A 144179-nucleotide genomic window follows, 5' to 3' on the forward strand; every position below is an offset into this window, starting at 1 on the left:
CTTCTCCCGGCCTCCACCAATGAGAGAGCGCAAAGTGTATTGACTTAATAAAGTAGAACTCCAGTCTAGCTAAAAACCGGATGTGAGAAGTTCTTATTATCAATAAATAGTTAGTGGCTGTATCAGCTTTGCATCATGCTGATTAATTGCACAGATACTACTATTGCATTCTGGCAGTGTTTTCCGTGTCCTGGTTTATATCCAATCAGCTATGGCATTCTGTGGAAAAGAATAGGCTGTGCTTCAGCTAACATTTTAGATCTGTGTAAGAATGGAAGTTAGAGAGAGCAACCTCCTGATAATGCATCCCTTTTTCACACCCTTTTCAGCTCCGGAAGATTTACCCTGCTTCATAACCAGCCCATTTTTGCAATACGGCACTGCGTTATACATGCTTTGCATGGACACAGGATCCATGCCTTCCCTACTGACAGAACGGCAATCTGCTTTGTTTACAGAGACAGACTGCTGTTCTGCCTGTGTACCAAACGATCAGCGAGTGCTGGCAGACATAGAATCTGCAGGATCCGCTGATCAGCTCCCGCTGTGTAGCATCACAGTGCGAACGAGCCGCTACTTGAAAGTGTGTGTATATGTGTGTGTGTATGTGTGTGTATATATATAACTGTGCAGTGCAGCCACCCTGTAGCATTAAAACTGCTATAGGGCAGTCGACAAGTGGTTACCACTTCTTGTCCAGCACATTTATATACGGTTGTGCTCATAAGTTTACATACCGTGGCAGAATTGATGACTTCTTAACGATTTTTCAGAGAATATGATAAAGCACACGCTTCTTTTCACTTATGGTTAGTGTTTCGCTGAAGCCATTTATCATCAATCAACCGTTTACTCTTTTTAAATCATGATCACAACAGAAACTAGCCAAATTACCCTGATCAAAAGTTTACATACCCCAGTTCTTAATACCGTGTATTGCCCCCTTTAACATCAGTGACAGATTGAAGTCTTTTGTTGTATTTGTGGATGAAGCTCTTTATTTTCTCAAATGGCAAAGCTGCCCATTCCTCTTGGCAAAAAGCCTCCAGTTCCTGTAAATTCTTGGGCTGTCTTGCATGAACTGAATGTTTTGAGATCTCCCCAGCATGGCTCAATGATATTGAGGTCGGCAGGGCAAAAGGGGCAGCTGCCCTGGGCCCTGTCATTGTTGTGGGGCCAAAACAGCTGCCTCATAATTGCCAACTATCCAGGTTTAAATTCCCTTGTCCCTTGAAGTTTTAGTCCCTTGAAGTTTTAGTCCCTTGCTGTGTCCCGATATCTCAGTGTGAAGTGCTGGTCCTAATGCTACCCAGCTCTGCCCTGTTGATGTGTACAGATGACTCGCCTGCAGACCCTGTGTTTACATGTAAATAACCAGCTTTCATGTGTAAATAGCGGCTGCAATACTAAGTAAATAGCTGTGGCCGGTGGCATTGATATGTAAATAAAGGCGACATTCATATGTATATCATGCTCTCCTGCAGTGAGGAGATGATTTGCTGTAACCTCTAGCAACTAATCAGTGAGCCACAATGTGTGCTGTAACCTCTAGCAACCAGTCAGTAAGCAGTAATGATATGCTGTAACTGCTGGCAACCAATCACAATTGCTGCCTGATCTGATGCAGTAAACTTATTTTAAGTCCAGCTGCTATTTATTGTATGTCCCAGAGCAGGTGGGGAGTGAAATTGCCCAGGGCCCAATCAATATTAAAGACGGCCCTGGAGGTCAGCAGACTGAGATGGCCAATCCAGAACCTTCACGTTATTCTGCTCTAGCCAATGACAGGTCAACTTGGCCTTGTGTTTTGGATCATTGTCCTGTTGGAATGTCTAAGTACGTCCCATGCGCAGCTTCCTGGCTGATGAATGCAAATGTTCCTCCAGTATTGTTTGATAAGATACTGTATTCATCTTGCCATTAATTTTGACCAAATTTCCTGTGCCTTTGTAGCTCACACATCCCCAAAATATCAGTGATCCACCTCCCATGTTTCACAGTAGGAATGGAGTATCTTTCATCATAGTCCTTGTTGGCTCCTCTCCAAATGTAGCATTTATGGTTGTGGACAAAAAGCTCAATTTTGGTCTTATCACTCCAAATGACTTTGTGCCTAAAGGTTTGAGGCTTGTCTCTGTGCTATTTGGCGTTTTGTAAGCGGGATCCTTTGTGGCATTTGCTTAGTAATGGCTTTCTTCTGGCGACTCGACAATGCAGCCCATCTTTCTTCAAGTGCCTCCTTATTGTGCATCTTGAAACAGCCACACCACATGTTTTCAGAGAGTCCTGTATTTCATCTGAAGTTATTTGTGGGTTTTTCTTTGCACCCCAAACAATTTTCCTGGCAGTTACTGAAATTTTAGTTGGTCTACCTGACCATGGTTTGGTTTAAACAGAGCCCCTCATTTTCCACTTATTTTTTTTCTTTATGTAAAGCGGGATTCCACCCTAAAGTGGAACTTCCGCTCATCGGAGCCCTCCAGTGTCACAGTTGGCACCTTTCGGGGGGTGTGGAGAAACCTGTCTAAGAGAGGTATTTGCACCCACTTCCAGGCATAGACTCACACAGGAGTTTCCTGTCCCGCGCTGTCTGCTGGGACACATGGAACCCAGAGACAGCGCGGACCATTCCCATTGCGCTACGCGACTCGTGCATGTGCAGTAGGGAACCGGGAAGTGAAGCCGCAATGCTTCACTTCCTGATTCCCTCACCGAGAATGGCGGCGGCAGCAGCCGAGAGCCGAGCGCTCTATCGGCTCTCGGCTGCCGACATCGCTGGACCCTGGGACAGGTGAGTGTCCATTTATTAAAAGTCAGCAGCTGTAGTATTTTTTTATAGCTGCTGGCTTTTAATCATTTTTTTTTTCCAGTGGAATCCCTCTTTAAGGAAAAGAAAGCATAACAGTGGCATGGTCAACATTGGTACAAACATAGGACAGGTCAAGGAACAAATGACATTGTAGCGCTTAATCAGCAAATAAAATTGAACAGCCCCGTACCTGCATAAGAACGTACTAGGAAAAGCTTACAGCCTGGTAGTGTGGATGATACGCGGGACCTCTGGGGCTGTCTGCACGTCACCATATCTAGCCCAGGTCAGATAATGACCGTTTCCTAGTCCTGCAATACATCAACATGGTTAAACTTTTTCTATATAGTATAAAAAGGGCAGTAGGTTGGCAGTCTAATTGGCCTAGACCAGTGATGGCAAACCTTGGCACCCCAGGTGTTTTGGAACTACATTTCCCATGATGCTCAACTATACTGTAGAGTGCATGAGCATCATGGGAAATGTGCCAAAACATCTGGAGTGCCAAGGTTCGCCATCACTGGCCTAGACATAAGGTATAAAGTAGCACTTCAATTCCAAAGTATTTCCATTATTTGGCTGGATACTCATGAACAATCGGAAACTGCCAAAATAGGGGTATACTAAGGGGGGGAGGAGGCAGTGGATAGGTCTATGATAGTGGTAGGAAGGGGTCAAGGGGTCAGGAGAGGGGAGGGGGGTGGAGGAAGGCAAGTGGGGGGGGGGGGGGGGGCAGAGAGAAAAAGTGAATACAGAGTGAGAAATGGAAAAGTAAGAGAGAGTGACGTACGGTCAGAGGGCGTCCCCCACCCAGGGTGTAGGTGACGGTGGGGGGGAAGAACAAGCCCATTGTATCAGGCATTTCGAGCCACCTCCTGGAGGTAAGCATCTGTGTAGGTGAAATGTTGCCAGGGTCTCCAAGTCTCCCGGAAGGCCTCCTCCTTGTGCAGTGTAGCCGTGAGGTCTTCCATGTCCCTCAATTCATTCACTTTGGCAAACCATAAGGACTTTGCCGGTGGGTTCTCCGATCTCCAGCACAGGGGAATACAAGCCTTCGCTGCATTCAGGAGCTGAATAGTCAGGGAATTCCTGTATTTTTTAATGGGTCGTTCTGTCAGGTGCAGCAAACGGGCTGCGGGGTTCCCCTCCAATGAAACATTGGTGAAGTGGCCGATTGTGCTGGTCACCTCGTGCCAAAAGGGGGCAAGCCTAGGGCAGGTCCAAAAGACATGCAGCATCGTCCCCTCCACATCGCCAGCAATGGCCCGACACCTGTGGGAAGATGCAATGGAGCGTAGTAGGTACTCTGTACCATCTGGGTCTTATTTTATTACATGTCTCCTGGACAATTTCTGCGCGAAATGGAGAATTTTCTTCCTTTGGTCAACAGTAAAATGGGTGCCGAGTTCTGCCTCCCATTTAGACATGAAAGGGGGGACATATCCCTCCGCTGGTTGGGTTAAGGAGGAGTAGAGAATTGAGAGACAGTGCCGCGCTGGTTCCCCATGGTGGCAAATGCGCTCTAGCTCTGTGAGCTGGCGGGAGATGCCCGGCTTCCGCAAATGGCTGCGTAAAAAGTTCCGCAACTGAAGGCCACTCAAAGTCAAGGGTGGTCCGTCGCCAATGCCCCTACCTCCAGGGTGAGCCGGCCCCAAGAAGTCGCATAAATGCTGCCTGCCGCCAAGCGTTGGAAGCGGGGACTCCGAAAGCCCGGCACAAACTCCAGGTTGCCCAACATTGGCACCATCGGAGAGGGCAACGGAGACACAGTAATTTCTGAAGGCCTCCCTTGCCACTACCAGGGTACTACCCAGCGTGGGGTGTTCCACTATGTCCCTTGGCAAGTGCGTTGTGAACCAGGGCCTGCTCCTGGTCTTATCCCCGAATCCTCCCCCTCCATGGTCACCCAGTGTTTCGCTTCCGCATGGCAATGCCAATCCACTATCTTGGTGAGGTGTGCCGCTCTGTAATAGGCCTGCATATCTGGGAGGCCAACCCCACTGCTTTTCTTTGCCCGATGTATATGCTGCAGCCTAATGCGTGGCTTGCGATGCGACCAAATAAACGCACGGAACATAGAATCCACGCGCTTGAAGAAAGCAGGGGGTAGGCGGATGGGTAATGCCTGCATCAGATACAATATCTTCGGCAGTAGGGTCATCTTAAGGACACTACAGCGGCCAAACCACGTCAACGTGAGCGTGTGCCAGTGCAGGAGGTCTGTCTTAAGACGATCCAGCAGTGCTACAAAATTGGCTGCCTATAAGTCCGCAGGATCGGGGGTGATGTCTGCTCCTAAGTAGTGAATGTGGTCAGTCGCCCACCTCAGTGGGAAGGCTGCCCGCAAGGGCTGAGTCACGTCCTTGCCTACCGTTATGTTGAGGATGGAAGATTTGGTTAGGTTGATTTGGGAGAGAGAGAGGGTTCCATAGTCTTTTAGGGACTGAAGCAGGCTCGATAGAGAGATAAGGGGGTCAGTTAGAAAAAAGATCAGGTCGTCCCCAAATGCGGCCACCTTGTGGACTCCCGAGGGCTTAGGATAGCCAACAATGCCCGTATTCGCCCTTATATGGCACAGGAGGGGCTCCAGGGATAGACTAAAAATCAGCAGGGACAGGGCCACAGCCTTGGTGAGGACCATTCCTAATGCAAAAGAAATCGGACCTCGTCTCATTGACTTTGACCACCGCAGTGGGGTTCGAGTATAAGGACAGTATCCAACTTACCATGGAAGACTGCAGTCCCATGTGTTCCAGGGTGACCCGTATAAACGACCAGTCCATGCGGTCAAAAGCCTTCTCCATGTCTGTAGACAGCAGGAGAAGGGCACGCTTAGAGGTTCTGGCCACGTGGATCAGGTTTAGCACTCGAATGGTGGTGTTCCGAGGTTCTCGTAGCGGGACAAAGTCCGCTTGGTCTCTGTGAATGAGACTTGGGACATGGGGGAGTAGTCTGCTTGCCAAGACTCTGTGGAAGAGCTTCAGGTCGGTGTTTAACAGTGCAATTGGATGGTAGTTTCTGCAGAGCAGCAGATCTTTCCCCTCCTTCGGAATGAGGGAGATGTGGGCCCTCAAGGAATCTACCGGAAATGGATTCCCCTCCGTAATGGAGTTAAGGGCAGAGACTAAAGGTTGTACCAACGTGTCAAAAAAGGTTTTTTATAGTAGGCCGGGGTGAAGCCGTCGGGGCCAGGAGCCTTTCGAGGCCGCTAGGGCCACCCCCCAGCTCCGCCACTGTGATGGGCTCCTCTAGCTCGTCCCGGACTTCCCTAGAAAGAGAGGGCATGTCCGAGGAGGCTACATTCGACTGGAGGGTTCGATTGTCTCCTTCACGAGGGTCAGGTGGAGATGGCTGTCCAGATTATAGAGGCCTTCATAGAAGGTCTGGAACTCTTTTGCTATGTCAGCAGACATGCTCAGTTTCTGGCCAGACAAGGCCATGATATGTAGGATATAGGTCTTAGTACGCGGGGCCCCGAAAAGCCCTGGCCAGTAATGATCCAGGCTTGTTCGAAAATTCGTACATAGTGGGCCGTGCCCATGCCAGCTTTTGTTTGGTTTTGTGAAATAAAAGCAAGCAGAGTTCCTCACGGGCCTTAAAGCCGCGTACACACGGGCGGACTGTATGGCCAACTTAGTCCGTCAGACAATCCGACGGACAGTCCGTCCTACTTTCGAATGAACGGACTTGACCACACACGATGAACAAACAGTCCGTCGAAAGCTTGCGCGATGACGTGTACAGCACATACGACGGGACTAGAAATAGGACGTCCAATACACAGCAATGCAACCTTCCGCCGTGTAAATCCTTTGAGCATGCGCCATACTTAGTCCGTCCAACTAGCCTACTCACGAGCAGATTGTCCGCTGAAACCAAAGTCTGACGGACAATATTACGGAAATTCCGAAATACTTAGTCCGCCAGACTGCACGCTGAAAAAGTCCGCTGAAGCCCACACACGAGCGGACTGTCCGCTGAAATGTGTTTCGACGGACTAAGTTGGCCAGACAGTCCGCCCGTGTGTACGCGGCTTTAGGAGGTCCTGGAAGGTAGTCTGAGCAAGACTCGCCTTGTACGAGCATTCCAGTCTGCGTATCCGAGCCAAGAGGTCCTCTGTACGACCAGTTCATTTTCCACTTCTTGATTAGAATTTGAACACTGCTGATTGGCATTCTCAATTCCTTGGATATCTTTTTATACCCCTTTCCCTTTTTTGTAAAGTTCAACTACGTTTTCCCCGAAGATCCTTTGACAATTCTTTTGCTTTCCCCATGACTCCGAATCCAGAAACGTCAGTGCAACACTGCATGAAAGTTGCAAGGTCTGTCAGGAGGCCAGAAACTCATTGACCTTTTATGCACACACTAATTACAAGCAAACAGATCACAAGTGAGGATGGTTACCTTTTTTTAATAGCCATTCAAACCCCTTTATGTCAACTTGTGTGCATGTATCAGGCCAAAATCACCAGGTTATGTAAAGTTTTGATGAGGGTCATTGGGGTAGTTTCCACTGTCATGATTTAAAAAGAGTAAATACAGTTGATAATAAAATAACTTTAGCCAAACCCTAACCATGAGTGTAAGAAAAGTTTTGGTGTTATCATTCATATTCTCTTAAAAATGGTCAAGAAATTATAATTTCTGCCAGGGTATGTAAACTTATGAGCACAACCGTAAATGTCCTGGAGGAGAAGTGGTTATAACAGCTGCAGCCTTGCTCCTAGTATCATTCTTTAACCAGCGATTGGCTTTGGGCTAAAAGTGATCCAAGAAGCCCCTCAGACCCCCCCCCACACACAGTCTGCTGCCGTCCCCAGCCTCTCCTGTCCCAGCGGAGAGCCTGGGACCACTGCAGGTGGTCAGGTAAGCTGAGTACAGAGGACTCCTCTGTGACGATTGAAGGTGGTCACTTCTGGTCTCGGTTCTTTGCCTCCCTTGCCGGTAACAGCCAGGTAAACGGAAGATCAACCTGATCTGTTTTTTTTTTCCTCCAGCTGCCCAGGAGAGCAATGGAGGGATCAGGGGGTCTTTCAATAAAGAGTACCTGTCACTGCCTAAGCTATTGCAAAGGATGTAGTTTATCCCGTGTGATAGAAAAAGGTTGAATTAAAAAAAAAAAGAAAAATAAATAAAGGACCCCCATGCTCTTAGACAAATGCAATCACGCAAATGGGTCCCACATACATATGTAAATGATGATTGCACCACACGTGAGGTATCGCTGCCAACATCAGAATGAGAGAGAGAGCAATAATACTAGTGCCTGAGCTCACATTTAACTCCAAACTGGTAACCTGTATAGGCTTTCAAAGCATCATCTATGGAGACTTCTAGGTACCGTAGTTTGGCACCATTTTACAGGTGTGCAAAATGTTAAATCTTAATATGCTTGTATCTACTTACTTGGCCCAACATCATCTTTTATATTTTACCAAAAAAATTCTTATTGTATTTGTATGCATTAAAATGCATATACAGTGCCAAAAATTATTTTGATCCTCTGCAGATTTTGTAAGTTTGCCAATTTACAAAGAAATGAAGGGTCTATAATTTTTATCATAGGTGTATGATAGAGACAGATTATCATCCCGAAAATACAGAAAAAAAAAACACATGATACAAATGATACATTTGAGTTGCAGTTCAGTGAGGAAAAGAAGTATAAAATAAGCAAAACATTGACGTAGTACTCAGTGGAGAAACCCTTGGTGGCAAGCACAGAGATCAGACGTTTCTTGTAGTTGGTCTCCAGGTTTGCACACATCTCAGGAGCGATTTTGGTCCACTCTTCTTTACAGACCTTCTCTAAATCCTTAAGGTTCCTTGGCTGTCGCTTGGCGACTCGAAGTTTCAGCTCCCTCCATACATTTTCTATCAGATTAAGGTCTGGAGACTGGCTAGGCCACTCCGTGACTTTAATGTGCTTCTTCTTGAGCCACGCCTTTGTTGCCTTGTTGTTGTTTTTTTTGGGGGGGGGGGGGGGTCATTGTCATGCCGGAAGACCCATCCATGAACCATCTTCAGTGTTCTGGCTGAGGGAAGAAGGTTCTTATCCAAGATTTTTCAATACATGGGCCCTGTCCATTGGCCCCTCAATGCGGCAAAGTCGGCTTGTAACTTTTATGAGAGCAACAGCCCCAAAGCATAATGCTTCCACCTCCATGCTTAACTGTAGGTTCTTAGGTTCATATTCAGCATTTCTCTTCCTCCAAACACAGCGAGATGCCAAAGAGCTCAATTTTGGTCTCATCTGAACACAGAACTTTCTCCCACCCCTCTGAATCATTTAGATGTTCAGTGGCAAACTTCTGATGGGCCTGTACATGTGCCTTCTTGAGGAAGAGGACCTTGCAGGCGTTGCAGGATTTCAATTTATAGCGTCATATTGTGTTACCAATGGTTTGTTTGGTGACTGTGGTCGCAACTGCCTCATTCACAAGCTCCTCCCGTGTAGTTCTGGGTTGATCACTTTTCTCATGATCATCCTCACCCCGTGAGGCAAAATCTTGCATGGAGCTCCAGAACGAGGGCAATTGATGTTTTTTTTTTTTTTTTGTATTTCTTCCATTTGCGAATAATCGCGCCAACAGTTGTCTCCTTCTCACTAAGCTTCTCGCTGATGGTTCTGTAGCGCATTCCAGTCTTGTGCAGGTCTACAATCTTGTCTCTGAAGTCCTTTGACAGCTCTTTGGTCTTGCCCATGATGGTGAGGTTTGAATGGAAGAAAGAGATTCTGTGGACAGGTGTCTTTTATATACCTAATGAGTTGTCATTTGCAGTACATTCATAATTTGGCAGGACTAATCTGTGTACCACATGAGCACCTACTGTGCCAGTCTGTAGGAGCCAGAATTATTGTTGGTTTGTAGGGGATCAAATACTTATTTTACTCGCAGAACTGCAACTCTATTTATATCTTTGTTTTTTGTTTTTTTGTTTTTGTTTTTTCTATAATTTAAAATGCACCTATGATAAAAACGATAGACCCTTAATTTCTTTGTAAGTGGGCAAACTTGCAAAATACGCAGGGGATCAAATAATTATTTTCACCACTGTAATTTAATTTCTGAATTTATTTGTTTTGGTTTCTTTGTATGTATGGATTGCATGGGTTGTTACCGACGTGGTGAAAATGTCATGGCAATAGCACCTTTAGAAAATGGTAATGTGTTCAATAGTTACTTTGCCCACTGTAAATAGAGAGAGGTATATAGGGGTGTGTATACATGTCACACACATACATACAGTATATATATTCTCTCAATTTCCATCCAGAGCACAATGCGATGCGGAGGACTCATCCAGTCAACAATGTTTATAAAAAAAATTATATTAATCTAATAATTTTATTATATATATATATATATATATATATATATAAAATTTCATTTGAAAACAATTGTCCATATATACTAGATCTACAGTTATATACTGCAATATATACACTTGTAGAGATTAGGTCATGACAATATTATGCAACCACCACATTGGTTAAAAACCCTTGTCTAAAGTATTTCACGGCTGGGTCCATTTCTTTGGGACAGGGCCTGTAAGCAACACAAAGTAGGTCCATTTCAATGGTCTAATCCATCTAGAATCAATATATTGATTTACATAATATATAGATACATTCCCAAAAATATGTAGACGAGATACAAAATCATCCAGCCCAGTTAATCAAAGTGTGTTCAAATGCCAAACATGGAAGAAGACTGGATAGGATGGAAGTGCCTGCCATGGAGGAGAACAAGCACACTGCAGAGCTAAGGAGTTTCTTTGCTGGGGAAGTTCATACTTGCTCATTTTTAAAGAAAAAAAAAAAAAGCTCTTATGCCGTGTACACACGATCAGAATTCCGGCCAGAAAAAGTCCGATGAGAGCTTTTCATCGGAAAATGCGACCGTGTGTATGCTACATTGGAATTTAGCTGTCCGAATTTCCGCCAGCCAAAAATTGATAGCATGTTCTCAATTTTCCCAACGGAAAAACTTTATATTGGTAATTCCGATCGTGTATATGCAATTCCAACACGCCAAAAATCATGCATGCTCAGATTCAACTACGAGACAGAAGCTATTGGCTACTGGCTGTTGAACTTCATTTTTCTAGTCCCGTCGTACATGTTGTACGTCACCACGTTATAAATGATCGGAATTTGATGTGACCGTGTGTAGGCAAGACAGCTTGAGCCGAATTCCGTTGGGAAAATCATCGGAGCTTTTTCCGGCGAGAATTCCGATCGTGTGTACGCGACATTAGAGGCCTCAAATTTAACTTTTGCTTGCAGGTTTTTTTTCCCCACTCTAGGAAGAAGTTCCTCTTCTGGTTTCTCCTGAGCTTCATCCCAGATTCTCAGAGGTGACAGAAATAGCTGGAGGAATGTGGAAGTGTCATCTTATTACAAATTATTTGTTTTAAATACAGATTGTGTGCATGTTGAAACAATAAGTGAAGTTAAACAGGAAAAGAAAACTTGTGATGGGACATTGTCTGAAAAATTATATTATAAGGATGTTTCAAGAGCTGGGGCACCGAAGAGGGACCTGTAATCCCAACAAAAATCTGATACTTTTTTTTTTTTTTTTCTATCATTTACCACAAGGTCATTCCTGGCCTTGTCATCAGCTTAAAAAAATGCTGTAAAAACATGAAAAAAGTATTTTAAATACTTACTTGCATTGTTTAACCTTTCCCTAAATTATTTTTTATTCATGTATTATTCATGTATTTGTATTTGATAGAAAATCTGGCTGACATGTCTCTTCCATAGCGCAGCTCCCTCCTCCTTTGCATGTCAAAGCCCTCTTCTCCTCTGGGGGTGTCTGCTATCTGTGCTGGACCAGCTCCTCTGCCCCACCCCTTTCATCTCTCTACATAAGCTTTTATGCAAGAGGAAAAATGAAGGGACATAGAGTCACTTGAATAACAGCTCGGAGTCTACTGGGGCAGTGGACATCACATCCAAGATGCAGTCTCTGGGCTTTTGGGTGCCTACACAAGGGAGGCTTTTACAGGTAAATAACATCCATGACTTTTTTTTTTAGGGGTTGATTCTCCCTGAATAGTCAACTCTGGATGATGGTACCCCCTCTTTTTCAGTGTATCGGTCTATAATCACTTGAGGCATTACATTTATTTTCTGTTCATGCCCAAGGTGGTTCAGTAGGGTTGAGATCAAGGCTCTGTGCAAGACACCTCACTTCCTCCACACCAAACTCCTCAAACCATGTCTTTATGGAGCTGGCTTTGTGCACATGGCCCAGTCATGCTGGAACAGAAAAGGACCCAAACTATGGCGGCAGGGTTGGATATGCACACTGTAAAGGTCTAAAAGTAACCTTCACTAGAAACAAACTCCATTGTTTAGAAGGGTTACCATCAACTTCTATCCATATAGTTTACCAAAAAACTTACTTCAACCACTTAAAGTTGTACTGCTACAGCGTGGCACCTCTGCATCGGATCACATATAGTTGTGCTCATAAGTTTACATACCCTGGCAGAATTTATGATTTCTTGGCCATTTTTTCAGAGAATATGAATGATAAAACAAAAACATTTCAATCACTCATGGTTAGTGTTTGGTTGAAGCCATTTATTATCAATCAACTGTGTTTACTCTTTTTAAACCATAATGACAACAGAAAATACCCAAATGGCCCTGATCAAAAGTTTACATACCTCAGTTCTTAATACTGGGTATTGCCCCCTTTAACATCAATGACAGCTTGAAGACTTTTGTGGTATTTGTGGATGAGGCTCTTTATCTTCTCAGATGGTAAAGCTGCCCATTCCTCTTGGCAAAAAGCCTCCAGTTCCTGTAAATTCTTGGGCTGTCTTGCATGAACTGCATGTTTGAGATCCCCCCAGAGTGGCTCAATGATATTGAGGTCAGGAGACTGAGATGTCCACTCCAGAACCTTCACTTTATTCTGCTGTAGCCAATGACAGGTCACCTTGGCCTTGTGTTTTGGATCATTGTCATGTTGGAATGTCCAAGTACGTCCCATGCGCAGCTTCCTGGCTGATGAATGTTACTCCAGTATTTTTTTGATAACATACTACATGCATCTTGCCATCAATTTTGACCACATTTCCTGTGCCTTTGTATCTCACACATCCCCAAATGTGGGGGGCAGGGGATTAAAGAAAAGGTGTATCTATGTATAACTCCTAAAAATGGTTATTTCAAGGTGTTGGTTGCTAATGCAGGGTGCATTATGGGTTCTCCATAACTCAGGGACAGCAGCAGTATATACTGTAGACTCCAGGTTCAGAATTGTCATCTTTGACAAGGTTTTGTGAAGCTCAGTTGTTATGTATTGGTATGTGCCAAATTGAAACTAACTCTTTGCCCTTGTACACACGGTCGGACATTCCAACAACAAAATCCGTCAGATTTTTTCCGACTGATTTTGTCCGAAACTGGCGTTGCATACACGCGGTCTGACAAAGTTGTCGGAAAATCTGATCGTTCGTTCGTTATGACGGGACTATGTTGCGGCTAGTAACCAATAGCTTTGGTCTCGTAATTTGATCTGAGCATGTGTGGCACTTTGTCCAATCGGAATTCTCTACAAATAATCGGACAAAGTCCGATCGGATCATGTTGTTGGAAAATTTTATATCCAGCTCTCAAACTTTGTTGGTCGGACATTCCGACTGAAAAAGTCCAATGTAGCCCACACATGGTCGGATTATCCGACAACACGGTCCGATCGGACCTTTTCCGTCAGAATTTCCGACCATGTGTACAGGGGCTTTGACTTCCTTTCTGGTTGACAGCAGGACTAAGAGCATGCAGAGTTGCATAGTCCAAGTTCTCTGTTGCAAAATGTATTAAAGCTTTCACAGTAAGGAGCATTTTACATTTGGGCTTATAAAATCACAATGCAATCACAAAGGATTTAAGTGACACCCTCAGCACATGTCACATTCTGGAGTGCTTGTGTTTTTTTGTTTTGTTTTTTTCCCAGGGGCCCGAAAACCTGCAGTGTATTGTATGGTGCTCTGGAGATTCTCCTCATTGTCAACTGTTGCGTACCACATGTGGAGTGTTCTGAGAACTCTGGGTGCCTGTGGCAATGGCTCCTAAAGCTGGTATTGCCAGTGTTAGGAGGGGCCCAGTTTTCACGTGCAAAGTAAGTTGTGGCTGTGACTGGTGCACTTTAGGATCTCACATTACTAGATTGTTACCTTCAGTAACATTGGTGCGAATAGTTTCCTATTATAACTTCTCTCTAACAAGAGAGTAAACATAAAATACAAACATTTTAAAGGGAGAGTTATGGCAACAGGTGCATTATGACATTGCAACAAAGCTGTCCCTCCTTCCTACAAATAGGTTAGGTCAACAGCACCAGGGTGACGGCCTGCCACAAACCGAGGTCATTGTGTTACTAAATGTCACTTGTAGATTAGAAGTTAGAAGGAAACAGAATTACTTCTGTGTGACCGCAATGTACACACACACACACACGCACACACGCACACACGCACACATGCACACACGTAAGTACACCCCTCACATTTTTGTAAATATTTGATTCTATCTTTTCATGTGACAACACTGAAGAAATGACACTTGGCTACAATGTAAAGTAGTGAGTGTACAGCTTGTATAACAGTGTAAATTTGCTGTCCCCTCAAAATAACTCAACACACAGCCATTAATGTCTAAACGGCTGCCACCAAAAGTGAGTACACCTCTAAGTGAAAATGTCCAAATTGGGCCCAATTAGCCATTTTCCCTCCCCGGTGTCATGTGCCTCGTTAATGTTACAAGGTCTCAGGTGTGTTAAATTTGGTGTTATCGCTCTCGCTCTCTCATACTGGTCACTGGAAGTTCATAATGGAACCTCATGGCAATGAACTGTCTGAGGATCTGAAAAAAAGAATTGTTGCTCTACATAAAGATGGCCTAGGCTATAAGAAGATTGCCAAGACCCTGAAACTGAACTGCAGCACGGTGGCCAAGACCGTACGGTGGTTTAACAGGAGAGGTTCCAATCAGAACAGGCCTCGCCATGGACCACAGAAGTTGAGTGCACATGCTCAGCGTCATATCCAGACGTTGTCTTTGGGAAATAGACGCATGAGTGCTGCAAGCATTGCTGCAGAGGTTGAAGGGGTGGGGGGGGGGTCAGCCTGTCAGTGCTCAGACCATACGCTGAACACTGTATCAAATTGGTTTGCATGGCTGTCATCCTACAAGGAAGCCTCTTCTAAGGATGATGCACTGGAAAGCCCACAAACAGTTTGCTGAAGACAAGCAGATTAAGGACATGGATTACTGGAACCACGTCCTGTGATCTGATGAGACCAAAATAAACGCTTTTTTGGTTCCAATGGTGTCAAGTGTGTGTGGCGGCAACCAGGTGAGGAGTACAAAGACAAGTGTGTCTTGCCTACAGTCAAGCATGGTGGTGGGAGTGTCATGGTCTGGGGCTGCATGAGTGCTGCCGGCACTGGAGAGCTACAGTTCATTGAGGGAACCATGCATGTCAACATGTACTGTGACATACTGAAGCAGAGCATGATCCCCTCCCTTCGGAGACTGAGCGGCAGGGCAGTATTCCAACATGATAACGACCCCAAACACACCTCTAAGATGACCACTGCCTTGCTAAAGAAGCTGAGGGTAAAGATGATGGACTGGCCAAGCATGTCTCCAGACCTAAACCTTATTGATCATCTCTGGGGCATCCTCAAACGGAAGGTGGAGGAGCGCAAGGTCTCCAACATCCACCAGCTCCGTGATGTCGTCATAGAGGAGTGGAAAAGGACTCCGGTGGCAACCTGTGAAGCTCTGGTGAACTCCATGCCCAAGAGGGTTAAGGCAGTGCTAGAAAATAATGGTGGCCACACAAAATATTCACACTTTGGGCCCAGTTTTCACTTAGAGGTGTATTCGCTTTTGTTGCCAGCAGTTAATGGCTGTGTGTTGAGTTTTTTTAGGACAGCATATGTATACTATTATACAAGCTGTACACTCACTACTTTACATTGTAGCAAATATAATTTCTTCAATGTTGTCACATGAAAAGATATATTTTGCATGAATTACTGCATCAATACGGCGTGGCATGGAGGTGATCTGCCTGTGGCACTGATGAGGTATTATTGAAGCCCATGTTGCTTTGATTGCGGCCCTCAGCTCGTCTGCATTGTTGGGTTTGGTGTCTCTCATCTTCCTCTTGACAATACCCCACAGATTCTCTACGGCAGGGTAGGCAACCTGGGGCCCTCCAGATGTTGTGGAACTACATTTCCAGTGAGGCATTGCAAGGCTGGCAGTTACAATTACTCCCAGAGGCATGATGGGACTTGTAGTTCTACAACAGCTGGAGGGCCCCAGGTTGCCTACCCCTTGCTCTATTGGGTTTTAGGTCAGGCGAGTTTGCTGGCCAATCAAACACAGTGATACCATGATCATTAAACCAGGTGTTGGTATTTGGCAGCATGGGCAGGTGCCAAGACCTGCTGGAAAATAAAATCAGCATCTTCATGATGCTGGGCAGCAGATGGAAGCATGAAGTGCTCTAGAATTTCCTGGTAGAGGGCTGCACTGACTTTGGACTTGATAAAACACATTGGACCAACACCAGCAGATGGCTCCCCAAATCATCACGCACTATGAAAAATGTTGCATTTAATTTGGATATCAAGGTCCCAGAGTCTGGAGGAAGAGTAAAGAGGCACAGAATCCAAGTTGCATGAGGTCCAGTGTGAAGTTTCCACAGTCAGTGATGATTTGGGATAGGGATGCACCGAAATTTCGGGCGTGAAACATATCGGCCGAAAATGCCCTTTTCGGCAAAATGGCAAAAAGGAAATCATGCCGATAACGGTGCTGAAAATGGGCGGTGTCTACCCCTGTTGCCGCCCAGTACGGGGTGTCATTCTGGAGCGTCCCCATGCAGAACGACAGCGGGCTCACTGTTTCTAACAGCATATCAGACAACAAGTCCTGCACACTTAACCCCCGCGGTGCTGCACACTGATAATGCTCCTCCCGCTGATCATACCGACAAGCTGCTCCTTAACGCGTGTGCTGATAGCTTTCCTCCATAGATAGAGCACTGTTCTTGGCTTTGCCTTGCTAACACTGCCCTGTCCTGATCCTGTCTGACATACTAAGGCAGGCTGCGTGATGGGCACTGGTAGCCTGTTGGGCACTGGTGAAGCACAAGCAGGTTGCAAATGATGGACACTGGTAGGCGGCTGGGCACTGGCAGGCTGCATTTAAAGGAGCCTGGTGAGGCTGCATTGATCTCCTGCACCACGTCTGCAGTCTCTGACCATCTCCTGTACCATGTCTGCAGTCTCTGACCATCTCCTGTACCATGTCTGCAGTCTCTGACCATCTCCTGTACTATGTCTGCAGTCTCTGACCATCTCCTGTAATATGTCTGCAGTCTCTGACCATCTCCTGTACTATGTCTGCAGTCTCTGACCATCTCCTGTTGTATGTCTGCAGTCTCTGACCATCTCCTGTTGTATGTCTGCAGTCTCTGACCATCTCCTGTTGTATTTCTGCAGTCTCTGACCATCTCCTGTTGTATGTCTGCAGTCTCTGATCATCTCCTGCATCATGTCTGCAGTCTCTGATCATCTCCTGTACTATGTCTGCAGTCTCTGACCATCTCCATCAGCCAGTACTCCATACTCCTACTACTTGACCTCTCTGCTGCCTTTGATACTGTTGACCACCCGCTCCTCCTCAATAAACTACATTCCCTTGGCCTCCGAGATTCTGCTCTTTCCTGGTTCTCTGCCTATCTATCACAGCGCTCCTTCAGTGTCACCTACAACTTTGTATCCTCCTCTCCATTGCCTCTTTCTGTGGGGGTCCCCCAAGGCTCTGTTCTTGGACCCCTTCTCTTCTCTATTTATACCTCCTCCCTTGGTCACTTGATAACCGCCCACGGCTTCCAATACCACTTATAAGCCGATGACATCCAAATCTATCCGTCTACTCCTCACCTCATTCCTTCAGTCTCCTCTCGCATTACTAACCTGCTAACTGACATATCAGCATGGATGTCACACCACTTCCTTAAACTAAACCTCTCTAAAATTGAGCTATTAATAATCCCCCCTGCACATGCCCCCCTCCATGACTTTTCCATCAAAATCAACAATGCAACCATCAGGCCCTCCCCTCACGCCAGGGTACTAGGTGTAACCCTAGACTCTGACTTGTCATTTCAGCCCCCAAGTCCAATCGTTGTCAAAAGTTTGTAGATTTCACCTCCATAACATCTCAAAAATGTGCCCCTTTTTAACAAATGAAACTACCAAGCTCCTCATTCATTCCCTTGTTATCTCTCGCCTTGACTATTGCAACTCCCTTCTCATTGGCCTTCCTCTCCATAGGCTCCTCTCCTCTTCAGTCTATCATGAATGCTGCTGCCAGACTTATCCACCTTACCAACCGCTCAGTGTCTGCCAACCCTCTCCTCCAATCCCTACACTGGCTCCCAATCACCCAGCGAATTAAATTCAAAATACTAAACACAACATACAAAGCCATTTACAACTCTGCCCCAAGCTACATCACCAATCTTGTCTCCAAATATCACCCAAATCGTCCCCTCCGTTCTTCTCAAGACCTCCTACTCTCAAGCTCTCTCGTCTCCTCCTCCCACACTCATCTCCAGGATTTCTCCAGAGCCTCTCCCATCCTCTGGAACTCGCTACCTCCACTGGTCCGGATATCCCCTACTCTTGCTACCTTCAGGCGATCCCTGAAAACTCATCTATGCAGGGAAGCCTATCACGTCTCAAACTAATCTCCTACCACTTCCATCAGCTCATTCCCGACAGTTATAACCTTTTGTACCACCTGCCCCACCCTATTAGATTGTAAGCTCTTCTGAGCAGGGCCCTCTTAATCCTCTTGTATTTTATTGTATTGTAACTGTATTGTCTCCTTTTTATATTGTAAAGCGCTGCATAAATTGCTGGCGCTATATAAATCCTGAATAATAATAATAATCTCCTGTTGTATTTCTGCAGCCTCTGACCATCTCCTGCTGTATGCCTGCAGTCTCTGACCATCTCCTGTACCATATCTGCTGTCTCTGACCATCTCCTGTACCATGTCTCCCGTCTCTGACCATCTCCTGTACCATGTCTGCAGTCTCTGACCATCTCCTGTACCATATCTGCTGTCTCTGACCATCTCCTGTACCATGTCTCCCGTCTCTGACCATCTCCTGTACCATGTCTGCAGTCTCTGACCATCTCCTGTACCATGTCTGCAGTCTCTGACCATCTCCTGTACCATGTCCCCAGTCTCTGACCATCTCCTGTACCATGTCTCCAATCTCTAACCAACTCCTGTATAAAAATATTTTTTAAAAACAGTAATTTTCAATATCGGTCATTTTCGGTATCGGTTTTCGGCCTAGTGTATTTTTCATTTTCAGCACCAAAAACTCATTCGGTGCACCCCTAATTTGGGGAGCCATGTCATCTGGCGGTGTTGATCCACTGTGTTTTATCAAGTCCATAGTCAGCGTAGGCCTCTACCAGAAAATTCCAGAGTACTTCATGCTTCCCTCTGCTGACCAGCTTTATGGAAATGCTGATTTCATCTTCCAGAAGGACTTTGCACCTGCTAAAAGTACCAATACCTGGTTTATTGATCATGGTATCACTGCGCTTGGATTCGCACACAGAAATATTCTTTTAGAAAGTCTGAATTGGACGTCGAAAGTTTTGTACACACTATACGAAAATTGAACGATCGTGTCTCATACAGAATGTTTCTTCTGATTTTTTTTCATTGTATGTACCCAGCCTAAAGCTGGCCACACAATAAGAGACTTTTGTTTTAAAATGTTTCATTTTAGGAATGTTCGTTCAATCTCTTAATTTTCAGCAGGGCCAAACCAATGTTCCTTTTCAAAACCTTTGAGGGGTGAAAAAGCCGCTAACACTCAAAGTCAAAACAGCACGTGAAACAATATGTGTAGTGCTCAAACATGTAACCCCGTGAGTGGGAACATGATAATAAAAGTGAGAAATAAATAAATGTAAAAAATGATATGAACAGGGAATGTTCAGTTACATAGTTACATAGTTAGTAAGGTTGAATAAAGACACCAGTCCATCCAGTTCAACCTGAGTGAGTTTCTACAATTGTCCCTATCCCTGTACATTGTACACTCACATTGGTCCCTACCCTCAGGGAGCCCACAATCCAAGATCCCCATTCATATACTAGGGCCAATTTGGGACAGAAGCCAGTTAACCTACCTGCCTGTCTTTGGATTGTGGGAGGAAACCGGAGTACCCGGAGGAAACCCACGCAGGCACAGGGAGAACATGCAAACTCCAGGCAGGTAGCGTCATGGTTGGGATACGAATCGGTGACCCTTTTTACTGCTAGGTGAGAGTGCTACCCACTACACCACTGTGCCTCCCAATTAAATCTATACAAAGTGTAAAAACAACCAAGAAAAGGCACCGTGGGGGTTAATAAACTAAACCAAGTGAACCAAGTTCTTTGGAGCCTCCCTTCCCGAAAAACTTGACACGGACGTGAATATGTCAATCAAATCCTGACAACGGTGTACACACGATAGGGTACTCTTACCGGCAGAGATGGACACATATACCATACGGCAGTGGGTCAAATGCACTTGTAACTCTCCTGTTGGTGTCCCCTAGGATGCATTGATGAGCAGCTCACAATCCCAGAACCGTGGAAGTCCACAGAAGACCATTGAAGCAGCAGCCAGAGATGTCCCAGAAGGATCCACATAGGAATAGATGGACCAGGATCAAAAATGGCAGGATGGAATCTCTCACCATGTGATCATCTATAGAGATGAACACATGGTGAGAGATTCCATCCTGCCATTGAGCGCTACACATATTGTTTCACGCAATGTTCCTTTTCAACTGCAGTGATGTGAAAATTTGAAGGAAGAGAAAGATGAAAGGAATGGCCAACAGTGTGGTTTTCATTTGGGAAATTACTTTCACTTCAAAATTGAATGTTAAAAGCAAATACAATTTTGAAATACTTTTGAACAACATTCATCAAGTCATTGAATGCACTAAGAATTTTTCGCACAAATGCTTGTAATCTACCAGCATGTATGGCCTGCTTTAGTGTGTTTCTTAGCCTGGAGGAGATGTGTTGCTTTGAACCTGGTGGAAGGAGGCTTAGTTCAGATTTCTCAATTGTAATCCTCCACCCCCTTCTTTTACCTCACTCTCCTTTAAACTGTGAAACTCTCATCCATCTTGGTTCCACAGCTCCTTTCTCTTTAAAGCATAAAAATTCCCTGGGCCCACTCCTTTTTCAGTACCTGGAGAAGGTCAGTACGGGGTAGGAACTGAACCTCTTAGTGGACTTAGTGGTTCTCTTCTGGGGGTCATCCTACTTTACCCCAAAACAGAAGTGGAGGTGGCTAGGAATGTTTTATTTTCCACTTTGGTCCAGGAAATTATTGGTGCCAGTCCCTGTCACATGAATGTTTAATGGTACTTTTACTCCTTAAAAGATATGTATTGAACCTCTCTATCCTCAGGTGATGTTTGTTCAGGTGGTGGAGACCCAGAATTATGAATGAACCTTGAATTTTACTGCAAGGTTTGTGTTAATTCTTTTTTAAATATGATGCTAGATCCATTAGAATTTGCAGACAGCTATAATTTTCTATACCAAATTGCTGGTATTCATGACAATAATATTTAGTTTTAGATGGGACTTTCTAGAAACATCCTCATCCTGCACTTAGACTTGGCTCACTGTCTGTCCAGGAAATCTGCAGAGCCTGAGGTCATGATCATCCATAGACTATATCGACCATTCTTAATCAAGGTTCCTCCATAGGCTTCTAGAGGTTCCTTGAGCTGTGACTAATTAACTTCCTATCTGATGGTGCCTAAATAGTTCCAAGTGCATTCTTCCCACTGACCACCAATGTAAGGGTAAATCTTCGCACTGACCACCAACGTAAGGAGCATTCTTCCCTCTGACCACCAATGTAAGGAGCATTCTTCCCACTGACCACCAATGTAAGGAGCATTCTTCCCACTGACCACCAATGTAAGGAGCATTCTTCCCACTGATCACCAATGTAAGGAGCATTCTTCCCACTGACCACCAATGTAAGGAGCATTCTTCCCACTGACCACCAATGTAAGGAGCATTCTTCCCTCTGACCACCAATGTAAGGGACATTCTTCCCACTGACCACCAATGTAAGGGGCATTCTTCCCACTGATCACCAAGGTATTGGACATTCTTCCCACTGACCTCCAACGTAAGGGGCATACTTCCAACTGATGACCAACTGATGACATTTTCCCCACTGATGACCAACGTAAGGGATATTTTCCCCACTGACAACCAATGTAAAGGACGTTTTCCCCACTGACCACCAATATAAGGAGAATTCTTCTCACTGACCACCAATATATGGAGAATTCTTCTCACTGACCATAAACGAAAGGTGCATTTCTGGTGGAGATGGTGTGCCATCAAAGATGTAAGAAGCCAGGTGGGCGATTTCATAGTGGATATGGATTTTGGTGCACATGCTGGGAATAGATTATTTTCTATAGAAGCAATGATGAAGTTTGAGCCAGACAGCAAGCAGCTAAGGATATCCAGCATGACCCGTGTGTCCAGGGTTAATGTCAGCTCTGGGTGGGATTTGCTGAAAGCGGAGCTCAGGGATGGAATTAGCAGCTATCATATTTTTACCAACATCCTAATATGCTTACTGCAACCGACGCTTCAATTTACAGCAACTGTGCCCGACCACATCTAGTATATCCGTATTACATTCCCAGCTACCAGAAACAAATATTTACCTGCGCTAAAAATCATTGCCCCCCCCCCCCCTCCATTTTTAAAAAAAATATGCGTGCCGAACTTGCAGATTAGGCCGTCACAAATGGCGTAAACGTGCCCAACTTTTGGTAAACCCAATCCCTTAAACAAAGGATAAGGATACTTTCTTTCAGCCTAATCTCCTTCCCACTGTCCACATGTGCAGTAGAACCCCACAGGCTTTTTTTTTAGGCATTCTTCTCACTGACCACCAACGAAAAGAGCATTTCTGGTGGAGATGGCGTGCCATCAAAGTCTCTCTGGGATATGAGAAGGTGGGTCATTCCATATTGTCCTTAGAAAAACATGTTTTTGTATCAGCAACCTGGCGCATTCTGCACCCCCTCCCAGCAGTGCCTTAAAAGCCCACCCTCCTTCCCCATTCCAGCTGTGATTGAGCAACTCCGCTCTTCCTGCTAACCCTCCAAGTAGTAACTCTTACTCCCTCTTCGGCAGTTAAAGTGATTGTAAAGTCTAATTTAGAATTTTTTTTTTGTTCAAAATAACAAAACATTTCATACTTGCCTGCTCTGTCCTTTTCTCTGGTCCCTCTTCGCTACTCCTGCCCCCCCCCCCTTCCTGTTGAGTGCCCCCACAGCAAGCAGCTTGCTATGGGGGCACCTGAGTCCATTCAGGCATGGAGCTAGGACCCGCCTGAGAGGGACACGTTAAAGAGGATTTTATTGAACGTTTTTCCTGACTCCAATAGTTTACAGTGTCGTGAAAAACGTAGTTTTGAGTCTTCTGTTGGTCAAGAGAGAAGTGTTGGAGAAGGCGTCCGCCAAACTGAGGTTGCTCAGGGCTGTCAGCTTCCACATCCCATCGGCAGCGTCTGCATCACATGGTGGACGATTACCTCGGGTGCAAAATAGAGATGGAGAGCTTTCCAGCAGAAAATCCACTGACTTACTGGGTCATGAGACTAGACCACTGGCCAGAACTTGCCCAGTATGCTATTTAGTTGTTGGGCTGCCCTCCATCCAGAGTTCTTTCAGAACGGGCATTCAGTGCTGCAGGAGGTTTCGTTACTGATCATAGAACGCGTCTGTCCACAGACTCCGTAGACTGACTTTTATAAAAATTAATCAGTCCTGGATTACCAGCTATGAAGCCCCTGATGCCAATGTCACTGATTAAGTCTTTTTTGGGATGTGGAATCTCTACAGGACTTCGAGGCCCACTAGCTTTGAGGGTGTTCAATCGTTTCATCTGGAAGAATGTTTTTGGTATAGGTTTCATGGGCACAATTAACACCCAAATACTTATAAGTTTTGTGTGCTAGCACACGGTCACCCGTGACCCCGCCCATTGCACCCCCCATGTTGAGGGCACGCAGCCTAGTACGGCTCAGGAGGTGGGCGCTCGCTTGTCCCCACCCCCTTTCCTGACCGGCCGGGCTGCGTGCTCGGATAAGGGTCTGATATGGACCTTGGGGGGGGGGACCCCACGCCGTTTTTTGGGCGTAGGGCTTCCCCTTTAAGTCCATACCAGGTGACGAGGCCAGCGAGGTGTCAATCTCGCTGATGGAGGCGGCGACATTGACCTCCTTCGCTAGTCCTGTCTACCTGGAGCCAGGTCTCCGTGTGCGGGCAAGTCCGTTCATTTCAATAGTCCGGCGGTTTGTCCACCGCACCTAGTCCGCCAGAAAAGTCTGGTCGTGTGTGGGCAGGTCCGCTCGTTCGGAAAGTCCGGCGGAACCTCCGCTTCAAAGTCCGGAGGTTTGTCCGCTGGACTAAGTCCACCGGATAGTCTGATCGTGTGTACATGGCATAAGGGGACCCCCCCCCACCATACACTATATTGGAAGGAATTTTTCATTTTTATGCTTTCACTTTAAAAATAAAAAAATCACTGCTCATTGAGAAATGGTGTTTTTCACAAGCTTTATTTTTATTGATACATGTCCTCCAGGGCAGGATCCAGACCCCTATAACCATTGTATGCCCAATTACTTGCATATAAGCCTTCAAAATGAGTACTTTTGATTTTTGACGTTCAGGTCCCATTGACTTTAATGGGGATCGATATTCGGGTCCGATCCTTTGCGGTGTTCGAAAGTTCTGGTGTGAACCGAACAGGAGTGCCTTTAGCCCATCCCTACCCAGGAATCTGCATTCACCATATCTGGTCTCCCACAGTACACAGAACATGGAAATGCAATTATTTTAGTAAATATAAACTGTCTTGTTATTTCTATCTATAGTGTCCGGCCGAGTACTGGTTAAAGCTTGTAGGAGGAGTTTTCATTCTACACAGACAGTCCTGTAAGGCTGCATGACCCCCGACTTTCTATCTGGACAGTACTGATTGGTCCTGTGCTGATCACATGCACTCCCCCCCCCCCCCCAAAACAACTCTCTAGCAATACACACCAGGCTGAGCATGTGCAGAGTCCCACCAAGGCTCTGTTCTATCAGGAGATGGATTGGGGACTGTGGAAGAAGAGGAGGATCACAGAAGACAGCCTTTTTACACAATGCAAAGGATTAACCCCTTAGATTCCACAGTGAGTATAACAAGTATGCTTGACCTATGCATTCGGTAATTACCCCTTCCGTAAGTTTTTCCTACCCATACCTGTATCAATACCATTTTACCTTTCCCATTCCCAATAAATAGACCACACCGGAGTTTGGAGTATAAATTGGCCATAGCAGCCTTTTATTTAACCAGAACTTTAACCAAAATAAAATAAATAACTTTAATGTTATAATAGAAACATACTTATATACATATTGCAACAGCAATTACAACTCCCAGTCGTTTGGTCTTTGACGGTACCTCGGTTCTATTTAACGTTACCATTTTCCAAAACCAAAAACCCACTGCGGGACCAAATTTGTACCATACAAGGCCTCCGGTCGTTTAACAGCCCGGAGACAACCCCACCTTCCCGCAGTGTAACCAAACCCGTATCCCAGCCTACCCTTCCGCTGGGATACACCAAAAGGGGCACATATGACCTATGAGCCCCCCACGCCGTTCCATCACCTAATTTGTTTTACCCCGTCAAAGACCAAAGACACCGCCTTCCACTGCTATGACGACCTCCACCACCGAACCTGCAAGAAAAATGAGAAACCCGACAGCAATCGGAAAACAACAGCACAACAACTTAAACTAAAGGGGCGGGTGGGTGGGCAACTTCCACTCTTGTGACCCACGCTTCCTGTTGCAGCTCCTCCCCCTCCTTATATGGCGCTCCGCCCTCTCCTCTCTCTCTCCTGCCGCTCCACCCCTCCCTCTTCCTACTCTTCCAGTTTAACCCTATAGGGGCTACCTAGCATTTGTCATGCCAGCCCTGCACCTACGTCTAGCCTGCGTTTCCGGGCTTCCCTTGACCTATGCATTCGGTAATTACCCCTTCCGTAAGTTTTTCCTACCCATACCTGTATCAATACCATTTTACCTTTCCCATTCCCAATAAATAGACCACACCGGAGTTTGGAGTATAAATTGGCCATAGCAGCCTTTTATTTAACCAGAACTTTAACCAAAATAAAATAAATAACTTTAATGTTATAATAGAAACATACTTATATACATATTGCAACAGCAATTACAACTCCCAGTCGTTTGGTCTTTGACGGTACCTCGGTTCTATTTAACGTTACCATTTTCCAAAACCAAAAACCCACTGCGGGACCAAATTTGTACCATACAAGGCCTCCGGTCGTTTAACAGCCCGGAGACAACCCCACCTTCCCGCAGTGTAACCAAACCCGTATCCCAGCCTACCCTTCCGCTGGGATACACCAAAAGGGGCACATACGACCTATGAGCCCCCCACACCGTTCCATCACCTAATTTGTTTTACCCCGTCAAAGACCAAAGACACCGCCACAGCCCGCAAGGATGACCCCTTAGCCTTAAGGGCCCCTCCACACCCGAAGAGCCCGCTCAATCCCCTCCTGCACCCCCAGAGTCCACAGGTCAGTACCCACCGCCGTGAGATGCACACCATCCCCCCTGAGGTACATGCCCACATTTACCTCCAACTCCGTGTGCCGTATCACCAACCCCCCATTCCGGGACACAAACCTCCCCAGGGCCTTATTAACCTTAATTCTAGCCTTATTAATTCGAACCACAGAGCGAGCCATACGCCACGCGGTCCGTGCAACGATGTCCGACCAGATCACCACCATGCTCGGAAAATCTCTCCGAAGCATGAGAAAATCCCGTTTTACATCCGAAACAATGTCCCTGGTAGACCGGGCCCCCAAATCGTTACCCCCCACATGCAGCACCAACACATCCGGGGGCCTATCAAGCCTGGCGTACCGAAGAAATTCCGGCACCACCCTGTTCCATTTAAGCCCAGGAATCCCCAACCAACGTACACTCGCCTCCCCCCGGGAAATCCCCAGCTGCCTTCCCTCCGGCCTGACATCTGCTCTCCTGGCACCCCAAAAAACATAGGAGTGCCCCAATATCCAGACGAGGCGTTCGCGACCTCCATCTGAAAGGAAAAACAAAAACACTAAAGCAACTATACCAATCCCAACCACGACCCCACAAAAACATCCACCCCCCCCCCCGCCTGCTGCAAAACATGAACCCAAACCCCGAACACCTCTTACGTCAGATGTGGTCGCACGTACTACCTAAAACGCCGTGATTCCCAGCGCCCAATCCTCTTGACCACCGCCTCGTCCAACCCGCACCTGGCCGCCTCAGTGGCTGCCCCGATGCGGAAGGAGTGGGAGGCGAACTGAGTGCAATCCAAGCCCCCAGCCCGCAGACACCTCCGAAACACCGCCACAAACTGAAAACGGGATAAAAAGGTGCCGTCTTGATGCACCAGCAACGGGCCCGCCCCTTGCGGCCGAACCCCCAGGAACTCCGAAACCACCCTCACTGGGCATAACCCCGACCCCGGCAGCGCGAACAACCATACATCCACCCCAGTCCCAGTCTGATCTGTCTTGGACCTACGCAGCCGCAAACGCACCCTATCAGCCCCCAAGGTCACATCCTGACCCAACAAACCCCCCCCCAACAGTCTTTGCAGGACTGACCAACTCCCCAACCCGAAAAGCCCCAAAGAAGGCCAACGAAAAAGCCGCTCGGAACAACCGCACCTCATAACCCGAAGTGCACTGTTCCCCCAATCGCCCGCAGACAACCTGCAGAACCTGGAAGGTCACCGGCCTCCGCATATCCCTCCGCGGATTGCCCTTCCTGTACCCCTTAACCGCCTGCTTGACCCAAAAACCTTTTGTGTGATCAACTTCCCCACGCAATTTAAACCAAAACGCCAGTGCCGCAAGCTTGCGCTCAATCAAGGACACCGACCCCGCGCGTTCCATCACCCTAGCCACAAAGCACAACACCAAAAGCCCCTGCTCACCACTCCCACCCAGCTCAGCGTCCGCTAGCCGTGCAAAATCCAGCCATTCCTTCCATACTTTACTGTACGCCGCCCATGTCGCATTGCTCACCGACCTCCTGATCCAGTCCGTGGCGAGTCCAACGCAACCTCCCAGAGCCACCCCGGGCAGGGGATCCCATCTCTCGCCGCCCCTGGAGCCAACGCCCGAAACCTCTCCCACTGGAATCGAGATAAGGCATCAGCCACGTTATTGTCCACCCCTGGCACATGAACGGCATACAAAAAATATGTTCGCCTGCAAACACCGCAGCACCAGGTGGCGCAGCAGCCGGATCACCGGCTGCGAGGAAGCCGACATCCGATTGATCACCTGCACCACTCCCATGTTGTCACAGTGCAACCTGATCTTCAGATCCCGGCACGACCCCCCCCAAAGCTCCATCGCCAGCACCACCGGAAACAATTCCAGCAGCACCAGGTTCTTCGCATACCCCGCCTCCACCCACGACCTGGGCCAAGCCTCCGCGCTCCACTGTCCCCGAAAAAAGGCCCCATAGCCCGCGGACCCCGCCGCATCCGTCACCAACTCCACGTCAAAATTACTCACCGGCCCCTTCATCCACACCGACCGTCCATTGAAGTCTTCCAAAAAGGTCTGCCAAATCCGCAAGTCCTCCCTAAGATCCCTTGTCAACCGAATGAAGTGGGTTGGAACCAGAACACCCGCCGTAGCCCCCGACAGCCGGCGGCAAAATATCCGCCCCATCGGAATGATCCGGCAAGCAAAATTTAACTTACCCAGGACCGACTGCAATTTCCGCAGTTGCACTTTCCGCACGCCGACCAACTCCCGCAGCTCCTGCTTCAGTCCCTCGACTTTGTCTTCCGGCAAGCGGCACTCCATAACCTCCGTGTCTATTTCAATGCCCAAAAAACTCAAGACCGTGGCCGGCCCCTCCGTTTTATCGGCCGCCAACGGCACCCCAAAGCGATCCGCAATGTGTTGCAACGTGGCCAAAAGGATCGCACACACATTGGAGGACGGGGGGCCCACGACAAGAAAGTCATCGAGGTAATGAATCACCGACGCCCAGCCCGACACATCGCGTACCACCCATTCCAAGAATGAACTAAACAGTTCAAACAAGGCACAGGACACGGAACAGCCCATGGGCAAGCACTTGTCCACGTAAAACCGTTCCTGCCAATAACACCCCAAGAGCCAAAAGCTCTCCGGGTGCACGGGCAACAGCCGAAACGCCGCCTCAATGTCAGACTTCGCCATAAGGGCCCCCTTACCGTACCGCCGCACCCAGCCTACCGCCGCGTCGAACGACGTGTAAGAAACCGTGCAGGCCTCGGGATCGATGGCATCGTTCACCGAACCCCCTTTTGGGAAGGACAGATGATGGATAAGCCGGAACTTGTTGGGTTCCTTCTTAGGCACCACCCCCAACGGCGACACCACCAAGACCGGCAACGGCTGCTCCACGAACGGTCCACACATCCTTCCCAAGGAAACCTCCTTAGCCAATTTGTCGCTGACCACCCCCGGATGCCGCAAGGCGGACCTCAAGTTCCTAGCCACCGGGGGAGCTACTTCCAGCGAACACGGAATCCGAAAACCCACCGCAAACCCCTCCCCCAGCACCCGCGCAGCCCCCTTGTCCGGATACCTATTTAGAAAAGGACGCATCCTTTCCACCCTCACCGGGGTTGCTCCCCTTGAACGCAGGGTCCCCAGTACGCTTGCCCCTCTTAAAACAACGGGAGAGGGAGTGAGTGCCTCCGCAACCGGAACACTCATGTTTAAATCGACAGGACCCCCCGAACTTGCAGGCCCCTTCGTTAAATTGCCAGCACACGCCCATCTTTTTCCCGGCCGGAAGTCCAGAGGCGGGGGTACCCCCGACCCCCCCTGAAAAAACTGCGAAGGCGTCCGCGCCGACGCCATCAACCGCATCCAAAGGCTGATATCCTTGTGGTCCCACCGAATATCAGGCCGCACCGCCCGCCGTTGCCTAAACTGCTCGTCGTACCGCAGCCAAGCCGTACCCCCATACACCCTATGCGCTTCCCCGATAGCGTCCATGTAACAAAACAGAGCCGAGCAATGCTCCGGCGCCGTCTCGCCAATCACGCTGGCCAAAATGGCAAACGCCTGCAGCCAATTAGGGAAGGTCCGCGGTATCAGCCGATACCGCCTCTTCTCCTCATCGTCCTTCTTAGAGCTATCAGGCTTGACCCTGTCCAAATTGAACTTCTCCAGGGGAAGCAACGAAAAGATCTCCACATACTCACCCTTCTTGATCTTGTCCCTTACCTCCTGCTTGAGATGCGCCCCCAACGGCCCTTCATAACAGACATAAACCTCACACTTAGCCGCGTCGGCAAGCCGAACCAAATCAACCCGAGCCGCGGCCTCTTTCGCTGCCACCTCATCCCCCGTACTTACCGAGGATGCTCCCGCCACCGGCGTCTCCTGTCGCAAACTTACCTCCACAGTCCCGGCCACCGGCGCCTGCAACCCTGAGGGCGAGCTCAAATCCAGCGACCCGAATGCCCCATCCCCTGGCCCTAGTAAGGCACCCCCTCCCTGGGGCACCCCACCCCCCAGAAGTGAACCCGAACTTGACCCCGACCCCAGACCACCCACCCAAGGCGCCACCTGCGGGTGGCCCCCAGAAGCCCCGTCAGCAAACCTCTGCAGCAGATCCTTTAAACCCCCCAACAACGCCTGCAACGATTCCTGGGTCCCGCCGGAGGCAGGCAACCCGCCCGCCTCCCGCGGCACCACCCCCGCGCGGCCCCACGCCCCGCTCCCAACCACTCCCCCTGACAGACACCCCACATCATCAGGCAAAACATTAGCATGAAAGTGAAGCCCCTTACCTGGCTGCGTGGGTCCCCTCCCGTCAGCCGACCCTCCGGAACCTCCAGCCGCCTCCACTCGACCAAGGACCTCCTCTTCGGAACCCGACAGCTCCCCCTCGGAACGCACATCTGCCGCGGATGGCATAGGCGTCGCAGACCCTCCGGCCGCTGGGCAGCCCGGGGGTGTAGCAGCGTTGCTGGTAGACGCTCCGTCGTTGCAATAGGCCCGACCAACCTTCCTGCCGAGCAAGGCACCCGCACCGCGCACCCGTGCGGGCCCCGTAGGCCTGTTCCCGTCCACCCTCACGGCTCCGCTTCCACTCCTCTCCGACCTGCCCGCCGCGTCTGGTAGCGGACGCGCAGGTGTGTCTCTGGAACTCCTCCGCCGTGTCTCCCCTTGCGGCGGCAGCCCCGCGGCCGCAAGGGGAACCGTGCTCCCTCCGTTATCTGACCGCGCCGGTGGGGAGGGGGTGACCGCAGGCTCCAATCCCCCACTCCCCGAGCCCCGCCCATGAAGAGGATTCCGCCCGGACCCCCCCCTAGCCCCCGCAGATGACCGTTTCGCGGGGGGGGGCGGCGGGTCCGCTATCGGGCTCCTGGTAGGGCGCTGGACTCTGGTGGAGGGGCCAGGAGAGAAGCGCTCCGGTGGCCTGGACCGCCGAGCGCGTGGTGTGGCATCCCCCCCCTCTACAGGCCCCCCCGCCGCCGCATGTGTAATGGCCGCCACCTGCTCCTGCAGCCAGTCCGTCCCTCGCGCTCACGCCGCCGCACGGAGCCGCTCAAAAAGTTCCTCAATGTCCCCCATCGTAGGCAATGTCCTCCCGGAGCCCCCGGTAGCCAAAAAACCCACCCGTCCCGCCCGCAATGCCGCCGTGTAGCCCGCGCTGTACCTGTGCGTCCTGCTAGCAAGGCAACTTCCACTCTTGTGACCCACGCTTCCTGTTGCAGCTCCTCCCCCTCCTTATATGGCGCTCCGCCCTCTCCTCTCTCTCTCCAGTTTAACCCTATAGGGGCTACCTAGCATTTGTCATGCCAGCCCTGCACCTACGTCTAGCCTGCGTTTCCGAGCTTCCCTTTACTGCATATACAGACTGCTTTTACTATTGTGGGAACACTTTTTAAATTAAAAAAAAAATGTAAAAGCAAAAAAATGAAATAATTAAAAGCACTCCCTTATCCCCGAACATGTCTAATGTAAACAGCATAGGGCATGCATGTGTATGTAAGCATAAATTGTGCCACAAATGTGAGGTATCTCCGTGAACATCCGAGTGAGAGCAATAATTCTAAAACTGATAACCTTTAGAGGTTTTTACAGCGTCGCCTAATGAGAATTTTGGGCACCGTAATTTTTTCACGATTTCACGGGCGCACGCAATTTTTAAGGCTTGACATGCTTGGGATCTATACCCACCACAACTTCATATTTTAGTATTATATTGCGTTTGTTTGTAGTGTATTTTTACTGAAAACCTGTATTTGATAAACAGTTTCAGAAATACTGTGCAGCAAAAATTTGCAACTACCACCATTTTATTCTTCAAGGCCTCTGCATTCAGGAAATATATAACTGTTTAGAGGGGTTTAAGGTAACTTCAAGCAGAAAAAAAAATTGCAGATTTTAAGAGGTGTGAAAAAATGTTTAAAAAAACACAGCGGCAGACAAGTATGTATGCAATGTAGTGTTAGAACCTTCTGCTTCTATTGATTGCTGTTATTAGTAATAATATTTTTAGTAGAATTATGCAAAGAGGACTGGGTGCATCAAAGTTTCCAATCCAGTTTATTGTCATTTCTTTACCAGCTGTAATTATACCGCAATCATATGAACAAGGTGACACCTTGGAGAGTCTTGGAATAAAGTGTTTTCACAACTCCATTATCTTTTGGCAAACACAATATAGAGTGTTATGCAGTTATGGTATGACATAAATAACTTCCTCGTACAATACAGGCAAAGGCAGAAAATTGGTTCATACGATATCTGGACGCACCGGGGACTAGTACCGAAACACTCGACCATTGCGGGAACTTTTAACAAAACTTCTGAAGATCGCCCAGTAATATCTGGCATTGTTCCCATTGTCTGCGAGAAAAAAACAAACCCATTTCACCAGCCAGGGAGGAGTCCTGGAGTCCCGACACCCCTTTCCGCAAATTAATAATACAATTAAAGTATATGTAAACCCCTAACAATGAACGTCTGTTTAGTGCTCCCTCTTGGTCTCTGCAATAAACCATTAAAGTGTTAGTTCACTTTACAGAAAAAAAATGTAAAAAAAATGTAAGATAAATTAACACCAGACACCTTCCCTATCCCCGGACAAGCTGTCAGCACCACCGCAGAAGCTGTGCAGGGCCCTCTCAGCACAAACAAAGTGGCGCATCTATGCAGCCCCATGGATAAAGACCCACTTTTGTGAGGCCGCATATACACTATTTTACCAAAAGTATTGGGACACCTGCCTTTGCACACACATGTACTTTAATGGCATCCCAATTTTAGTCTGTAGGGTTCAATATTGAGTTGGCCCGCCCTTTGCAGCTATAACAGCTTCAACTCTTCTGGGAGGGCTGTCCACAATGTTTAGGAGTGTGTCTATGGGAATGTTTGACCATTCTTCCAGAATCACATTTAGGTCGGGCACTAATGTGGACGAGAAGTCCTGGCTCGTAGTCTCCGCTCTAATTCCTCCCAAAGATGTCCTATCGGGTTGAGGTTAGGCCAGTCAAGTTCCTACACCCCATACTCACTCATCCATGTCTTTATGGACCTTCCTTTGTGAACTGGTGGGCAGTCATGTTGGAACAGGAAGGGGCTATCCCCAAACTGTTCCCACAAAGTTGGGAGCATAAAATTGTCCAAAATGTCTTGGTATGCTGACGCCTTAAGAGTTCCCTTTACTGAAACTAAGGGGACAAGCCCAACCCCTGAAACACAACACCATAGTCCCTCCACACCATAATCCCCCCTCCACCGAACGATTTGGAGCAGTGCACAAAGCAAGGTCCATAAAGACATGGATTAAGCGAGTTTTGGGTGGAGGAACTTGACTGACCTCACAAATGCGGTTCTTGAAGAACGGTCAAACATTCACATAGACACACTCGTAAACCTTGTGGACAGCCTTCCCAGAACAGTTGAAGCTGTTAGAGCTGCAAAGGGTGGGCAAACTCCATTTTGAACCCTACGAGCTAAGACTGGGATGCCATTAAAGTTCATGTGCGTGTAAAGGCAAGCGTCCCAATACTTTTGATAATATAGTGTATGTGTACACTCTGCGTAAATGGGTTCATATAAAGGTAACACCCACTACCCATAAGATTTTGCGCTGTGTCCTTGGGCATGTGTGCTAAAAGAGCATTTGTGAGGTCTGGTACTGATGTTTTTTTCTGGTACTGTTTAGTTTTTTGCCTCAGAACAGTAAATGGGTTCTGAGGGTTAATTATGTAGGTTTAACTTTGACATGAGTTTGGCTGGGCTGTGTTAGAGTTCTGCCTGGTCATGTGTACAGTGAGGTGCACATGACAGGCTCAGAACCAGGCCTGGTTGGACGTTTTAGGTATCAGCTTTCCCGGAGACAATCAGTGAGTGCACCGGGCCCCGCTGAGGAGTCTGGGGAAGGGTACTTAAGATGTTGAAGTCACGTGTTCAAGGTTCGTTCATGAGGCCATAGCGGTCTGTTCCTGATTCTGGACCGGGGTAGCCCCGCGAAGGGTCCCCGGTCACGGTAGCGTTTGTCGCTCCGCAACATGCTTCGGTTGGCTAACCCCAATAGACCCGCCTGGTCTGGGGTAAGGATCCGTCTGTTCCCGAGTCTCGGAACTGGCTGGTCCGAGGCGCAGTAACTGAGGGAGGATTCAAGGTGTCCGGGTGTGCTCACGGCTTGGAGGGGCACCGCAGCTCATGTAAGTACTCTTCGGAGGAGGGCCAACAAGCTGGCATCCTGAGAAGCGCCTGGTTGCTGGGTTGTGAAGGACACTGACGAATCCACGCTTTTTCCAGTATTGCCAAGGAGACAGAGAACGTTCCAGGTACTGAGGAAAAGGGTTCCTGTTCACTTACAAGTTACAAGTTACTCAAGGTCAAAGATTTCACAAGTTCTGAATCAAATTGCTGACTGCCATAATCTCTGGCTAGAGATTTGTTCAGCTTTGAAGCGCCCAGCTGCGAGTGGCTACTCTCTGGGTGGTATTGGAGACTTTCTGATATTAGCAGTTCAAGGTGCCTGAGTTTCTTCACCCTTGCCCATGCAAGACTGTGTTTGTTGGATGTTACCCCTGCAAATAAAAACCTTTTCTAAAGGACTTTTATGGGGTCAGTGTCCAAACTTGTTGGGTACGAACTCTGGGAACCCCTAGACATGGAAGAACCAGCCAGGCGGAGGTAACTGGTAAGCCCAAAAGTTAAGGTCGCCCTGCCAAGGGTTATGGCCGCTACACGAAGATCCTTCATGACACTGAGATTGGCACTTTTGGCTCTCCTGCTTGCCCCCGTAATGAGGGCAAAGCTGCAAGGTTCCCTCCAGCCAGCTCTGGCTACTGCTCTGTCCTAGTAGGGAAGTAGGAGCCTGCTATGCTGGGACCTTGCTGAGATTTTCAGGTACCCAGGGCAATCACAGCTGGCCAGGAGGACCCCTGCATCTCCACTCTAGCTATTAGAGAAGATAGGAAACCAGAGCCCATCAGGAGGAACTAAAAGGAAGAGAGGAAAGGTTTCCTGGTGCCGCACATCCACCAAGTCTTATGGTGGTATGAGAGAGGCAACCTCAGCCTGGGCTCCCTCCAGGCCATGTCCCCAATGCGTTTTACTCCACCCCCCAGAGCTTAGTCATGGGGATCGCTCCATGACTAAGCTCTTGGGGGCAAAGTGAAATGTCACCCATAGGACTACGTAGATATGCAGCACCGGCGATCTTTCCCCTCTTCCTCCTAGTGACTACATGAGCTGGGACGAGCTCCATCCCTTGCTGGCACTCCTGCAGTGGTTGTAGCATCACTCACACTATTCCCCATAGTGATCAAGCCTGAGTGGCACACTAAATAAACTGTGGGTCCCAGCAGGAGGAAGGCTACGGCCCGGTACCAAGCTATGGCCTGATGGTTGTGAACTACTGGTCTACACCAAACTCAACAAGCCATGTCTTCATGGTGCTGGCTTTGTACACAGGGGCAAAGTCATGCCAAAAAGGATCTTCACCAAGCTATTACCACATGGTTGGAAGAGCACAATGTCTAAAATGTCTTTATATGCTGTAGTATTAGCAGTATTTCACTATAAAAACCTGAACTCAACCTCGGCAACCTCTACATGTCTGGCCATAAAATGTATTTATCAGAATATCAGTAAGCATATACTATATATTGCATTTTTCAATGGATTGAAGGGCAACATGTTTTTTTTAAATCTTGATAATGACAGAGAGTTTTCTCATTACCACTGAGCAAACTGCGCTGAATGCGGCTGTCAATCACAGGTACACATAAAGGGAGGAAATTACACTGCTTTTTCTAGGCCCTTAGGCTACATTCTGATAAATATATTGATTTGGAGGTAGCTACTTCAAAGGTTTTTTCCAGAGAAATGTTCTAGCTGTGGACATGATCACCTCTCACCATGCAGAGGTATAATGGTGTTTACTGCTGGACCAATGATTACAATAATCTAGGTTAAAGTGGAGTTCCACCCATGAAAAGAGCTTTACATTATTCAGCAGCAATAAATATAACCAACCACATTTGGAAAAAATGTTTTTTTATTTTTTCATGCCTGTTACTATGTGGTCCCTTGTAATCTGCCCCTTCCTCTCCATAGCACCTGACATCATTTCCCGCGGTGTCTGTGCTCGCTAATGCTCCTGGGAGATGCGTGTCATAATTTCCCAGGAGTCACTGGGCAGCGCCGAGGGCTATAATCCCGGTATTTCAAAACCAGAAGTGACGCGGGCACCTGCCATCGCAATGGGGCGGGCAATTCCGCTGCCGCCCGTTGTGATGGCAACCTGTGAAGTTTCCTGTGCTGCTACGTGCTCTTAGGCTGCATTCACACTTGAGCGTAGCGTTTTCAAGCATTTTTTGCTGCGTTTTTTACCGCGATTTGCGGCGTTTTTTACCGCGATTCGCTTCGTTTTTTACTGCGTTTTGTCGCGAATTTGTGCAGGGCAAAAGGTCACCAATGTTAAAAAAAATAATATATGTGCAGGGCCATCTTTAATATTAATTGGACCCAGGGCAAAACTTTTCTTGCCCCCCCCCCCCCCCCCCCCATGCAGTTTTGCTCTCCACCTGCTCTGACCCATACAATAAATAGCAGCTAGACTCAAAATCAGTTTACTGAATCAGATCATGCATTACTGTAGCAGCACTTCATGCTGAGATATTGGGACACAGTACAGGACTAAAACCTCAAGGGATGAGGGAATTTAAACCAGGATAGTTGGCAAGTATGAGGCAGCTGCTTTGGGCCCCACAATAATGACAGGGCCCAGGGCAGCTGCACCTTTTGCCCTGCCTTAAAAACGGCCCTGTATATGTGGTTAGAACTCTGCTTTAAAGACCAAGTGGAATCTCAGTTTAAATTCGCTAAATTGAGTGCACGGACATCAAAACAAAATATGTTTTGCAGTTGGTTTTCTTTAAAAAAATCAGCCATAATCTGAATAGAAAAGCCTGGCCTGTGTGATGCCAGCATGCTGCTCTCTGTGTGGAAGCAGTCGTCTTTCTGCAGAGGTTCAATGTGCCCTCCTGCTAGGCCAAATGATGGAGGTTTTGGCAGTGAGCAATAGCTTGGTACTACATGCACCCGACTAAGTGGCAGGGCCTCTATCGTGAAGCCCACTGAGGAGCAGAACCCTCTCAGAGACACAGCCTGTAAGCCATGGTGCGCAAGGCCTTGCCAGATGAAGTATGGTGGCTTCCGTCGGCGTCTGTGCCTACGGGCAGACTACACTTAACAGTATGATGTAAAGCATTAAGACAAGCTGGTGGGGAAGCAGCGCTTTGTGCTACTTTACCAAAATGACTTTGTAGTCATGTGTTGGGACAGGTAAGTATAGACCTTGTTGCCAGCCGAGAAGAGACGTGGTCCTTCTGTATGTGAATGTGGGAGCCCTGAATTGTAATGTGGTCTCTGGCCTGAGAGTGTCACCAACCCACATTGAAGTTGAACTAATGGTGTACTGGTATGTTTTGTAGTACTCCTCATTGGCCCCTAAGGGGCGTGCTGTTGGTCCTGCTTGCAACGTGGTTGTGTGCATAGTCCCAGGCTCAGGTTTGTGATTAATAAGTAAAAATTCATGTTTTTTACATTTTAGACAAGATTTTGTATACTTTTAAAGGTTGAGAAATGCTGACCTGGTGGGACCTGGTTAAGGAAGGCAATGTATTTATTATGATGCTTCTCTTCACCCTATTGCTGCATCTCCGCCAGGTATCTACAAGTGGATTGGCAGGCAAGAGAAGGGTTGGCATCTCCAGGGTTCTGGAAGACTTTCAGCTACTGGAGAACATATTGAGGACTTGGTGAGCTGCCAGAGACTGGTGCCAGGAAAAAGAGGGGGTCACATTCTCCATCTGCAGATAACCTCATCCATGGAGAAACTGCCAGAATCTCAGGTCAACTCCCAGTCAGAGAATTCAGGCTGTTTATATCAGTGGGTCTCAATGATACTGAGACCAGGGCGCAGCAAATTCTTCCAAAACCTTCCATGCACTAACAGTAAAAAAAAGTTTATACCCATCCAATTAAAGTATGGAAATGTAATGTATGTATTGAAATGCTGAAAGGCTCTGGGTGCCCCTGTATGAGTCTGTAGGACTAGGAAACTTGGTGCCCCTTTATAAGGTTTCTGGAGGAGGCTGGGGGGTCTCTCCAGTAAGCTGGGAACTTTGCGGGGGCACTGTGGGAGAGTGGAGTTTGCTGTAGGGGTTGGGGGGGGGGTGGGGGACACTGTTGGTAGTAAGGGACAATATGGGGGGTTGGAGGCCCTGCAGTAGGCTGAAGGGCACTTCAGAATGTGCATTGCTCTGAGAGAGGCTGGAGAGCAATGGGGGAGTTTGGGGGCCATTGTGGAGCTAATGGGGGATTGCAGTCCACTATGGAAGTTTGGGGGGTACTATGAGAGCTGGAATGCACTATGGGAGGATGGGGGATCTGCAGCTGATCAGAAACCTGGTAGTATGGACAGTACTGTGGCAAAGTCATCCAACGCCCAGGGCAAGGAACCAGAATTTCACCCCCTCCTCCACTGTTAATACATACTGTAGAATAAGGTGTACCACTCTACATCTATTCTTTGCCCCCTTGCTTCACTTCACGGGGGCAGATGCCCCTCCTGTCCACCTCTTGCCCCAGCCCCGAGTATGGAGTCCAGCAGCAGGTCACGGCACAGTGATTAAAGTGGAACTTCACTCTCTCAATCAACATTGACTATTTTTAATGCTTATGATGCAAGCATTAGTAAATAGATAAGAAAGTATCTCACATTTGTCTGTTAATTTTTTTTTCTCTCAGTCTTCCTGGTTTCTGGCCTAGGCCAAAATTATGTCATATATCCTAGGAGTCTTTAGGAGGGGAGGAGGGTCATTCTCAGCTAAGTACACCATCCTGTCTGCATGCCTGAGCTATGGGCAGGTGGATTCCAGGAAGCAAATGCTGCACGAATCATCTGCCATTACTCAAGATGACCACAGTTAGAAATCTAGGGGAGTGTTTTTAAAAGTTTGTAGTTTTTGGTGCTCAGATGCAGTCTAGTTCTGCTTTCAGAGCCACTGGTTTACATGACCTGCTGCAGAAACCTCCTGGCTCTATTGAGCCTTTATTAAGATAGCAACCTCAACTCCACCATGAAGAACCTGGATCACCTGATGTCAATGAAACCCTGAAGCTGTAGAGTTTGGCCACCAAACCAAAACATTAGATAAAGATGTGACCTTGTCAGCATGTGGGTGAGTAGGTGCAAAACTCCATTTATAGACATTGTCCCTCTTAACTGCTAAAAGCTCAATTCATCTGTTTATCCATAAGACCCCTAATGTGTCTGAGCCAAGGGAAGAGCATGCTGGGTGTTGGTGAGTGGGGTTGAGGTTCAGGTGCTACAATGAGTTCTCTGGCCAAAAACTTTGCCGAAATAAGGAACAACCCATGATGCATTTATCCTGGTCACAGGAGCTAACAGTCGGAAGAAATGGCTAATCCATCCTCCTCACTATTAAAAGGTGGGCTCACCGCAGCTTTATATTTTTTTCACTTTTGAAATAGATTGGGGTGCTGCTATATGTAAGCCAAGCTAACTGCAAAGGGGAAAAATCTATTCTACAACCAACCATGTACAGCCAGTGTACGCTGTCTCTGGGGCAAGCCTGTCATTTATAATATGTATGTATCTTCCTTAGATCTTAGATGGAGGTTGTACTGTGCCATCATATAGATGGAGGTTATACTGTGCCATCATATAGATGGAAGTTGTACTGTGCCATCATATAGATGGAGGTTGTACTGTGCTATCATATAGATGGAGGTTGTACTGTGCCATCATATATATGGAGGTTGTACTGTGCCATCATATAAATGGAAGTTGTACTGTGCCATCATATAGATGGAGGTTGTACTGTGCCATCATATAGATGGAGGTTGTACTGTGCCATCACATAGATGGAGGTTGTACTGTGCTATTATATAGATGGGGGTTGTACTGTGCTATCATATAGATGGAAGTTGTACTGTGCCATCATATAGATGGAGGTTGTACTGTGCCATCATTTAGAGGGAGGTTGTACTCTGCCATCATATAGCGGGAGGTTGTACTGTGCCATCATATAGTGGGAGGTTGTACTGTGCCATCACATAGATGGAGGTTGTACTGTGCCACCATATAGATGGAGGTTGTACTGTGCCACCATATAGAGGGAGGTTGTACTGTGCCATTATATAGAGGGAGGTTGTACTGTGCCATTATATAGAGGGAGGTTGTACTGTGCCATCATATAGATGGAAGTTGTACTGTGCTATTATATAGATTGAGGTTGTACTGTGCCATTATATAGAGGGAGGTTGTACTGTGCTATTATATAGATGGAGGTTGTACTGTGCCATAATATAGATGGAGGTTGTACTGTGCTATTATATAGATGGAGGTTGTACTGTGCTATCATATAGATGGAGGTTGTACTGTGCTATTATATAGATTGAGGTTGTACTGTGCCATTATATAGATGGAGGTTGTACTGTGCCATAATATAGATGGAGGTTGTACTTTGCTATTATATAGATGGAGGTTGTACTGTGCTATCATATAGATGGAGGTTGTACTGTGCCATCATATAGCGGGAGGTTGTACTGTGCCATCATATAGCGGGAGGTTGTACTGTGCCATCACATAGATGGAGGTTGTACTGTGCCACCATATAGATGGTGGTTGTACTGTGCCATCATATAGAGGGAGGTTGTACTGTGCCATTATATAGAGGGAGGTTGTACTGTGCCATCATATAGATGGAAGTTGTACTGTGCTATTATATAGATTGAGGTTGTACTGTGCCATTATATAAAGGGAGGTTGTACTGTGCTATTATATAGATGGAGGTTGTACTGTGCTATTATATAGATGGAGGTTGTACTGTGCCATCATTTAGAGGGAGGTTGTACTGTGCCATCATATAGCGGGAGGTTGTACTGTACCATCATATAGATGGAGGTTGTACTGTGCCATCATATAGATGGAGGTTGTACTGTGCCATCATATAGATGGAGGTTGTACTGTACCATCATATAGATGGAGGTTGTACTGTACCATCATATAGATGGAGGTTGTACTGTGCCATCATATAGATGGAGGTTGTACTGTGCCATCATATAGCGGGAGGTTGTACTGTGCCATCATATAGATGGAGGTTGTACTGTGCCATCATTTAGAGGGAGGTTGTACTCTGCCACCATATAGCGGGAGGTTGTACTGTGCCATCATATAGCGGGAGGTTGTACTGTGCCATCACATAGATGAAGGTTGTACTGTGCCACCATATAGATGGTGGTTGTACTGTGCCATCATATAGAGGGAGGTTGTACTGTGCCATCATATAGATGGAAGTTGTACTGTGCTATTATATAGATTGAGGTTGTACTGTGCCATTATATAAAGGGAGGTTGTACTGTGCTATTATATAGATGGAGGTTGTACTGTGCCATCATATAGCGGGAGGTTGTACTGTGCCATCATATAGATGGAGGTTGTACTGTGCAGTCATAATAATAGATGACAATAATAATAATAGATGGCCCCCTGTGTATCTCTCGCTGTCTATGATTATGATGAGTGGTGATGGAGCTCAGTATCGCCCCTTGTGGCTCTGTCTGGTAGTGCAGTGTGATGATCTCGGGACTCTCCGGCGGCTGACATTCTATACGGGGAGGAGGAGGGGAGGGGCGGGGAGGAGAGCCGGTCGGGCTCCGCACACACACGGGAGATCTAGTCTGGGGAGGATGGGGTAGGGAGCCGGCAGAGCCGGACTGGTTGAGGCGGCAGACATGGAGGTGGAATGTGCTATGGAGGTCATGGAGAGCGACAACCCCGAGCAGGTGAGACCCCCGGGGGGAGCAATGACCGGATCTACCGGGGAGTACATCATCTCTGATATGTGTGTATATATATATATATATTTTACACATCTCTATATATATCCCATATATAGATATAATATTATTGTGTTCATCTACTCTTCATTCTCTGTATACAGCTCTTCTCTATACAGATAGATGTCACCCCATCTTCATATATATATATATATATATACACTCCCCTTCTATATATTCCTCAACCATTATATATATATATATATATATATATATATATATATATATATATATATATGTATACAGGGTAGGTGGGTGATGGGTCCGGCTCTGTATTGGATCTCTGGGGATGATGGGTGTAATAAGATTTGTAAACTTCCCTCTGTATCTAATCATCACAGCGTATCCCCGTATACCAATCACCCCCTCATCACCCCTACCCATCACCACGTATACTCATCACACTTCATCACCCCGTATACCCATCACTCTGTATAGACATCACCACGTATACTCATCACCCTTCATCACTCCGTATACCCATCATCCCTCATCACCCCTATACCCATCACCCCGTATACTCATCACCCCTATACCCATCACCCTGTATACTCATCACCCCTATACCCATCACCCCCTATACTCATCACGCCTATACCCATCACCCCGTATACTCATCACCCCTATACCCATCACCCCGTATACTCATCACCCTGTATACTCATCACCCCTATACCCATCACCCCATATACTCATCACCCCTATACCTATCACCCCGTATACTCATCACCGCTATACCCATCACCCCTTAAACACTTCACCCTTCATCACTCCTGTACCCATCACCCTGTATACTCATCACCCTTCAGCACCCCTATACCCATCACCCCGTATACTCATCACCCCGTATACCCATCACCCCGTATATCCATCACACTTCATCACCCCTTATACCTATCACCCCGTATAGCCATCACCACGTATACTCATTACCCTTCATCACCACGTATACTCATTACCCTTCATCACCCTGTATACTCATAACCATTCATTACACTGTATACTGATCATTATATATAACCCATCTATCTATCTATCTATCTATCTATCTATCTATCTATCTATCTATCTATCTATCTATCTATATCCCTCTTTCTATTTATATCTTTCTGTATATATATATTTCTATCTCTATTCATATATTTCTCTCTCTCTGGGACTTGTGGTTCCTTGAAGTCTTTTTATACTTGTATCTTGTCATCTCCGTATGACACCCCCCCAGCCACCCCTCCTCTACCTGTTATGGAGGAATAGGGTGACGCTCGGTCCCTCCATACACCGAGGGCAGGGGGGGGGGGTGGGGGATCACACAGAATTCTCCATGTACATTGGGGGGGGGGGGGGGGGTCCCACAGCGTTCTCCATGTACATTGGGGGGGGATCACACAGCGTTCTCCATGTACATTGGGGGGGGGGGGGGGATCACACAGCGTTCTCCATGTACATTGGGGGGGGGGGTCCCACAGCGTTCTCCATGTACATTGGGGGGGATCACACAGCGTTCTCCATGTACATTGGGGGGGGGGGATCACACAGCGTTCTCCATGTACATTGGGGGGGGGGGGTCCCACAGTGTTCTCCATGTACATTGGGGGGGGATCACACAGCGTTCTCCATGTACATTGGGGGGGGGGGATCACACAGCGTTCCCCATGTACATTGGGGGGGGGGGATCACACAGCGTTCTCCATGTACATTGGGGGGGGATCACACAGAATTCTCCATGTACATTGGGGGGGGGGGTCCCACAGCGTTCTCCATGTACATTGGGGGGGGATCACACAGCGTTCTCCATGTACATTGGGGGGGGGGGATCACACAGCGTTCTCCATGTACATTGGGGGGGGGATCACACAGCGTTCTCCATGTACATTGGGGAGGGGATCACACAGAGTTCTCCATGTACACATGTACATTGGGGGGGGGGGGATCACACAGAGTTCTCCATGTACATTGGGGGGGATCACACAGAGTTCTCCATGTACATTGGGGGGGGATCACACAGAGTTCTCCATGTACATTGGGGGGGATCACACAGAGTTCTCCATGTACATTGGGGGATCACACAGAGTTCTCCATGTACATTGGGGGGGATCACACAGAGTTCTCCATGTACATTGGGTGGGGGGGTGATCACACCGAGTTCTCCATGTACATTGGGGGGGGGATCACACAGAGTTCTCCATGTACATTGGTGGGGGGGGGGGTGATCACACAGAGTTCTCCATGTACATTGGGGGGGGGGTGATCACACAGAGTTCTCCATGTACATTGGTGGGGGAAGGGGTGATCACACAGAGTTCTCATGTACATTGGGGGGGGGTGATCACATAAAGTTCTCCATGTACATTGTGGGGGGGGGGGGTGATCACACAGAGTTCTCCATGTACATTGGGGGGGGGATCACACCGACTTCTCCATGTACATTGGGGGGGATCACACAGAGTTCTCCATGTACATGGGGGGGGGGAAATCACACAGAGTTCTCCATGTACATTGGGGGGGATCACACCGAGTCCTCCATGTACATTGGGGGGATCACACAGTTCTCCATGTACATTGGGGGGGGGTCACACAGAGTTCTCCACGTACATTGGGGGGGATCACAGTGTTCTCCATGTACATGGGGGGGGAATCACACAGAGTTCTCCATGTACATTGGGGGGGGAGGAGCACACAGAGTTCTCCATGTACATGGGGGGGGGGATCACACAGAGTTCTCCATGTACATTGGGGGGGGGGGGATCACACAGAGTTCTCCATGTACATTGGGGGGGGGGTCACAGAGTTCTCCATGTACATTGGGGGGGATCACACAGAGTTCTTCACGTACACTGGGGGGGATCACACAGAGTTCTCCATGTACATTGGGGGGGGATCACACAGAGTTCTCCATGTACATTGGGGGGGGGGGGATCACACAGAGTTCTCCATGTACATTGGGGGGGGGAATCACACAGAGTTCCCCATGTACATTTGGGAGGGTGGAATAACACAGATTTCTCCATGTACATTGGGGGGGACACAGAGTTCTCCATGTACATGGGGGGGGGGATCACACAGAGTTCTCCATGTACATTGGGGGGATCACACAGAGTTTTCCATGTACATTGAGGGGGATCACACAGAGTTCTCCATGTACATTGGGGGGGGGGGAATAACACAGATTTCTCCATGTACATTGGGGGGGATCACACAGAGTTTTCCATGTACATTGAGGGGGATCACACAGAGTTCTCCATGTACATTGGGGGGGGGGGAATAACACAGATTTCTCCATGTACATTGGGGGGGAATCACACGGCGTTCTCCATGTACATTGGGGGGGGGGATCACACAGAGTTCTCCATGTACATTGAGGGGGATCACACAGAGCTCTCCATGTACATTGGGGGGGGATAACACAGATTTCTCCATGTACATTGGGGGGGGGGATCACACAGAGGTCTCCATGTACATTGGGGGGGGGGGGGGTCACAGAGTTCTCCATGTACATTGGGGGGGATCACACAGAGTTCTTCACGTACACTGGGGGGGATCACACAGAGTTCTCCATGTACATTGGGGGGGGATCACACAGAGTTCTCCATGTACATTGGGGGGGACACAGAGTTCTCCATGTACATGGGGGGGGGATGACACAGAGTTCTCCATGTACATTGGGGGGATCACACAGAGTTTTCCATGTACATTGAGGGGGATCACACAGAGTTCTCCATGTACATTGGGGGGGGGGGAATAACACAGATTTCTCCATGTACATTGGGGGGGATCACACAGCGTTCTCCATGTACATTGGGGGGGGGGGATCACACAGAGTTCTCCATGTACATTGAGGGGGATCACACAGAGCTCTCCATGTACATTGGGGGGGGGGGTGATAACACAGATTTCTCCATGTACATTGGGGGGGATCACACAGAGTTCTCCATGTACATTGGGGGGGGGGGGGGGGTCTTTGGTTTGGTTTCCTCCTCAGCTGATATAGAAATTATAATTGAATTATTATAAAATGTAATGACTTCAGAATTCTATGGAGAGATCCATTGTGTCCGCAACGCTCAAACCCCCCCCCCCCCCCCCTGTGTACAATGATGAGGACATTCCTCATCTTCTTCATCTTATGATCCCTGAATGCAGCCACCAGGGCTGGTCACACAAATGTCCTGAGATGCGGGGGCTGCATTTGTTTTCTTTCGTCACTTCCTGTGTACAGAACTGAAATCTGAAATCATGGTATCTGTATTCCCAGCTGTCTCCTACAAACTACACAATCCCTTCTCCCTATGTAATGGAGAGCAGGAAAGGGGGAGGAGGTTTGTAGTCCAAAATCAAGAGAGCAGCCTAGGGTGACAACACTGCTCCTCCATAGATACAGTACAGTATGAGCGTTGTCACCCTAGGAAAGGAATTGGTTAGTTAACAAATACAGCCACCCTATCTAAGGCCCGGTATGACGCAGTGTATAAAATCTTTGGGTTTAGATACATCTTAACCCTAAGTTGACATCTCTGTGTGTTGCGGGCCATGTTGGCACGGCACCTCATTCATTTCAATGGACCGCCGTGCCTGTGTTTCCACATGCACCTTGTTCAAAAATGTAACCGCAGGTAAAATGCGTGCGGGAACCGCAGGGAAAGAAAAGAAGATCCCCCTTCATTGGGACTTTGTAGGCAACAACCACATAAATGAATTTGAAAATATAATTTATTATGTATACATAAAATTTGTTTGATCGTGAAGTGATCGTATGTTTAACCCCTTGTACACACGGTTGGAAATTCCGACGGAAAATGTCCGATCGGACTGTGTTGTCAGATAATTGTGTGTGGGCTCCATTGGACTTTTTCCGTCGGAATGTCCGACCAACAAATTTTAAGAGCTGGGTATAAAATTTTCCGACAACATGGTCCGATCGGACTTTGTCCGATTGTAGAGAATTCCGATTGAATAAAGTGCCACGCATGCTCAGATCAAATTACGAGACCAAAGCTATTGGCTACTAGCCTGAACATAGTCCCGTTGTAACGCACGAACATCATCACGTTCCGAATGATCAGATTTTCCGACAACTTTGTCCGACCGTGTGTATGCAACACCAGTTTCTGACAAAATCCGTCAGATTTTGTTATCGGAATGTCCGACCGTGTGTACAAGAGCTAAAAGGCCATAGCAAAAGTTTATACAAAAAAATGTGCAAAAAATGAAAAAAAGAAAAGACAAAAAAAAAAACACGGTTTGCATGACAAAAAGATTGTTGTTACTCTCCGGTACAAAGTGTTCTCTGGTACCCGGCGCGTTTCTTGTTCAAGCGCCTTCGTCAGTGGTATTTAATAAGAGTATATGCAGATATAATTTTGTCTTACTATAAATAATAGATAAAAAAACATATCATAGCAATAAAAAAACATGGATATTTGACAGGCCATAGGGGACAGATGAACAACAGTGGGTGTAAGCGACACCTACCGTGAAAAATGTTCCACCATAGAACCTAAAAAAATGAACGAAGCACTGCCAGTGGGGGCGTCAACAGGTGCCCACCAAGAACACCAGTATCGTACGGCAGTATCAGAATCGGGGAACCGAAGGGAAATCGCATGGTCAGAATGAATGCCAGCCCTGCGCGTTTCGGCTGAGCAGTGCATATTCACTGCAGGTGGGAAATCGCTGCGATTCCCGCAACCCGAAGCCACATGGAGAAGTGTCAACCCAGGGTCAGGCTCCATTCACACATGATTGCGGGGCAGGGATCGCTACGATTCCTCCTCACGATTCCACCTTGCGATTTCAAATGGCTGCAAAACGCGGGACGTGTTTGCGATGCCATTACTTCTAACGGGACCTCAATCACCCCGTGGTTTTCGCGCGCCTCAATTTTGCAGCGATCGTGGTGCAGCACAATCAAACAAAGAACAATTGCGACAAAATTGCAGGGGCGATTAGGATGCTATTAGAAGTAATGGCATCGCAAACCCATCCTGCGTTTTGCAGCCAGTTGAAATTGCGTGGTGGAGGGGGGCAGAATCGTGGCGATTCCGCCCAGGATCGTGTGCGAATGGAGCCTAAAGCTGACCATACGCTCGACATTCTCACCAGCAGTGTTGCCCAATTCAAGAACAAGGCAACTTTACTTCCTATGTCTTCAATTCACAGCAACACATAGGGGGTTCGATTTCCTACAGGGAAATAGACTGTGTACTTTGTAAGTGCAGTTGCTTCGGAGCTTTGTAAATCAGCAGGAGCTCTGCTGACTTCCATCATCCACTCACGTGCAAGCAAAAATGCTGTTTTTTATTTTTATTTTCCTTGCATGTGATTGGCTATTCTTTGCAAAGTGAAGCTTTATCTCATTTACTAAGCTCTGGAGCAACTGCACTTTGCAGAGTGCGCAGTAGTGCTGCACGATTCTGGCCAAAATGAGAATCACGATTATTTTGCCTAGAAAAAAAAAATCACGATTCTCGCGGCATAAAATATCTCACATTATACAAAAAAAATTGGGCTAACTTTACTGGTTAGTTTTTAAAAAAAAATTAATTAAAGTGTAATTTTTTGGTCTCTACAAAAGAAAGAAATATATATATATATATATATATATATATACATATATATATACACACACACACACACATATATATATATATATATATATATATATATATATATACACATATATATATATATATATATATATATATATATATATATACATATATATACACACACATATATATATATATATATATATATATATATATATATATATATATATATATATAATGTTTGGGGATCTAAGTAATTAAAAAAGTAATTAAAGTAATTAAGTAATTAAAAAAAAAAAATTATTTTAACTTGAAACGAACAAATGTCAGAAAAAGGTTTAGTATTTAAGTGGTTAAACTTCCCTCATTTACACATCGAAGTGTATTCCTTTTGATCTAAAGGACAAATGGTTACAATGTTTATACTTAAAGCGGAGGTCCACCCTAAAGTGGACCTTCCGCTAATTGGAACCCTCCGGCGCCACAATTGCCACCTTTCAGGGGGGAGGGGGGTGCAGGTACCTATACAGTACAGGTATCTGCACCCACTTCCGGTGCAGATTCTGCAGAAGGTACGCCCCTTTCCGCAGAATCTACGCCCCTTTCCGAAGGTCCCCCACTGCCTGCTGGGAAACACACGGATCCCAGAGACAGCGAGACCATCCTTATTGCGCAGCGCGACTCGCGCATGTGCAGTAGGGAACCGGGAAATGAAGCCGAAAGGCTCCACTTCCTGATTCCCATACCCAAGATGGCGGCAGCAGCACCCGAGAGACGATCGAGAGATCGGCTTCGGGTGCCGACATCGCAGGCGCGCTGGGCGGGTAAGTATCATTATTTTAAAAGTCAGCAGCTGCAGTATTTGTAGCTGCTGGCTTTTAAAAAAAAAACGGCGGACTCCCGCTTTAAGTTTCACTGCTAAAGAATGTTGTGATTCTTGGCAGACTTCCCATTTTATTTTTATTTTTTCCCCTTTCTTTTGGCTGTGGCTTCAGCAGAGCAGAGAGAATTCTCTGCATAGAAAGAATCAGGAAATACTTTGTCAAGATCGCAGGGGTCAAAAAAACGCGATAACGATTCTCAACGTTTAATCGTGCAGCTCTAGTGCAGTCGCTTTGCCTTTAGTAAACCACATTGCATTGGTTTGTGCGGAAATTTTTTTGCACATGTTGGAAAAACAAAAAGAAAAAATTATAAAAAAAAAATACCCAATCACTGCAATGCATTCTGACAACACATTGCAGCGCATGTTGACAGCGCACACCAGCGCGCGCGTTAGGCACATTGTGTGATGGAAGCGAGCCCCGGAGGGTGATTGTGAAGTCATTCAGGTCTCTGTATTTCATAATCCCGGACTTGTCCTTGTATAACATTCCACAGAAGAGGCAGCCGGCGATGTGTGCGGATGAGTGATCTGGGGATTAATGTGGATTGCAGCAAGGAAGAGCGATTTATTTCCGTGGTGCGATGGATGAGCACAATCCGGGGGGGATTTGGCTGTTTTTACAAATATTGCATTTTTTGTATTATTGATGTTATTGATGGAACCTTTTTTGCCGATTTTAGAAATCATCTGTAATAAAAATATTAAAGAGGCAAAATGTACACTGGTGGTGGGTGGTGGGGGGTGAATGGGGCTGTGTTGTGGCCCAAATATTCCCATTTAAAGACCCATTCAGCTGCCAAAAAAAAGGCAGGGAGGCGGCAGTATTGTCACTTTAATGCGTGTCAACCGTTCCTGTTCAGGTGTAAGTTATACAGAGTGCAGGGGGTCAGGAATCCGTAACACAAAGTGCAGGGGTCAGGGGTAAGTTATGTAGAATGCAGGGGTCAGGAATAAGTAACACTTAGTGCAGGGGTCATGGGTAAGTTATACAGAGTGTAGGGGTCAAATGTAAGTAACACAAAATGCAGGTGTCAGAAATCAGTAACACAAAACGCAGGTGTTGGGAATCAGTAACACAAAGTGCAGGGGTCAGGGGAAAGCAACACAAAGTGCAGGGGTCAGGTGAAAGTAACACAGAGTGCAGGGTTTAGAGGTAAGTAACACAACGTGCAGGGGTCAGTATTAAGTTACACAGAGTACAGGAGTAAATTACACACAGTGCAGGGGTAAGTTACACACAGTGCAGGGGTCAGGGGTAGGTAACACAAAGTACAGGGGTAAGTAACACATGTGCAAGGGTCAGAGGTAAGTTACACACAGTGCAGGGGTAAGTAACACAGAGTACGGGGTCAGGAATAAATAACACAAAGTGCAGGGGTCAGGAATAAGTTACACAGAGTACAGGAGTAAGTTACACACAGTGCAGGGGTCCAGGGTAAGTTACACACAGCTAAGGGGTCAGGGGTAAGTAACACAAAGTGTAGGGGACAGGGGTAAGTAACACACGGCGCAGTGTTCAGTAAGTAACAGAGTGCACGGGTCAGGAATAAATAACGCAAAGTTCTGGAGTCAGAAGTAAGTAGTGCAGAAGTCAGTAATATGTAACAGAGAGTGCAGGGGTCAGGAGTAGGTAAAACAGAGTGCAGAGGTAAGGAGTAAATACTAGTGTGTGGGGTCACAGTCTACCTGTCATATGGCTACAGTTGATGGGTAGATTGCCATTGGCTGGTTGCTGACCTAAGAGTTAGAGGGTAAATAAACCCTTTACTAAAGCGACTGTCATCACATAACAGCATTTTAATAATCGCTTTAATCACAACTACAATCTTTGGTCTTGAAGACCCTTTAGCATCCGACACACTAATGGATGTCGGGTGACTGGTCCCCCCCGCCACGTGTCGTGGTTCCATCTGCTACATAATCTCTGCACCCTGAAGTGACATAAGGATGGATGGACCCACAGGTGACAGAGGGGGGTACCAGGCATCCGACACTCCCAGAAATACTTTTCTGGCTTCTTATTATAATACAGGATATATATATATATATATATATATCTATATAGCGCCAACAGTCTACGCAGCGCTTTACATTATAAAGGGGACAGTACGATTGCAGTACAGTTCAGTACAGAAGGAATAGGAGGGCCCTGCTCATGGAGCTTACAATCTAAAGGGAGGGGCTTATGGATCAATATGCAGATCAGGAGCTGAGATTTTCTGATCCATATGCTCACTTGAGACTAGAGAGAGCCAGGAAACTGGCATTTTTCAGAAGGAGGTTGTCACTAGCTGCCTCCATAGTAATGTTTTCTGTACAGTATATCAAATTTAATTGCCAACCTTCTGAAAATGCTAATTGCCTGGCATCATGTTTTTCCATATTGAGCCCTGGATCGGGAACATATTTGCAGCTAGGGAGTTGTTCATTTGCTGGCAGAATACTTCTTCATAGTCAGTGACCCAGAGGGTGGCGAAGACACAGGGTGAGCATGACTTCAAGGTAACAGATTGCCCTTAGATTGTATGCACAGGCAAAGCGTATTGTTCTAGTTTTGGAAAGAGCGGGGAAAGATTGAGGACAATGCCAGATTATTATTATTATTTTTTTGCTTTCTTTGTCCCAGGTGATTTCCCTTCACTTCCTGTACTGGAGACACAGCAGGAAGTGGAGGGAGGGCTCTACAAAGTTGTCCCCATAGGAACATTTATCCTCGCCTCCTGTCCTGGTGACAACTTAAAATTTTTAGATTTCCCCTCACTTTCAGGTTCAAAGAGGGTGAAATGGAATGTAATAAGCAGAACACAGACAACAATACAAACATAGCAGAGTTCTTGTCCTTTCCCTACTCTATCCAGGACTATCCAGGAGGATATATGCATTTTAAATAGGGCAGAATATGTATCTGAAGAGCGGCCGGTGATTTGGAGAGACATTTGCTGCTGTGCTGATGTGTCTTCGCCTGTCACATAGAATTTCCAGTGTAGTGTGCTCTGCATTCCCCTGCCTGACATGTTTGTCTTTGTTGTAGGAGGAAGACTTCCCCGCTCCGGAGTTTCCTATTTTTTGCACTCCAGGTAATATAAGAAGCAATCGGTCTCCTTTTTGTTTTTTTTTTCTTTCTTTTTTTTTGTTATAAACTTGAATGTAAGAGTCTATTCACACAGGGGCAACACGACTTGCTGCGCGACTTTGGGAGGCAACTTGGACACGACTTGAGTATGAATCACAGCGCAACTTGGGGCGACTTACAACATGACTTCAAGTCGCCCCCAGGCCAGGCGACTTTGGCTGTGGCCAATCACAGAATAATCAGCTCTCGAGGGGGGAACCGGCATGGGTTCCCCTCCAGGAGCACACCAGGCCCTTAGCTCTGGTATGGATTTTAAGGGGAATCCCCTACACCGAAAAAATGGCGTGGGGGTCCCCCCAAAATCCATACCAGACCCTTATCCGAGCACGCAGCCCAGCCGGTCAGGAAAGGGGCTGGGGACGAGCGAGCCCCCCCTGAACCGTACCAGGCCGCATGCCCTCAACATGGGGCGGTGGATGCTTTGGGGAAGGGGGGCACCCTGCGGCCGCCCACCCCAAAACACCTTGTCCCCATGTTGATGAGGACAAGGGCCTTTTCCCAACAACCCTGGCCGTTGGTTGTCGGGGTCTGCAGACGGAGGGCTTATCGGAATCCGGGAGCCACCTTTAATAAGGGGGCCCCCAGATCCCGGCCCCCCACCCTATGTGAATGAGTATGGGGTAAATCGTACCCCTACCCATTCACCTGAGGGAAAAAAAGTGTCAATAAAAAAAACACTACACAGGGTCTTTTTCTGAATTCGGGGGTCTCTTCCGTCTTCTCCGCTCTCTTCGGCCTCTTCTCCCGGTGTCCGGTTCTTCTCCCGCTCCTCCGCTATCTTCTTTCAGCTCTTTTGCTAGCGGTGGCCTGGTCTTTGGCATCGTCTTCTTCCCTCTTCTTTTCCTCCGATGTTGACATGACGCTCTCTCCCGCAGTAATACCGTGTGAGCGGTGCGCAATGACTTATATAGGCATGGGGCGTGGTCACCGGGTGATGTCACCCGGTGACCCCGCCCCTTATGACGTCACAGTCCAAGCATGCCCCATTAAATTCTATGGGTACAAGTCGCCTATAAGGCGGATCAAAGTAGTACAGGAACCTTTTCTGAAGTCGGAGCGATTGCATAATATGCATTAAGACGGATCCATTCACTTACATTAATTTTTTTCATGTAATGCGACTTGAGACGACTAGGGGCGACTTGAAGTCGGATCCAAAGTTGCCCCTGTGTGAATGGACTCTAAATGGCTTAATTTATACAAGTAATATGTGTGGTTTGTAAGTTAGTATCTACAAGAGGTCTATATTTGTTCATTACATAGGCAGTCTCTGCTTAGTAGTGCTGCACAATGACTGTGCTTAAAGTATATCTGCAGCAGAAACATTTTATTTTTCTAGTTTTTGATATAAGGCCGGGTTCACACATACGGTCAGGGAATGCATGCTAATCGCAAAAATTCTTAAAGGCATCCCCATGCACTGGAAAACATGCCATAGTTTTAGGTCTGTTAAACCGGTACTATTGTGATTAGCTGCGATTGGGCAGAGCTAATCACATGGTACAGGTGGGCTGTGATGGGCCCTGCCTGTACCATGTGATCACTGTGACCAGTTATAGCAGATCCGTTGACAATAGTACACAATGAAGGGCTTTGATGCATGCCATTTATTGTGTGCTATTGTGTTGATCTCTGTGATTGGCCACAGTGATCACATGGTACAGACGGGGCCCATCACAGCCCAGCTGTACCATGTGATTAGCTGTGCCCAATCACAGCTAATCACAATACTAAACACTGAATGAATCCATTTCATTCCATAAAAATGGTTGCTTATAACAGTGAAATTCACTGGAATAAGCAATCTTAATGTGCAAGAAAAAAAAAAATCATGATCACTTCCCCAGAGTAGTACAGTTTTACTATGGTAATATTGTATTGCTCTGGTTGCAGTATGCTAAAAAAAAAAAAAAAGCCAAAAATGTATTTAAAAAAATCTTAAATTTAATTTAAATTATTACATTTATAAATATTAAATTATTATTATTTGTTTTTATATACTGTCACCAGTTAGGGGTGAGTCACTTCCCCAGAGTAGTCAAGTGTTACTATGCTAATATTGTATTGCTCTGGTCACACAAAAAAAATTAAACTTAAATTATTAAATTTATAAATATTAAATTATTATTATTTGTTTTTACATACTGTCATCAATCAGTGTCCCTGATCGCCGCCACATCATTTTTATGACTATGCTGTACTGCACTGGTGACAGTATGTAGAAAAAAAAATTGTGGAAAAAAAGAAACCCATTTTTTTAAATTCCATTTTTTTAAAGTAAAAAAATGATAACTTCAAAACATTCGCCATGCCTCTTACTAAATACCTTGGACTATGTACTTTCCAAAAAGGGGTAGTTTGGGGGGTATTTTACTTTCCTGGCCTTTTAAGGCCTCAAGAAATTAGGCCATCAGTACATCAGGATTGATAAATTTTTCAGATGCAGTGCCTTGAAAAAGTATTCATACCCCTAAAATTTTCCACATTTTGTCAATCAAAAACGTAAATGTATTTTACTGGTATTTTATGTGATCGACCAACACAAAGTGGCACATAATTGTGAAGTGGAAGGAAAATGATAAATGGTTTTCAAAATGTTTTACAAATAAATATGTGAAAAGTGTGGTGTACATTTGTATGGCGCACCCCAGGGTCAATACTTTGTAGAACCCCCTTTCACTGCAATTACAGCTGCAAGTCTTTTTGGGGATGTCTCTACCAGCTTTGCACATCTAGAGAGGGACATTTTTGCCCATTCTTCTTTGCAAAATATCTCAAGCTCTGTCAGATTGGATGGAGAGCGTCTGTGAACAGCAATTTTCAAGTCTTGCCACAGATTCTCAATTGGATTTAGGTCTGGACTTTGACTGGGCCATTCTAACACATGAATATGCTTTGATCTAAACCATTCCATTGTAGCTCTGGCTGTATGTTTAGGGTCGTTGTCCTGCTGAAAGGTGAACCTCCGCCCCAATCTCAAGTCTTTTGCAGACTCTAAAGCCGTGTACACACGATCAGATTTTCAGACGGGAAATGTTGGCTGTTAGGCTGTTGTCGGAAAATCCAACCCGTGTGTACGCTCCATCGGACATTTGTTGTTGGCTAGCATGTCTTCAAATTTTCCGCCAACAAATGTCTGTTGTTGGATTTTCCAATCGTGTGTACACAAGTCCGTCGGACAAAAGTCAAAGCCGAACCTGGCTTTGGTCGGGTCTCAGCCTAGGGAGCGGACCCGCCGGCTGGTGGCTCGGGTCTCCCGGTGAGGCGGAAGGGCCGGGAAGAGCGGCGGAAGGCAGCGGGAGCCCCCCAGCTCCTTTAGGATAACAGCTGATCTGCTTTTAGCCGCATCAGTTGTTATCACTAAAAAGCCAACTGCTGGCTCTGCAGCTACAGGCATCACCCCAGTTTAACCCCTTCAAGCCATGAATGAAAAATTTGCCTATGGTCAGCGCGAAGGGGTTAAAAATAAAATTGGCTGATTTACACTATGAGGCTTCTCACTTTTCATATATGATCTTTGAACACATGGAGCTCATCCCTGCAAGCGTATCAAGACACGCTGTTTGAAATCTCCACACCTGTGATCATTCCACAATAAGCTTCCTTGATCTCTGTAATAGGGATCCATCAGATCTGGTAAGAGGCCACTCTCTTTTCTTGTGGATGGAACACGTTGCCGTTTTTCTTGAACACTCGTAGCCACGGAGTTGAATACTATTTCCACTTGTCACACCTTTCATTAAGTGTATGGATGGACTTGAACTTTTTCCGTTTAACTCACATTTTTTTCACACATTGAGATTTTTTTGCAATATTTTTTACACATTGACATTTTGAATAATGCAATTGTTATGAATATCTGTTATTTGTATAACTAAGTTGCCATAATTATTAGTTATAATTGTTCACACATACACGCACACTCTATGTTTAAACACATAGGTCGAAATTTTGTTTATCCACTTTATTTTGTTCATCATCTCATTGGTTGTTTTGCCTGCCTGCACCATAACAAACAATAATGCTGCAAGGGCTAGTTGCCTGCATCCTAGCAACAAAATTATGCCACACAGCAGCATTGGTTGCTAAGACGTTGGTGGCCAAACCACTGCGATATTGCTTGCTGTGCCTGTGGCAACCAAATGGGGGCAATAAAAATGAGGTGGCATCTAGGGGTGTCTTTGGGTAGATGAGGTGGCATCCAAAGGGTGGGGTTAATGATGCTGTCTTTTTTTTGGTTTTCTAAGACACTGGCAGCTGGACCAGAGTGTCATTGGTTGCTGTGCCAGCATCCTAGCAACCAAAAAGGGCAGTAAAAATTAGGTGGCATCTAGGGGTGTGTTTGGGTCCATGAGGTGGCATCCGAGGGTGGGATTAATGATGCTGCCTCATCATTGGTTGCTAGGACACTGGCAGCTGGGCCACAGTGTCATTGGTTGCTGTGCCAGCATCCTAGCAACCCCAAAAAAAAAATCCAGGATGGGATTGGTAGGTGGTGGTAGTACTGGGGTAGGGGTAGCTCACTGATTAACCAAGGCACGCTCCTGTGTATTCTGTAATTATGGGATGGCCCCCTACTGACTGTTGGGTAAGGGGTTTGCCAAATTTCTCACCATGGCAACAGCAGCTTCAGAAGGACAGGATGGTCCGAGAGAACCAAAAACCTCAGAACATGGTTGGTGTTCATGTGTTGATTCATATTATATAATAATTTGTGGTCTGTCCTGCAGATTTGGGGGAGGATGCATCGGTCTACATGGAATTCATGATGAAGAGCCCGTGTTATGACGCCATCCCTACAAGCTGCAAGCTGGTCGTGTTTGACACCACGCTACAGGTCAGCACTGCTATTGTTGCACGTGTGGGACCTCTGCAATCTTCTAAGATAACTTCATATGAATGTTTATTGCAAACCACAAAGATAGCTAGAACCTCAATATGTTCATAAATAGGAGTACAAAGAACATTAGTTTGATCCATAGAACAAAGGAAATTTGTACAGTTCCACCCACAAATTTTTACGGCTCCACCGGCTATACCAACCTGAAGAATACATTCCTTTTTTGGGGAGATTTGTCATTAAAATGGGACACCAACATGCATTGGAGGACATTTATCAATGCTATCACAACGATCAGTTGAGCCAGAATTGGACATTTCAGGTACCGATCATTAGAATGGGGCCCAGGGCTCTCGTGAGACCCCGGTCTCCGCACGCTCCCAGCAAAAAAGGAAATACGCAAATATGCACCCCCACAGGAAAAATGCCCAGTCCAGTGGGGCTGCATATTTGTGTTATGTCGGTGCCAAGGGGTTAATTGAATAAGCTGAAGTTAGAAGCTAATTGGTTACTATGCACTGCTGCACCCGATTCTGTGTTCTCCAGGTTTAGTAAATCTCTCCCTATGCGTGGAGATGGGCCTGTCCTGCCTATACGATTAACCCTAGTCTGGTTTATTTGCTTTAGTAAATAGTAGTAGTGGTCCACTATTGGACAATTTTTGTAAAATTAATTTTACTATGAATTCATGTAAAAAATACCACCTTTTTAAAGAATTTAGATTTGTGAGTTAATACCCTACTATGACAGTCCTTGAGGCCTCAATCCACTGCCCAATCTACTTGTTCAATCAATAAAGAAAAGAGGTTGGGACTTTGAGTGAGGCACATGAGAGAAGCGAGATAAGAGGTAAAAACATCTATTTTTGCAAATATACACGATTTATGAAACAAGTATACACCACATGGCATTTACAATAATGCTATCATGTGGAAGATAGGCTGGTATAATAGCCATGAACCAATGCTATACATCTATAAAATAAGATAAAAGCAAGGAATTGAACAGTGTATGATGTCATGAACCAATATTGCTCCATATAGAAAACTGCTGAACAGGCGCAATGAATGCATATAATAAATCGCATTGTATGTATGCATCCTAGAAAATCTCAACACATTTTGTTGAAATTTCTACTTCATCAGGAGCTGTTGCATATAACATATCTGTAGAGAGAGTATATTTATATGAAAAAACCTACATGGTCTAATATTAACCCTAGGGATGGGCCGAACCCCCCCCCCCCCGGTTCAGTTCGCACCAGAAGACCGTATACAGGCAAGAGGTTCTAGCGAACATGCAAACTCTATGGGACACGAACATGAAAAATCAAAAGTCCTAATTTTAAAAGTATATGCAAGTTATTGCCATAAAAAAGTATATGGGTCCTGGGTACTGCCCCAGGGGACATGTATCAATTAAAAAAAAAACGTTTTTAAAACAATTGTTTTTTCAGGAGCAGTGATTTTAATGATGCCTAAAGTGAAACAATAAAAATGAAATATTCCTTTAAATATCGTGCCTCTGTGGTCCCATTAGTCTGCCTGTAAGGTGGCGCATCTGTGCGATGTCTAGAACATGCCGCAGCAATAATGAAATTTCTAAAGGAAAAAAATTTAATTTAAACTTGCTCGTGGCAGTAATGTATTGTCGGCTCCTCGCAATTTAGATTAAAAAAGAATTAAAAAAATAGCGTAGGGTCCCCCCAGTCCATACCAGGCCCTTTAGGTCTGGTATGGATTTTGGATTTTAATGCAAACTCCACACCAAAAAAAATAAAAAATCCATACCAGACCCTTATCCGAGCATGCAGCCTGGAGGTCAGGATGGGGGGGGGGGGGGGGTGACAAGCAAGCGCCCCCTCCCCCAAACCATACCAGGCCACATGCCCTCAACATGAGGAGGGGTTTTTTTGTCCCCATTTTGATGGGGACAAGGGCCTCTTCTTGACAACCCTGGGCTGTGGTTGTCGGGGTCTGACGTAACTGAGCGACTCCATCCCCTTCTGACATCACATGACATCAGAAGAGGGTGGGGTCACTCAGTTGCTTTACGTCTGACGTAACTGAGTGACCCGCCCCCCTTCTGACATCACATGCTCTCAACATGGGGAGGGTGCTTTGGGGTCCCCCAAAGCACCTTGTCCCTTGGGGTCCCCCAAAGCACCTTGTCCCTATGTTGATGGGGACAAAGGCCTCTTCCCGACAACCCTGGGCTGTGGTTGTCGGGTCTGACGTAACTGAGCGACTCCATCCCCTTCTGACATCACATGACATCAGAAAAAGTTGCTTCACGTACAACTCCTTGGATTTATGGGGACTGAAGATCATCCCTTGCAGACTGCTGCATGTTATCCTCTACATCCATGCTGACACAATCCTCCTCCGCCTCTTCATCCTGTGTGTTTGGCAGCCCTCCAGGAATGGAATCTGCATTAAGGGGGCCTTGAGAGGAAAGGAAGTCCTCCTTCCTTCCTCCCGCTGTTCTGCCTCAAGTGCTCTGTTCATGATTCCACGAAGCGTGTACTCCAGCAGGAAGACTAGAGGGACAGTGTCACTGATGCATGCATTGTCGCTGCTCACCATCCTTGTGGCCTCCTCAAATGGTGACAGGACAGTGCATGCATCCTTTTTCCATAGTCACTGGCGTGGCGAAAAGAAGCCAAGCAATCCTGAGCCTGTCCTGGTGCCATACTCGCACAGGTACTCATTGATGGATCTCTTACTTTGTGTGCAGACTCTGCAGCATTGCCAATGTTGCGTTCCACCTGGTGGGCATGTCACAAATGAGGCGTTTGGTGGGCAGGTTGAATTCCTATTGAATGTCAGCCAACCAGCCAAGCACTGGCATTGTATGACTACCGGAAATGCCCACAGACTTGTCTCAAAAAATCTTGTAAGCCTGGGTACCTGGTCAAGAAACGCTGCCCCAGCAAATTGAGGAGGTGTGCCAAGTATGTGACATGTGTCAAGTGTCCCTGTCGGAGGGCGGAGAGAAGGTTGGTGCCATTGTCGCATACACCATACCTCTGAGCCTGCCCCTGCAGAGCTGACAGAATCTCTGCCCCAGTGTGGCTTCTGTCCCCTATGCAGACTGGCTGAAGCACTGCATGGCATCTTTTAGCCTGACTGCTTCCATAGCCCCTTGAATGCTTAGGGAGCACTGCTGGTTCAGAGGACAATTCGGCAGAAGAGGCCATAGAAGAAGAAGTGGAGAGGGTGGAGCAGACAGATTTAGCAGAGTCATCACCAGCTTTTTGGAGGCATGGTGGCAGAATAAGCCCCAACAACACTGAACCCTGTTCTACATCCTTCCCAGCTGCCAGCAGAGTTACCCAGTGTGCTGTGAAGGAAATGTAACGTCCCTGACCAAGCCTGCTGCACCGGGAGTTAGCAGTAATGTGAACCTTGCTGCTGTCCGCCCTGTCCAACAAGGCTAAAACATTGCCTTCCACATGACAGTAGAGAGCTGGAATGGCCTTACGTGAAAATAAATTTATTTTTGGAATCTGCCACTGTGGTACAGCACATTCCACAAATTCATGAAAGGGGGCAGCGTCTACCAGATGAAAAGGCAGCAGTTGTACTGCTAGCAATTTGGCCAAGCTAGCATTTAGACGCTGAGCATGTGGATGGCTGGGACAGTATTTTCTTTTTTACAGTTCAGCAACTGGGGTAGCGAAATTTACCTGGTGAAATCAACAGGTGGTGTACTGCTAGCAGATTGGGTGTAAGTACTTGTGGTTCCTATTGCTATACCTTCATTCCCCTCAGTGCAGGTTTTTGTGAGGACTTAAGGTATAGTAGGGGTTGAGATCCCAGATGAGGAGCAAGAAGAATTCTGTATTTTTTTATGATGTGGGTCTTTCAGGTGCTGTTGCCAATGGACTGCATGGCAGGTTGTCAAATGTCTTGTCTTAGCAGTTTGCTGCAGCTGGGGGATCCTAACTGCTAGTTTCTTGTCCTTCTGTGGTACCCCCTTTCTCTAGGCTCACGTTACTCCCTTCCTCAACCTGAACCAACATCTGAGCATTCAAATTGCTGCGCATCCTCCAGCAGCATGTAGCTGACATTATGGTCGAATAATTCTGGTGACTCCTCCATGCATGATGGTGGGGCTACTGAAGGAGTACCTGTGGAAAAGGTGTCAGTGGAATAGGCCGTTTTGGCAGCTGGGTTGGAAGGCAAACTAGTATGAGCCTGGGTGACAGAGGATGAGGAGGGTGAGGACGGCTTAGTTATCCACTCCACCATCTCTTCTACATGTTGTGGCTCAACAACACGGCCAGCAGCAGAAAAAAAGGACAAGCGTGCCCCGCCTGCAGAGGATGCACCACGTCCGTGACCACCACTTTTCACTGTTGACAGAGGCTGCTTTCCCTCTTTTAGTGGCCTGTGAGCGTCCGTCTCTCCTTGGTGGCCTTCCGGACATGATGGGGATTTTTTTTCACACCGCACTACACTGTATTATATACACTACACTGCACTATATACTGTACACTGAATGCACTGTATTATATACTGTACATGCCCTGAAGTGTCTTATATACTGTACACCGACTGCACTGTATTATATACTGTACACCCCCTGAAGTGTCTTATATACTGTACACCGACTGCACTGTATTATATACTGTACACTGCCTGAAGCGTATTATATACTGTACACTGACTGCACTGAATTATTTACGGTACACCGCCTGAAGTGTATTATATACTATACACTGACTGCACTGTATTATATACTGTACGTATTTTGACCCTTTTTTAAATATTGGTGCTACGTTGGCTTTCTCCAATCAGCTGATACCATTCCAGTCAGTAGACTGTCAGTAAAAATTAGGAACAATGGTCTGGCAATTACTTGACTGAGTTTCCTAAGTACCCTCGGGTGCAAACCATCTGGTCCCGGTGATTTAATAATGTTAAGTTTCCCAAGTCTATTTCTAATTCTGTCCTCTGTTAACCATGGAGGTGCTTCCTGTGATGTGTCATGAGGATAAACACTGCAGTTTTGGTTACTGAAGCCTCCCAATTCCCTTGTGAAAACTGAGGAGAAGAATAAATTCAATACCTTCGCCATCTCCCCATCCTTTGTAACCAGATGTTATTCCTCATTCTTTATGGGGCCAATATGGCCTGTCCTCCCTTTTTTACTGTTTATATACTTAAAGAATTTCTTGGGATTATTTTTGCTCTCCTCCTCTATGTGTCTTTTACGTTCTATCTTAGCCGCCCTAACTGCACTCTTGTGTAGCAGCGGGCTCCTGAAGAGCACGCGCTATGCATTTTTCAAAGTTAAACTTTACCCAAACTACAGTTTGGGTTGGGTCTATTTGCCTAAATTGGACTTCTGTATCAGTCTGACTGAACTGTGAGATGTTTAGCCTGGCCACAGGGGGCACTGTCTCTTGTGGCAGGCGTAGAACTATGGTCTGGTCGGGCGCTTAAGTTATTCTCTTTTGGAGCCAGGTCAGTGGGAGTGGCTCTCTGGGAGAGGGTATTTAAGATGCGGGCGTCACGTGGTTCAGGGGTTCCGGTCCAGTATGATATAATGATTACATGGTCCTGGCCCTCCTGCCAGCCCCCAGGAAGGCTATGGCCTGGGGTGCGGATCCACCCAACTTTAATGCCTTGGGGCTGGCTATCCCAAGGCAAGGAAACTAAAGGAGGATTCTGAGGTGGATGGGTGCCGTCTCCGTTTTGGGAGAGACCCATTGTACTTCAAGCATTCCAGGAGAGGACTCTTTACAAGAACACCACATACGGGTTGGTATTTCTTAACAAGAGCCTGGAAGGGCTGAAGTAACCGAGAGAATCCGGTGTTGTGGATATCGCCAAGTGGGCTGAAAGATCCAGGTATCCTACAAGTGTTCTACAGCTTAGTTTCCCTACATGTTCTGCAACAACGTCTGTGACAAAGACTTTGTTCCTGAGTAAGCACCTTGTTGTCTGCTAGGCCTTGTGAGAGAGGGACTGTCCAACCTGAGTGTTCATCGAGCTGCAAATGGCTATTTACTGGATGCAGTCAAAGTAAGCAAGTTCTTTAATGTTTTTGGACTTTGACATTGAGAGTACCTGAACTTCCTTTTCCAACCCTCTGATCCCAAGTTGAAAGACTGTTCAATGGTTTAAGTTTTTGCCAATAAAATCCATTCAAGTGGATCTATTGTCAGTCTCAAGTTACTGGGTCATCTACCACGGACATCCCCTAGATGTGGCACAAGGAGAACGGATGGTAACGGTAAGCCCAAAAATAACCAGCAGCTCCTTCGGGGGTTAGTGCTTCACTTACATTTCTTGTTGCATTCTTTGTAAAGTCTGAATGCTGGTGATGATCCCTCATCTTTAGACCCTGTATTTTTTGAAGGCCTTCTCCTCTGCTTTCGTATACACAAGCTCCTGATGAGGGGGAAGTATCACTGAAACGCATCAAGCTTTACTAGGATGCATACATACATACATCTATACAACATACGATTTATTATATGCATTAATTGTGCCTGTTCAACGGTTTTCTATATGGAGCAATATTGGTTCATGACATCATACCCTGTTCAATGCTTTGTTTGTATCTTATTTTATAGATGTATAGCATTGGTTCATGGCTATTATACCAGCCTATCTTCCACATGATAGCATTATTGTAAATACCATGTGATGTATACTTGTTAAGTCGTGTATATTTGCCAAAATAGATGTTTTTACCTCATATGTGCCTCACTCAAAGCCCCAACCTCTTTCCTTTATAATCAATAGGGATGGAGGCACCTGGTTCCTCCAGGTGCTTCATTCAAAGTTCCAACCTCTCCTCTTTGTGCAATCTATGGACATAGGCACAGTTATTTTGGTTTTTATCTGTGCAGCACATTTTACAAATTGGTTTAGTAAATCCGTCCAGCTAAGGGAAAGTTCTCCCAGCCGTGTATTCTGGGATTGTGTGTCTGTCAGCCAGCTGTACTTTCTGTCCTCTCCTTTAGCAAACGAGGGAACATTTATTTGTCCGTGTCCTCTGTGTTCCTTCCCGGTACATTCCGCTTCTTGGTGTTCATCCAGTCCTCTTGTCTTGCAGATAAAGAAAGCCTTTCTAGCATTGGTGGCCAATGGGGTGCGAGCGGCCCCTCTCTGGGATAGCAAGCAGCACTGCTTTGTGGGTAAGTGTCAGCGGCGCCCCCCAAATAATGGTGATGGAACAACCTGACATGCTACTATATCTGCATTTCTTGTATTGTATCTATACATTGTATCAGTTTTCTCATTTGAAAAGCAGCTATGTTTGTATTCATCCATAATTAAATTTAACCACTTGCTTACGGGGCAGTTTTACCCCCCCTTCCTGCCCAGGCCAATTTTCAGCTTTCAGCGCTGTCACACTTTGAATGACAATTGCGCGGTTATGCAACACTATACCTATATGACATTTTTATGATTTTTTTTCACACAAATAGAGCTTTCTTTTGGTGGTATTTAATCCACACTGTGGTTTTTATTTTTTGCTAAACTAAAAAATGTAAGAAAACTCAAACATTTTTAATAATTTGTTATAAAATTTTGCAAACAGGTAATTTTTCTCCCTCACTGGTATACGCTGATGAGGCAGCACTGATGGGCACTGATAGGCAGCACTGATGGGCACTGATAGATAGCACTGATAGGCAGCACTGATGGGTACTGATAGATAGCACTGATTGGCAGCACTGATGAGCACTGATAGGCAGCACTGATGGACACTGATAGACAGCACTGATGGGCACTGATAGGTGACACTGATGAAAAGGCACTGATTATCAGCACTGGTGGGCACTGTTGGGACTGCCCTGATAATCAGGACACTCATTATTAGTTCTGATGTCCCCTATAACACAAGCCAGTTATTTATTTATTTGCCGCGTTTACTTCCGTGATCAGTTGCTATTGGACACAGCTGATCACGTGGTAAAGGGGCGCTGTGATTGGCCCTTTAACCCGATCCGTGATCAGCTAAGTCCGAAGGACTCGGCGATCAGAGAGTGCACTGCCCGCATGCCACAGGGGGTGTGCAGGCAAACACTATCACGGGAGAACATCCATGTATACCCTCCCGGGCCAATTAAGATTGCGCTTTTGGCTATAGTGCGGGTGGGAAGGGGTTAAAGCGGTATTAACCGCTTGCCAACCAGTGCACGACGATATACGTTGGCACAATGGCACAGCGGCGCAAATGGGCATACCTATACGCCCCCTTAAGACACAGCATTGTGGGCACGCCCGCCGCGTACTCCACTGGTGTCCCGTGATCGTGTCATGGAGCCGCAGAACAGGGAGATGCCTATGTATACAAGGCATTTCCCTATTCTGCCTAGTGACATGAACAGAGATCACTTCTACCTGTCATCGGGAACAGTGATCCCTGTCATGTGACTGGAAGCCCACCCCCCCAATAGAATCACTCCCTAGGACACAATTAACCCCTTGATCGCCCCCTAGTGTTTAACCCCTTCCCCGCCAGTGTCATTTACACAGTAATCAGTGCATTTTTATAGCACTGATCGCTGTATAAATGTTAATGATCCCAAAATAGTGTCAAAGTGTCCGATGTGCCCGCCATAGTGTCGTAGTCATGATAAAAATCCCAGATTGCCGCCATTACTAGTAAAAAAAAAATAATAATAAAAATGCCATAAATCTATCCCCTATTGTTTAGATACTGTAGCTGTAACTTTAGCGCAAACCAATGAATATACGCTTATTGCGATTATTTTTTTTTAACCAAAAATATGTAAAAGAATACATATTGGCCTAAACTGAAAAAGAAATTTGTTTTTTTTATATATATATTTTTGGGGGATATTTATTATAGCAAAAAGTGAAAAATATTTCTTTTTTTTTAAATTGTCGTACTTTTTTGTTTATAGTGCAAAAAATAAGAACTGCAGAGGTGATCAAATACCACCAAAAGAAAGCTCTATTTGTGGGGAAAAAAAGGACATCAATTTTGTTTTGGTGTAACGTTGCATGACCGCGCAATTGTCAGTTAAAGCGACGCAGTGCCGAATTGCAAAAAGTGCTCTGGTCAGGAAGGGGGTAAATTCTTTCGGGGCTGAAGCGGTTAACCACTTCCCGCCCGTAGGACTTTAAATAATGTCCTTAGGTTAAAGTGGCAATGTCTGGATGATGGTTGCAGCTACAGGCATCATTCAGATATCTTTGTTCTCAGCCGGAGATTCCTTGTAATGTGAAAGCCGCGCTGCGGCTCAACCACCTGTTTCTACCACCCCCTTGGCTCCCCCTGTAAACGAAGCCTTATAGATCAGTTTAAGATTGGGGAGATATCACTGTACTCAGACACATTGGAGGAGATTTACTAAAACTGGAGCGTGCAAAATCTGGTGCAGCTATGCATGACAGCCAATCGGCTTCAAACTTCAGCTTGTTCAAGAAAGCTTTGACAATAAAACATGGAAGGTGATTTGTTTCTGTGCAGAGCTGCACCAGATTTTGCACTCTCCAGTTTTAGTAAATCTCCCCCATAGCGTGCGAACGCCGCTCTGTTTAGTAAACTGTTTTCCGTTGAAAGGTGATGATGTCATAATTTATTCCGTGTAGAATAAATGTTTTCATGATCAGTGTCCATTAATAATTCTGATGTCACCAGTTTTGCCAGTTTTCAGTCCGGTTCTGTAAGGACTGTTCCAATAAAGAGGACCTGTCCCATAATAGGACCATGGCGCCCATAGACTGGTGACTGTGTATTCTGTGTTCTCCCCAGGAATGCTGACTATCACGGACTTCATCAATATCCTGCACAGATACTACAAGGCTCCCATGGTAAGTCTATACACTGCAGTTCACAGGGCGATCGTGGGGACAATTCTTAGTGGTATGGACGCAGTATTCTACAATCAGCCATAGAAAGGAGATAACGATCTGAACAAATGCCTGCATACAAGGCAAGCTACTGTGTCTGATATACGAAGCTCATTTATGTTTAATTGGAAGATATTGATGAAAAAAAATCAATAGTGTCTATTTATAAAGGAGGCACCGCAAGATGTGCCCAGCTAATCCGTGCTGGAAATTCCTGTGTCTGTATTTTACAGCATTCAGCTGTAATTCATAGAGGATCCCCCCATCACTCCCTGCTCATCTCTCGCCTCGCTCCTCATTGGAGTGAATGGTAAATAATGTAGTACTAAGGAATAAACACATATATCAATATGTAAGTGACTAATACAAAAATCAATCATACAGGAAATGATGATAATAGAAATGTGAAAAAGTCCAACAAATATGAAGGTCCTAAAAAGGACCCATGTGAGTCCGCCACCAAATAGTGACTAATCAGGGATGGAATACACTTGGCACTGTGTGACATAAGGAGCATCAAAGGTGGTACATCTTCAACCGAAAAGGGGGAAGTATATCTACTCTTACCGGAACAGGTGGACTTGAATGTCAGCAGTGAGTCATTAACCTCCCTGGCGCTATGATTAGTTCTGAATTCAGGTGCTGAAAGCGGTACAATTATTTTGCATGGAAATTTGGCATTTTATATTGTAGTCCTGTAATTCTTAGGAATAACTCTCTTAAATCTGTTCAAACCAGAACCTAGTAGACATCCTGGGTATGATAAAATTTATAATTTAATAAATAATTATAATAAATAATAATAAAAATTATTCAATAATGTAATCAAATCCAAAAACACAGAAATTTGGTCATTTGCAGAATTGTCGCTGTCATTAGATTTAGTGTTTGATGACGAATTTCCCCACAAGTTGCTATCGCTCAATTCTGCAAGTGATTCTAATTTATTATCGCTGTTTTCTAGTTGGTCCAAAATCACTTTTGACGTAAAGGGACAGTTTTTGGTTGCTATGGGCAATCTCCAAATTCCAGGCAGGAAAAAAAAACAGTATTTATAATATAGAACTACATGCAGGGCACTGCACAGACCACTAGGGACAAAGGGGGTGTGTATTTTTTTTTATACAGTACTGTAATCTGTAAGATTACAGTACTGTGTGTGTTTTTACTTTTTTGAATTTGGTTGTCGTAACGTCGCAGGGAACGGAGATTGGCGGCATTCGGGCACTGTGTAAATCGAGCGGAGGACAGCTCGCACACACAGCGGGGAGGACATCGCTGGATCCAGGGGACAAGGTAACTTCTCCCTGTATCTTCCCTGTATCCAGCGATGCAATCCCGAGTCTGGCTCGGGGTTACCGCTCGTGGTACTGAAATCCCAACCCGAGCCAGACTCGGGATCACCGCTAGGGAGGTTAAAGACAAGGATGTGGGGATCAGCAGATCAACGGAACTCCAAAGAACCCAGGATCTCCAAACACGACTCCAAAGGATGTTGTAGACAACCGCCAAACCGGACCTCAGATGTAGAGAACACCAGGGCTGGAACTTAGGCGTGGAAGGCCAAACTAGACCGCAAAGGAACTCTCGTCCGGAAGGTTATGCAAAGAAAAAATGCCTCCATGTGGTGTAGGTCAAAAAGTGTTTTTTTTATTTCTAAAAACTGGCATACAATAAGAATAAAAACTGTGATCACAGAGTAAAAATGAAGGGCAATGTAAGAAGCAGAAAGTTAAAAATGAGGGGCAATGTGAGAAGCAGAGATTCAAGCCTTCCATGCCTAAGTTCCAGCCCTGGTGTTCTCTACATCTGAGGTCTGGTTTGGCGGGTGGTCCACAACATCCTTTGGAGTCGTATTTGGAGGTCCTGGGTTCCTTGGAGTTCTTTTGATGTGCCGATCCCGGCATCTTTGCCTTTATGACTCTTGACTCATTGTCGCTGACATCCGAGTCCACCTGTTCCGGTAAGAGTAGATATACTTCCCCCTTTTCGGTTGAAGATGTACCACATTTGATGTTCCTTATGCCGGACAGTGCCAGTGTATTCCATCCCTGGATATTCACTATTTGGTGGTGAACTCACATGGGTCCTTTTTAGGACCTTCATATTTATTGGACTTTTTCACATTTCCATTATTATCATTTCCTGTTTGATTGATTTTTGTATTATTCACTTACATATTGATATATGTGTTTATTCCTTAGGGCTACATTATTTACCATTCACTCCTCAGCATCCCTGTCACATTATTTATGTAGCAGCTTTTCACTTTTCTTTTGAGTTAGTGCAGTCATTTTTTTTATTTATACTTGTTGGATTACCTTAAGACCCCTTTCACACTGGGGCCCTTTTCAGGTGTTTTAGCGCTAAAAATTGCACCTGTAAAGAGCCTTTCGTGCTTCCCCAGTGTGAAAACCCGAGTTCTGTCACACTGGGGTGGTGCTCTTTCAGGATGGGAAAAAAAAGTCCTGCAAGCAGCGTCTTTGGGGCGGCTCCTCCACCGCCCCTGCCCATTGAAATGAATGGGCAGCGCTTCTGAAGCGCTGCAACACGGGTGCTTTTAATCCCCTCATTGGCCACTAGCGGGGGGTTAAAAGCGTCCTGTTAGCATCCCAAAAGTGTCGCTAAAACGAGGGTAAAGCGCAGCTAAAACTAGCGGCGCTTTACCGCTAGTAGACCCACTGCCCCAGTGTGAAAGGGGTCTTACATAGACTGTTCCCCCTTCAGTCTGTCATGAATGCTGCTGCCAGGCTCATCCACCTTACCAACCGCTCTGTGTCTGTTACCCCTCTCTGCCAATCCCCCCATTGGCTTCCAATCGCCCAATGAATGAAATGAAAAATTCTAACAACTTACAAAGCCATCCACAACTCGGCCCCCAGCTACATCACTAACCTAATCTCTAAATACCAAGTTAATCATCCTCCGTTCCTCCCGAGACCTCCTGCTCTCTAGTTCCCCCGTCACTTCCTCCTATTCTCGCCTCCACAACTTCTCCCGAGCCTCTCCTATCCTATGGAACTCTTTATACCCCAATCAGTCCAACTATCTCCTACTCTGCTTGCTTTTAGATGATCCCTGAAAACCCTCCTCTTCAGAGAAGCCTATTCTGCCTTCACCTAACAACTGTACTTTTATTTTCACCATCAGCTCATCCCCCACATTTATTACCCATTATCAACTGACCCTCCCTCTTTGCCCCCTTTTACACTGGGGCCGCGTTCGCGGTAAGGTGCCGCTCGTTTTAGCGTGTGTTTTGCCGCTGTTTAATCGCATTTTCCGCCCACTACCAGAGCTCTTTTAACCCCAAAGAAGGGGTTAAAAACTCCAGCTTTGCAGTGCTTTCGAAACGCTTTTCAGGCGAAAATCGCTGTCCATTCATTCCAATGGCAGGGCATTTTGGGAGCACTCAATACAGCGCTCCCAACCCGCCACAATGATGCCGCTTGCACGACTTTTTGGAACGTCCCGCAACTGCACTGCCCCGATGTGAAAAGTTACACTGGAATGAATGTGAGGCGGTTTTCAGGCGCTTAGCAGAGGCTATTTCTAGTGCTAAAATGCCTGAAAACCGCCCCGGTGTGAAAGGGGTCTTAGATGGTAAGCTCTAAGGAGCGGGGCTCTCTGATCCCTTCTGTATTGAATTGTATTGTAACTGTACTGTCTGCCCTCATGTTGTAAAGCGCTGTGAAAACTGTTGGCGCTATATAAATCCTGTATAATAATAATAATTTTGCGTTCACGCCTGCCAAAACGCATGGCACCACAGTACGATTGTGTGTTGTGTGACACACAATGGGTGACACAGCACATGGCAACACGTATGCGTTAATGCAATGCACAAATGGCAAAGTGTGAATGTGGTTCTGACTGGTGTCTTCCTTGTCTTTAGGTTCAGATATATGAACTGGAGGAGCATAAAATAGAGACATGGAGAGGTAAGGCTGATATGGTGTGCTCTGTGATTTCTCTGCCGTTAGTTGGGATTGGGAAGAAATTCTCAGCTTTGTGTTTCTCTTTCAGAAGTTTACCTGCAGAGTTCCTTCAAGCCGCTGATCTATATCTCACCTAGAGACAGGTACGACTCCGGGCTTCACCATCATACCAGCCTGGAGGATTTGTATTTGAAGTTTGCAGCTTAAAGTGTATCTAAGTCAGTTTTGGGTATAGTGGGAAGGGGTTAGAATGCCTGTCATGTTTTTATTGTTTTGTGGCCCCATTAGGGAAATCTGCTCTCCCTATTTGTTCTGGTCAGTTTACGTTTTGGGTGTAGGGTTAGGAGTGTTAGTAAAGACAGTCATCTACTTTGACAATTTGCGTAAATTGTCAGTTGATTAAGAGCATCAAATACAACAAACGCGTTTAGGGGAAAAGCCTTCCTCTTCTTTAGGGCTGAACAAGTTGAAGTTAGAAGCTGATCTATGCACAGCTGCACCAGATTCTGAGTGCACAGTTTTAGTAAACCGCCCCCCTATGAGTTAAGTCCAAGGAGGTACATGACATCCCCCGAACTTATCTCTATTTTTTTTATATATCTGACAGGTTTATGGCTCTGCCGGAGCATACACTGACACTCGGAGATGTGAGAGAGGAAAGAGAGGTGCACAGGGCAGCTATGCCCGCCCCTCCCCTCTGCTGCCCATTCAGAGAAGCCTTTGTATTTGTGAATGAGTTCACATAACGCAAAGGCTTCTGTGATTAGGCAGGAGGATGGGAAGGGGTGGGAAAAGCAGCTGCACCGACTCTAATGTTGAAGATGCTTAGGTCTGAAGCATCGATGTAGGGGACCCTGAAATACAGCCATAGTCAGCTTCCGGGAGTGCAATAAAACCGCCAGATGTAAATAATAGTGATAAACCCAGGAGATGTCATGCACCTCCTTGGATGTAACTCATAGTATGCCTTCACTTTTTACAAAGGAGCTGAATTCCTGGAATTCAGCTTTAAAACTGCATGGAATTCATTAAAAGGCCTAATTGATCTGCGGTATGAGTGTAAACCTCATGGAGATGAGTGCGGCTCACCGCCACCCCACCAAGGAATTTACTTAAAATGATTCTAAAGCCTTGGATTTTTTCTTTTTTTTTTTAAATAACAAACATGTTATACTTACCTGCTCTGTGCAGTGGTTTTGCACAGAGCAGCCCAGATCCACTTCCTGGGTCCCCTGCTGCCACTCCTGGCTCCTCCCTCCTGCAGGGTGCCCCCATAGCAAGCAAATTATTGTGAGGGCACCAAAGCAGGCGTGTTCCCTAGCTGTGGTCTCCTCATTGGCTCACTGGCTGGGATTGACAGCAGGAGTAGCCAGTAGCTCCCCCTGCTGCCAAAAGCCAATTAGAAGTTTTGAATTCCTGTACAGGCAAGGCTCTCGTGGACATCACTAGATCGAGAGGGAGCTATGGGGGGGGGGGGGGGGCTAGAGGGCTGCTGAACACAGAAGGTTTTTCTTTTTTTTAAAACCTTTTTCCTTTACAATAGAGCTGCACGATTAATCATTAATGAATTGAGATTGCAATTCTACCCCCCTCACGATCTTAACACAGCATTTTCCCGATTTAGTGCAGAGAATTTTCTGCTCACAGCTGACAGCTGCCAAGTTTAGCTTGGAGATGAAGAGAACCATTGTAATAATTTCGTTCTCTAGAATAGGAATGAACTTTGGTCTGTAAATGAAGTCTGTTTAAAGACCAAACCTTTTTTTCTGACACTTGATGCTTACAAATTAAAATCAGTATTTTTTGCTAGAAAATTACATAGAACCCACAAACATATTTTATATATATATATATATATATGTATATGTATATATATATATATATATATATATATATATATATATATATATATATAAAATATGTTTAGGGGTTCTATGTAATTTTCTAGCAACAAATACTGATTTTGATTTTATATGTATATATATATATATATATATATATATATATGTATATATATATATATATAATTTTTTTTTTTATAGTAGAGACGCTAGAGAATAAAATGACTGTTGTTACAATATTTTATGTCACATGGTATTTACGCATCGGTCTTTCAAACTTAATTTTTTTTTTTTAAATACACTTAAATGAATAAAAAAAAAAAAAAACTAGACAGTAAAGTTAGCCCAATTTTGCCGGAATCGCGCAGCTCTACTTTACAACCACTTTAAGTCCTGAAGAAGGGGAGCTTTTCCCCTGAAACAAGTGACGTGTATCTATCAATAAACAGTGTGCATGAATCCTCAAACAAGATGACCATCTTCACTTGGGACTTCTAACCCGATACCCAAGACCAGGTCATGTGATTTGTCCATTGAGATCGGAGAGAGGCAGCTGCCTAGAACCTTAACACCCTTCTGGCTGTGCTGTCTGGCAGGGAGGTTTATGAATCACACAAGTGTCTGGACAGAATTGCAAATGCTTTGGCAGATAAAAACCATTCACATTTGTGAATTTCACCTTTGTATTTGGCTCTTCTGCTTTAAAGTCAGTTGAGCAGATGTTCTGTCCTCATCACCTTTCCGATGTCCCCTGTATGGTCTTAGCAGTTCTCTGATTTACTGTCTTCGTTGGTTGGACTTTCTCTTCACACCTTCTGTCTTTTCCAGCTTGTTCCATGCCGTCTATTCCCTGATCAAGAACAAGATCCACCGGCTGCCGGTCATGGAGCCCATATCAGGAAACATCCTGCACATCCTCACACACAAGAGGCTGCTGAAATTCCTCCATATGTTTGTGAGTGTAAGGCAATGAAATGTTGAAGATTCCCTGTATACTGTGAAGGCAAACCGGGCATCCTATATAAATCTGACCCCCGGCCTTCCCTTCAGTCTTTCACAGATGTTGTGTCTCCTCTCCTGGACTGAAATGGCTTACATTGATTTCACTGCACACTGTGAGATTCTCACATTGTACATTAGAAGCTGCAGCAAGTCACATACTTCCTGCCTGGAAACAGGCAGTGATTGGGATTGGTTACCAGAGGTTACAGCATATCATTACCGCTTACTGACTGGTTGCTAGAGGTTACAGCACACATTACGGCTCACTGCTTGTTGATTGGTTGCTAGAGATTACTGTACAGTAATTCTGCATACTGATTGGTTGCTGGAGATTACAGCACATGATCTACTCACTGCCTGCACACCATGGACCGGGAAGGTGAGGGGATCCATCAATAGACATAAAACTCCTAGGGATCCTAGGATTTCTGGGATCAGTGGCAGTGCTGGGGGGAGGGGAGGGTGTGATCAATGGCAATGCAGATTTTTTTACCGACTACCAATATAAAGAGGATTTTCAGCACTGGCCACCAATTGTAATGAGGGTTTACATTGACCACCAATATAATGGGGGTTTACACTGGCCACTCATGTAATGGGAGTTTACACTGACCACTAATGTAATAGGGGTTTACACTGACAACGAATGCAATGGGGGTTTACACCGACCACTAATGTAATGGGGGTTTACACTGACCACTAATTTAATGAGGGTTTACACTGACCACTAATGTAATAGAAGCATTCACAGTAACCACCAATGTAAGGAGGGACTTACACTGACCACTAATGTAATGAGGACCTTCGCACTGGCCACTAGAGTGAATGAAAGGATTCTACACCAAGCCCCAATGTAATGAGAAGATTTACACTGACCACTAATGTAATGGGGGTTTACACTGACCACTAATGTAATGGGGGTTTACACTGACCACTAATGTAATAGAAGCATTCACAGTAACCACCAATGTAAGGAGGGATTTACACTGACCACTAATGTAAGGAGGACCTTCACACTGGCCACTATAGTGAATGAAAGGATTCTACACCAAGCACCAATGTAATGAGAAGATTTACAGTGACCACCAATGTAACTGAGACATTTAGCCTGCATTCACATTTGTGTGTCAGGAACGCATGCAAAATCGCTCTCCTGACACCACAGAAACGTGCTGCCCTTTAGCAGTTACACAGCAGTGCCATCCATTGTTAATGACACCCTCACACATCTGCTGACATGTGCCTTGGCACTGTGTGATTTTGAAAAAGGGTTAGGGGCTTTCTTCTGCATTTCTAAACTATAGAGCAGTGCCCATCAGTGTCACCTACCAGTGCCTCCTCATCAGTGCCCATAAGTGCCACCTATCCGTGTCACCCCATCAGTGCACAACAGCGAAAGAGAAAAATTACCTGTTTGCAAACTTTTATAAGAAACTATGAAAACATTTATTTAGCAAAAAAGTAAAAATCTAGTGGTGATTAAATACCACCAAAAGAAAGCTCTATTTGTGTTAAAAAAAAATAGTAAAAAGGTCATATCGGTACAGTGTTGCGTGACCATGCAATTGTCATTTAAAGTGTGACGATGCTGAAAGCTTGGTCTGGGCAGGAAGGGGGTGAAAGTGCCCGGTAGGCAAGTGGTTAAAGTGTAAGTTCACCTTTACAGAAAAATCTGTAAAGGTGAACTTACACAGGTCCCCCTCCTAGACCACCCCCCCCCCCCCCCGTCCCGCTGACCTGGACCGCCACAATCTCCGGTTCTACGCCCCATTATATCCACGTCAGGAGTTCTCTCTCCATCCTCACGTCTTCAGGATATATGGCTGCTGATTGGTCGGCGCCACCCATGTGATGGAGCTTACCAAATAGAGTGCTCCAAAACATCCCCCTGATGAGGGACATTTTGGACATTCAGCTCAGGGGGATTTCTGTCACCTGGCATGGATATACTGGGGCTTAGAACTGGAGATTGCGGCGGTCCAGGTCAGCGCGGGGGGGGGGGGAGCGCTGAGGAGGGGGACCTGTGTAGGTTCACCTTACAGAGTTTTCTGTAAAGGTGAGCTTGCCCTTTAAGGAAGAAGGCAGAGGCCGTGTCACTCAAGTTTCAGGTATATTTTACAGAATCAAACAAACGTTCACCTCTGTGAGTAAACTGTAGCAGACCTTTAAGCTTATTGATCTCAGACAATTGTTGGAAGGGAAGATTTTTTTACCAAATCTTTTAGATTCTGACATCTTGTCACACTTGGCTTTGACATCAGAACCTGCCATGATAAACTGTTAAAAACAAAACAACAACAAAAAAAGTAAGCTGCAGCAGCAAGATAAGACAAAGTGCAGGTAAAAGCTATTTTTTTCCACAGTCTTTATAACCAGGGCCCCTGATCTAGCATGTTTCAGTTCAGGATATGTAGTCAGTAAAGCAGTGTGTGGACTATGGGGGTTATTTACTAAAGACAAGTCCACTCTGCACTACAAGGGCACTTGGAAGTGCAGTCACTGTAAGTCTAAGGGGTAGATCTGAAAGGAGGGGAAGCTCTGCTGATTTTCTCATCCAATCATGTGCAAGCTAAAAGGTTTTTTTAATTTCCTTATTTTCCCCCTCGGATCTACAGCGACTTTACTTCCAAGTGCACTTGCAGCACAAAGTGGATTTTCCTTTAGTAAATAACCCCCAGTGTGTCTTCGCTTACAGTGGCACCATAAGGTTCAAACTGGTCACACCATAGAATGGGAGGTCAATTAGCCACAGTTCATGGAGCCCCTAGCAACCTTTGGAGGAACCCTAGGGTTCCACAGAACCCAGGTTGAGGATGGCTGGTTTGGATGCACTTTAAGTTAGAGTTCATCAAGGTAGTGCAAAGTGGATTTGCCTTTAGTAAATAACTTACTAAATGACTTACTAACAGCAAATAGACTGTGCGCTTTGCAAGAGCAGTTGCTTCAAGGCTTAGTAAATGATAGAGAGCTTTGCTGACTTCCATCATCCAATAATGTGCAAGCAAAAATATATATTTTTTTAAATTTTCCTTGCATGTGATTGGGTATTCTTTGCAAAGTGAAGCTTTACCTCATTTACTAAGCTCTGGAGCAACTGCACAGTCTATTTGCCTTTAGTAAATCCGCCCCAGTGTGTACACATCTCCTATATTGTTGCTTTATAAGACCCCTTTCACACCGCCCATAGCATGGGCGGTAAAACGCTATTTTTGCGGCGGATTTGCAGCACATTTCAGCCGCTAGCGGGGCGCTTTTACCCCCCGCTAGCGGCCGAGAAAGGGTTAAAACCGTCGGCAATACACCACAATAACAGTGTTTTGCCAGTGGTATTACAGCGCTGCCCCATTGATTTCAATGAGGAGCAGCGGTGGAGGAGCGGTAAACACACCGCTTCTTCACCGCTCCAAAGAAGCTGCTTTCACACTACATACAATGGTACAGCTTTTTTAGGGTGGATTGCGGGCGCTATTTCTAATGCTATAGCGCCTGCAAAACGCCCTGGTGTGAAAGGGGTCTAAATGTCATTATTCAGCGTACCCTTCCCTGTTATGGTCCTAATACTCTAAACCAGTGATGGCAAACCTTTGGCACCCCAGTTATTTTGGAACTACATTTCCCATGATGCTCAACCACACTGCAGAGTGCATGATCATCATGGGAAATGTAGTTTCAAAATATCTGGGGTGCCAAGGTTTGCCATCACTGCTCCACAACTAACCCAATAAAACACGCCCAACTGCTTCTGTATATAAACATGAAACTGAACATAAAAATTTTTACTACAGTACTGAAAAATCAAAATCAACTCCCCCTGACACCAATTGAACACTAAATGAATCCACATAACATTCCACAGTCTAGTATGGAGTAATGTGATAGCAACAAGTCCGATGGGAAATCGTCCTCCAGCGGGTGTCGCTTCACCATGTTCCACATTTCCACCAGAGCGCTCCCTCCGTAGTGTAAGTGTATGGGATACACTTACTGGAAATGCATGCCCATCCTGCAACAGATTAGGCCAGCACAGCTCATATAATCACAATAAAACCGGTGTCCACTTCTCACACCACCTTCCCTTCTCGAATCCCCCAGATGGCCAAAAAGGCCAAAAGAAGATCTCCAGTAATGTATTATCATCAATACCATTTTATTTAATTAATACACAAAATACTCACCTGTCATAAATGATCAGCATGAACATAGAACAAGCTTGCAATTCCACTGAATAGTGAATGTGTCCGGCTGGGGAATGAAGCGATCCGTTAGCCGTCAGGCGCTCAGTCCATTCATAAATGTCATTGTTACACCCAAACCACCAATAAGGTCACTTCCAAAAAAAAAACATCATTCACCTCTGTGACAATGTGCATTGTGGAGAATTTAATCTTCAAAATTCACAACATAAGCCCAAAAAGCACATGTATATTTTCTACGGAGAGTAGAATTTTGGCAGGCTGCCTGCCCTGCAATATTAACGCTCATCTATAAAATGTATCGATCCTGCGCTTAGTGTTCGTCCAGACAGAATTTGGAGAGCTGCTCACAAAAATATCCAATTTCTAAGTTATACAAGATATTAAATGCTGTAGGCAAAAAAATGCTGCGCTACCCCTTTAAAACAGGTCTTCACTCAAAAGGGGAAGTTCCACTTGTTTGCATCCTGCACCTCCCCCCCCCCTTTAACAGTTGGTACTTCTTAGCAGGGTTTTTGACAGGTACCCACTCCCTCTTCCGATCAGATCACCATGGCACCATAGAGCGGTAGTAAATATTTAAAGCAGGAAAATCACTGTTTGCCCATCCTGATCCTAGTTGTTGCATGTGTGTGTGGCAGCCTCATTCAGTGCTGCACCGCAGACCATGCCCCAGATGCGTTTTGTCCTGCCCATGGGAGCTTAGTCATAGAGGTGCTATGGGTGGGGTGAAACGTGTCAAGACGTGGTCTGCAAAACAGCGCTGGCTGAAGCTACCACACATACATGCAACTAGAATCGTGTTTTCCTTAGCCCTTGTACACACGGTCGGACATTCCAACAACAAAATGGATTTTGTCCGAAACTTGTGTTGCATACACACGGTCGGACAAAGTTGTCGGAAAATCAGAACGTGGTGACATTATTTCGTTACGACGGGACTACGTTCAGGCTAGTAGCCAATAGCTTTGGTCTCGTAATTTGATCTGAGCATGCGTGGCACTTTATCCGATCGTAATTCTCTACAAACGATCGGACAAAGTCCCATCGGACCACGTTGTTGTGGAAATGTTATAGCCCAGCTCTAAAACTTTGTCGGTTGGATATTCCGACGGAAACAGTCCGATGGAGCCCACACACGGTCGGATTATCTGACAACATGGTCCGATCAGACATTTTCCGTCGGAATGTCCAACCGTGTGTACAAGGGCTAAGAGATGCGTTGAAATTTCAGCAGCCGAAGCATATCTGCCAAAAATTGTGTGTTTATGCCATTTTGATGATAGAGAAATAGGCGCCAATAATGGTGCCAAAAGCACGGTTTTGCCGGTATTTTACAATGACTTTACTGTACTTATGGTGTGTTTTTCATAGGTCATGTGACTCAAAAACCACATCAAAAACATAACACGGGTGCGTTATTGATGAGTTCTTGCTGCATTTTTAATGCATTTCAAAGGGGAGAGGTGTTTTTGGTGCTTTATTTTTTAAAACTGACCAAAAATGCAGCAAACAGGATTTTTTACACCGCAACTGACCAGTGTGAAGACATACATTTAATTTAAAGGGATGCATTTTTACTGAGCTTTTCTTCTGCTAAAGGTGTCGATAATGACCGACTAATTCATATTATGAAAAATTTAATTTATGATATTAATTAAAAAGTTGGATATAATAGAATTATATAAAAATATATTTTAATTTCGTAACTTTCAGTTTGTTTTTCGGCCAAGTGCATCCTTCATTTTCGGTTTCGGCACCAACATTACCATTTGGTGCACTTCTTGTTTTCCTGATTGAATTATTTACACTACTTGATGAGTGATATCCCGTGTTGGCACCCCCACTCCTGAGTACCAGCGGGACAGTGGGGGTTATTTACGAAAGGCAAATCCACTTTGCACTGCAAGTGCACTTAAAAGTGCAGTCGCTCTAAATCTAAGGGGTAGATCTGAAATGACAATCATGTGCAAGCTAAAATGCTGTTTTTTATTTTCCTTGCATGTCCCCCTCGGATCTACAGCGACTGCACTTCCAAGTGCACTTGTAGTGCAAAGTGGATTTTCCTTTAGTAAATAACCCCCAGTGTGTCTTCGCTTACAGCGGCACCATAAGGTTCAAACTGGTCACACCATAGAACGGGAGGTCAATTAGCCACAGTTTATGGAGCCCCTAGCAACCATTGGAGGAACCCTAGGGTTCCACAGAACCCAGGTTGAGGATGGCTGGTTTGGATGCACTTTAAGTTAGAGTTCATCAAGGTCTGTAGATGTAATGTGGTGTTCTGGGAGCTCATTGTGAATTTTTCTTACTTAGACTTTTTGTTGTCCCGCAATGACAGGGGGGCTCCATTCCTCGGCCTCGCTTCATGCAGAAGACCATATTGGAGCTGGGCATCGGGACCTTCAGGGACGTAGCCGTTATACACGAATCATCCAGTATATACAGCGCCCTGGAGATCTTTGTAGAGAGAAGAGTGTCTGCCCTCCCTGTAGTGAACGAGGCCGGTGAGTTTTAGATATTATCGATCACCAAAGTCAATTAAACTTGTCACAAGTCTGGAAGCTGAGCCCAGGACAGGGAAATGCATAACCAGAAATAAAAACCACATGTACAACAATCAGTCAATGCAGAGATACAAGAAGAAGATGAGCTTGTTCCTTCCTCCTCTCAAGGCTCGGAGTTGGTCAGTACAACCACCCATCATATTAAAGGACCAAAAGAGATATGCAGAAGGGGGGGGGGGGCAAGTGTGACTTTTATTTGAAAATTCAGGATTTGCTTGTATTTTCATCTGTCTGTACATCTGGATCTACCTACTGTATTGTCATGTGGTTTTACTGAAGAGTGTGCACTTTGTAGGCTCAGTTGGAATTTCCGAGGTGTGGGACAGGTGACATCAGTTACCTGACGGGTTCCTAGTTGTATTGTAGGAATTATTATCTCTTTATTCCCCACCTTTTCTTTGCTCCCCTGCCTCTCGGTTCAGGTGAAGGGAGTGATTAGATGCGAGTCATTCCATGGCCAGACGCTAAGTTCCTGTGTGGTCACACAGGGATAGTCCATAGCCCTGGGCAGTGGCAAGCTAGACATTCTTTTACTGGGGGCAACGACTCCGTTGGGTCACCTCCCCACCTACCTGAGAGAGAAGTTCTCTACCCATATACACCCTGCCCAGAGTCCAAGTGTAATACATAAATAAGCCATATGAAGGTAATCATAATATACAGTACTGTATATATATTATTCATTTTTACATTTTGGTGTGTGTAGGTTAGTGTATGGGCACTGCACTGTTGTATATGTCTTCTATTATGTATTAAGTGTGCTAAATGTATTGGGTAGGTGCATTGTGCATGGAGTGTATTCGTTCTGTACACGGGGTATATATTGTGCCTTGTGAATTCAGCTCAGGTCAGTAAGTGAGTGAATGGAAAGAGGTATTACTGTATGTACAAGGGGTATCAGTGGTGGTGGAGTGTGTATCAATGAATGTACAGGGGTATCAGTGCATGTACATAGTGGATGGGGTATCAATGATTTCAGTATTTGTATAGGTGGTATCAGTTGATGAAAAGGGGTTATGAATGACTGACGGAGCTCAGGGGTTAGTAGTACGAGAGGCAGAGTTTAGGTGTCAGTGCAGAGTTCAGGGAGTTAGGCGTGAGTGGTGCAGAGTTTAGGGGTCAGTAGTAGGTAGTGTAAAGTTCAGGGGTCAGAAGTAAGTGAGGCACAGTTCAGGGGGTCAGGAGTAAGTAGCGCAGAGTTCAGAGGTCAGGAGTAAGGGGCGTGGAGTTCAGGGGTCAGGAATAAGTGGCGCAGAGTTCGGGGGTCAGGAGTAAATGGCGCAGAGTTCAGGGGGTCAGGAGTAAGTGGCGCAGAGTTCAGGGGGTCAGGAGTAAGTGGTGCAGAGTTCAGGGGTCAGGAGTAAGTGGCGCAGAGTTCAGAGGTCAAGAGTAAGTGGTGCAGAGATTTAGGGGGTCTGGAGTAAGTGGTGCAGAGTTCAGGGGGTTGGGAATAAGTGGTGCAGAGTTCAGGAGGTCAGAAGTATGTGGTGCGGAGTTCAGAGGGTTGGGAGTAAGTGGTGCAGAGTTTTAGGGGGCCAGGAGTAAGTGGTGCAGAGTTCAGGGGGTCGGGAGTAAGTGGTGCAGAGTTTTAGGGGGCCAGGAGTAAGTGGTGCAGAGTTCAGGGGGTCAGGAGTAAGTGGTGCAGAGTTCAGGGGGTCAGGAGTAAGTGGTGCAGAGTTCAAGGGGTCAGGAGTGAGACAGGGGAACGGCTTCTGGCATAAATTCTTCCATCCCCAAGCAAATCCACTTACACCCCTCTTTCCAAACTCCTCCAAGCACTATCTACACCTTCCCAAATGCCACCATAAATTCTTTTATCCCCCCTCTGCCCGTATAAATTCTCCACCCCCCCGTCCAATCTCAGTACTAATTCCAACATAAATAATCCTATCCCCTCTACTTCTGTGTACCTTCTCCTCTTTAGCGGCATACTCAGCACCCTGAACACTCTTCTTTACCTCCATTCCCGCCACTCCCCTCTCCATACATCCATACACAGACTCCAGCTGTGTATGGAGAGCTGCCGCCAGCTCATCTGTGCCACCTGCCAGTGCCACCAAACAGTACACAACAGTGCCACCCTTCAGTGCCCACAGTGCCACCCATCAGTGCCCACAGTTCCACCCATCAGTGCCCACAGTGCTACCTATCGGTGTCACCAATCAATGCCTCATCAACAGCGCTGTCCATCAGTGTCACCTACCAGTGTCCATCAGTGTCACCTATCAGTGCCCATCAGTGTCACCTATCAGTGCCCATCAGTGCCATCTATCAGTGGTACCTATCAGGGCCCATCAGTGCCATCTTATCAGTGGCCATCAGTGCCGCCTTATTTGTGCCTATTGGTGCAGCCTATCAGTGCCCACCAGTGCCGCCTCACCAGCGCATATCAATGAAGGAGAAGAATTACCTGTTTGCAAAATGTTATAACAAACTATGAAACATGATTTTTTTAAATGGTACATTTTTTTTGCTTGTTTAGCAAAAAATAAAAGCCCCAGCTGTGATCGAATACCACCAAAAGAAATCTCTATTTGTATGAAAAAAAATGATAAAAATTTCATTTGTGTACAGTGTTGTATGACCGCGCAATTGTCATTCAAAGTGCATCAGCGTTGAAAGCTGAAAATTGGTCTGGGGAAGGAGGGGGGTTTAAGTGCCCGGTAAGCAAGTGGTTAATGCAGCCAGATAAAACCCATCAGAACAGGTTATATTGTAGAGGATACAACCTCTGTACCCTGGGCAGACCGTGTCCTCTAATCTGTTCTATACATAGAACACCGGAGTCATCGAGAAGAGGAGCCGGATAAGATTCTTCCTCCACCGCAGGACAGGAATTCAGGGAGAGTTCAGTGACCTCGGAGAGCTGCTAAAGGGAAACCACTGGAGACCTCTGACTGTTATATACGAGGGACCATAAACAGCTAATTGCTCTTCAGAGGGAGAACTACTATACACTAAATGGAGTGTCACCATAAATGATCTGTGATGCATTACATAGAGTAGGGGTGTCAGTGGTTCATCGTGGGTCACATCAACTTAATGACTATCCTTAAAGGACCGGTTGTATCTGTAATGCCGCGTACACACGACCGGGCTTTTCGAGGGACTAGGTCCGACGGTCTTTCCAACGGACTTTCGGCGGAGTCCCGACAGATTTTCCAAATGAACAGACTTGGCCACACACAATCACCAAAGTCTGACGGATTTGAACGTGATGACCTTTGGCCGGACTAGAATAAGGAAGTTCATAGCCAGTAGCCAATACCTGCCCTAGGTTTTTGTTCATCGGACCAGCATACACACGAACGGATTTCTCGGTCCAGCAGAGTTTCGGTGGGAATGAGTCAGGAGTACGTGATGCAGAGTTCAGGGGGTCAGAAATAAGTGGTGCCTGTGGTGTGGACGCCGTCACACCACCAGTTCAAATATAGAGTGCTGCGCACACCCTCGTCTCTCCGCCCATTGATATTTATTGTTTTCTACAGGTATTCATACCCAGAGGCGACTTGGGAAACCCCATTCTGGGGCCCATTATCATGTTGTTAAGGGGTTATTTATTATAATAAACCCCACCGATTGTCTTTGGGGGAAGTTGATATATATCTTATCCTTCATTCTGCAATATTTCTGGAGGATTATACTGTATGTTACCATTCTACTGTAATATTCTTAAAGTGTGGCCATTTGTCCTTGGCATTATTAAGTGTTCCTACCTTACATATGCAGAGGTGCGCTGCTACTAAGAATTGCCACGATATTTTTATTTCCTGCTCTCTACCCCTGATGAAGGTTCTGCAATAGCAGAGACTGGAAACGCGTCGGGCTTGGCACATCAATGAGAGTATCAGTGTTTTTTTGTGTAGATGTTTTTTATGTATATTTCTCTGATTGTATTTTATTGGAGACACTTTGTGTCTGGGTGTCTCCTTTTATTTTATTGTGCAATAAATAAAAATAAGTTTTACCTTTAATTTTGGTGGCATTGGTGGTCCATTAAAGTCCCATTAAAGGGGGTTTCTTTTTTGCATTGATGTAGGAATGGGACCGCCATGCCACAGCCTTTGACACAGTGAGAGCCCCGTACTTTTTGTTCTTCTAAAACTAACCCTCCCTGTAACCCCAACACTAACCCCCTCTGTAACCCCAACACTAACCCCCCTCTGTAACCTCAACACTAACCCCATCTGTAACCCCAACACTAACCCCCTCTGTAACCCCAACACTAAGCCCCCTCTGTAACCCCAACACTAACCCCCTCTGTAACCCCAACACTAACCCCCTCTGTAACACTAACCCCCTCTGTAACCCCAACACTAACCCTCCCTGTAACCCCAACAAAAATCCTCCCTGTAACCCCAACACTAACCCTCCCTGTAACCCCAACACTAACCCCCTCTGTAACCCCAACACTAACCCTCCCTGTAACCCCACCACTAACCCTCCCTGTAACCCCAACACTAACCCCCTCTGTAACCCCAACACTAACCCTCCCTGTAACCCCAACACTAGCCCTCCCTGTAACCCCAACAAAAATCCCCCTCTGTAACCCAAACACTAACCCCCTCTGTAACCCCAACACTAACCCCCTCTGTAACCCCAACACTAACCCTCCCTGTAACCCCAACACTAACCCTCCCTGTAACCCCAACATTAACCCTCCCTGTAACCCCAACACTAACCCTCCTTGTAACCCCCGAAACGAACACTTCCTGTAACCCCAACACAAACCTCCCTGTATCCCCAACACTAATGCCCTACTAATGTACACATGGTTGGACTTTCCGACGAAAAATGTGCGATCAGATCGTGTTGTCGGAAAATCCGATCGCGTTTGGGCTCCATCTGACTTTTTCCGTCGGAATTTCCGACACACAAAGTTTGAGAGCTGGATCTAAAATTTTCCAACAACAAAATCAGATCATTTAAATTACGATCGTGTGTAGACAATTCCGACGGACAAAGTGCCACACAAGCTCAGAATAAATTACGAGACGAAAGATATTGGCTACTGGCCCGTTTATAGTCCCGTGGAACGTGTTCTACGTCACCGCGTTCAGAACGATCAGATTTTCCGACAACTTTGTGTGAACGTGTGTATGCTAGACAAGTTTAGGCCAAAATCCGTCTGAAAAAATCAGATGGATTTTGTCATCGGAAAGTCCGACCGTGTGTACAGGGCATTACTCTCCCTGTAACCCAAAGCTAACCCTCCCTGTAACCCCAACACTAACCCTTCATTTTACTGTTATACCCCGTACACGGACTTTCCGACAATATAACCGTGGATTTTTGTTCAAAGGTTGTTGGCTCCAACTTGTCTTGCATACACACCGTCACACAAATGTTGGCCAACAATTCGTGATATCTCCATTACAAACGCTAGTTTTACAAGACTGAGCGCTTCTGGCTCATACTTGATTCCGAGCATGCGTGAACTTTTGTTGCGACGGACTTGTGTAAACACGATCAGCAAGTCCGACAACAAAGTTTTGTTGGCAGAAAATTTGAGAACCTGATAGCCAACCTTTGTTAGCGGAAAGTCCGAAAACAGCCAACATTTCCCGTCGGAAAATCCAATCGTGTGTACGGGGCATAACACTGACCCTAAAGGCCTGTACACACGATCTGACTTTTTGACAACAAACATGCAAATTATCTGTTTTAAGGTAACATCCGACCGTGTGTACGCTCCATCGGAAAAACTTTTTTGGTTTTCATTGAACTTTTGTTGGCTGTGTGAACGGACAAATTTTCCGGCAACAAAAGTCTGATGGAGCAAAGTCCGATCGTGTGTACAGAAAACCATAGGACTTTTGTACAAAGTACAAACATGCATGCTCAGAACCAATGCAAAAGATCAGACAACAATACAGAAGTTGACCAAAGGTGGCGGTAAAGAGCAGAAAAACCACGTGATTTGGTGAAAGTTGGTTTAAAAAGTCCTGCTGTGTGTATGCAATACAAGTTCACGGCGGACGCCCTTTGTACAAAAATCCACGGGAAAGTTTGTACAAAGTCCGATCGTGTGTATGAGGCTTTACACTATCCCTCTCTGTTAGTTCCTTGTCAGCTTCAGGGATGGTTTAAAAAGTGTGGCCGTCCCATCTTATGACATGTGTGGTTAAACATCGAAAGCCAAGCGGAAAGCTAAATCATTACAGCAGCAAAAATAAGAAGGAGCCCTTTGTACTGTCTTCTTGGTAATCTTACTTAATACTGTGCCTTTAGTGCTGAGCCGGTGACCCTGGTCCGAGTCCAAAGACCCTGTTCAGGGACCGGAGCAATGTCCATCTCTTCACCGCACGAGGACACAGCTGCTGCCTGAGAACGTGGCATTGCTGCATATTAATAGCTCTGCCTGTCCATAGTCAGTGACAAGCATGGCACATGGTGACCGGGATTTACATGTATTATTATGATTATTATTAAAGAATTAAAGGCATTGTTTAAACAAGGAAATCCTTTCTGTACCCATTCAAGGAAAACAGAGTAGTTCCGTGATAAATACAATCATTACTTGTTCCAGCATTTGGATCTGGAAACTGACAGACAAAATAATGATGTGCAAAGGATTTAAAAGTAACAGAAGTCCTCAGTGACTCCATTAGGTATTGTAGTTTTAGGAATTAACCAGCATACAAGCTTGGTTTTGTTTATCATTTAGATCAGTAATTTTCCATAATCGCTATTGGGAGAGGGAACTGAGCTGCTAAAATAATTTCTAAATGACTTCAGGGCATCTGAATTGATTATGGAACCCGAGGATGAATTGCTCCACAGCGCCTGCAGCTGCAGAGCTCAAACTTCTTTTTTTTTTCTTCTTCTTCTTCTTCTTCTTATATTTAACCATTTCCCGTCCGGCTTATAGCAGAATAACGGCTGGGTGGTGGTTGCGTTATCCTGACTGGACGTCATATGACGTCCTTCAGGATAACAGCCACCGCGCGCCCGTGGGGGAGCGCATCGCAGCGATTCGTGGTGAGGTGTGTCAGTCTGACACCCTGCTACACCCATATCGGTAAAGAGCCTCCAACGGATGCTCTTTACCACGTGACCAGCCGTGTCCAATCATGGCTCATCACGATGTAAATAGGAAGAGCCGGTGATCGGCTTTTCCTCACTCGCGTCCGACCGGCAGCTCTCCTGACAGGGGGTGTCGGCGCCGATTGTTTATCAGTGCAGCCCCCCCCTCAGATGCCCACATTGGACCACCAGGGAAGCTGCCAGGACCACCAGGGAGGCACATAACATGTGGGTGGCCAGGTACATCCCCCCAGGCCATCCACATGTGCAAATTAATGCCAGATCTGTGCCACTCAGTGCCCACATATGGGCACTGACTGGCACCAGTATGTAACAGAACAATTAAGTGATGCCCAGCAATGCCACCCATCAGTGCCATCTATCAGTGTCCATCAGTGCCACCTATCATTGCCACACATAAGTACCCATCAGTGCCGCCTACATGTGCCCATCAGTGCCGCCTATGAGTGCCCATCAGTGCCACCTATGAGTGCCCATCAGTGCCACCTATCAGTGCCCATCAGTGCCACCTCATTGGTGCCACCTCATCGGTGCCCATGAGTGCCGTCTTATCAGTGCCCGTCGGTGCAGCCATATTAGTGCCCATCATTGAAGACAAAAACGTACTTATTTACAAAAAAATACAATTAACAGAAACAAAGAAAAAACAGTTTTTTTCAAAATTTTTGGTCTTTTTTTATTTGTTGCGCAAAAAATAAAAATCGCAGAGGTGATCAAATATCACCAAAAGAAAGCTCTATTTGTGGGAACAAAATGATAAAAAATGTGTTTGAGTACAGTGTAGTATGACTGCGCAATTGTCATTCAAATTGCAACAGCGCTGAAAGCTGAAAAGTGGCTTGGACAGGAAGGTGTCTAAGTGCCCGGTAAACAGGGGGTGGGGGGGGGGATATTTACTGTTATTGGTGGTGTCCCTGTCTCAAAAAATGTCCCTTTTTCAGAGACAGAAGAGAAAGGAAAACTCTGTCTGCTAAGAAAACCCCACCTAGCATTTCTGGCCTTGTTTATCTTGAGTAAGGGCAGGTAATTCCTGCAATCCATCTGCCCTTAGCTCAGGCATGCATGCAGGGGGGTGTGCTTAGCTGAGAAAACCCCTGGTTTTTGAAGACTCCTGGGATATATGACATCATGTGCCTAGGCCTAAAAACCAGGACGTAACTGAGGAAATATGAAAAAAAAGGAAAACAAGAAAATAGAATATTCCTTCCTATTTATTACTAACGCTAGCAGCATAAGGATTCAAAACAGTTAAGGTTGATTGAGAGAGTGAAGATCCAATTTAAACTCTCAACTTTCTGCAATTTCTTTTTGTATTGTGTGTCTTCCCTGTGTTTCTTGGGTTTTTAACTCCTTTTTATTTTACTTTTCAGGGCAAGTTGTTGGTTTGTACTCCAGATTTGACGTCATAGTGAGTACATTCAATTCAATAATCTAAAGTGTTTCATGAAAAAAAGGAGAGGCAATTAAAGTGGTTGTAAACCCTCACTTATACCCAGTGCAGTGCCTGGCCTCAGGTGATACACAGAAATGAAACAAATCATCCTACGTAAATTGCACCTGTTTATCTGCAGTCTTCTCTTCTCTACATCTGTTCAAAGTACTGAATTTATGAAACTTGTTTGAGAGTTCAGAAAAAAAGGAGCAGAGAGCTGAAGTTATACTCTTTAGAGCTCCGTGAGGAGAGCTCTGAGATCTGATTGGAGGAAAGGGACACAACCCACTTCACACAGCACACAGAAACAGATCTGAGGCTGTCAATTAGCTGAAGATCCCTTCCCGTCACCATTTTTCTATTGGTGTCAGGAAAACTTGTCAGAAGTAATTCATGCAGATACCAGAGGAATGAAGCAACAGACAGACATTACATTTAGTGCTCTGGATTGAGAGAAGCACATACTATAGAGGCATATGCTTTGTTCATATTGCATGTCTGAGGTTTACAGCCACTTTAAGTTAATGAAAACTGTAGCAAGTTCATCTCTGAGACAGATGTAGAGTTCTTCTGTCTATTTCAACATCACCAAGTATTGGATAGTGATTTTAGTTTGTTTTTTTCTCAATCTATGATTTGGTTTATATTTTAGCACTTGGCAGCACAAAAGATCTATAACAACCTGGACATAACAGTGGGCGAGGCTTTACGGCGACGTAGCTTGTGCCTGGAAGGTGTCCTGATGTGTTACCCCCATGAGACCCTGGAGACGGTGATAGACCGCATAGTAAAGGAGCAGGTACTGAATATAATCCTGGGTTGTATGTGGTCTCTCTGCAGACAATGCTTATCCTTCAGTGGAGACAACAGAACCAAAGGTGCCCTTCTTTTGGCCCTTCTTTTGGCATCTGTATGTTTTGGGCTTTCAAGTAGAACTAAACCCAGTCCCTGATATCTCATATAACTTTAACCTGCTAATGTACGCTATATATTCAAACATTTGTAGACACCTATTACTTCTATATGGATTTGTTGGACTTCCCATTCCAAAACTATGGGCATTAATCTAAAGTTGGCCACTTCACAGTTAAACAGTTTTGGAATATATTTTGGGGAATTTGTGTCTGTTGAACCAAAAACACATTGGTGAGGTCAGGCACTGGCTTGCAACCGTGTGTTTCGGTTCATCACAAAATTGTTCTGTAGGGTTTTGGTCCGGGCTCTATGCAGGCCACTCAAGTTACTCCACACCAAACTCATCAAACCATGTCTTTCTACAGATGATGGTTGAGAAGAAGTTGTTTGTTTCATTTTATCCTAAAGGTGTTCCGTAGGGTTTAGGTCAGGGCTTTGTGAAAGCCACTAAATTTCCTGTACACTAAACTCGTCAAACCATGTTTTTTCTAGAGCTGGTCACTCGAGTTCCTCTACACCAAATTTGTTGGACATCAAAAATCCAAACCCTGAGCATTCATTTGAAGTTGTCCACACCGTTGCAGATATAAAAGCCTCTACTAAGCCTCTACTCTTGTAGGTTTCCACTAGATTTTGGAGTATTCCTGTGGGCATTTGTGCCCATTCTGCCAAATGAGCATTTGTGAGGTCAGGTAGTGATGTTGGATTGGAACACTATCAGTGTTCCAGTTCATTCCAAAGTAGTAGGGTTGAAGTCAGGCTTTGTGCAGGCCACTCGAGTTCCTCCACACCAAATTCATCAAACCAGGTCTTTATACAGATGATGGTTGAGAAGAAGTCTTTGTTCCATTTTAACCAAAGGTGTTGAGTAAGGTTGAAGTAAGGTTAAAGTCAGGGCTCTGTGAAAGCAACTTGAGTTCCTTCACACCAAACTCATCAAGCCATGTCTTTATACAGATGATGGTTAAGAAGACGTCTTTGTTCCATTTTAACCCAAAAGTGTTCAGTAGGTTTGAGGTCAGGGCTCTGTCAAAGCCACTCAAGTTTATCAACACCAAATTCCTCAAACAATGTTTTTATGGAGCTGGCCACGTGAGCTCCTCCACCAAAACTTGATGGACATCCCATTTTTTTTTAAGTTGTCCACTCTGTTGCAGCTATAACTGCCTCCGCTATTCTATGAAGGCTTTCCATGAGATTTTAGAGTGTTTCTGTGGGAATTTGTGCCCATTCTGCATAAGGAGCATTTGTGAGGTCAGGTAGTGATCTTGGATTGGAACACTATCCAGTTCACCCAAAGGTGTTCAGTAGGGTTGAGGTCAGGGCTCTGTGAAGGCCACTCAAGTTCTTCCACACCAAACTCATCGAACCATGTCTTTATACAGATGATGGTGGAGAAGAAGTTGATTGTTCCATCTCATTCCAAAGGTGTTTAGTAGGGTTGAGGTCAGGGCTCTGGGGAAGCCACTCAAGTTCCTCGACACCAAACTCATCAAGCCATGTCTTTATGGAGCTGGCTTTGTACACAGGACAAAAAATGTTCTAAAAAGTCTTTGCATGACATAGTCTTACCTTTTAGCCCTTGTACACACGGTCGAAGATTCCGACTACCAAATCCGTCGGAGTAATTCCCACGGATTTATTCCGGAAGAGGTCCGGAAGTGATGTTGCTAAATTGTCGGAAAATCAGATTGTACATAATGTGATGACGTTATTTCGTTAGACGGGACTACGTTCAGGCTAGTAGCCAATAGCTTTGGTCTAGGAATTTGATCTAAGCATGCGTGGCACTTTGTCCGTCGGAGTAGGCTACACATGATCGGAGTATGTCCGATAGGAGCATTTTGTCGGAAAGTTGTACCGGCAAGTTGGAAAACTTGGTCCGTCGGATATTCCGACGGAAACAGTCCGATGCAGACCACACACAGTCGGAATATCCGCCAAAACGGTCCGATACAATCTCCGACCGTGTGTACAAGGGCTAAGGCTCCATTCACATCTCAATGTTTTGTAGCTTGAAAAACGCTGAAGGAGAAAAAAAATCAATTATTCTCTATGGAGATGGTTCACATCTCCACTCCAAATCACCTTTAGCTCAAAAAAGTTCTGGAGCTTTTTTCCTAGCTAAATTTGGGCAGATTTTGGGCCCTTTTCTGCTTTTTACATTGGTGACCTTTTGACCTGTACAAAATCGAGACAAAAACGCAGCAAAAATCACAGTAAAAAATGTGGCAAAATCTCGCTGCTTTCTGCCTAAAAAAAGATACACTCAGGTGTGAATGCAGCCTCGGGTGGACAGGAGCAGAGTCAGGAATTGTGTCAGGGAGTATTCAGCCCACCATATAACAAAAAAAAAATGTATGGTTGACTTACCTTATAGCACATGTGTTAGTGAATAACTCCTGAGCTACCAAGTGATAGTCCTCAAATTATGAAAATAAACCTGATAAATAGGCCAAATAATAATATGAGGGTTGCTGCATGCACAAAATTGTGTTTGCACAATTCATAAATAAAGTATAAAAAAAGTGTGCTACACTAATACCTTATAGTACAGTCATAGGCGTGTGTACAGGGTGTGCCTGGGCACACACGAATCACCCTGTGTGTGCAGATTCCCCCTATTAAAAAATAATAAAGAATAAAATGAAACATAAAATAATAAAAATTTAAAAAATTACACCGATCTCTACCCTACTGACACCGTCCACTGTTCTACTGGCACTGACCTCTACACTATTGACACCGTCCACTGCTCTACTGACACCGATCTCTACCCTACTGACACCATCCACTGCTCTACTGACACCATTCACTGCTCTACTGACACCGATCTCTACCCTACTGACACCGTCTACTTCCCTACTGTTACGATTTCTACCCTACTGACACCGTCTACTTCCCTACTGTTATGATCTCTACCCTACTGACACCGTCCACTTCCCTACTGTTATGATCTCTACCCTACTGACACCGCCCACTTCCCTACTGACACCGATCTCTACCCTACTGACACCATCCACTGCTCTACTGACACCGATCTCTACCCTACTGACACCGTCCACTTCCCTACTGACACCGATCTCTACCCTATTGACACTGTCCACTTCCCTACTGACACCGATCTCTACCCTACTGACACCTCAACCACAGGGCTTAGTCATGGGGGGGGGAGTAAAATATGTTGGGGGTGTGGCCTGGATGGAGTTAGGCTGAGGCTGTTATCACCTATCACATCCTGGGCTTGTATAGTATGATGCCTGAGATATTTCTGTCCTTGTTCTGCGGATTACATGAAGTCTGGGCGGACTCCTAGCCTGACCTGCAACCACAGTGGATTACACCAAATGGGGGACATAGATGCTAGATGCAGATGCTAGATGATAGAGTGGAGACCCTAAAGTTAAGATTTCTGCTAAATCAGAAGTAGTGTTATTTTATACAGTGGAACCTTGGATTACGAGCATAATCCGTTCCAGGGGAATGCTTGTAATCCAAAGCACTCGCATATCAAAGCGAGTTTCCCCATAGAAGTCAATGGAAACGAAGATAATTTGTTCCGCATTGACTTCTATTGCATGCAATACCGCATGTGGCCAGAGGTGGGGTGGCGCCGGAGAGCCTCAGAAATACTCCCCCCACACCTCTGGCCAAATGCGGTACTACACACCCCATTAACTTGCATTATGCTTGTTTTGCAAGACAACACTCGCAAACCGAGTCAGAATTTTTTTTAAAAAGTTGCTTGTCTTTCAAAACGCTCGTTAACCGCATTGCTCATTAACCAAGGTTCCACTGTAGCTCAAAAATTACAGAAATTGTCTTGCTCCTGGCAGATTTCTGGATATCTTTCACCAACCACAGGAGCAGGCTTCCCCAGAAAAAGCTAGCAATCAATGCAAGAAAGTGGCAAATCCTGTTGTTTTTCTTTGTCAATCAACTTTTTGAGGCTCTACAATACATACTGCCTCTCCACTAAATCCTTATTCCTTTTTTTATTTATTTTTTATTTTTTTGCATTTTTGTTAGAATTTTTTGCAAGTCACCACCACTAGACCCTCAACACCAAAACCAAAACCCTACTAGTATCAGTATTGTAGGGTTCTACATACACTCAACAGCCACTTTATTAGGTGCACCTGTCCAATTAGTTGGTAACACAAATCGCTAAGCCAATCACAAGGCAGCAAATCGATGCATTTAGGCATCTAGACATGATGAAGACGACTTGCTGAAGTTCAAACCGAGCATCAGAATCGGGAAGAAAGGGGATTTAAGTCACTTTGTACGTGGCATTGTTGTTTGTCCCAGACGGGCTGGTCTGAGAATTTCAAAAACTGCCGATCTACTGGGATTTTCACTCACAACCATCTCTCAGGTTTACAAGGACTGGTCCGAAAAAGAGAAAATATCCAGTGAGCGGCAGTTGTGTGGAAGAAAATGACTTGTTGATGTCAGAGGTCAGAGGAGAATGGGCAGACGATAGAAAAGCAACAGTAACTCAAATAACCACTCGTTACACCCAAGCTATGCAGAATACCATCTCTGAACGTACAACACATTGAACCTTGAAGCAGATGGACCACAGCAGCAGAAGACCACTCCGGGTGCCACTCCTGTCAGCTAAGAACAGAAAACTGGGGCTAAAATTCGCACAGGATCACCAAAATTGGACAATAGAAGCTTGTAAAAACGTTGCCTGGTCTGATGAGTCTTGATTTCAACTGCGACATTCAGATGGTCAGGTCAGAATTTGGTGTAAACATGAAAGCATGGATCCATCCTGCCTTGTATCACCAGTTCAGGCTGGTGGTGGGGGGTGCAATGGTGTGGGGGATATTTTCTTGGCACACTTTGTTTATCGTTTAAATGCCACGGCCTCCCTGAGTAATGTTTCTGACCATGTCCATCCCTTTATGACTACAGTGTCCCCATCTTCTGATGGCTCCTTCCAGCAGGATAATGCACCATGTCACAAAGCTACAATCATCTCACCACTGGACAATGAGGTCCCTGTCCTCCAATGGCCTCCACACTCACCACATCTCATCCGATAGAGCACCTTTGGGATGTGAAAACGGGAGATTGGATGTGCAGCCAACAAATCTGCAGCAACTGGGTGATGCTATCATGTCACTGTAGACAAAGAATGTTTCCAACACCTTGTTGAATCTATGCCACCAAGAATGAAGGCAGTTCTGAAGGCAAAAGGGGGTCCAACCCAATACTAGCAAGGTGGACCTAATAAAGTGGCCAATGAGTGTATATACCCATTTACTTTCCATGTGCACAGTTTGCTGTGGAGAGGACAGTAGCTGTTCGGTGTCCACAGAACTTAGCTGAAGGTTGTATCAGGTTGAGTGAGTTCAATAGCTGGTTTTCCATTTTACGTGTCTATTTAACTCTTGTATTTCCTTACATGTCAGGTTCATCGGTTTGTACTGGTGGATGAAGAACGCCGACCCCGTGGAATTGTGTCACTGTCGGACATCCTTCAGGCCCTGGTTTTAACCCCCGCAGGTATTGATGCCCTTAATTCCTAACCCTGGGAAGGCTCTTTTCTACCTTCACCCTGCACCTCCTCCTCCTCTCTAAGGCTCAGGTATGCAGGAGAACAGTGTGAGAATTGTCTGCACAGCTGAAACCTGCACTTTGTACCCAGGCCTTTTCTGCTGCCTCTGAGAGTTTTTGTGCCTTGCCTAAGTTTTTGCTTTCCTCTGCTGCTCTCTGAGGTGCCCTGGGTTCAACTGCTCCCCTACCACCAACACGCAACTGTCTTGTTTTACTTCTCTGTCTATTGTAAACTTTATCTTACAAATAGACATTGGGCAGAATGTGTGAGTAATGCATGCCCTGTATTGTCTTCCCTTTAAATAAGTCTATGTAAATGTCCAGGGCTCAACCGGGGATAAAAGTAGCCAGGGCATATATAGAGTAGCCGCCATGTCTGTGCCCCCTGCCAGCTCAACATTGCAAAGTCAGCAAATATTTCAACAGGACAGATGGTAACAATGTATCTCTATTGCTTCTGATAAATGATTGGCCAAGTAAAGGCTTTGACTGCAGGACTAATACACACTAAAGACCACATACAGTGCCTTGAAAAAGTATTCACACCCCTTGGAATTTTCCACATTTTATGTTACAACCAAAAACGGAAATGTATCAGGGAAATGCAGTCAGGGGAGGCAGGTGAGGCTATGGGGCTAGGTAGCCTAAGTCCTACCTCACCACTGGTAAAAATGTGGGGATCCTACGACTTATAGTTCCAGAGATACGGGACTCCTTGTGCAGCCTGTCAGAAGCTGCATACAGAGCGCCCAGTTTAAATACAAGCTGGCACACTCTGTTTGCAGCAGACTGAGAGGATGAGCTGACAGTGCCTCTCCTCACCTCTTTTCAGAGGCACTGAGCTCAATGGACAGCTTGGAGCCTTGGACCAATGGTAAAGTAACATTAGCCCCAGCTGTCCAATAAAAATGCTGCAGTGGAGGCTCGCCTCTCACTGCAATGTCATAGAAGGAGCATGTGTCTAAAAGACAAATACTCCCTTCCAGCCCTCTTAACTACGAGGAAAAGACATGGGTTTATGGGTATAAGATTTACCCACAATACCATGTTTTTCTCACACAGTTAAGAGGGAGAATTGAGAATCTGCTGCTGTTGAAAAGGTACAAGCTAAATCATATATTTATGTGCTATATGTTATAACAAAATAATTTATTATTTATCTATTTACTGTGAAATTACTGGTTGGAAGTTATAACCTCCAACTTCAGTAATGTGTCCGTTAAGCCCCCTGCTTGAGTACAGTTTTTGAAAATATAGTAAATTACCTTAAAAACAAGCTTCAATGCTTGCCACAGATTCTCAATTAGATTTAAGTCTGGACTTTGACTGGGCCATTTTAACACATGAATATGCTTTGATCTAAACCAGGGATCTCCAAACTTTATAAACATAGGGCCAGTTTACCGTCTGTCAGACTTTAGGGGGGCCGGTCTGTGGCCATTGGAAGCAGAAAATGTCCCAGTATAAGTGGTTGTAAACAATGCCCCATGTTTGGTGTCAGTGAGAGAAATTTTGCCCCATCATTGGAGTGGTTGGGAGGAATTGTGCCCTATGATTAGTGTCATTGGGACCCATTGTTGGTGTCACTGGGAGGAATTGTGCCCCTTCATTGGTGTCATTGGGCTCCATTGTTGGTCTCACTGGGAGTATTTGCACCCCATCGATGGTTTCACTGTGTCCTATTGTTGGTGTCATTGGGAGGAATTGTGCCCCATTGTTGGTGTCATTCGGCTCCATTGTTGGTGTCATTAGGAAGAATTGTGCTCAATTGTTGGGGTCATCAGGAGGAATTGTGCACCTTTGTTGGTGTCAGATGGGGAGAATTGTGCTCCATTGTTGGTGTCAGATGGAGGTATTCTGCCACATCATTGGTGTCATTGGCCCCATTGGGAGGAATTCTGCTCCATCATTGGTGTCATTTGGCCCCATTGCTGGTGTCATTAGGAAGAAACGTGCCCCTTTGCTGGGGTCTTCGGGAGAAATTGTGCACTTTTTTGGTGTCAGATGGAGAGAATTGTGCTCCATTGCTTGTGTCAGTAAATTAAATAGTGCCCCAAGGGCCGGATAAAAACAAGCAAAGGGCCACATCCGGCCCCCAGGCCACAGTTTGGAGACCACTGATCTAAACCATTCCATTGTAGCTCTGGCTGTATGTTTAGGGCCGTTGTCCTGCTGGAAGGTGAACCTCCACCCCAGTCTCAAGTCTTTTGCAGACTCTTATGCCCTGTACACACGGTCGGGCATTCCGACCACAAAATCCATCGGATTTTTTCCGATGGATTTTGTTTGAAACTGTTGTTGCATACACACGGTCGGACAAAGTTGTTGGAAAATCCGATCGTTCGGAACGAGGTGACGTTCGTTGCGTACGACGGGACTACGTAGAGGCCAGTAGCCAATAGCTTTGGTCTTGTAATTTAATCTGAGCATGCGTGGCACTTTATCCGATCGGAATTCTCTACAAACGATCGGAAAAATGTCCAATCTGATTTATTTGTCTGAAAATTTTAGATACTGCTTTCAATTTCCGACGGAAAAAGTCCGATAGAGCCCACACAGGATCAGATTTTTAATATAATCTGATCGGATCTTTTCCGTCGGAATTTCCGACCGTGTGTACAGGGCATAACAGGTTTTCTTCTAAGATTGCCCCATATTTGGCTCCATTCATCTTCCCATCAACTCTGGCCAGCTTCCCCGTTATTGTTGTAATGCCGCGTACACGCGATCGTAATTCTCGTTAGAAAAACTCTGATGGTTTTCCCAACGGAAACCCGACGGAATTCGGCTCAAGCTGTCTTGCCTACACACGGTCACATCAAATTCCGATCATTTATAACACGGTGACGTACAACACGTACGACGTGACTAGAGAAAGGAAGTTCAATAGCCAGTAGCCAATAGCTTCTATCTCGTAATTGAATCTGAGCATGCGTGATTTTTGGCGTGTCGGAATTGCATACACACGATCGGAATTACCGATAGAAAGTTTTACCGTCTGGAAAATTGAGAACATGCTATCAATTTTTGGCTGTTGGAAATTCGGACAGATAAATTCCGATGGAGCATACACACGGTCGCATTTTCCGATGAAAACCTCTCATCGGTCTTTTTCTGGACGGAATTCCGATCGTGTGCACGCGGCATAACATGACAAAATGTGGAAAATTTCAAGACGTATGAATACTTTTTTTTAAGGCACTGGTATGGTAAAAAAGAAGAGTGTGTCAGTCTGATGTATGGTCTAGTTAGATGTTTAGACTTTTTGCTTTTAGACCAAACCATCACACCAAACTCCAATGAAAATACCTGCTTGGACCAAGGTCCATGGCCCCATCAACACACCTCGTTTTCTGATGCTCTGAGACTCAGCAACTCTTTGGCACATTCTAAAACTGTTTGAAAGCCAGTCTTGGTTGAAATGGAACCTGTTGCCAGGCTGTGGACAGTAAAGTACTTATATACTGTTGACAAGCAGCGAATAAGCTTTAAAGCAAGCCCTCCATGACCTTTGTAGCTACAGACACTGTGGAGTAATTCATCCTAAAGTTTCACAGCAAATGCACTGAAGTTGTTCAGGCTGTTCTCTTAGCAGCTCTGCTCCCCTCCCAGAATTCCTGCTCTGTGTTTACATGATATTGGGTGCTGGAAGACTGCTGAGTCTTTGGGGAGGGAGCAAGGTGGGCTGAGCTATAGAGACAATACTGAGATGGGGGAAACAGGGGAACCTAAGCTGCTAACACCTTGATGGGAGGGGGGAGCAAGGTAAACTGAACTTCTGAATCACTGCTGGGCAGGAAGGTAAGCTAAACAGCTGAACCACTGCTGAGAGGGGGAACGGGGAAGCTGAGCTCCTGTATCATGCTGGAAGGGGGCAAATTGGGAAAACGAAACTGCTAAGACACTGATTGGAGGGGGGAGCAAGATAAACTGAACTGCTGAGTCACTACTGGGAAGGAAGGTAAGCTAAACTGCTGAATTACTGCTGGGAGGGTGAACTGAGCTGCAGAGCTCAACAATGTTGGCAGAAGGGAGCAGGGTTATCTAAGCTGCCAAGTACCTCTGCTATGTCAGCATTAGGCATCAGATAATGGGAGTAAAACCAATTGTCGCTACGGGCATTTATCATTCATTGATTGATTCATCATAACTGATAAAATACACAATATAGTCAAAAGTATTGGGACACCTGCCTTTACATGCACATAAACTTTAATGGCACCCCATTCTTAGTCCGTAGGGGTCAATATTGAGTTGGCCCACCCTTTGCAGCTGTAACAGCTTCACCTCTTCTGGGAAGGCTGTCCATAATGTTTAGGAGTGTGTCTATGAGATTGTTTGACCATTCTTCCAGAAGCGCATTTGTAAGGTAAGGCACTGATGTTGGACAAGAAGGTCTGGCTCGCAGTCTTCAGTCTAATTCATCCCAAAGGTGTTCTGTCGGGTTGAGGTCAGGACTCTGTGCAGAGCAGTCAAGTTTCTCCACCCCAAATTTGCTCAAACATGTCTTTATGGACCTTACTTTATGCACTGGTGCGTAGTCATGTTGGAACAGGAAGGGGCCATCTCCAAACTGTTCCCACAAAGTTGGGAGACTGAAATTGCCCAAAATGTCTTGGTATGCCTTAAGAGCTCCCTTCACTGGAACTAAGGGACCAAGTCCAACCTCTGAAAAACAACCCCACACCATAATCCCCCTCCACCAAATGATTTGGACCAGTATACAAAGCAAGGTCCATAAAGAAATGGATGAGACTGCACCTCACCCAACAGAACACCCTTGGGATTTATTAGAGCGGAGACTGCGAGCCAGGCCTTCTCCCCCTATCAGTATCTGACCTCACAAATGAGCTTCTGGAAGAATGGTCAAACATTCCCTTATGCCGCGTACACCTGATCGGACTAGCCGGCGGACCAGAGTCTGGTGGACAATTCGCCCGTGTGTGGGCTCCAGGGGAATTTTTCTTCCCAAAAGTCTGGCAGACTTTGAAAGGAGTCTTGACTCAAAATTGTCCGCCGGACTCGGCAGTCCGGCGGATAGTCCGCCCGTCTGTGTGCTAGTCCGCTGTACTTTTGAAATTAACAGACTTGCCCACACACGGAGTAAAGTCCGTTCATTTTGAATCAGCGAGATTGACACCTCGCAAGCCCCGTCACCTGATATGGATTTAAAAGGGAACCCCTATGCTGAAAAAACAGAGTGGGGGTCCCCCCAAAGTCCATAGCAGACCCTTATCTGAGCACGCAGCCCGGCCGGTCAGGAAAGGGGGTGGGGATGAGCGAGCGCCCCTCCCCTCCTGAGCCATACTAGGTCACGTGCCCTCAACATGGGGGGGTGCTTTGGGGAAGGGGGGCCCTGCGGCCCCCCCACCCCAAAGCATCTTGTCCCCACAAGGGCCTCTTCCCGACAAACCTTGCTGTTGGTTGTCGGGGTCTGCGGCCGGGGGCTTATCAGAATCTTTAGTAAGGGGGCCCCCAGATTGCGGCCCCCTACCCTATGTGAATGAGTATGAGGTACGATGTACCCCTACCCATTCACCTGGGGAAAAAAGTGTACAAAAAAACAACACAGGTTTTTAAAGTACTTTATTGGACAGCTCCGGGGGTCTTCTTCCGGCTGTGTGCTCGGATAAGGGTCTGCTATGGACTTTGGGGGGACCCCCACGCCATCGGTGTAGGGGTTCCCCTTTAAATTCATACCAGGTGGCGGGGCTTGTGAGGTGTCAATCTTGCCAATGGAGGCGGCGACATTGACTTCCTTCGCTAGTTCTGTGTACCTGGAGCCACGTTCACAATGAACAAACTTTACTCCGTGTGGGCAAGTCCGTTCATTTCAAAAGTCCGGGGGACCCGCGCCTCTGGTCGTGTGTGGGCGTGTGTGCAGGTCCGCTAGTTCGGAAAGTCCGGCAGACGCTGCAAATAGTCTGATCGCGTGTACGCGGCATTAGACACACTCCTAAACCTTGTGGACGGCCTTCCCAGAAGAGTTGAAGCTGTTATAGCTGCAAAGGGTGGGCCAACTCAATATTGAACCCTACGGACTAAGACTGCAATTAAAGTTCATGTGTGTGTAAAGGCGGGCGCCCCAATACTTTTGACAATATAGTGTAGCTACATTCAGGGTATTTTATAATCAGACACAAAACTCAGAAACATTGTTATCTTTTGCTGCTCTGCATGCGATGTTTAGTGTTGCCGCACCCTGTAAACCCTGCATCCCTCGGTGATGACATCATCTCTTAATGTCACACTGAAATGTCTTTTTGCTTCCTGGAATTACTTCCTGGCTTCTGAAAGTTTTTTAAGAGGAATGTATAATTGTTGTGTATATATATTTATTTTCTTTTTTTATTATAGTCGGGGCTAAAAAAAAAAGCAAAAATATATTTTAGTCACAAAAAAATGTATTTGTCGCATGTTAATATTACATAATCTTCTATTCATCCACCAGGTGGCGCTCTGGTCTTCTTTTCACACGATTATCATGATTCGTTTTTTGCTGTGCTGAATGAAGACCATTGTTTTCAGAACTTAATGAGCCCTCAGAGCAGGGACTCTTCTCTTATCAAGGGCTCAGTTTGAGGTTTTAATCAGGCAAAGGAAGCTGCAAAGCAAGCTTCTCTACTGTACTATTTAGTTAACACCTAGTGATATGGGAACCTTTTTCGACATACTGTGTATGTTTTTTTTTTTACTATGCAAAAATTGTACACAAAGAGTGAAAAAGATATAAAACAGCTTAAAACATACACACTTCAAAGTAGGCTTGTTAGTAACTTCACGGACAGGAATACATGCTTTACATATCCTAATGTTCAGCATCAGTTTTTCAAAAAGTTCCACTTCACCATTTAAAAGCTGTTGATGGTCTCCAATCCAATGGTTTTCTTTGGGTTGAGATGTTCCCATCAATCTGCTGCAGGTGGGGATTTCCTCAGTCTCCCCTCCCCCCAGTGATCTGACGGTAAGGCTTGGTTCACACTGGTAGGACATGCGCTCTGACTTTGATAGTACCTGTCGCATAACATGTAAAAATCAATGTTTCCCTATGAGAACCGTCTTATCTGGTCTGACTTTTGTAAAGGTTCCTGCACTACTTAGGTCCGATTTCAGCCCATTGAATTGAATGGAAGTCACATCCAAGTCAGATCAGCATCTTAATTCATCCGACTTGTGACATGCGACATGTGCTCAGAGACAATCTTAGCTAAATTTATTGGAAAAAAAAATGGCGTGAAGACTTCAAAATCCATACCAGACCTCAAAATCCATACCAGATCCGAGCATGCAGCCTGGCAGGCCAGGAAAGGATGGGGGGGGGGGGGTGGGAGACAGGGGAGCAGGGGGTGCTTTGGGGCAGGGGGTGTCCATGTTGATGGGGACAAAGGCCTCTTACCCACGACCCTGGGCTGTGGTTGTGGAGGTCTGCGGGCAGAGGGCTTATTGGAATCTGGAAGTGCCCTTTTAAGATTCCGCCCCCCTCCCATGTGAATGAGTATGGGGTACATAGTACCCCTACTCATTCACCCAAAAGAAAAACTGTGTACTGTAAGAAAAACAAGAGGCCTTTATTAAAAATGAATAATGTCCTCCGTGGTAGCTCCAACATCAATCACGATGTCCGCCGCCAACCCAATAACATTTTTTAAACACTTGACATCCACGCTATCACGGCCACAGCGCGGATCTGAATTCCGGGGAGGCCGTCATACGACGGCCTCCCCTGTGCACGCTCCCTGCACGTGCCCTACAGGGTGCGTGCGGAGCGTGCTCTGATCACCGAGTCACTGACACTCGGGTGATCACCGATCCGAGTAAGGGGCCAGTCTTGGCCCCTTACCATGTGATCAGCTGTCAGCCAATGACAGCTGATCACATGATCAAAACAAAAGCTCGGTGATTGTTTTTTTTTCTCCTCACGCTGACAGCGGAGGAGAGAAAAAAAAAGCTGATCACCAGCTCACCTTAAAGGGATATCGGTCCCGAAGAGGAAGAGGCAATTATGCCTCATTTATGCCACCTATCAATGCCCACAAGGGCCACCTATCAATGCGCACCAGTGGTGCCAATCAGTGCCACCTAAAAGTGCTGCCTATCAGTGTAACCGATCAGTGGCCATCACTGTCACCTATCGGTGCCCATCAGTGCCGCCTCATCAGCGTACATCAATGACGGACAAAAATGACCCGTTTTAAAATTTTATAACAAAATAAAAAAAGAAACAGCACAGGTGATCAAATACCACCAAAAGAAAACTCTATTTGGGGGAAAAAAATTATAAATATTTCATTTGGGTACAGTGTTGTATGACCGCACAACTGTCATTCAAAGTGCATCAGCACTGAAAGCTGAAAATTGGTCTGGATAGGAGGAAGGTTTAGGATAGGAGGGGGGTTTAAGTGCCCAGTAAGCAAGTGGTTAAAGAGAAAATGCTCCTCCAGTTCTTATATAACTATGGGGCATGGCCATTCAGTGATATCACCTAAATAACCCACCCTCTTTTTTTATGTCACCACCCCAGACATGATGGGTTTGTGACGTCATGAGGGGGTGGGGTCTTCCCCTAAGCACCTCCTCCCCATGTTGAGGTCATGTGGCCTGGTATGGTTCAGGGGGGGGGGGGGCACTCTTGGCCTTCCAGGCTGCATGCTTAGATAAGGGTCTGGTATGGATCCTGTTCATTTAAGTTGCATGGAAGTCAGATCGATGTCAGGCCAAACTTGCAGGGCAAAGTCGAATCGACAGTCGGATTGACAGTCGCATGACTTTCATGTCGAATCAGTGTGAATCGGGCCTAACATAGTCACTTTGTTGCAAGTCACAAGGTAAGGTGCTGCAGCAGGAGCTGATATATGTCAGACATTTCTGAGGGCAGACAAGCACATTACAGGCACCAGGATTGACATATTTTTGGCAACTGAGCCCAAGAAGTAGATGGTGACCCTGGATGATGCCTAAACAAAGAGGGCCCGTTCCTTCGGGAGAGAAAAACAGCTGAAGGTATTGTCCAGGGGGGGGGTTCTGTGAACTTTGTGAGAGGTAATTCATGATTGGAAGTGTCACATTTACAGTTAGGGGTGTATTAATAAAACTATTTGCACGGCTATTCCTGCATTATGGCCACAAGATGGGGCTAGGGGTTATTATACTGCATTATGGCCACAGGATGGAGCTATTGATTATAGGAAATACATACTTATTTCCTATGATCTCCACTTTAGGTAGAAAAAAAATAAAAAAATAAAATGTAATGAGCAAAAACATCACGAGGCTCCCACAACTGTGCATCACACTCTCTTTTTTTGTTGTTTCCAGGTTTAGACCGCAATAACTTGTGACAGATTGGCCAGAGCAGCGATCGGACATTGGTCTCTCTGGGATAGGTTTATGGGGCTTTCTGTGGCTTGGGGGGAAATGTGGAATTCCCTGGAGAGGTCCGGGGTTGGTCGAGGCAGAAATCCCGAAACACTTGGAAGGAACGGTACCTTTTTCGAGTTGATGGCCCAGAGATGCCTCCTTATTTATTTAAATGGAGATTATTAATTTGAGCTTCTCAAAACACCATTCAGCCAATCGGAGACTGCGAACCAAGTTTTGGAATGTGGAGGAGATGGATTATGACGAACGCTGTGGACGTTGAGAAATGGACTTTGGTAGTTCCTTAAATCTAGACATTGTGGAGTGTTGTCCATACGTCTGTCCTGTGGATCATGTCCCCGGACTCAGAGCGGGACTCATCACTGTGAGAACTCTTCATGGATGTCTATGGATGCCGCATACGTTGTTTACATTGGGAGCGCCCATATGGCTCATTTACTGTTTTTAAGAATTTCTATTTTTAAAGGGGTTTCCATTTTCAGAAAACTTTTATGTTTCAAAAAAAAAGTTGACCCTGGTGCCGGTGACCATTTAGAAGTTGTCGATCTCAGTATATCTCACTAATACTTTGGTGTAAATAGGCTGTGTTTCTACTGCCATGGGAAAGAGGGTGCACCAGCCTGGCACATTTATACACTTTATACACTATGATTCATAAGCCACCCAGGTCCAATAGGGTCCACGCATTTCAAGGTGTAACCCCTCTTTGCCAGAGCCAAATCTGTAGCACATGCTGATCAGCATGGAAAGAAGCCACCCAGGTCCAATATGGTTGACGCGTTTCAAGGGGTAACTATCAGTGGAAAATCTGTAGCACCTGCTGCTCAGCATGGGAAGAAGCCACCCAGGTCCAATATATCTGATGTATTTCAAGGGGTAACCCCTCCTCGTCAGAGCCAAATCTGTAGCACCTATTGCTCAGCATGGGAAGAAGCCATCCAGGTCCAATATGTCTGATGCATTTCAAAGGGTAACCCCCCCCCCCTTTGTCAGAGCCAAATCGGTAGCACCTGCTGATGAGCATGGGAAGAAGCCACCCAGGTCCAATATGGTTGATGCGTTTCAAAGGGTAACTTAATCAGTGCCAAATCTGTAGCACCTGCTGCTCAGCATGGGAAGAAGCCATCCAGGTCCAATATACTGACACATTTCGAGGGGTAACCCCTCTTCGTCAGAGCCAGATCTGTAGCACCTACAGAAATCTGTAGCACCTAGCACCTACAGAATCTATAGCACCTGCTGATCAGCATGGGAAGAAGCCACACAGGTCCAATATGGTTGACGTGTTTTAAAGGGTAACTTCATCAGTGCCAGATCTGTAGCACCTGCTACTCAGGATGGGAAAAAGCTACCCAGGTCCAATATACTGACATATTTCGAGGGGTAACCCCTCTTCATCAGAGCCAAATCTGTAGCACCTACAGAGCACCTACATAATCTGTAACACCTGCTGATCAGCATGGGAAGAAGCCACACAGGTCCAATATGGTTGACGTGTTTCAAAAGGTAACTTCATCAGTGCCAAATCTGTAGCACATGCCGAAGAAGCCATCCAGAACCAATATGGCTGACGTATTTCAAGGGGTAACCCCTCTTCATCGGAGCCAAAACTGTAGCACCCGCTGATCAGCATGGGAAGAAGCCATCCAAGCCCAATATGACTGACGTGTTTTAAGGGGTACCCCCTCTTCATCAGAGCCTATTCTGTAGCACCTGCTGCTCAGCATGGGAAGAGGCCATCCAGGTCCAATATGGCTGACGTATTTCAAGGGGTATCCCTCTTCATTATAATTATCAGAGTGGCTCTGATAAAGAGGGCTTTCCCCTTGAAATGTGCCAGCCATATTGCACCTGGATGAACTTCTTCCCATGCTGGGAAGCAAGTGCTACCGATTTGTCGTCTGTGACTTTGAATATATTAATGCGCTTGTGAACTCATTTTTTTGTGAGTATAGTAGTTGCTTTTAGGAATCAATAAATAGTGTTTTAGACTTGGTTCACATCATTGCGATTTGGATGTGGTTTCTCCACATCCAATTCGCAATAGCAGGAGATTTTGACCGTCTCTCTATGGAGCCAGTTCACATATCTCCGCAGCAGGTCTGGGGGGGGGTTTTGCACAAAAATGCTGTGCGTCTTTTGGTCCATTTGAGGTCCGAATTCAGCCCAAAGTTCTGGCTGAAATCGGACCTGAAACGGTGAACCGGGACACCCTGGACCCCTGCTGTGAGCCAGATGTGGCGATGGTGTGAACCGAGCCTAAAGGTAATGCGCCAGGCTGGCGAGCCCTTTTTCTGTTGTTTCTCATTGCTGTGCATCATGGGACATTCTCAGGCCTAAGAGGGCAGCAAAGCCCGATGGCGTCATTTAATCTAGATTTAGACCAGTGGAAACCTACCGGTCTTTTAGCACCACATTTGAGCGCAGGAGGTTGTTTTTACTGTGTTTCTACTGCCCCTTTAACCTGGAGGTCGGAGGATTTGGGAGATATGCCGCCGGTGCTGCAAAAATTATAACACTGGTCGTGTTCAACAGGCAGAACCGCCGCTAAAAGTGGGCCATTTAAGTGAAGGGGGCTGTGCTACCAATGCCCTGCAGCTGAGTGTAATGCACCACATTTCCTGTGCAACTGCATCCTTCCAAGCATTAAAAGAGGCATTGAGGAGGCGTCCTTTGTGCTGCCTATCAATTGCTTTTCAATTAAGGAGCGGCAGACATGAGTGAAAGTCCTATGCCCATCTTCTGAATGCGGGTTCAGCTGAAGAAGTAAGAAGGCACAGATCTCAGCTGAAGATGTAAGAAGGCACAGATCCGTGTTCCTGCTTAGCAGAAACACAGGATTTCTACCTTCCCTTCTCAAAGAACGGCGATCTGCCTTGTTTACATTGGGCGACCGCCGCTCTGTTTCCCGCCGGACCCGTTGATTGGCTCCAGCTGTGTCCAATCTGCCCCAGACCATGGAAGTGCAGATACATGATTCTGCACCGGGAAGCCGTCTTGGCGCCATATATCTATATATATGTATAGAAGATTTTACCCCCTTCCTGACCAGAGCACTTTTTGCGATTCGGCACTGCGTCGATTTAACTGACAATTGCACGGTCGTACGATGTCGCACCCAAACAAAATTGACGTCCTTTTTTCCCCACAAATAGAGCTTTCTTTTGGTGGTATTTGATCACCTCTGCGGTTTAAATTTTTTGCGCTATAAACAAAAAAAATAGTGACAAATTTGAAAAAAAAATATTTTATACTATACTTATATAATATATCTTATATTATAATTTTTGCTATAATAAATATCCCCAAAAAATATATAAAAAAACTAATTTCTTTCTCAGTTTAGGCCGATAACATTCCTCTACATATTTTTGGTCAAAAAATCGCAGTGAGCGTATATTGATTGGTTTGCACAAAAGTTGTAGCGTCTACAAAATAGGGGATAGTTTTATGGCATTTTTATTATTAATGATTTTTTTATTAGTAATGGCGGCGATCTGGACTTTATCAGGACTGCGACATTATGGCGGACACATCGGACAATTTTTACACTATTTTGGGTCCATTGGCATTTATACAGCGATCAGCGCTATAAAAACGCACTGATTACTGTGTAAATGACACTGGCAGGGAAGGGGTTAAACACTAGGGGGCTATCAAGGGGTTAAGTGTGTCCTAGGGAGTGATTCTAACTGTGGGGGGGTGAGCTACCTACAACATGACAGCGATCACTGCTCCAGATGACAGGGAGCGGTGATCTCTGTCATGACACAAGGCAGAACGGGGGAAATGCCTTGTTTACAAAGGCATCTCCCCGTTCTGCCGCTCTGTGACACGATCGCGGGACACAGACGGACATAGAGTTATGGAGTACGTGACGTGCGCTCCCACAATGCCTCGTCTTAAAGGGGATGTACAGGTACGCCCATTTGCGCAGCCGTGCCATTGTGTCGCTGGTCGGCAAGCGGTTAAGAAGCTAGTCTGGAAGGAGATAACATTGCGCTGTCAGTATAGTTACAAGGACACTTTGTTTCTGGCAGGATCAACAGGCATTTTCTGCACTTGCTGAAAAGGTTCTTGGCCTGAAAAAATGAAAAAGAATGCAACCGCCACATCTGTGTATTCTGTGATGTCGATCATTTTTGTTCTTGGATATCAGTCACCTAAGATAATGAAGCCAGAGCTCTGTCTCCTACCTCCCCTCCCCCTTCCAGCGCTGTGTTGGGATTGTTGTCTCCTTCATTCTGCACCTTCGACCTCAACATCACTTCCCTTGTGGACTTCAATGAATCAACCAAGACGGCTAAACTGCCTACAGGATAAAGCGGAAATCCTCCCTGAGTGTATTTGTGCTTCTGAACCTTTTTTTTAGACATATTCTGGAAATATGCATCCTGAATTGTTTGAAAGATAGTGGTTGTAAAGCCTTACCTACACTATATTACCAAAAGTATTGGGACACCTGCCTTTACACGCACATGAACTTTAATGGCATCCCAGTCCTAGCCTGTAGGGCTCAATATGGTGTTGGCCCACCCTTTGCAGCTACAACAGCTTCAACTCTTCTGGGAAGGCCGTCCACAAGGTTTAGGAGTGTGTCTATGGGAATGTTTGACCAATCTTTTAGAAGCGCATTTGTGAGGTCAGGCACTGATGTTGGATGAGAAGGCCTGGCTCGCAGTCTCCACTCTAATTCATCCTAAAGGTGTTCTATCAGGTTGACTGTGCAGGCCAGCAAGTTCCTCCACCCCAATCTCGCCCATCCATGTCTTTATGGACCTTGCTTTGTACACTGGTGTGCAGTCATGATGGAACAGGAAGGGGCCATCCCCAAACTGTTCCCACAAAGTTGGGAGCATGAAATTGTCCAAAATGTCTTTGTATGCTGACGCCTTAAGAGTTCCCTTCACTGGAACTAAGGGGCCAAGCCCAACCCCTGAGAAACAACCCCCACACCATAATCCCCCCTCCACCAAATGATTTGGATCAGTGCACAAAGCAAGGTCCATAAAGACATGGATGAGCGAGTTTGGGGTGGAGGAACTTGACTGGCCTGTACCTGATAGAACAGCTTTGGGATGAATTTGAGCCGGACTGCGAACCAGGCCTTCTCGTTCAACATCAGTGCCTGACCCCACAAATGCTCTTCTGGAAGAATGGTCAAACATTCCCATAGACACACTCCTAAACCTTGTGGACGGCCTTCCCAGAAGAGTTGAAGCGGTTATAGCTGCAATGGGTGGGCCAACTCAATATTGAACCCTACGGACTAAGACTGGGATGCCATTAAAAGGCAGGTGTCCCAATACTTTTGGTAATGTAGCTGGTGTAGTGACTGGCCTCATGTGATACACAGAGATGGGAAAAAAAAAAATCCTCATACATAAGTTGTACCGGTTTATCTACAGTCTTCTCTTCTCTACATCTGTTCAAAGTCCAGAATTTACAAAGCCTGTCTGCGCTATCAGAAAAAAGGGTGTGGAGACCTGAAGTGAGGGGAACTCTGATTGGAGGGAAAGGACACACCCTTCTTCACACTGCACACAGGAACAGAGCTGTGGCTGTCAATCGCAGGCTGTGTGCTGCAGCTCTCTCCCCTGGTGTCAGGAAAATGCCTCAGAAGTGACCTGATAGCAGAGGAAAAAAAGCAGCAGACAGAAATGACGCTTAGTGCTCTGGATTGAGACAAGTACACACTAGAGAGGGATATGCTTTGTTCATATTTCATGTCTGAGGTTTACATCCACTTTAAATGCGCCCCCCTCGGAACCAACCAAGAAACAGCAGGAAGCCATGTTCTGTACAAAGCGTGTTCTGTACAAGGCATGTTCTGTACAGGCCATGTTCTGTACAAGGCATGTTCTGTACAAGGAATGTTCTGTACAGGCCATGTTCTGTACAATGCATGTTCTGTACAGGCCATGTTCTGTACAAGGCATGTTCTGTACAGGCCATGTTCTGTACAATGCATGTTCTGTACAGGCCATGTTCTGTACAGGCCATGTTCTGTACAAGGCATGTTCTGTACAAGGAATGTTCTGTACAAGGCATGTTCTGTACAGGCCATGTTCTGTACAATGCATGTTCTGTACAGGCCATGTTCTGTACAAGGCATGTTCTGTACAGGCCATGTTCTGTACAAGGAATGTTCTGTACAAGGCATGTTCTGTACAAGGAATGTTCTGTACAAGGCATGTTCTGTACAGGCCATGTTCTGTACAATGCATGTTCTGTACAGGCCATGTTCTGTACAAGGAATGTTCTGTACAAGGAATGTTCTGTACAAGGCATGTTCTGTACAAGGCAATGCAGTTCTCTGAAGGTGGAAACCCCCTTTTGTAGAGAATATATAGCAAGGCATAGAGATGACGGCCATATCATAGTCTGTGGATAGCAATGCAGAGATTGTATTGTAGGATTTAGTCTTCCATTGTATAGATGTCTATAGCCAGTGCTGAATAGATCAGGGTTATGTGATTGCTCATTTGTGCACTGATACCCTCATCCGTCCTACAGAATGGGGTGTGACTTTCATTTTTTTTAGCCTCCGGATCATATTGCTGATGTTTTATGTTTTAAGTTTGTTTTTGTTTTTTTGTTTGTTTTTTAGCTCTCTTTTTACAAACAGTGCGCCACCAGCAGAAGTAGAAACTGGACAACATTTAATATTGTTATGTACAGATCTATTTTTTTTTTTTAAAGCTTAAAGCGATATTAAATTTAAAACCAAAAATTTAATATATTGCAGCTAACCAATCATTAGCTGTGGTGGCTGCATTTAGTTTTATTTTTCCCTCTGTTTTCACCTGGGGATCTGGCCAGTAACACACTTCCTGTATTAGAGTGCCCCCTAGACATGGGCACTGACAAAAAATTTGTTTGTTTTCTTTTCATTCTTTTTTCGGAAATCTGAAAATTCTGATTTTTGAATTTTCGCATTCCGAATTTTTTAGTTTTTTGCTCTTTTCGGAAATTTCGAATTCCGAATTTTCAAATTTCCGAATTTTGATTTTTCAAATTTCCGAATTTTGAATTTTCAAATTTCCGAATTTTGAATTTTCAAATTTCCGAATTTTGAATTTTCAAATTTCCGAATTTTGAATTTTCAAATTTCCGAATTTTGAATTTTCAAATTCCGTGTTTTCATAATTTTGAATTTCCGAAATTTCAGTTTTCCAATTTAGAATTTCGAAAAATTTAGACATTTCAAATTTGCGAAATTTCGGAAATTGAAAAATTCAGAAATGAACGAATTTGTCAAAATGTGTTCAAAAATGAATTCGGAAATAAAGGAATTGCACATGTCTAGTACCCTCACTCCGGATGAAGGAGCACAGGAGGCACATTCAGATGGCAGCATTGTCAGTCTAGGGGGAGGGGAGTGATGTACTGCTGTATTAGCAGATTTAAATACAATAAACAAATTGAGGCCAAACTTCAGATAATACTTTATAAGTAGTTACATGTTACAACAAACAGTTTTGTTCCTTTTGGGATAAAGGTTTTACATAAATGAATAAAAGCTGATCATTATAAGCACCCCTGTCAGTCCTAAAGTGTTACTAAACCCCCGACTCTGCTTTCACTATATCTGGTCTCCCACAGTACACAGAACATGGAAATGCAATTATTTTAGTAAATATAAACTGCTAAATACCTTTTCTCATCAGCAGTATATAGCAGTCTTGTGACTTCTATCAGTGTCTAGTTAAAGATTGTAGGAGTTTTCATTTTCCCCTGACTGTCCTATGAGGCTGGATGACCCCTGACCCTCTGTCTGGACAGTGCTGATTGGCCCTGTGCTGATCACATGCACCCTTCCAAGAAAAAAAAAACTGAGCATGTGCAGCTTGTCCCCTAGCCCCTATACTATCCGGAGATGGTTTGGGGACTGTGGAAGAAGGGGAGGATCAAACAGTCTTTTTTACACAATGCGGAGGATTAATGTTTTACTGCATATACAGACTGATTTTACTGTTGTGGGTTTAGTAACACTTAAAATGACTTATCTCAACCATCTAACTGCTACATCTGCAGACCAGCTAGTCTGTTGAAAAATAATAGACTTACTGGCAGGATCGCCAGGTGAAAATAAAAGAAAATATGTCTTAAAAAGAATACTCAAGCAGCCCCAAAGAATTGGTAAGCTGCAATATAATAAATGTTTGCTTACATAGTTGGTGAGGTTGAATAAAGACACCAGTCCATCCAGTTCAACCAGTGTGTGTGTGGGTGTGTTCATGTCAATACCAATTCCCATATCCCTGTACATCGCATTTGCTAAGAGCTAGCTAAGAGCTAACAGTTTTTTTTTAAACTACCGTCACTCACCACTGATTGTGGAAGGAAGCTCCACATCCTAACCACTCTGACAATAAAAAACATTCTATGCACTTTTGGGTTAATACTGCTTTAAAGCAAAACTCCAGCTTTGCTATCACTTTAAATTAGGGTTGCACTGATACTAGTATCGGTGCTGATACTGAGCATTTGCACGTGCAAATGCTCCAATGCTTAATCCGATACTAGTTGTAATGGGTCCGGCGTCCTCAGCGTAGGGGGGGGGGGGGGGCAGCCTCAGAGATGATCCGTGCAGTGGTGGGTGGTGGAGGCAGTTACAAGCATCAATCCCCCTGTATAGCTTTCAATAAAGCAGCTGACAGCGGCTTCTCCTCTCCCTCCCGCAGCTGTCAGCTGCTTTATTAAAAGCTACACAGGGAGATTGATGCTTGTAAATCCCCCCTATGCCGCACGATCACCCCCGACTGTTCCCTCCTGTGTCCTCCTCCAGCCCCCTGGGTCCATCTCTGGCTCCCCAGGGACCTCCTCCAGCTCCCTGGGTCCTCCGTGTGCTCCTCCGGCTCCCCAGGTCCCCCTCTGGCTTCCGGGGACCTCCTCCAGCCCCCTGGGTCCTCTGTGTGCTCCTCGGGTCCACCTTTGGCTCCGGGTTCCTTCTCCAGCTCCTTGTATCCTCCTCTGGCTTCCTGGGTCCTCCTCCAGCTTACTGGGTCCTCTGTGAGCTCCTTGAGTCCTCCTCTGGCTCTCTGGTGCCTCTGTGTGCTCCTCCGGCTCTCCATGTACTCCTCTGGCTCCCGAGGACCTCCTCCGGCTCCCTGGGTCCTCTGTGTGCTCCCCAGGTCCTCCTCTGGCTCCCAGGGTCCTCCTCCGGCTTCCTGGGTCCTCGTATCCTCCTCTGGGTCCTCCTCCAGCTTACTGGGTCCTCTGTGTGCTCCTTGAGTCCTCATCTGGCTCTCGGGGTCCTCCTCTGTGTGCTCCTCCGGCTCTGTGTGTACTCCTCTGGCTCCCGGGGACCTCCTCCAGCTCCCTGGGTCCTCTAGCTCCCGGGTCCTCCTCCAGCTCCCTAGGTCCTCTGTGTGCTCCTATGGCTCCCTGGGTCTTCCTCTGGCTTCCTGGGTGCTCCTTGAGTCCTCCTCTGGCTCTCGGGGTCCTCTGTGTGCTCCTCCGGCTCTTCGTATCCTCCTCTGGCTCCCTGGGTCCTCCTCCAGCTTCCTGGGTGCTCCTTGAGTCCTCCTCTGGCTCCCGGGGTCCTCCTCTGGCTCCCTGGGTCCTCTGTGTGCTCCTCCGGCTCTCCGTGTACACCTCTGGCTCCCTGGGTCCTCCTCTGGCTTCTGGGGACCTTCTCCAGCTTCCTGTATCCTCCATGTGCCCCTCGGGGTCCTCCTCTGGCTCCCGTGGTCCTCCTCCAGCTTCCTGGGTCCTCTGTGTGCTCTTCCGCCTCCCTGGGCCCTCCATGTGCTCCTCCCCCCACCTCTGTCCTGGATCTGTCAGGATGGAGAGCGGAGGAAGGAGCCAGTAAAAATGTAATTTACCGGCTCCTTCCTTTTCTGAATGCACAGTGATCACTGACTCTGTCCATTCATAACTGAGCATCGTAAACTGTTTATGAATGGAGAGGAGCCTCTGTTTCCTGCCCATTCATCTTCAGTGCAGCTAAGTCTGATGAGAAAGGGACTGGGGAATCTGTGTCCTCAGTCCCTTTCCCCGTCTCAAAAGGGAGATGTTAGGGGTCTGTTTAGACCCCTGATATCTCACCAAATCCACCCCCCCCCCCCCCCCCCAAACAGGGATGATAAAAATAAATAAAAAATAAGGAATTGTAATAAATAAATATTTAAAGGTTAAATTGTAAAAAAAAAAAAAAAACACTAACACTGTCCAATCCCCTCCCCCAAAAAATAAAACTTCGTAAAAAATAAAAAAAATATATAAATTGTAAAAAAATTATAAAAAAATGTAATTGTAAAAAAATAAAAATGAATAAAAAACTACTGACAGACTAACAGTCCACGCATCATCAGTGCCCATTAGTGCCACCTATTAGTGCCACTGTCATAAAACATTTAAAAAAAGTATTGGTGTCGGCGAGTACTTGGAAAAAAAAGTATCGGTACTTGCACTCGGTCTTAAAAAAGTGCAACCCTACTTTAAATAGTTTGTTTGAACCAAGCTGACCCAAGTGAATTAATTCTAATTAGTGAACTTAGAGGCCCAAGCAAACTTGCAGAACCAGCTGTTGCAGAACTACAAGTCCCATCATGCCTCTGGGGGTATTGTACCTGCCAGCCTTGTAATGCCTCATGGGAAATGTAGTTCCAAAGCAGCTAAAGAGCCCCAGGTTGCCTACCCCCGTAATAGCTGCACCTGCTGTTGGGGATGTATAAATTGTATGTAGCACCAGCCACATACAGTATACAGAGTTGTGTTCTGGCAACAGTACAGTGAATTCCTGCTCCATTCCCAGAACAAAATTGAGTTGGGCTGAGTTCTGCCAGGAAACAGCTCTGTATACTGTATGTAGCTAATTATACAGCGATGACAGCCGCTGCATCAATTAGCAAAATAAATAGTTTGTCTGGGCCAGCTTGGCCCAAACAAACTATTTTAGGTCATAGTATTCCTTGAGTTAGACTTTAAAGAAGATCTATCATTATTAGTGGTGCACCGAAATAAAAATTCTAATTCCGGGCGCAAAAACGTAAAACTCAGGATGCACTTGGCTGAAAACCAAAATGGACAGTTAAAAAAAAATATTTTTTTATTTAAATTAATGTGGCTGGCGTGTTTGCATTCAAGTCAATGGGATGCGATTTTGCACTGAGGTCACTAGCGGGGCATTTTTGCATTGAAGGCAATGCGATTTTGCATTAAAGTTGATGGGATGCGATTTTGCATTGAGGTCAATTGGGGTAATTTTTGCATTGAAGTCAATGGGATGCGATTTTGCATTAAAGTTGATGGGATGCGATTTTGCATTGAGGTCCATAGGGGGGGCATTTTTGCATTGAAGTCAATGGGATGCGATTTTGCATCAAAGTTGATGGGATGTGATTTTGCATCAAAGTCACTAGGACGTTTTTGCATTGAAGCCACTAGAGGGCGTTTTTGCATTGAAGTCAATGGGATGCGATTTTGCATTAAAGTTGATGGTATGCGATTTTGCATTGAGGTCAATAGGGGGGCATTTTTGCATTGAAGTCAGTGGGACGTGTTTTTGCATTTATGTCAAAAGGATGTGATTTTGCATTGAAGTTAATGGGCATGATTTTGCACTGAAGCCACTAGGGGACGTTTTTGCATTAAAGTCAATGGGACGCGATTTTGCATTGAGGTCAATAGGACTCAAAATGCCATTATCTGCACCTTTTTCTTTTCTATCGGCCAAATGCCGATAACCCTATTTTCAGCCGATAATTTTTGGGGGGCCAATATATCGGTGCATCCCTAATCATTATTTTTACAGTTCTGTTCTCTAAAGGATAAAGTACATGTAGTATATTGTCCCGTATTTCTAAGTGCTGTCTAACCCTAGGTATGAGGTCTGACCATCCAACAACAGCTATGAAGGAGACGGCTGATTCATAGCTGCAGCTTGTCTCAGCTATGAGCACTTTCCTGAGACAAGCAAAGGTAAGGGGAATGCAGAGACTGACACGCCCCCCTTCCTCTGCATTCCTCTTGCTGTTGCTTGTCTCAGGAAAATGCTCATAGCTGAGACAAGCCGCAGCTATGAATCAGCCGTCTCCTCAATAGCTGTTGTCAGGACATCCACGCCAGGAGAGGAGGGAGGTTAGATCTTTTAGCGTGGGTTATAAAGCAGAAAAATAAGACATGCCCCATAGGGGGCAGAATTGTAAAAAAAAAACACATCATCTTTAGGCTCATGTCATCGGGCAAAGTTTTCCTGCAACGGCTAGGCGCTTGGAACACACATCAAATGCAGGTCAGAAAAATCTCATTGACTTTACCTGAGCAGTACACATGGCAGTTCAAAGGCTGCATGTGAACTGCTTTGCTATGCACCGTGTTTCTTTGGACGCAGCATGTCCTACTAAGGTGAGGTTGAAACTGCAGATAAAAGGGTTAAACACCGCCTTTACTTTATGTCAAATGCTACATTTCCATTTGAATGCAGCCATATGCGTTTGAATGACAAATGCATTCGACTCGAATCCCCATCAACATGAACTTGAATCTTAACCCTGGTCAGAACTTTTTATTTTGCTTTGAATAGAGTGTGAAAAGGGTTAGGATCTCTTAGATTTTATTACTATTTTGTGTCTCTGCCGAGGGATTTCCCTTCACTTCCTGTAAGACAGGAAATGATGGAAAATATGTCCAGTGGGGACACGGGCCAAAACGTTAGGAAGGGCCAGAACTTGTGGCTCACTATTCTGACTGCAGGCTGAATCCCAACAGTAACCAATGCTCAAAAAAAAAAAAAAAAAAAAATGAAAAGAAGGGAATCGGAACACAAATAGCTCTACTAATGTGGAAATGTTTTATTTCTCTTTAATATTGTCAGAAAATAAAAGTGCATACAGTATATAGTAAATGTAACCCATAAAAATAAAAAAATAATTAAAGATGAAATTCAAAAAAATAAATAATAAAAAAACATGAACTTCAATCAAACAGTAAAAATACACAAATGCATATAGGAGAGCTGTTTTACCCTCAAAAGAATGTGTATGTCCATACAGTCCTGAGATGTATACAGCTCTGCCACAAAAGCACGTTCAGGTCTGGAAGGGCAGTAGACCTGTTTTTATTTTTCCCTCTGCTGCAATTAAGTAACACCTAGGCTTTATGAATACTGGGTGTTTAGATGGAAGGCACAGGTGCATCAGCCAGATCCGCTGCCAGCAGCCTGTAGAAGGCTGAAAGCTGATGCGACTGGATGGTGCACCAAGTAATACTAACATTTAGGGCAGTAAGCACCCAGGGATGAATTCCCACAACACAAGCAGTTTGCATCCCGAGCATTCAACCCTGGGTTCATACTACCATATGCAGCACATCACAGTGGCTAGCACCTTCGCCTAGCAGCAGTAGAGTTGTTGGTTTGGCTTCCGGGGACCTTCTCCAGCTCCCTGGATCCTCCATGTGCTCCTTGGGTCCTCTTCTGGCTCCCGTGGTCCTCTGTGTGCTCTTCCGCCTCCCTGGGTCCTCCATGTGCTCCTCCGCCCCCCGACCTTCTGATCTGCCTGGAGTTTGCATGCTCAGCCTGTGTGTGCAAAGGTTTTTCTTCCACACATCAAAGACATGCTAGTAGGTTAATTGGCCCTAGTGCATGTATAAAAGTGAGTTAGGGAGCTTAGATTGTAAGCTCCTTGAGGGCAGGGACTGATGTGAATGTACAATATATGTGTAAAGTTTTCCCCACTTACAAAGAAATGAAGGGTCTGTAATTTTTATCAGGTGTATTTTAAATGATAGAAACAGAACACATGATACAAATGTTATAAATTGAGTTACATTTTAATGAGTAAAATAAGTATTTGATCCCCAAGCAAAACATGACTTAGTACTTGGTGGAGAAACCCTTGTTGGCAAGCACAGAGGTCAGATGTTTCTTGTAGTTGGTGACCAGGTTTGCACACATCTCAGGAGGGATTTTGGTCCACTCCTCTTTACAGATCTTCTCTAACTACCTAAGATTTCTTGGCAAATCGAAATTTCAGACCCCTCTATACATTTTCTATAGGATTAAGGTCTGGAAACTGGCTAGGCCACCCCATGACCTTAATGTGCTTCTTAAGCCACTCCTTTGTTGCCTTGGGGACATGTTTTGGGTCATTGTCATGCTGGAAGACCCATTCACGACCCAGTGTTCTGGCTGAGGGAAGAAAGTTCTCATGCTAAATTTTACAATAAATGGCCCTGTCCATTGGCCCCTCGATGTGGCAAAGCCGTTCTCTACCTTTAGCAGAGAAACAGCCCCAAAGCATTATGTTTCCACCTCCATGCTTGACTGTAGCGATGGTGTTCTTGTGGTCATAGTCAGCATTTTTTCTTATCCAAACATGGCGAGTTTTTTCTTATCCAAACATGTCAAAGAGCTCAATTTTGTTCTCATCTGACCACAGCACCCTCCCTATACTTCTCTGAATCAATTAGATGTTTATTGGCAAACTTCAGACAGGCCTGTACTTCTTAAGGAGGGGACTACACTACAATAGCAGGAAATGATTTACACACTGCACCGATTTTTTACCACCCCCACAGTTGGACCTCAAAAAAGGCTCCAACACGGAAACACAGGAATACAAAATGTCCCTGAATCAGACAAACTAGAAGTAATACATCTTTAATCCCATATACTAACCAATAATCAGATTGTGTTTCTGTCCTTAGGACTAACCTTTTGCCCCAAGCAGAAAATGGATCAGTTCGAATTGATTAAGGATGTTCATTTATTTAATCGCAAATTAATGTATAAGACAATATTTGATAAAAAACAGGATTCCATAACAACCAATCCCCCCTAGTGAACTATGGGAGAATTTTTCCTTGGAGGAATTGAAAGCCATTAACGATCTAATGGATCTATGGGAAGAGGGTAACCATGATGAAGGGTCCCTTCCGCGGAGTGAAGGGAACCTTGAGTCCCTCAGTTTAGTCTCCATGGATCCATGCTTTCCTCTGCCACTACTTTATAAATCCAAATCTAGAGCCTTTCCTCTTCTTCAAACCAAACCAAATATGCACTCAGCAGGTGATTAATGAGATTAAAAATACTAGATGGAAGGATCCTACAGTCTCTGACATTAGTCCTGCTCAGAAAGTGGCTCTTGAAAACCTAAGACAAAATCGCCATTTAGCTATAAAACCTTCTGACGAAGTAGGAAACATTGTGGTCATGGATGTAACCCAGTATGAACATATGGTTTTGGAAATACTGGATAACCATGAATGATATAGAAGGATAATGGAAATATTCCCGGAACGGATGACAAAGAAGTACCGTATATACTCGAGTATAAGCCGAGATTTTCAGCCTCTTTTTTGAGGCTGAAAGTGCCCCCCTCGGCTTATACTCGAGTCATCGCTGTCTGCCCGCTCGATCAGCGTGTCGAGCAGACAGACAGCGGCCATTCTATGATTCAAAAGCCGCGCCTCCGGCTCCGCCTTCGCCTGTGATAGGCGGAACACTGAATTTCCCAGCAGCCTGTGTTCCGCCTATCACGGGCGTCGTCTCATCCTCGTACTACGGACGAGGATGATACGACGTCCGTGATAGGCGGAACACAGGCTGCTGGGAAATTCAGTGTTCCGCCTATCACAGGCGAAGGAGGAGGCGCGGCTTTTGAATTTTACAATGGCCGCCGACGAAGAGGGCACGGGACGGAGGCAAGGCAAGGTACGGCACGGGACAGGACAGGACGGGACGGGACGAAGGCAAGGCACGACACGGGACGGAGGCTCGGGACAAAGGCTCGGGACACAGGTAGGCTGGACACACACACACACACACACACACACACACACACACACACGGATGGAGACACACACACACGGATGGATGGATGGATGGAGACACACACACACACAGGGATGGATGGATGGATGGATGGAGACACACACACACACAGGGATGGATGGATGGATGGATGGAGACACACACACACAGGGATGGATGGATGGATGGACACACACACACACAGGGATGGATGGACGGACACACAGGGATGGACGGACACACAGGGATGGACGGACACACAGGGATGGACGGACACACACACAGGGATGGACAGGCATGTCTCACCCTCGGCTTATACACGAGTCAATAAGTTTGCCAGTTTTTTTGGGGGTAAATTGGGGGCCTCGGCTTATATTCGGGTCGGCCTATACTCGAGTATATACGGTATAGGAATCTTATCACTGAAGCCCACTTAAAAGGAATCATTGATAAGAAAACCTTTGAGTTTCTTAACATTAAAACCCCAAAAACTTCAACTTTATATGCATTACCGAAAATCCACAAAAGTTTGATCCAGCCACCTGGGATACCATTAGTATCCAGAAATAGTTGTTTGACAGAATCAGCAAGTCAATTGGTCGTTAACTATTTGAGATCACATGTAAATGCACTTAGTTACCATATTCAAGATACAGGAGATCTCATTCGTACTCTAGACGGCATTGATGTGCCAGAGGAAGCATGGTTAGTGACCCTGGATGTGTAGAAAATGTATAACTCCATCCCCTATGATTGGGGAGGTGAGGACAGTGGAGAGCTTCATATCAGAACGGGACACTAGGGAGGGTCCCTACAACCAATTCATTCTTGCACTATTTCATTCTGATGAATAATGTCTTTCTATTCAAACGCTCCCACTACCTCCAGGTGCAGGGGGTCGCGATGGGGACAAGATGTGCCCCGTCTTACGCGAACCTGTACCTGGGGGGAGTGGGAGAGCGTGCTCTATTTGCAAGGAAGGATTTGCAGAAGTATTTGAGCTAAATTTCCATATGGAAAAGATTAATCAATGATATTTTTCTAATCTGTCAGGGCTCCTTAGAAGATTTGATGTGCAAGCTGTGAAAAATGATAATGATTATAATTTAAAATTTACATTGATTTACCACCAACAAACTGTAAACTTTCTTGACGTTCAGATTTATGTTAATGAGGATGGGAGCCTAGGCTCCAGCCTCTATAGAAAGCCATCATCAGGGAATACCATTCTTAAAGCGGAGGTCCACCCTAAAGTGGACCTCCACTCATCGGAACCCTCCCCCCCTCCGGCGCCACAATTGGCACCTTTCAGGGGGGAGGGGGTGCAGATACCTGTACAGTACAGGTATCTGCACCCACTTCCGGGATAGCTCTCTGCGGAAAGGGGCGTATATTACGCCCCTTTCCGCAAGTGTCTGCCCCTTTCCGCAAGTGCCCCGCTGCCTGCTGGGAAACACACAGATCCCAGAGGCAGCGGGGACCGTCCTTATTGCGCAGCGCGATTCGCGCATGCGCAGTAGGGAACCGGGAAATGAAGCCGAAAGGCTCCATTTCCTGATTCCCATACCCAAGATGGCGGCGGCAGCACCCGACATATGATCTACAGATCGGCTTCGGGTGCCGACATCGCGGGCGCGCTGGACAGGTAAGTGTCACTATTTTAAAAGTCAGCAGCTGCAGTATTTGTAGCTGCTGGCTTTTAAAAAAAAAAAAAAAACGCGGAGTCCCGGTGGACTCCCGCTTTAATGCCAAGAGCTCTCATCCGGTACCAAGCATACCCTACAGTCAATATCTACGTCTTAAATGCAATTGCTTAAGCAGGAAGACTTTAAAGACTCAAAAACGTAAAAAATAAAATAAAATTGCTAGTTATGCTTTAAGATAAATGCACTTTCTTCTTTTACATGTCTGTTCACCCAAAATAAGGATTTGGTTGGGGAATGTTGTGTTGACCCACCAACCAACATCATATTTCGCTTGGAATATCAGATACTGTATACCCAGCTCCTGTTCTGCTCCTGTCCACCTGGGAGTTTTGAGTGTTCTTGCCCACCTTTGTGTATCCTAACTGCCCCTACTACCTTCTTTATAATATAAAATAAATAAATCATCCAGTGGGGATGGTGGCAATCCCTCATAATGGGCACAACAGGTTTGCAGATTCGGGAACTTAACTCAGATTTCATCAGTGGAATTCCAAGGGGCAGAAGAAACTGTTATGGTTCAACCCTCCAGCATTGACGAAACACTGAAATTCCACTTTTAGGTGGATTTGCTCTTTAATCTCAATTTCTATCATAATGTAGTTATTTCCATGTATTTTGGAGGAAATGTTTACCTTGTGATATACAGTAATTTAACTCGTGTAACCAATATATTTTGACTACTTACTCAAATGACCTAGGCTGTTATGTATAAAATGTTTGAAAGGACTGTCTATGTTTTGTATTTCAGTCGTCTTTTCTTCATTCTCCAGCCTGCAGATGGTTGTAGAGGAGACAGCGGGGTTGGCGGTGTGACTTTTCAGTTCAAGTGAGTGGCAGGAGACATGTGCTGCAATACTCCTCACCCCTCCCCCTTCTCTGACTCTAAAGAAAATATAACAACCCATGCACTTTTAGAAACGCATTACGGTGCTTATTTTTTCTGGTCTTCTCAGAAAGCTTTTACTTAGCAATGGGAATAAAATCAATGTGCTAACTGTGAAAGTACACCTGTTGTTTCGAAGAAATTGGTGGACGGCGAGTCTAGAAGGACGGTCTCTTTAGGTTCCCCTCTTGCTGTTGTGAAGATATTAGGGTATGTTAATAACCACTTCAATACTGGGCCAATTTTCAGCCTTCAGTGCTGTTGTTCTTTGAATAAAAATGACTCGCAACACTGTACCCATATGACCTTGTCATTTTGCTCTACAAATAAAAAAAGAGAACAAAAATCAAAAAAAGTTTCTATTATAAAATTTTGCAAATAAGGATTTTTTTCATAAATTTTTACCCAAATTTATATTGCTACATTTCTTTGGTAAAAATAACCCAGTGTATATTATTTGCAAAAAATGGGGGAAAGACAAGCTTGGGACTTTAAATGGGACGTGAGGAGAGGTTCACGCCCCCATTCCTAATACATGTATTACCAGGGGGAAGGTCGGGACTTTAGACGAGGTGTGCATGGTGGGATCAATCAAATTCACAAAAGTCCAAACATATGTATGTTTATTAAGACCAATGATCAACATAGCATAGAAAACCTTAGAGCACACATAACATTGTAACAAATTGTGCCTTCAGATCTATACTGAACAGCGTATAACAAAATGGCATGAGCAGATAAAATAAGAATAATAAATCCTAATCCTTCATACCAGATTATATCATTACAAATTAAAAAATACAAAATGGAGTAATCTAAAAACAGTAATTGTGTCTTGGATGCAATGAGATAGGCTCTACGCGTTTCATGGACTTCCATCCATTCGTCAGGAGCCAAATGTATCCAAGTTCTATATAAAAATGAAAGATGTAGATAACCAATATAATATAATTACTATACCCATACGGGGAAGGATAAAAAAGTAGAAAGATAAATGGCCATGCCAAATTGTACTCACATGAAGCCATAGCTGAAACCGTACAAGACCACATGCTGGGGGTCAAACACTGAGCCCTGCCCGGAAGCTGAGAAGGAGAGGCAGCTGGAAATTAGGGAACCACACTCCATCCCATATATATAACGGGGACTTCTAGGGAGTACAAAATAAAAATAGTATATATCCATGACACTCTAGGTCATTAAAGTAATCTAAAGCCAGACAATGCCCATGACCGTAGGGATAAAATAGTTACCAAGTATTTACCTTAGGTGATCCAAATTGGGTAGAGAGCCATATGGAAAAAAGGACAGGAATCTCCAAATTCAACCATTATACTGGCACAGAGGTAAAAGGGTGGTAGAAGGGGGAGAGGAATGTGGACCCATCAACGCCGCACTGTCCCCCCCTCAACGTCACGCGGTTACGGCACAAGGAGGAGAAGCATCCCGGCAGAATGCCGGAGTAGCTCTCCATGTGTCAACCGTGATGATAAGCCAGACAAGTGCGTGACCGACTGCCCCACAGGGGCATCACACGCACAACGCCGGAGCCGTGGCGCAGATGCTAGGTGGGGACACCCGCCCACTCCCCCACACCCAAGGGGTGTGAAGAGAGGGGGAGAGGGAGGGAGCACAGCATGCATCGCAGCTCCCGGCCATTGGCACACATTAACCCTCCGGCCGCAGATTGGACGGGTACAGCCAGGCTGCAGTGATACAAAAATGACAATAATGCAATTCCAAGTCTAGGCTGGATTCTAAATCTAACATATTGAATTATGTTCTGATCCAATGAAGGTCAGCCATAAGAATATGATAGGTCCCAACCATATAGCACACCTACATCCCTAATTTATGTGCAAAAAATGGGGGAAAGACAAGCTTGGGACTTTATATGGGACGCGTGGAGAGGTTCACGCCCCCATCCCTAATATGGTGGGATCAATCAAATTCATAAAAGTCGAAACATATGTATGCTTATTAAGACCAATCATCAACATAGCATAGAAAACCTTACAGCACACATAACATTGTAACCAATTGTCGATTCAGATCTATACTGAACAGCATATAACAAAATGGCATGAGCAGATAAAATAAGAATAATAAATCCTAATCCTCCATACACCAGATTATATCATTACAAATTAAAAAATACAAAATGGAGTCATCTAAAAACAGTAACTGTGTCTTGGATGCAACGAGGTAGGCTCTACGCATTTCATGGACTTCCATCCATTCGTCAGGAGCCAAATGTATCCAAGTTCTATATAAAAAAGAAAGATGTAGATAACCCATATAATCTAATTAGTATACCCATACGGGGAAGGACAAAAAAGTAGAAAGATAAATGGCCATGCCAAATTGTACTCACATGAAGCCATAGCTGAAACCGTACAAGACCACATGCTGGGGGTCAAACACTGAGCCCTGCCCAGAAGCTGAGAAGGAGAGGCAGCCGGAAATTAGGGAACCACACTCCATCCCTCATATATAACTGGGACTTCTAGGGAGTACAAAATAAAAATAGTATATATCCATGGCACTCTAGGTCAATAAAGTAATCTAAAGCCAGACAATGCCCATGACCTTAGGGAAAAAATAGTTACCAAGTATTTACCTTAGGTGATCCAAATTGGGTAGAGAGCCATATGGAAAAAAGCACTCTCCAAATTCAACCATTATACTGACACAGTGGTAAAAGGATGGTAGAAGGGGAGAGGAATGTGGACCCATCAAAACCGGACTGTCCCCCCCTCAGCGTCACGCAGTTGCGGCACAAGGAGGAGAGAACGCCGGAGTAGCTCTCCACGTGTCAACCGTGATGATAAGCCAGACACATGCGTGACCGACCTCCTCACAGGGCGTCACACGCACAACGCCGGAGGCATTGTTTGTATTTTTGATAGAAAATCACGTAGAACACCCAAACATTTAAAATTTTGCAGTTATTTCTCACGCACGGCACAGTGCATGTTTGCAACTACACCCCAAAACACTTGTTGCTACTCATCCTGAGTATGACCATGCCACATATGTGAGACTTTTTCACAGCTTAGTCACATAGTGAGGCCCAACATCAAAGGAATATCAGCAGGCATTATCCATTTTAAGACCAGGCCTTCTGACACTTTTTTGTTTGTATTTTTGATAGAAAATTACGTAGAACCCCCCAAACATTAAAATTGTTTGCAGCAGAGGCTCTAGAGACTAAAATGGTGGGCTTTTCATATTTTGATGTCACATGATATTTGCCTAGCAGTTTTTCTAATAAAAACAACAGGTGTATTTTAAAAAGGCCTATAATACACCACTCGGCGCACAACAATGACTGCACAACAAATTCGAAAGAATAAATAAATAAATATATATATATATATATGTATATATATATATATATATATATATATATATATATATATATATATATATATATATATATATATATATACATATATATATATATATATATATATATATATATATATATATATATATATATATATATATATATATATGTCCTTATATAAATACCTGCATATGAAATGCAAAATAGAACCAAACAACCTGGATAAAATCAGTCAGGTCAATTTTGACTTAGCAGTCCAAACAATAATAGCAGCTGTTTAAAGACTATAATGATTATATGAACCAGTAATACAAACAATTCATCAATAAAAATATGAGAATATCCGTATTAAAACAGCGCTCAACATAGAGTTCACAAAATTTTCACAAATAGTTGTGTATGAGCTCTAATAAAAAGGAGGAGAGTCCTTAGTGTGCAGATAGGATGATTGTAGTGTTTTATTCAACGTTGCAAGGTGATCAAAAGTGCTGCTGACATTTCTTCCACCAAAATATTTGGGAGTGCTTCACCACGTGCGATGCATCCCCCACAGGGGGTAAAACTCACCAGACACCGTTGATAAAACCAGCCTTAAGGAATAGATACTCTTTTAGATGTACCATAGACTCATACGTCTTTCCTCAGGGGTCCCGTTTCCAGTAATACTCCAAGAGTGTCATAAAATAAAACAAAGTATACACATAGCGTAATACCGTTTTATTTTTAAAGAAAGAAGTTGCTCAAAACAAATAAAATCCCCATTTAAATATCTGCGTACATTGTAAAAAACATCACAAGCAATAAAAATGTGTGTGTTTCACCGGTTTCCAGATTGCGTCCTCCACCTGGGTTCAGCTGTGTGCACTGTGAATGACTTCCTGGTCCTTGGTCAGCGGTGGAACGCACACCTCACTTCCGGGAGCGTCGTGTAGGCCACGCCCTGACGCGTTTTGTCACTTCCGACTTCAACAGAGGGCGTGGCTACACAACGCCAGCGGCCAACTTATATTACCCAGTTCCCGCCCGCGTTGACCAATCGTGCAATCGCACAATGTCCGGCCCACATGACGCTGCACATAGTCATGGTAACCGGCCACCGTCAACATTGTCTACTATCAGGGGGAGAAATAAACAAATGGACATACTCGGTTACCGACCAGGTAGCTAGAAATTAGTCATAATAGCATGGTTCTTACACCCGGAACATCACATCAACCCAATATAATAAACAATAAAAATATCGTTAAGACTGACTAAAAAAAATATATATATATATAAAAGCTAAATATACAGGAAAATGGCTAAAAAGAAGAAATAGTGTACCATTGGATAATAAATAATTATATATGTAAACATCCATAGAGGCAGGTAACTATACCAAATATAAATAGAGGGCATGCATAAAGTGCATCAGATACCATACTTGTTGGGGCAGAATGTACATATATTTACAATCCAAACATCCAGACATGTGTCCCCAAGCAGCACCATATACCCTGTATCAAATGCAGCACTCAGATTGACACCAAAATCTAACAATAAATATATCATATATATCGACCCCAAAAATAATTCATGGGAGGAAAATAGATATCTCCTGGGAAAAAAAGATATATATATATGTAGGTTGCCCTTCTAGTTAAAAATAGTTTTGGTGTAAATATATACAGACCAACGTGGGAATTTCAATTTCAATTTCGAGTAGACACTTTAGCACCAAAAGGGTTAAATGTAGACTTAGACATTAATTGCTTTATCAGTGATTATTAATTTTCCAGCATGCTGGCCCTGTTTATAAAATAATATGCATTTTACAAGTTTGGTGCATGGACATGACATATGGGCTACAGACAAATGGGGATATAATACATTACATGATGTTAGGTTTATAGCAACATGAAATTCCCACGTTGGTCTGTATATATTTACACCAAAACTATTTTTAACTAGAAGGGCAACCTACATATACATATATATATCTTTTTTTCCCAGGAGATATCTATTTTCCTCCCATGCATTCTTTTTGGATTCGATATATATGATATATTTATTGTTAGATTTTGGTGTCAATCTGAGTGCTGCATTTGATACAGGGTATATGGTGCTGCTTGGGGACACATGTCTGGATGTTTGGATTGTAAATATATGTACATTCTGCCCCAACAAGTATGGTATCTGATGCACTTTATGCATGCCCTCTATTTATATTTGGTATAGTTAGCTGCCTCTATGGATGTTTACATATATAATTATTTATTATGCAATGGTACACTATTTCGTCTTTTTAGCCATTTTCCTGTATATTTAGCTTTTATATATATATATATATATTTTTTTAGTCAGTCTTAACAAAATTTTTATTGTTTATTATATTGGGTTGATGTGATGTTCCGGGTGTAAGAACCATGCTATTATGACTAATTTCTAGCTACCTGGTCGGTAACCGAGTATGTCCATTTGTTTATTTCTCCCCCTGATAGTTGACAATGTTGACGGTGGCCGGTTACCATGACTATGTGCAGCGTCATGTGGGCCGGACATTGTGCGATTGCACGATTGGTCAACGCGGGTGGGGACTGGGTAATATAAGTTGGCCGCTGGCGTCGTGTAGCCACGCCCTCTGTTGAAGTCGGAAGTGACAAAACGCGTCAGGGCGTGGCCTACACGACGCTCCCGGAACTGAGGTGTGCGTTCCACCGCTGACCAAGGACCAGGAAGTCATTCACAGTGCACACAGCTGAACCCAGGTGGAGGACTCTGAAGTCTGGAAACCGGTGAAACACACACATTTTTATTGCTTGTGATGTTTTTTACAATGTACGCAGATATTTAAATGGGGATTTTATTTGTTTTGAGCAACTTCTTTCTTTAAAAATAAAACGGTATTACGCTATGTGTATACTTTGTTTTATTTTATGACACTCTTGGAGTATTGCTGGAAACGGGACCCCTGAGGAAAGACGTACATCTAAAAGAGTATCTATTCCTTAAGGCTGGTTTTATCAACGGTGTCTGGTGAGTTTTACCCCCTGTGGGGGATGCATCGCACGTGGTGAAGCACTCCCAAATATTTTGGTGGAAGAAATGTCAGCAGCACTTTTGATCACCTTGCAACGTTGAATAAAACACTACAATCACCCTATCTGCACACTAAGGACTCTCCTCCTTTTTATTAGAGCTCATACACAACTATTTGTGAAAATTTTGTGAACTCTATGTTGAGCGCTGTTTTAATACGGATATTCTCATATTTTTATTGATGAATTGTTTGTATTACTGGTTCATACAGTTTTTCTAATAAATTTGAAAAAATAATTGAAATGAAAATGGTAAAAAAAATTATAAAATAAAGTAAAAATAAAAAACAACTGACACCAGTGGTGGAACTAATTTGCAAAGGTCACACTTATGACGCCCACCTGACTCGGAGGAGAGGGCCCCAGTCGGGGGGAGGGTCAGGGGAACATTTCATGGTTTCTTGCACGGGCCCTGAAGGTTCCAGTTATGCCTCTGCAATGATGAGAGAGCAGGGGCAGGGGGGGGGTGTGAATGGACACACAGAGCTGGCTCTGGAGCGAGCATTCACGGGTTCTCCCATAGCAACCCACTGGCTATGGGGGCGCTCAGAAGGGGCAAGAAGTGCCGGTGGGGGACCCCAGAAGAGGAGGATCAGGACTTCTCTGTGCAAAAACCTGAGCGTAGTGTCGCTTGAAGCTTTTAGCTTGAAAAAAAGTACATAGGGACGAAGGACACCTATTAGCAAAAATATGTAGGTATAGGACACACCCTGCCATGTCCCCTCACAACAGAATTATGCAAGTGAGTGAACAGTATTCGTTATTCGGTATATATATTCGTGCTTTTCTATTGTTCCTGCACCCCTCGCGTCTTCCTTGGCTGAGAAGAGACAGTCCCTTAAATTGGTTCAACGCCAAAATTTTCTATTACTTATCGTATAGTATATTAGATAGATAGACGGGATATAATGTCATTGCTTTATTACATTTTTCACCAGTTTTCTTGTGGAATGCCACACATATTTGTAATTCAAAGTTTAAAGCGGTGTGCTGGCCCCCGATAATCCTCATGCTTAATGTATTCTAGTAAAGGTATGCTGTAAACGAAGGTCAGTTTTGTATTTTTGCACCATTGATTTCTTACTTTTGCAAGTCCCAGCAGGCTGCGGCCATCTCATGTGTGGGCATCTGAAGCCAGACTGTATTTCTTCCTGTATTCCATATAGGCTGGTTACCCAGCATGCACCTCCAGATCTCGCACATGCTCAGAGCAGCATGAGCAGTGTAATAGGTTGTAGGTTGGGTTTCCATAGCAACAGCAGTGTCAGAGGAAGTTTCCGCCCCTTAGCCCGGTTCCAGGAACCAGGAAGATTATAAATCTAGAAATATAAAAAGGTGTGTGTGTATATATATATATATGCACAGAAACAAGGGATATAATTTACAATTAGCATCTTTTAAAAAAGTAATTGCCTTTTGCAGGAACTGCCCCATATTACCCCCATCAAAATTGCCCCATCATACTGCCCCATCAAAATCGCTCCATCAAAACTGCACAATCATACTGCCACCATCAAAATTGCCCCATCATACTGCACTCATCAAAATTGCCCCATCATACTGCCCCCATCAAAATTGCCCCATCAAAACTGCACAATCATACTGCCACCATCAAAATTGCGCCATCATACTGCCCCATCAAAATTGCCCCATCATACTGCCCCATCAAAATTGCCCCATTAAAACTGAACAATCATACTGCCCCATCAAAATTGCCCCATCAAAACTGCACAATCATGCTCTCCCCATCAAACTTGCCCCATCATACTGCCACCATCAAAATTGCACAATCAAATTGCCACCATCAAAATTGCTCCATCGTACTGCCCCATCAAATTTGCCCTCTCATACTGCCCCATCAAAATTGCCCCATTAAAACTGCCCCCATAAAAACTGCCACATCAAAATTGTCCCCATCAAAATTGCCCCATCATACTGCCCCATCAAAGCTGCCCCATCAAAATTGCCCCCATGAAAACTGCCACATCAAAATTGTCCCCATCAAAATTGCCCCCATCATACTGCCCCGTCTAAATTGCCCCCATCAAAACTGCTCCCATCAAAATTCCCCCATCATACTGCCCCCATCAAAAGTGTCCATCATACTGCCCCATCAAAATTGCTCCCATCATACTGCCCCATCAAAATTGCCCCATTAAAACTGCCCCATCAAAATTGCCCCATTAAAACTGCCCACATCAAAATTGCCCTATCAAAACTGCCCCATCAAAATTGCTCCATCATACTGCCCCCATCAAAACTGCCACCATCATAGTACTCTTTTCTAAATGATTAGTAAAGGCTGTCCCCTCCCCCGGGCTCTGTATGTAATCAGAGATAAGATGTTCCAGCCCCTCCCCCACTGCCCATCACTGTGTATAAAAAGCTTTGATAACCATGGCAACAAAAGCCTGGTTACCCTTTTTAAAAATGGCCCTGGCCGGCGCCTTGCATCACGTCATTTCCAGTTCTGGGATTGATAACAAACATCTCCCAGGAGGCATTGCAGACCAGGAACTGAAGAGCTTGGCTGCCGCCCAGATGCGGTGAGGTTTGAGGATACGCTTGGTAGGTTTGATCTTCAGGCCCTTCTTATGTGTATTTTGGTCTTGCTGATGGGTGCATGATCTCTATTTGTTATCAGATGGGGATACTGTGGGTGGCCTGGAGGACGCTATTGATCTAATGTGTCCACATTCATCATCGCTTCATGACCTTGTTCCTTCATCACTTTGGAAGAAATATTTCTGGATTGGTGTGTTGCTCCCCTCTACTTTCTGTGGAAGGAGCATTTGAATGACATTTAATGTAAACCTAACCTGTATGTCTAATTGATTAAGGCCTTTATGTATCCTTTATATATTTCTTTCCTCAGTACACATATATATTTTACACACACACATTATATATATATATATATATATATATATATATATATATATATATATATATATATACCCTTTTATTTTGATGACATTTATATATATATAGTATTTCCACTGGCCCCCTTGTGCTCCTCCTGAAGTTGAAAAGGGAAATATGTCGAGCCCCAAGCATCACGCTGGTTACAGTAGCTACTTTATGTGTATATTGTACATGTGCACTGAAATTTGTTTTTATGAAATGTGGACAACATTCATTGTCCTCCGTTTCTTTTAAAACTTTGGACTCCAATAAAGATGTTTTTATAACAAAATATTTTTGTGTGTTTTGGCACCATTAAAATCCCCTTCTGTTCTAAAATTCTTTGGAAACTATTGATAGATACAAGATAACTGAAACCCTTTCATTGGATCCTTCTTTCCCATTGATCAGGATTGCCAAAATTGCCAAGACCATTGATGAGGTACCACTCCCCCATATGTACACATGTATAGGGATTGCCACGAACAATCCAAACCATATATACACATGTGTAGGTATTGTGACGAACATGATGAGGGGTCACCCCTATTTCTTTACATTGGAGTGCAGCAGAGTAATCTGCAATGCAGAAGTTCCCGGTCCCGGCTTCTTCTATATCAATCCACCGCAACAATTCAAGGGATTACAATAAAAGAGGCTGGGCGTTTAATAATAGGAAACAGAAGCACTGCAGATTACTCCACCGCACCCAAAAGTGAAGAATCAGTCCCCTTTTTTACTCAATTCATTTTAGTGGGTCGGCATAACTCCCAGGCAACCAACATTTTTATATGAAGGCCAACATTAGTTACCCCTGTGTCCCTGTCATGTTGGGATTATTTATTGTCCCTTGCACTATAATTTTTTACTTTTCTCTCCATAATTTGATGTTATATACAAATATATATATAATGTAGGTGTAAATCTCATTATTCTTTTTTATTGTAGATGTATGCGGTATTTACTGCAGACACAGCTCACAAGGCAGGACTACCCCAGTGAGTGAGACAGAATATGAAAGCTAAATTGAGACTCCACCAGCATGTGACGTTCACGAGGAGTCTCCACCAGCATGTGATGTTCACACGGAGACACCACCAGCATGTGACGTTCACACGGAGACACCATCAGCATGTGACATTCACACGGAGACTTCACCAGCATGGGATGTTCACATGGAGATTCCACCAGCATGTGACGTTCACATAGACACACCACCAGCATGTGTAGTTTACACTGAGACTCCACCAGCATGTGTAGTTCACACAGAGACTCCACCAGCATGTGATGTTCTCACGGATACTCTACCAACATGTGACGTTCACACTGAGACTCCACCAGCATGTGACGTTCACATTGAGACACCACCTGAATGTCACATTCATGTTGAGACTGCAGCACAATGTGACGTTCATGTTGGGAACCCATCAAAATACCAGCGCAGCCATTTGAATATCTCCTCCCATGAAGATGATGGCAAGCTTAAAGAAAAGAATAGGCAGATCCTGGTGGTAGGGGATTCTGTTATTAGACGGACAGAGAGCACAATCTGTTAGAATAACCACGATTGACGAACAGTATATTGTTTCCCAGTCGCACGAGTTTGAGACATTGCAGATCGGATTGATGGATGGGGCTGGGGAGTTCCCAGCTGTCATGGAACCAACGTCAACATTAGAAGAAAATGGAGTGCCCTACAAAATTATTTCAGGGACTTAGGGGCTATATTGAAAAAAAGGACCTCCAAGGCAGAATTTTCAGAAATACTGCCTGTACCTCGATCCACACCAAGGAGGCAGCAGAAGCTTAGGGAGCTTAGCAAGTGGCTGAAGAACTGGTGCAAGAAGGAGGGGTTTGGCTTCATGGAGACCTGGACTGACTTTTCAATTAGTTACTTCCTCTACAGCAGGGATGGATTGCACTTAAATGAGCAGGGTGCAACAACTCTGTTGGGAAAGAAAATAACCAACAAGTTGGAAAAAATGTTAATAATAATTAATATTGTCATTCACATCGAGACTCATGCAGTGATTCTGTTGATACTCGGGCAGAATGTAACTTTCCCACTAAGACTCTGGCAGATTGTGGCGTTACCACTGAGACTCTGGCAGAATGTGATGTTCACAATGAGACTCCTCCCAAATTTGACATTCACAATGAGTCTTCTCCAGAATGTGATGTTCACAATGAGTCTCCTCCAGAATGTGATGTTTATAATGAGACCCCTCCAGAATGTGATGTTCACAATGAGACTACTCCAGAATTTCACGATCACAATGAGTCTCCTCCAGAATGTGACATTCATAATGAGACTCCTCCAGAATGTGATGTTCACAATGAGACTCATCCAGAATGTGACATTCACTTAAAGAATTCACCAGCATGTGACGTTCACACGGAGACTCCACCAGCATGTGAAGTTCACACCGAGACTGCACCAGCATGTGACATTCACACCAAGACTTCACCAGCATGTGACGAAGATGGGGGCAAGGTTACAAGAAAGGATAGGCACATACTATTGGTAGGAGATTCAGTTATTGAAAAGATACAGAGGGCAATCTGTCGCAAAGACCATTATCACCAAACAGTATGTTGCTTACCGGGTGCTCGAGTTTGGAACATTGCAGATTGCATGGACAGATTGTTGGATGGCGCTGGAGAAGACCCAGCTGTCATGGTATATATCGGTACCAATGACAAAGTTAGAGAAAGATGGAGCGCCCTACAAAATGATTTCAGGGACTTAGGGGCTATATTAAAGAAAAGGTCCCCCAAGGCAATATTTTCAGAAATACTGCTGGTACATTCTGAGTCTCCTCCAGAATGTGATGTTTATAATGAGACCCCTCCAGAATGTGATGTTCACAATGAGACTACTCCAGAATGTCACGATCACAATGAGTCTCCTCCAGAATGTGACATTCATAATGAGACTCCTCCAGAATGTGATGTTCACAATGAGACTCCTCCAGAATGTGACATTCACTTAACCAGTTGCCGAGCGCCGCACGCCGATGTACGTCGGTACAATGGCACGGGCAGGCATAAGGACATACATGTACGTCCCTTGCCTCCCGCGGGTCGGGGGCCCAATCGGGCCCCCGCCCGGTGCCTGCGGCGGTCGGTATTCGTTCGGGAGCGATCCCGGACGAGGGGACGGCCATTCATTCATGGCCACCCCCTCGCGATCGCTCCCGACGAATAGAAATCCCCGGTGACATCACTTCCTCTCCTGTAATGTAAACACAGGAGAGGAAGTGATGTATTCTCTCCTCCGTGTCGGTATTTTTCGTTCCGACACGGAGGAGAGCGGATCAGTAAGTTGCACCAACACTCACACACACAGTAGAACATGCCAGGCACACTCACACCCCCCCTTTACCCCCCGATCACCCCCCCAATTACCCCTGCCCCCCAGTCACAGTGACACCAATGTCATTTTTTTTTTTTTTTTTTTTTTTTTTTGCATTGGTGTCATTTGTGACTGTAATAACTGTTAGGGCAGTTAGAGTTAGCCCCCTTTAGTTCTAATGTACCCCCCTAACCCCCCCAATAAAGGTTTAACCCCGTGATCACCCCCCGTCGCCAGTGTCACTAAGGCTGGGTTCACATTGCAGCGGTTTATGAGAACGAATGTGATTCGCACCGCACTGCAGTGCAAATCACATCCGATCTCTGTGCGATTCGAGTTCAGCCATTCGCCGCACCCGCCGCACCCGCCACACCCGCCGCAAATTCGCACGGGACCCTTTTTTTGGCCCGCAGCAGAATCGGATCGCATGGGTGTTCACACCATGCGATCCGAGTTTGCAGATCGCACTGCGATATGCGAACTGATCTGGGGGTGTCAGTAACATTTCACTGACACTCCCAGCAGTTCGCATAGGGCAGTGTGAACTGCCGCCGGGAGGCATGCGATGCGGGAACCCGCCGCGGATTCGCGGCGTTTCCGCATCGCTCCAGTGTGAACCCAGCCTAATAAGCGATCATTTTTCTGATCGCCGTATTAGTGTCACAGGTGACGCTAGTTAGGCAGGTAGGTATTTAGGTTCGCCGCAGCTTTTTATAGCGCCAGGGACCCCCATATACTACCGCATAAAGCCCCCTGATTGCCCCCTAGTTAACCCTTTCACCAGTGATCACCATATAACTGTTACAGGTGACGCTGGTTGGTTAGTTCTTTTTTATAGTTTCAGGGCACCCGCCATTTATTACCTAATAAAGGTTTAACCCCCTGATCACCCGGCGGGTGTCATTTGTGACTAATAACTGTTAGGGCAGTTAGGGTTAGCCCCCTTTAGTTCTAAGGTACCCCCCTAACCCCCCCAATAAAGGTTTAACCCCGTGATCACCCCCCGTCGCCAGTGTCACTAAGGCTGGGTTCACATTGCAGCGGTTTATGAGAACGGATGTGATTCGCACCGCACTGCAGTGCAAATCACATCCGATCTCTGTGCGATTCGAGTTCAGCCATTCGCCGCACCCGCCGCACCCGCCGCAAATTCGCACGGGACCCTTTTTTTGGCCCGCAGCAGAATCGGATCGCATGGGTGTTCACACCATGCGATCCGAGTTTGCAGATCGCACTGCGATATGCGAACTGATCTGGGGGTGTCAGTAACATTTCACTGACACTCCCAGCAGTTCGCATAGGGCAGTGTGAACTGCCGCCGGGAGGCATGCGATGCGGGAACCCGCCGCGCATTCGTGGCGTTCCCGCATCGCTCCAGTGTGAACCCAGCCTAATAAGCGATCGTTTTTCTGATCGCTGTATTAGTGTCACAGGTGACGCTAGTTAGGCAGGTAGGTATTTAGGTTCGCTGCAGCTTTTTATAGCGCCAGGGACCCCCATATACTACCGCATAAAGCCCCCTAATTGCCCCCTAGTTAACCCTTTCACCAGTGATCACCATATAACTGTTACAGGTGACGCTGGTTGGTTAGTTATTTTTTTATAGTTTCAGGGCACCCGCCATTTATTACCTAGTCTCACTAGTGTACCCCTAAATTTAGGGGTGTCTACTTTCCAAAATGGGGTCATTTGGGGGGGGTTTGTGCCATCTTGGCATTTTATGGCCTTCAAAACTGTAACGCCCTTAGAAAGCCTGAAGGCGGTGCTTGGTTTTCGGGGCCCCGTACGCGGCTAGGCTCCCAAAAAGTCCCACATATGTGGTATCCCCATACTCAGGAGAAGCAGCAGAATTTATTTTGGGGTGTCATTTCACATATGCCCATGGCATGCGTGAGCAATATATCATTTAGTGACAACTTTGTGAAAAAAAAAAAAAAGTTTGTAATTTTCCCGCAACTTGTGGCAAAATATAAAATATTCCATGGACTCAACATGCCTCTCAGCAAATAGCTTGGGGTGTCTACTTTCTAAAATGGGGTCATTTGTGGGGGTTTTGTGCCATCTTGGCATTTTATGGCCTTCAAAACTGTAATAGGTAGTGAGGAGTGAAATCAAAAGATTACGCCCTTAGAAAGCCTGAAGGCGGTGCTTGGTTTTCGGGGCCCCGTACGCGGCTAGGCTCCCAAAAAGTCCCACATATGTGGTATCCCCGTACTCAGGAGAAGCAGCAGAATTTATTTTGGGGTGTCATTTCACATATGCCCATGGCATGCGTGAGCAATATATCATTTAGTGACAACTTTGTGAAAAAAAAAAAAAAAAAAAAAAAGTTTGTAATTTTCCCGCAACTTGTGGCAAAATATAAAATATTCCATGAACTCAACATGCCTCTCAGCAAATAGCTTGGGGTGTCTACTTTCTAAAATGGGGTCATTTGTGGGGGTTTTGTGCCATCTTGGCATTTTATGGCCTTCAAAACTGTAATAGGTAGTGAGAAGTGAACTCAAAAATTTACGCCCTTAGAAAGCCTGAAGGCGGTGCTTGGTTTTCGGGGCCCCGTACGTGGCTAGGCTCCCAAAAAGTCCCACATATGTGGTATCCCCATACTCAGGAGAAGCAGCAGAATTTATTTTGGGGTGTCATTTCACATACGCCCATAGCATGTGTGAGCAATATATCATTTAGTGACAACTTTGTGTAAAAAAAAAAAAAAATTTTTTTTTTTGTCATTATTCAATCGCTTGAGGCAAAAAAATAAAATATTCAATGGGCTCAACATGCCTCTTATCAATTTCCTTAGGGGGTCTACTTTCCAAAATGGGGTCATTTGGGGGGGTTTTGTACTGCCCTGCCATTTTAGCACCTCAAGAAATGAGATAGGCAGTCGTAAACTAAAAGCTGCGTAAATTCCAGAAAACGTACCTTAGTTTGTAGATGTGACAACTTTTGCGCAAACCAATAAATATACAATTATTGACTTTTTTTTTACCAAAGACATGTGGCTGAATACATTTTGGCCTAAATGTATGACTAAAATTGAGTTTATTGGATTTTTCTAATAACAAAAAGTAGAAAATATCATTTTTTTTCAAAATTTGCGGTCTTTTTACGTTTATATCGCAAAAAATAAAAATCGCAGAGGCAATCAAATACCATCAAAAGAAAGCTCTATTTGTGGGAAGAAAAGGACGCAAATTTTGTTTGGGTACAACATTGCATGACCGCGCAATTACCAGTTAAAGCAGCGCAGTGCCAAAGTGTAAAAAGACCTCTGGTCATTTACCAGCAAAATGGTCCGGTCTGAAAGTGGTTAAAGAATTCACCAGCATGTGACGTTCACACGGAGACTCCACCAGCATGTGAAGTTCACACCGAGACTGCACCAGCATGTGATGAAGATGGGGGCAAGGTTACAAGAAAGGATAGGCACATACTAGTGGTAGGAGATTCAGTTATCGGAAAGATACAGTGAGCAATCTGTCGCAAAGACCATTATCACCAAACAGTATGTTGCTTACTGGGTGCTTGGGTTCGGAACATTGCAGATTGCATGGACAGATTGTTGTATGGCGCTGGAGAATACCCAGCTGTCATGGTATATATCGGTACCAATGGATGGTAGCTGGAGATGGAGCGACCCTACAAAATGATTTCAGGGACTTTCAGAAATACTGCTGGTACCTCGAGCCACACCAGATAGTCAACAGGAGCTTAGGGTAGTTAACAAGTGGCTGAGGAACTGGTGCAGCGAGGAGGGGTTTGGCTTCATGGTGAACTGGGCTGACTTTTTTCAGGGGGTTACCATCTTTATTGTAGTGACGGATTGCACTTAAATGGGAGGGGTGCAGCTGTTCCTAGAAAACGACTCAACAAAAAGTCAAAGGAACCCTCCCAGGGACCAGGTACGGCTGTACCAACACAGGTTCCTATACTGGTGGCGGCTGCCACTCCAGTAACTGGAGGGTCCTCCCATCAGCCCTCCATTTTCTTTTTTGGAGATTATGAATTGGCAATTATCAATGTAGCTGGACAGACAAGACAATTGGCTGTTCCTAGAAGGAGATTGAACAAAAAGTCTGAGGAACCCTCCCAGAGACTAGGTACAGCTGTACCAACACAGGTTTCCTACACTGGTGGCGGCTCCACTCCAGTAACTGGAGGGACTTCTGCAGCTTCTGAATCACTATCAATATAGTTGGACATGCAGGACAATTGGCTGTTCCTAGAAGAAGACTGAACAAAAAGTCTGAGGAACCCTCCCAGGGACTAGGTATGGCTGTACCAATACAGGTTCCTACACTGGTGGTGGCTGCCATTCCAGTAACCGGAGGGTCCTCCCATCAGCCCTCCATTTTCGTTTTTGGAGATTATGAATCGCCAACTATCAATGTATCTGGACAGACAAGACAATTGGCTGTTCCTAGAAGAAGACTGAACAAAAGGTCTGAGGAACCCTCCAAGGTACTAGGTACGGCTGTACCAACACAGGTTCCTACACTGGTGGTGGCTGCCACTCCAGTAACTGGAGGGACTTCTGCAGCTTCTGACTCACTATCACTATAGTTGGACACGCAGGACAATTGGCTGTTCCTAGAAGAAGACTGAACAAAAAGTCTAAGGAACCCTCCCAGGGACGAGGTATGGCTTTACCAACACAGGTTCCTACACTGGTGGTGGCTGCCACTCCAGTAACTGGAGGGTCCTCCCATCAGCCCTTCATTTTTGTTTTTGGAGCTTCAAAATCACCAACTATCAATGTAGTTGGACAAACAAGACAATTGGCTGTTCCTATTAGAAGACTCAACAAAAAGTCTGAGGAACCCTCCCAGGGACCAGGTACAACTATACCAACACAGGTCCCTACACTGGTGGCGGCTGCCACTTCATTAACTGGAGGGACTTCCCATCAGCACTCGATTTCCCTTTCTGCAGCTTCTGAATCATTATCAATATTGTTGGACACGCAGGACAATTGGCTGTTCCTAGAAGAAAACTCAACAAAAATTCTGAGAGACCAGGTACGACTGTACCAAAACAGGTCCCTACACTGGTGGCGGCTGCCACTCCAGTAACTGGAGGGACTTCCCATCAGCCCTCTATTTCCCTTTCTGCAGCTTCTGTAGAAGCTTTAAAGTTAAGGTTTAAGATTAATCAAATATATCACATTCTAAAGGGAAAGGTAGAACAAGGGGAGGGGGAGTATGGAAGAGGGAGAGAGGGAGGAAAAGAGAGAGGGGTTTGGGGTGGAGGAAGGGGTGTGGGGGTTCCCCCAACCCTCATCCCCCTTCTTTCCTCCAACCTCCCCCCCCCCCCTCTCCTTTCCCCCCTCTCTCCCTCTTCCATACTCCCCCTCCCCCTTGTTCTACCTTTCCCTTTAGAATGTGATATTTTTTGATTAATCTTAAAGCTTAATGTCTACATTTGGTCAAACAAGTCAATTGGCTGTTCCTAGATGAAGATTCAACAAAAAGTCTGAGGAACCCTCCCAGGGACCAGGTACAGCTGTACCAACACAAGTCCCTACACTGTTGGTGGCTGTCACTCCAGTAACTGGAGGGACTTCCCATCAGCACTCAATTTCCCTTTCTGCAGCTTCTGAATCACTATCAATATAGTTGGACACGCAGGACAATTAGCTGTTCGTAGAAGAAGTCTCAACAAAAAGTCTGAGGAACCCTCCCAGGGATCAGGTACAGCTGTACCAACACAAGTCCCTGAACTGGTGGTGGCTGCCACTCCAGTAACCAGAGGGTCTTGCCATCAGCCCTCTATATCCCTTTCTGCATCTTCTGCAGAAGCTTTAAGGTTAATGAAAAATATCACATCTAAAGGGAAAGGTAGAACAAGGGGGAGGTGGAGTATGGAAGAGGGAGAGATGGAGGAAAAGAAAGGGGGGGGAGGTTGGGGGAAATAAAGGGGTTTGAGGGTTCCCCCCAACCCTCACCACCCTTCTTTCCTCCAACCTCCCTTCCCCCCCCCTCTGCTTTCCTCTCTCTCCTTCTTCCATACTCCCCCTACCCCTTGTACTACCTTTCCATTTAGAATGTGATATTTTTGCTTAACCTTAAAGCTTAATGTCTACACATGGAAACTCTTGATATGAGACAGCTTTTGGAAGACATGGTTCGGTTCCCACGGGCCTAGCAGGCTGTTTACCACCAACATCTCAGGCACTTTTTTTATAAGTGATTCTGTTTGATTGATGTATTGCCAATCTACATTAAGTAATTGATTATGTTGTGAAGTTTGGAGGCCGGTAGGCTTTTGAAGCATGTGTTGGACCGGCTATAAGAGGAGATTGGAGCCTGTATGTTTTTGAGGCATGTGTTGGACCGGATATGAGGGGAGGTTGAAGGCCGTTATGTTTTTGAGGCGTGTGTTGGACCAACTATGAGGGCAGGTTGGAACCCTTTTTGGCTTCAGAGGCTTTCTCTGCTGGAGAAATGAGAACTCTTCCCACCAATGAGGTCCTTCATGGAGAAGTCCAAGGCCTTACTCACATGAGGTGTATGAATCTGTACCCTGTGTGGAGTTAATCCCAAAAAGGACATCCATGCGGGTGCAGTTGCGCAGGTGCACCCTGGGTGCGTTCGGGGGTGTGCAGCAGCACCTACACAGATGTCACATTGAGAACAGCCGCTGCAACCCAGTTGACAGCAATTGGACTGCCTACATGGGATGCTGGGAACAGCTGTGCATCCTCATTTCGGTAAACACAGCCCTCCCATGGGGTACGGATTCATACCCCCCGCGTGAGGCCTAAGGGTGAATTGAATATTTACCTCCATTGTGTTGCTAATTTGGGGACCACTGTACCCCTCTTTATTGTTATTTGGGTGTGTTTTATTATAGGAGTGTTATATATTGTAGATTAGGATGTTTGTATATGTTGTGGAGGTGTGCGTTATTGTTTTGGAGTGTTATATATATATATATATATATATATATATATATATATATATATATATATATATATATATATATATATATATATATATATATATATATATATATATATATGAAGCTGAGCACATGTACTCAATTTCTTTGGTCGACCATGATGAGGCCTGTTCTGAGTGGAACCTGTCCTGTTAAAACGCTGTATGGTCTTGGCCACCATGCTGAAGCTCAGTTTCAGGGTCTTGGCAATCTTCTTACAGCCTAGGCCATCTTTATGTAGAGCAACAATTCTTTTTTTTTTAGATCCTTAGAGGGTTCTTTGCCATGAGGTGCCATGTTGAACTTCCAGTGACCAGTATGAGAAAATGGGAGCGATAACACCAAATTTAACACACCTGCTCTCCATTCACACCTGAGACCTTGTAACACTAACGAGTCACATGACACAGAGGAGGGAAAATGGCTAATTGTGCCCAATTTGGAAATTTTCACTTAGGGGTGTACTCACTTTTGTTGTTAGTGGTTTAAACATTAATGGCTGTGTGTTGAGTTATTTTGAGGGGACAGCAGATGTACACTGTTATACAAGCTGTACACTCACTACT

General features: G+C 45.4%; 1 protein-coding gene across 5 annotated transcripts; it reads left to right on the forward strand.

The window, feature by feature from the left end:
• Positions 1-42321: 42321 nt before the first annotated feature.
• On the forward strand, positions 42322-106177 carry PRKAG3 (protein kinase AMP-activated non-catalytic subunit gamma 3). Of its 5 annotated transcripts, none has more exons than XR_013261787.1 (13): positions 42322-42456; positions 52973-53018; positions 57805-57911; positions 64986-65067; positions 67662-67720; positions 71652-71697; positions 71783-71837; positions 74364-74496; positions 81072-81237; positions 89715-89752; positions 90429-90575; positions 96118-96293; positions 105578-106177. XR_013261787.1 is itself a non-coding variant. In XM_077447830.1 (13 exons), exons 1-13 carry the CDS (start codon positions 42406-42408, stop codon positions 105598-105600), a joined length of 1047 nt encoding a protein of 348 aa, XP_077303956.1. In that variant the 5' UTR covers positions 42322-42405; the 3' UTR covers positions 105601-106177. The 5 variants fall into 5 exon arrangements, 3 of the variants coding, with proteins under 3 accessions (XP_077303956.1, XP_077303957.1, XP_077303958.1); XR_013261788.1 differs by having other exon boundaries at positions 74364-74490; XM_077447830.1 differs by having other exon boundaries at positions 96118-96211.
• The last annotated feature ends 38002 nt before the right edge of the window (positions 106178-144179 follow it).

This window comes from Lithobates pipiens, unplaced genomic scaffold, assembly GCF_037356315.1.
Source record: "Lithobates pipiens isolate NorthernLeopardFrog02 unplaced genomic scaffold, aLitPip1_a1.2 Scaffold_22, whole genome shotgun sequence".
NCBI lineage: Eukaryota > Metazoa > Chordata > Amphibia > Anura > Ranidae > Lithobates > Lithobates pipiens.

Coding starts and splice junctions, on each gene's coding strand:
- PRKAG3 (XM_077447830.1), top strand. CDS start 42,406: ATGGAGGTGGAATGTGCTATGGAGGTCATGGAGAGCGACAACCCCGAG. Junction 81,238..89,714: donor CCCTGTAGTGAACGAGGCCG/GTGAGTTTTAGA, acceptor TTTACTTTTCAG/GGCAAGTTGTTGGTTTGTAC. Junction 90,576..96,117: donor ACCGCATAGTAAAGGAGCAG/GTACTGAATATA, acceptor CTTACATGTCAG/GTTCATCGGTTTGTACTGGT.